Here is a 144,179-nt window from a genome sequence, read left to right as displayed (position 1 = left end):
AGCAGAAAGCTCAGTGCACTGCTACATTATAAAGGGCATTGAATCACTTCGTGATACGAGGTGACCGCAACAGATGCCATTTGTCACAAACACACGCAAACACAGGTCAAATGTACACATGCAAAAACACAGGAACATGATTATGGTTGATGTCAAATCAGGAATTGTTGTTATTGTTATTCATGCGCCAAATGTGAAAAAGAATGATCCTATTTCAGATGAAATGAAGCCAAAACAAAACAGCATCTTAAGCCATCGTTATTCATGTGACAGGACAAGGGCCCTAAGAGTTGTATATCCTGGCAATGTTCTGTTCCGGCTGTTCAGCTTCAACAGGATATTCTGTAAAGCTATCCTGTCGCAATCCCCTCGCCATGGAAATGGGATTCATATCCTCTCAAGGAATTGATTGGTAAATCGGAAAGAGAGCTCTACTCCCTATCACACCATGGCTGAGCGTGCAATTGGAGCCTTTTCCCCCAGTGTAATCCAAAATGGAAAATGCGATTATTATTCTAATTATGGAAGCTTAGCCGGGCCATTTCTCACTTCAGACTAAAGTGTCAGACGGGTTGTGCGCTAAACATGTTCTCACTCACGTCCAAAGTAATGACTTCAAAGATCAATTCGGTGTTTGCCAATGTCTATAAGTATGTTCGTATTTGTCATTTTAGTCTGCTCTATTCCTTTACTGAATTTTGACCAAGAGTGCAGTCTTTTAGTGCAATAGTTGGAGTGGCCGTAACTGCAGTGATCCGCCTAGTGACCGTGTAGTGATTCAAACCGTGGAAGTAATCACAGAGGATGCAGTAAGTGTGTGGGTGAGCGAGCATAGTTTTACGCCACACTCGGCAATATTCCATCTGTATAGCAGCGGTCTGTAAACAGTCGAGTATGGATCAGGCAATCCAGTGATCAACAGCATGAACATCGATCTACACAAATGGGTTACGATGACATGTGTCAACTAATTCAGCAAGTCGTGCCACCCGATCCCGTTAGTCACCTCTCACCACATAAAAGCATGGGTTACCGAAAACTAATTCTAACCCGTGTATTCTCGGGTAGGATTAAGTCGTAAACGCCGTGGTAGTACATACCTCTTGTGACTGTCACAGTCTTAAGTGCATTTGTCGTGAAGTGGTCAGTGCAGTGTCAACGGTCGTAGCTGTAGTTGTAATCGTAGTCGTCTAAGAAGCGGAAGTTGTAGTATTTGTCGAAGCAGTCGTGTTGTTTTCGTAGTCGGTGACGACATAGTAGTATCAGTCTTTTCATTAACGTACAAGCGTATTGGGTTGTGGCATAGGGAAGGTTAGAAGGATGGATAAAGAAGTACAATGTAAACAATAGTTCCGTAGAATACGGAACAGCAGCAGCAGTAGTAGTAGTGGTATTGGTGGTGGTGGTGGTGGTGGTAGTAGTAGTAGTAGTAGTAGTAGTAGCAGCAGCAGCAGCAGCAGCAGCAGCAGTAGTAGTAGTAGTAGTAGTAGTAGTAGTAATGGTAGTAGTAGTGGTGGTTGTTGTAGTAGTAGCAGTAGCACTAGCAGCTGCAACGGTAGTAGTAGTAGTTGTAGTGGTAGCAGTGGTAGACGTAGACGTAGACATGGAGGTAGATGTAGTAGTAGTTATTGTACACTTCAAGGTGAACTGTGAAGACAGCGACGTTGTATTCAGCATGCCAGCCACTCACACAAGCTTCAAGCCGAGCCGCTGTGTAATGTCTATATTCCCAAGGCCTGTTGAAGACAGGTAGTCAATGATTGCCATGGCAACATGCTTGTACAGAGCGTACAAACGATCTGATAACAAATTTCAATAACGTATAAGGTTTATTCATGTATGTAATAAATTCAGAATGAACTTCAGCAAATACTTCTATAATGGCCACAGTTCAAACGATGAAAGTTTCATTGCTGACGTGTAAAGGTATTTTCGAATCAATTTCAACGTTTTAATGTCCCCCGCCATGATATTGCTGGGACTATTGCTACTGCTGCTGTTCTTACTACCACCACGATGACGACGACTGCTGCTTCTGCTACTGCTGCTGCTACTGCTACTACTGCTGCTGCTGCTACTACTACTTCTACTACTACTACTACTACTACTGCTGCTGCTGCTGTTACTACTACTGCTGCTGTTGTTACTACTATTACTACTACTGCTGCTACTACTGCTGCTGCTGCTGTTACTACTACTACTACTACTACTACTACTGTTGCTGCTGTTACTACTACTGCTGCTGCTGTTACTACTACTACTACTGCTGTTACTACTACTACTACTGCTGCTACTACTACTGCTGCTCCTGCTGCTGTTTCTACTACTACTACTGCTGCTGTTACTACTACTACTGCTGCTGCTGCTGTTACTACTACTACTGCTGCTGTTACTACTACTGCTGCTGTTACTACTACTACTACTACGACGACGACGACGACGTCCGACGACGTCAACTATTACCACGACTTCTATTGAATGTGACACAAACTAACAATAATTACAAATCCAACGTTATTTACCAACGACCGATAACAACGGAGAGGCCGAATGCTCAACCATAGATAGAATCCAAACACAAATACAGTAACACGTGGCTACCCCACGACGCCCCAATTATATTGTCGCGAGTATTCGTCAAACATTCGGGTTGGGTAGGCTGTTGGTTTGGCCCGTTATCTCGTTAGGCCGTACACGCGGGTTCTATTCTCCACATGGCCACCAAGTAAACTAGTGTCCAAAAGAAACGATACCAACTTTTTTCAAATTGGTTTATACTAAGTGATTTTTTGTACAACTTGGTGCCAATCCGTATTGCATATCCCAAACAAAGCGTATTTGGCGGAATATACCGGGAACACTTTACCACTTCCGGGAAAAAAAGCATGTTCTGCACGCGCATAAAAACTGTATAAAACAGATGGGTCTACCCGTTGATATCACAGCAACAAAAGACATGCCACGTTTGACAGCCATAGAGAGAGGGAGAGAGAGCCGTTGGAATGATCCAACAAGGAGCGACACACGTCGACGTCGCCAGAATGTTGGGCTGCACACGCATCACCATCACCAGATTGACGCAGCGGCTAAGACAGACAGGTCACACGTCAGACAGACCCAGGAATGGAAGACCACGAGTAACTACACTCGATGAATATCGTTACGTCCGGGTAATTTACCTGAGGAACCGTACCGCAACAGCGACGTCCACGGCGGCTACAGCACTGGGTCACCGGATCGGTCGACAGACTGTCTACAGGAGACTACGGCAGTATGGTATCCGGCCCCGTCATCCCTACTGCGGACCGCCCCTTACGCCTCGACATCGGCACGACAGATTGATGTGGGCCAGCCGAGTCCGACGCTGGCAACGTCGTGAATGGGCACGTGTTCTATTCTCGGATGAAAGCAGATTCCTCATCTTCAGAAACGATGGACGGCAACTTGTTTACCGAAGAGTTGGTGAACGTCTGGCGCCTAACTGTGTTCATCAAGTCCGGCCGTTTGGAGGTGGAGGGTTAATGGTTTGGGGTGGCATATGTGGTGTCGTAAAGACAAGGCTTGTCGTAATTCGTGGAAATCTGAATGCGCAACGTTATCTTGATGACATCTTACGACCTGTTGTGGTGCCCTTTCTTCAGCAACAACCTCGTGTGTTCAAATGTGACTGCAATGAATTCTTTGACAGATATTGAGAAATGATTATCAAAAGAATAACACCAATCTTAACCGTGTCTATTGTTCTGTTTTCATTGTATGTCGTTACAAACAAGTGGTATCGTTTCTTTTGGACACTAGTTTATCAACGACTTCTGACAATCTGCGGGATGACACCCCACGCTCCCGGGTTTATCAAACCGTCGACACTTTGGATTACTTCAACATTAAAAAGCAAGGACCGGAAGTAACTATTGTTGTTTGAAACGGCGTTAAACTAGACTCAAATTGTAAATACGTAAAATGCCTATATCGGGCGGCTAGGTAGCCTAGTGGTTAAGGAGTTCGCCCGTCACTCAGAAGAACCGGGTTCGATTCCTCACATTTCCTTTGTTCCCCGCCGTAATATTGTTGGAATATTGCTAAAACCGGCATAAACCCTGTTACCACCCAAAATAATCACAAGAACAGACCGCTGCGACCTGATTGCCATGTTACGTTATCCTCGAAAGGTGATTATAACCGTAGATGTTGCCGCTCCGGATCCTTTGCCTACATATACCTTATGTAGCTTCTATATTGGTAAAACCGGCGTAGAAGATATTCATCTACTTATATGCTCATACATATACTGCAGGGTTGTGCCCCAGAGACATATGTTTACAAACATCTACGCAGTGACCTCGACAAAGTAATATCTAGGTCCAGCACCTTAATGTGCCAGCTTGGAAGATCAGGTTAAGTGGATATGACATTAAGGAATCAAGGTAGCTATGATTATATTAGCAAAGACTGAGATAATACAATCCAGCCCCGAGCAACCAGAACACTTCCGACCTTTCTCGTCCTGACATTGTCGTCTGCTCGTCAGGTTCCGGCAGACAGTCATAATGTGTCGACCTTTCTGTATCGTCTGCGTCGTTGCAGAAGCAGCGCAGTGCTCACCGATGATGATAAGGCGTCGCCTCACCCAATATAGAACAGCGTTTATGTGGCAGATCTCACAATATGGGCTCATTTATTGATATTCAGACTGTTGTCATATTGGTAGTCCTGTATAGAGCGTCTGTAACAAAAGTGGCAAAAGCTATTATCCATCCATATCATTAGCATTGTGTAATGAAATATAGGTTCAAATAGTCATAATAACAGCTTTTCAAAAAAATGGTGAACATATAATTCGACACTGTTGAAATTATTAGTATTGGGAATGTTTAAATTGCGCACATACTAACATAGTAAGTTCGAGGCGCTGGGTTTTCTTCCGCTCGATGACTGGCACAACAGTCTCAATCCCAAAGGGACAATAGAACTCTTGCAGCCACCAGGTGCACCGAGTTATTACTGCTTTCTAGGTACCCATTCACAGCTGGGCGGACTGGGGCACATGGTCAGAGTACTTTGTCAATGTTTACTGCACGTTGCTGTACCCAAAACTAGGTGTTTGTACCTATTCATGTAGTCACCATGTGGTCATATACCAACAGATTCGATCCGTGGATGCTTTTAAGTGAACAGGGTTGTGTACTGTACACAAACACACTCAAAGGCTAGTCAAGTATCACCGATGCGTCAAATTGGAAAATGGTCTCCACATGTCTGATGTAACACTTTCTCTTAAGGCTTTCTTATGTACGGTTTTACAACAAGACTTCCTGGCCTTTGTTCCATGCTACGCAATCCCTAAAGATGTTTACAGCTATAAGTGTGACTGATTACTTTAAACTAACTGATTGAAGGTCACATTTCAATCAGATATGTTCAGTTTAAGACCTGTTTATTATTTTACATTATTCAGTTGCACATAAATAAAAACATGGGGCCAGAACAAGAATAAAAAGAAGATGGAACCCAGAAAATTCTCTGTGTTCATTAAATAAAACCACCTTGAAGAACCGATGAGCGTTGACGCTCGGGACCTGTTTCACCTCCACGAAACTGCTATGGATTTCTTTCCAGTCACAACTAAAGGATTCTTTTACAACTGATTAATTAACACTTTCGAGGCGAGGCTATTATTGGAATCCCCGAAAATCCCCGAAAAAGGGGGTTTTCGATCAATGACTATAACAGAAAAGCAGGAGATGGGAAATTACTTTAGTTGACATGAACAGAAAAATATTGTACACTAAATAAGGAAAAACAGAAGCCTAGGTTTTAAAAGTGTTCATAAGGCGATTTTTGTAATACTTTCATCCACAGACCAAAGGTTCAAGTAATGCAATAAATATATTTCAACGAACGAAATAACCAAGAATATCGATCATTGAAGGGATGCATCTGTTTACCTTAGTTTGAATGAACATTTCATATTCAATTCAGAGATCCTGCTAGTTTGAAAAAGTGTACGCAATGACGACAATGCATGTCACAAATCTTCTTTATGGTATTTAGCATTGTGGAATACAACTCCAGTTAAAGTAGACAGATACGCCATTACAACTGCATCTATGAGAGATACCAGGGCCTCCTTTCACAAGCACTGGGGTGATCGATAGTCACTAAGTCAGCCTCAGTGATATGTTAAAAAGAGTGGAAGTGAAGCTTAACCTTAGTAAAGGTTGCTTCATGAAAGGAGTCCTTGGTACCATACTTTCAAGGTCACGTCTGCGCTACATTGCTTGCTTCTTTCTTGACCCCACAGAACAGCAGCGTCAGGTGCTGTAAGATAAATAAAGCTGATTGACGGACACACATGCTCCATTCTTGTGATTCCGCCCTTTTCAACTTGCTACATCTCCTAATGCATGTCTGTTCATGTCAACAACACGGTGGTCAACATGGGTAATTGTCTGATACGTGCGACCGACTTCGTCCTTCCCCTGCCTAGGTCTAATTACCACTGTCAAACCAGCCTCCCTATTTCCTGCCACGGGTGATGGGGCCATATTGCGAGTGTTGGCGATGACTCCAGAATCAATAGAAGCACCACTTTCTTCCCTTGTGGTTATGCAACTCCTACAGGGTACCGTGGGCGACTGTCGAGGTAGTCCGTCTGTTGTTAAGCCCTGCAACCTGTCTCACACCGACCCTTCAAGACATGGATCATTCGGTCAAGTGGCCAATCATCCTCACTTCGGATTACAGGGATATTTCTCTACAGCGTGAAGCTTAGTGCCACGCGGAAACGGATCGGTCAATGAACCACACTGTCTGATAGCAGGCAGGCTCTAAGAAGACTAGCAGCTTGGGATATCAGTTTGGGATATGATGCTGCGATTGGTATTTCCTAGCGACTGTGATGGACTGCGCGCCACTGACAATGTTACGTCAATGTCAGGACAGGGGACAAAGGATATTGAATTCACACATTTTACCTATGTGGGGATCGAACATGGACCTTTGGCGTGACGAGGAAGAGTTTAACCACTAGGTTAACCCCACCGCCACTTCCTGTGACCAGACAAAATAAGTAGACAAATTATGGCTAGCTAGCCTCAGCTAGGTTTTGCGTTCAAGCTTTGATGTTTAGGACCAACTTTGTATAACTTGTAAATTGTTATCACCCTGATCTTATGGTGATATTGTTTTACATAACGATATTCCAACATTGACAGTACCAGGCTGATTGACGTGTTAATGACACTGAGTGAGTGAGTGAGTGAGAGAGAGAGTGAGTATGGTTTTACCCTGGTTTTAGCAACATTCCACCAATATCTTGGCGGGGAACACCGGACTACGGTGGCCTTCACGTTGTACCCATGTGTGGAATCGAGCAAAGGCTTTAAACACTAGTCTATCCCTAATGAGAGAAAGCTGTCCCTAATGTGAGACTAGGCTACCCCGAATGTGAGACGAGGTTATGCCTAATGCGAGACTAGACTATCCCTAATGTGAGACTAGGTTATGCCTAATGTGAGACTAGACTATCCCTAATGTGAGACTAGGTTATGCCTAATGTGAGACTAGGCTATCCCGAATGTGAGACTAGGTTATCCCTAATGTGAGACTAGGCTATCCCGAATGTGAGACTAGGTTATGCCTAATGTGAGACTAGACTATCCATAATGTGAGACTAGGCTATCCCGAATGTGAGACTAGGTTATCCCTAATGTGAGACTAGGCTATCCCGAATGTGAGACTAGGTTATGCCTCATGCGAGACTAGGCTATCCATAATGAGAGGCACGTGTGGTATGTTCTTGGTGTATTTTGGGTAGTAGTAAAGTTTGATATCGATACGCAGCTTACTGAGTTGAGTTGCTGGATCATCATCATCATCATCATCATCATCATCGTCATCATCATCATCTTGTACCAGCAACTGGCTTGACACGCTATGCCATCTTTTGACCTGACCAAGGAGCATCGTGACATAATGTATAATTACTGTCACAAACGCAAATGAATGAAAGACGACACCTTGTATAATGAGACACCATAAACAGCACAGCTGAAATGTTTCATAGCCTCGTAGCTCAAGGGAACATGTGTTCTCAACCCTTTCTACAGTCCGTTAACCATTAGAATTAGCCATTTCATTGTTCTCGCACTCATTTTTTGAAATATAGTAGATCAGTAAATTATATAGTTATATCTAAATTGACTGCACATTTTTCAGGTTTTCAAAGAAATTATACTCTTCAAGGGAATATCAGAATGCGGAATAATCCCTACCAAAGTGTACTGAGGGACGTAATAATAGCTTTGTGGTAGGCGTAATTAAAGAGTCAAAATATATTTGAATTGCAAACATCGCTTCCTAAGATAGATATGTTTTCAAAACATAGATATCACATACTGAGGTATATGTAGCTTTCAAATATAGATATCACGTATAAATATAGATCTCACTTACAAAAGTAGATGTCGTTCACAAATATTGGTATCACTTTCAAGAATAGATATCACTATATTTAACTTCATGATGAAGCTTTAAAATACTGATATCATTTATGAACATGAACACGTTGCTTACAAAAGTAGATGTTTAAATGTAATATTGCTAACTGAGAGAGATATCACTTGGAAACAAATGTCGCATGCATCGGGATATATGACTCATAAATACCGGCATTACTTACTGAGTGAGTGAGTTAGGTTTACCCTTCTTTTAGCAGTAGTCCAGCAATATCACGGCGGGAACACCAGAAATGGGCTTCACATATTTCGTCCGTGAGGGAAATAGAACTCGGTCTTCGTCGTGGCGAGCAAACGCTTTAACCATTAGGCTAACCCACACCTCAATTACTTTTAAGGATGAAGAATACGGGTAAAAGAGTACTGCGTCATAGAAACTTCCAATTTACCAGTGGGAACAACTAGAATGTGTTTGCCTTTGGTTAACTAAGTACACCATCACATCACGGACAGTAATGGTTATTGTACGTACTGGTGCTTAGACAAGCTGTTACACTGGCGGTTCCATTGATTAATGGCCAAGTCAAAAATGGAAAAGTACATTAGCTTTATTGCATATGCGGCAGCGAAGATGACAAATTTCACTGTTAATATTGTGAATAAGAGCTGAAAGGGGGTGATATTTATCTTCTACTGTAACTTGCGGACGGACAGAAAGATTCCATACTGTAATCAGTCATTAAAAGAAAGTGTCTACATTTCTGGTGTCACTTGCAGTGCCATTGCTGGAGTATTACTAAGAGCAGTGTAAAACCTAATTCACTCACTCACCTACTCAAGAGACGTTAGACTGAATCCAGTCACTTACTCAGTGGTCAACTTGTTATTGTCACCATCTCCATACAAAAGAGACGATGTACAGAGTTTCCATAATATTTAAAACTATATGCTTCTACATTCCCATTCATACATATAGCATTTAGACTTGTAGATATATAATATATGGAGATAAACACATCATGTCTGTATGTTTGTCAGTCTGTCTGTATAACATGTACCCCTCGACTATTAATAGGCCCAGATGCAGTTCGAAAAAATGTCATTAAAGTGACCAGTGATATGGACAGGTCAGACTTAATGGTGCATGGCAGCATATGTCAGTTACGAACATCGAATTTTCATTTCAACTACTGGACTGTCTGGTCTATATTCAATTGTTTACTGACCACCACTGGAATGTCTGGTCTATATTCAATTGTTTACTGACCACCACTGGAATGTCTGGTCTATATTCAATTGTTTACTGACCACCGCCATAAAGCTGAAATACTGTTGTGCAAACAAACAAATAATCTAGTTTGGGCCTGGTAAAACAGTAGTTGAATATACAGTAGCAATGCCATTCAGGTCTGATGACAGCCACTTGACCGACTTACGACCACATATATAATCGTTTGAGTGACATCTACTCTGAGCGTTTCATAGTACACCTGCTCTGTAGAGACAGCTGGATGACTGATAGAAGACGTGTGTTACGTCGTGGCGAGTGTTAAAACTTGTTACCTGATTTAGATGATGCATCGTGATACATCATGTAAGATGATCTTAGTTGACCTCAGTTGCCCATACCCACTCGACCCGCCGTATGTTGTAATCTTATTCACATTTACCTCCTAACCACCTTACACCTTCGGTGCGTGCATATTACAAGTCAGGAGTGACTTAAGTTTACGCCGCTTTTAACAATATTCCAGCAATATCACGTCGGAAGACAGCAGAAATGGGCTTCAATAATGGTATCCACGTGGGGAATCGAACCCGGAACTTCGTTGTGACGAGAGAACGCTTTAATCACTAGGCTACAGCACCCTTACGTGAAGAAGGCACTCTACCTATGCTTGGTCACCGCTCTGGGTCAGCGTACTGTGAATGAATGAGATAACACTGTTATACCGTGATATGTGACTTGTAGTCTTGTACATTAACTGCATCATAATTTGGCACATGCAACAGCGATCATCAAAACAAGCTTCACAATCTACCACGATCCCCATAAGGCGCGAGCGTGTAAGAAAATACACTCCATAGCGTATTTCCTCTAATAAGCACCGGTCCCAATGAGCGCCAGGTCTCCAATAAGCGCCACGCCGCCATTAAGCACCTGGGGCATAACAGCTCACTAATAATTTCGGTAACTGGACCCAGTAGGTGCAAAAGTGTCTGACCTCAGCGCCGAGTCTCAAACTCGTTGAAAAAATAAGCACCAGACAAAATACTGTAGTTGAGAATTCTAGACAGCCTTAACCCGTCAGTAATACGAGCATCAACAAACACATCGATTGTAGTTGTATCCTTGACACAGATAACGAGGCATCGGTCTATCCAAGCAGTATCAAAATACACGTTTCTTTGGTAACGATAAGCCACTAGCATACGGATTCGCAATGGCGGCAGGGGAGGTGGGGTAGCCCAGTGGTTAAAGCGTTCGCTCGTCACGCTGAAGACCCGGGTTCGATTCCTTACATGAGTACAATGTACATTTCTGGTGTCCCATGCTGTGCTATTGCTGGAACGCTGTTAAAAGCGTCGTAAAACTATACTCACTCACGATCACAGTATCCTTATCACGACTGGTCTGAAAACAACTTCAAGTTACGACTGTCGTGATTCAAAAGTTCGAGTTAAACAGTCGTCTTAACCGCCGAACAGGTATAGGTAAAGGTTACAATCATTATGTATAATCTGTCAATGTCTAAATTTACAAATTTACAATTTACAAATCGTCTGCATATTTGAGTCTTTTTCACGTTGAATTTCATCCTCCATTGACTGAAAATATGACCGAAAATTAATGTGCATTGGAAATAAATTAGCAGTCCATTATGATGTAAAGAACCTTTTCGAAGCGTCATTTATAAACAGATCTTTTTTCAGTCAATCGTAATGTGATTTTAATTTTGGGGTCAGTGAGTGACACCAGAAATGGATTTGACCAGTCAAAACACACTTTAGCCAGGCTATAACCAGGTGGGAGTGTACTCTGATTACAACAGATCGATAGATCAGCATCCTCGTCTGTTTGTGCTGTCATTAAAAAAAAACTGCCATTGTTTACAGCCCCCTACAGCCATTTCCCACTCAACAGTAATAAATGTATGTACCTGAATATCAACCAACCCGTATGATAGATTAACACATATTACAACTCAGCATGTGTGTCATCATATATCTGATTACACGAACAAGGGTTTCCATCAACAGATTGTAAACAAAGTGTATACAAAAAATGTGGTAAACACGTCCGGACATGGCCGTGGTGAATGGGAGTTTATCACAACAAACAAGTAGTGCACTGCTAGACAGATCACTTGTAGCGAGCAGTGCCATTGTTATCTACGTCACATGTGTCAGTGTGTGCATCCGTGAACCAGTGGGCCCTGACCATGTATCTCTATGACCAATTCTTCTATCTATTTGTTTCAGGTTTGAGTGTGTCGCACGCACAGTCAGTTGTAGTGCCTTGACGGTTCACCTTCTTATGTAAGAGGGTGTGAGTGAGCGAGCGAGCGAGTGAGTGAGTGTGTGGATAGATGGGTTTGAAGGGGATTGATTGATTGGTTGGCTGACTGGTTGGTTGGTTAGTTGGCTGGTTGGTTGGTTGGTTGGTTGACTGACTGGTTTGTTTTTTTGTTTTTTTGTTGGTTGGTTGGTTGGTTGGCTGGTTGGTTGACTGATGAGTGAGTGAAGGGATGGGTGTGTTACTGGGTGTTTAAGTGAGTGTTTGAATAGGTGTTTCTGTGAGTGAATGAGTGAGTCAGTGAGTTCAACGGGTTAAACAGATAACGTTCTAACATGGCGCTAAACATACTAGTATATTTGGCAAACATACCAGCCGTCCATGGTGTTGACAAATATTTATATCTTTAAACATAATCACCTCCAAGGACAGATTCTACTGCACGACAAACAGACGCACACACCTCCCATGGTGCAAGCTGTTTTATTTTGTCTATGAACCGAAGGACTTCACTTACACATACACTTATACATGGATGAAATACACAATGACTGTTATTAGTGTGAACGAACCAGCTACTGTGGGTCGACGTGGGTTCAAGCAAAGTTCAGTGTCTACATGTAAGTGTTTGTGTGAAGTAATTGTCGGATGCAGGTGATATGTACGTTATTCAGACCTGTAGTTATGAACAAACATTTCATTAGCGTGTAATCTAACAACTGGTGCTAAACCAACAATCATACAATGGGTATTCCTATATTCGTTGCCTAGGTAACGGATCGATGCGTACATTTAATCACACTGTGCCGGCTAACGGTCTTGAACGTACCATGCATATGCTACCGCAATCTGAAATATCTCCAGCTACAGTTCCGTACAAGAGCTGTAACAATGGGGCAATTACTACCACGATGACATGTACTTCTAAATCTTATATAATATTAGGAAATATACTATATTCACGACTGATCAAAGCATAACTGTACTCGAAGCCAGTTACCTTATGTTCTTCAAGTGTCGTTATATTATTCCCTAAGCGGTATTCACATTTATAAATATGAAGCTCAGTCTGAACATACATTTTCTCGATGATGTATTTCAATTAGAAATAAAAGAGAAATATAATGTTACATGACTAATCGCCATATGTTTTATCGTGTCCTCTTTTACTTTCCAGTGCCACACTGTCTTGAATATCCATTGATTCAGGAATGATATTACATGACTAAGACACGATCACCCCCTTGAGTTTCCGTGTATATTACATTCCTCTGTGTTTCTGATATAGTTTTTATGCAAATGCAATGATAATAGTCTTAAAAATATATCGACTAATTTCTCAAGCAGTTCATTCTCTGGTTTGTAAAATTCAATATTCATATTTACTGTGTTAATCAGGAAATTTACATAGTGACCGAAAAATTCAGGCACTTTACAAATTTCCCGCTTTTACACACTGACTTAACTATTCGACAACATAGGCGGCAAGAATTGGCAAGCCATTCCCCCAACACGTACATAATGTTTGTGGCATGTATGTCAGAATTAAAACATTTCAAGTATTTAAGTTTTTCAAAATCAATCAGAACCCCAAGGTATGTACTGTCTTTTATACGTTAGTTGAATTAGCATGGCGTTATTGTACACGAGAAGCAGGTTCCCGATATGCCATCTATAACGGCATGACAAGGTTGTGTGACTTCAGGTTATCCGACCACTCCATACGTGTATTGTAAACAACATAGACGTATAGGACTAACATAGAAATCAGATTCAAATGTATACTATTCAAAAGAAATTAAGAAACCGTCGGCATTTACATAACCAGCAATGGCACATTAAAACATATGAAATCGTTATAAAATGTATTCTATTCCAAAGAAATTGAGACACAGCCGACATTTTTATAACCAGCAATGACATATTAAAGTGATAAGAAGAGAATCGTGTATTAGTTAACTTCTTTGGAGTTGCACTTTCGAGAGAGGAAGGAATACATATCAATTAATTCTGCATAATGTCTCTATAAAACCTGTCGTGTCAACAGTGACCCGCTCTACTGAGTGATGTCACCAATAACCAATAGTTGCTCTGATATTGGTTGGTTTGATTGGTTTAGGTTGTTGTTTAACGCAATATTCCAACGATATAGCGGCGGTCTGTAAATGACCGAGTCGTGATAAGACAATCCGGTGATAAACAGCAAAAATTCCAGATGATCTAAACAAATTACCAAGAGCAGCCACAACACTATCGATTACAGCTTGAGACATCCTGTATGTTGCTTCGAAAGATAGTTTTAAAAGGGAATTCAGTATCGACTGGGAATTGGATACGTTCATGGTTGCAGGTTCACTGGTTTCATTATCATAACCATCAATATCTAGATCGTTATCACTTTCTATATCGATGGCGTCATTCACATGTTTCTGTGTTTCCTGTGTACATGGACTCTAAAACTGCCCGACGAGTTAGTTGTATTTGCAACAGAGCACGCAACGTAGAAAAACGGGTCATGCTGATGCATACGTATGTAACGAGTTTGCACTGTAAACACTCAGAATGCAGAAGAAGTTTGAGTTTGACATTCTGAACTCTATTTGACATCTTTTTCCAAAGTTAAGAAGAAAACTTGTTACCAACAGAGCCCGTGAAGCAACATTACAGTCACGACTCATGACATGAACCTCATGAGTAATGAACATTTAGGGTAAACTGCACTTTACGGGTCCCCGGAAGTGTACGTGACAGGCATGCGCAGAAACCATTATTACATCGAAGCGAGCACTAACGCTGACGAATTTTTTTGTTTACTCGGGCGAATAACTACCGCTGTTTTATGGCCTTTTGACCTATTAAATTACCCTTGGATTATGATCGAAAATCAGCTCAAGCCCTTCATTCCTCAACATTATTTTAGGGTCAGTCTTATGTTATGGTATTGTCAATTGCAGTGTTTATTCATTTTTTAAGATCACGATATACAATTTCATAGTGCTAACCGAATGTATTATTTTTTTTAAATCTCATATTTCAACAGAATGTGGGGTTTTAGGGGGGCAGGTGCCCCCCTACATTATTTTTACACATTATTTATCATTTCTTTTCTATTCCTAACAAACAAAAAGAGGTAAGTTTATCTGATTCTAATATAAAACCGCTTCACTTACATTACAAGAACAAATCTCCGCTTGCATCAAATTCATCCGAATCCTTAACACCATTTTCTTTATTTTAAATTTCAATCATTTTAAAGTATGCATGGGTTTTAGGGGAGAAACGCTCGGCGGATAAACGTAAGAAATGTAACAAAAGGATCATCAGAACAACGTCAATATTTTTACCTCACGATGAACTCCACAAAATAACTATCATACAATCCTTTACCTGGGCAGGGACGCTTTCAACACTCTCCACGTACTCTTAATTTTATTAGTGCACGCACCATTCTCTGCATTCACAAATTCCTTACTATGAGTTACTGTCACATGCTCATATCCCATCTCATCCAAGTTGTGGCACTAATAACCCACTACCTTATTTGGAACATTCGACACGTGCGTCCACATTTGACCAATCAGAGAAGAGGAACGTCATGAGGATTTCATTTTGATTACTAACGACTGGATTGATGTTTTGGAACATTACTAGAATTCGTGTTTAAAACTCTCGTCTTTCAGACGAAGTTTGGAACAGATATCAGATCAAACCTTTCAGACGAAGTTTTAACCTAAACTTTTGCCAGTAAACACGAAAATGACCTCTAAATTCGTCTAAAATGCCTCCTAACGGAGATCAGCTCGCTCTTGCGTGCTTATCTTTTATATATGTACTGCCAGATACATTTCTACTTCCGGGTGCCTGCTGAAGGCAGGGACCGTAAACTGCAGGTGTCCCGAAATTTATGATGAAAAGACCATGATAGAAGGGGCACAAATACTACGCAAACATTCTATACAAAACAAACCTTTACGGCGGACGAACAGAACACAAAGTAGAGCGTGGCTTTGTCAGTCTAGCTAAATGCCCTAGACGGCGTTGAAATCAACCTTCAAGACTACAAGAGGAATAACGTTTTCCGAATTGACGTCAAAATGTCCGTCAGCGGGAGATGACAACTGCGCATGACTAACCGGGCAACAGAGAACACTATTTTCGGACGCCTAGTTTTCTGTATATTTCCAGATATAATAAACTACGGTTGCGAGATTGAGGATTAGCCATCTATGCGACAGCATGGTCTATGTCTGTGAGTGAAAGTGTTTTGGTAATGAACTATAGAAAATACTTTAGTAAGTGTCAAAATATCACTGACAATATCATTTTGAACAGTGGAGCCAAACAACTTTTGGTAGCGTTTGGGGAAGAGACAACTGCGCGTCCTTATCATGACGTCACTTTCATGACGTCACTTTGTTAGAACATCAGCTGTTCTAATCAGAACACACGCCGTCTCAACAGATATCAGATCAAACCTTACAGAACACATGTCGTCCTAATGTGTTGATTTTAAGAGAACATTATTTCAAATGTAAGAGAACATTATTTGTTCATATAGTCAACGTTAGAGGCTGGTTATTCTCATATTTATCCATTGTAAACCATAGCCAGACTTTACCCAGATAGTTTGAACATATTGTGGACATCCTCGTGCAAAATTAGATCTACATGTATTTTTATTCTCCTGATAAGAAAACTTTAAAGTTAGAACACAGAAATTATTATATTATAAATACTTCTCCGCTTGTATAGTGTTCAACATTAAAATATGTACTGATTAACACCAATCAGTATCAGAGTAACTATCGTGTTATTAACATATCTTGACAGGTTAATGATTATGCTAAAAGTATTTTATTCATTTAATTTAGGAAACCTGTCTCTTCTAATAACACATTGTGTCCTGAAATTAGAAGACCTACCTCACAGACTTTGAACACAGGTATTGTAAACCAGAACACGCCTGTTCTAAATATGGTCTATGAGTTCCAATTCAGAACAAACACAGACGCGTCCACTGTTCTGCTTGAACACTTGCAGTTTAGAGTGTTCCTGGTAATCGTATCGGGAACCTCTGACTGCCATCCGATGGTATTGGAGGGACGCCCTTTAGAAATACATGTATTGTACACACATTCCAATACAAATCATGGTGGGCATGGTGGGCGAGCTGGCTAAGGTGCTGGCTAAGGTGCCAGACTAGTGATCCAGTGAGATTGAGGTGTCGGGATGAAGCCCACCCGTGACCGGGTGTAAAAACCTCAGAGTCAACTTTGTGTGCAGACTCTTTCAGTGTTGTCACAACCCCTAGTGTACAGTACACAGCACTATGCACTGAAGAGAACCCACGAATCAGTTGGTACGAGGGTTGGCTGAAAAGTTCTAAGCCTCACTGTGAAAAAAAAGTTACAAAGTCCACGTTTGTAATTTATTTTTCTACATAGTCCCCTTCCAAGTTCACGCACTTTTGCCAGCGATGCTGCAAGGCCCGAATCCCGGCCAGGAAGAAATCTTCTTCAGCTACCCTAAAAAAATCAGTCACAGCGGAAATGACGTCATCATTACTTGCAAAATGGCGACCGGCGAGTTTCTTTTTCATTTTGGGGAACAGGTGGAAGTCAGAACGAGCCAAATCAGGTGAATAAGGAGGATGGTCAATGAGTTCAAAGCCACAATCGCGGATTGTTGACATGGCCACCACCGATTTGTGAACAGGCGCATTGTCTTGGTGGAAGAGGACAACTTTAGCGATCATCATCGTTTGGCTTTGATTGCTTCTCGCAACTGGTTCAGTAGATCAGCATAGTATCTGCCGTTGATAGTTTGACCTTTTTCAAGATAATCAATGAGCATATTCTGCGTATCCCTGGAATGCCAAAAGACTGATGCCATCACCTCTCCAGCTGAAGGAACAGACTTGGCTTTCTTCGGAGCTGGTGAATCAGGATGCTTCCACTGTTTTGACTGTAGTTTTGTTTCTGGTTGAAAGTGATGCATCCAGGTCTCATCCATGGTTACAAATCGTGCCACAAAATCATCGGGATCTGCTTCAAAACGGCGCAAATTGTCAAGGGACGTCTGGAACCTGACACGTTTCTGTTCTGCTGTCAAGAGCTTTGGCACCCATCTTGCAGAAACTTTTGTCATTCCTAATTCGTTAGTGATAATATGCTCAACCCTCTCATGAGAGATGCCCACTACACTAGCAATATGTCGAGTAGTCAATCGTCGATCACCCATCAACATATCGAGCACTCGCGTGATGTTTTCTGGAGTGGTTGCTGTTGAAGGCGTGGGTCACCATCAAGACTTTGTCTGTCACGCTTAAATTCTGCAGCCCACTTCTTTACTGTGGAAAATGAAGGAGCATCATCCCCTAGAGTGGAGACCATGTCAGCATGTATCTGTGTTGGGGACATCCCTTTCTTTTGCAAGTACTTGATGACTGCCCTGTATTCAGTTTTGTCCATTTCTGATGATTTCAGAGGGTAGGTTTACCAAAAGAGCTGTAGTTGAGATAAAACTATTAGTACGTCTGTAGTTCTTGTGTCTATGATTCACTAAATGATTGTCCTCAATGGTGGCAAACACCTGTCTCTACCTGGTGGGAAAAACCACTCAGGCTGAGAACTTTTCAGCCAACCCTCGTATATGACCAAATGGTGGCCATATGAACACTTGCATACACCTATTGCGGGTACAGCAACGTGCAGTAAACTTGGACAAAGTACTGTGACTATGTGTCCCAGTCCAAGCAGCTGTGAAGTGGGTACCTCGTTAGGATGAAAGAGACACAATAAACTCGGTGCGCCTAGTGGCAGCAAGAGTTGTATACTCCCCAGGGAGTTGAGATTGAAATACGATGTGCTGTTGAGATTAACATCCAGTGATCGAGGGGAAAATTCCAGCGCCTCGAGTATGCACTAGTACGTGGATATGTACGCTATATATATATATAAATCCATCGGTTGTGCCTTTAAGGTGTGACTGTATGGCCATGCAGTCATTAAGGTCGAATGTACCTGGCTACCTTTTCGAATTTGTGTGAGATTTCGGTAATGGAGATTTCGGTAATGGAGTTAAAATATATATTTGAAACAACATGTTTGTGTTGACCATGACCATGCGAGAAACAGGTGCGTGAGAACACAGCACATTGATATGACAGTTGTATGTTGACCGGACTCCTGTTTATTCCAACGTCGCAACAACACCGAGCACACAATCGTCCTAGTGACACATAAATGTGCGCCTGATAAGTATATAGATATATTTATTCTTCCTTGATTAAAAATAGATTTATTAAGGAGTGGTCCCAAGCGTAATGATCGTAACGATCAATAATATTTAATTACGGAACACACAGGAAATGCAACTAGGGCCGGGTCTCTAATAAGAGCCGGGTCTGGAAGTTCGTTGAAAAGTGAGTGGCACGTATCAGACATAGAGGGTCATGCCGAATGAGTGAGTGAGTTAAAGCAATGTTACAGCCATATAGCGTTGAGAAGACGCTGAATTATATTAAACGTCTGTCTACAGAGGGCTGTCAAATTTCATGTTCTGTGCCACAGTTAATTAAAAAAACAAAACAAATTCTATGAAAAACATCATTTTCTCAAACAGTTAAGTGGTATGAATTAAACCTGAGCTATAGATCACTACCGACAACCTTCCTGGGGGTTCAGTGGGACTTACGGTAGCTCTGATTCATACAAGATTCCAAAGAAGATTTAACTCATCCCTTTGGTCACAAGTGGTTGTATCTAATACTAACCAACATTAAAAAAACCAAACACATTTTCTGTAATCGAGAAATCAAAATACTAGTCGTTGTTATAAGCTTTCACTAAGTTAGACATACGTCCCAAATGCCCATATAGCGAGGCCTACCTATGCAACGTGTATTGTACTCCTTATGGGTGTCCGTAAGGACATGCGAAGGGTATATAACGTGCTATACACTGAGTGCTGCTTATAGGTATAGAGTGAGTAAGTAAACCATTTTGCATCGCATCGGCAAAATTACAGCGAAATAGCGATGATCTTAGCTGTAGAAAGACACGTATAGAGTGTGGGGTAACGCGTAGAGATTGAACAACCAACGCAGGACCTACCTACAGGACCGCTTACTTAACGTATTTAATGTTATACGTACGACTGGAAGAATACAGAGAGCTAGGATGTCGAGTTTCACATACATCGTTGTGGTGCACATGTGGTGTTACGTAGATGTGGTGGGTGAGTGAGTGAGTGAGCCGCCTTGAGCAATATTCCAGCAATATCATGGCAGGGAGCACCACAAATGGACTTCACACATTGTATCCATATATGGAACTGAACCTGGACCCTAGACGAGCGAACGCTATAAAAACAAGGCTACCCTACAGTCCCACGTATATATAGAAAGGCACATATAGTACCACTTAGGAACAAAAAGACCTAAATAGGAAATACTGAGTTCATTGCGATAAAAGTAACATAAACATGTAAGCGAAGTAGAGGGCTATGTGCAGGCCACAGAACGATGTGTACGGACGCAACCGCCCAGGGGACGTGGAGTGATGTGTAGTAACAGAGTAACAGAGTACGTGGAGTGATGTGTAGTAACAGAGTAACAGAGGACGTGGAGTGATGTGTAGTAACAGAGTAACAGAGTACGTGGAGTGATGTGTAGTAACAGAGTAACAGAGTACGTGGAGTGATGTGTAGTAACCGAGTAACAGAGTACGTGGAGTGATGTGTAGTAACAGAGTACGTGGACATGCAAAGGTGTTTCGTGAGAGACAGAGGGCTTACTTAAAGTGAGTGAGTGAATGATGAGTGAGTGAGTGATTATTTGTGGTGACATCGGTAATATTTCAGCCATATCGTGATGAGAATATTTTATTAGTATGATAAAGATGAATAAAAAATAATAAGGAACAGAAATCTATACTTAAAGATGGTTACACGTAATTAAATGCGAAGGCTGGTGTATATGAGCTGAAATCTTTGTCGTGTGTACATGTATTGCATTGTCAGTGGATGTAGTAAGTGAGAGTAATTGATATAACGATGTCGTACGTAACCTTGCCAGCTCTTCAATTTGGCACTCTGTTCAAACAGGATTATTTCATCAGCCCCAAAGGGTGCCGGTTTAGACAGCTTCCACTGCATTAGTATAATACAGATCAATACAATTAATAAGGAAATAAAAAAAACCCAATACACACACACTTAAAGATGGTTATACGTAATAAAATGCGAAGGAGGGTATATACACATGTACTCTGCTCACAAAAACAGAAACACTAATGTTTTTTCAGATGCATACAGTATTATATAAATCTCAATAGGTAACAATTAATTGTTCAAATTTAAGCATAAATCACTGCCACTGACAGAGGCACATATGTTACAATGGAGGTGAAGGTCACCTGTTCTCACCAACATTGCATCTTGATTGTATCTTGATTGGCCCTCTTGAGATTCCAGAACTGCCTGGCATTGTCGCCCCTGGGGACCAGTCAGAGTAGTAATTGTATTGTTGAGAAATGACGTTTTCGTGCTGCATAATGGGAAGGACGTATGGCTGAAGACGTCGTAACGTTGTTCCGTTAAACTGACGTGGAGGTTCACCTTGATACCACTGACGTCGCAGTCGACGATGCTGATGAGCCAGAGACGCCACGAACTGGTCATCTCGGGCGAATACCTGGGACGAGCGGACGGTTCATTACTGTCTCGCTGAAGTCCAAGGCAGTCCTGATGTTAGTGCAGTCGGGAAGGTGCCCTGGTGAGTCGTAAGGGGCTTACTAGTATGAACATGGATTGTGGTGCAGTTGTAACACATATTCGAATGGATCTGAGTAGATCACGCGTTGACCTTTGGGCCTGATAACGATACTTTTTTACTGGGGAACGGACAATAGCCCCTCAGGACAATAGCCCCACTTAAAACCCCACACTTTACGTATTAATGGAAAATAAGATTAAAGACAATAAATGATACCCACCATGATGGATTTTATTGCTTGAAGTTATAACGACCCTACAAATTATAGCTTATAAATGTTAATTGATATGTAATTAGCAAATGTTTTCAGAGAATAAGAAATACATATCATCAACAAGAACTTATACACGACAAGACGTAATAATTGTGGAACTAAACTTCACATTAAAAATAAATCAACAGAACTTAATGTTGTGACCTATGGCAGAAAGAAAAAATCCTCAGTAGAACGGACAGCGTTCTGTTTTTCAAAGCACAGCTTTTGAAGGCGATGTTGTATCTCTGCCAATGCTTTCGTTCTGGCCCTTAGCTGGGAGCGAACCTCCGGTATGCTGCATTAGTATCACTTCAGTCTTACTAGAACCCCCGAACAAGGGACCACACAGATGCACGGGGTTGTCTTACACGAGTTCTGAAAGAATTGTTACAAATCTCGCAGATATATTTGGTCCAATGATGCAGGAGGGAAAAGTGGCCGGATCCTTTTCATTCTCACGTGAACGCTGGATACGACCGTAGTGGGCGCTGATATATGTCCGGGGTGTTGTCCTTCTGGGGCGGTATTACTGGAAGTCATTTACTGGTAGGAAGGCAAGACCATCGATCATGTCAACAAAACGTCTGACGTCCTCTTCTTTCTTATACCTGCAGACAAGTCCAAGTTCCTTCACGTTCCTCCAGGTACTCTATGTCAAGTGATAATAGCGGCCATGGAGCTTGACTTGACCCCAAATACATACTTGACAGGATTCAGTGATGCAATTTCAGAGCCAGTCACTGCATTTGTAGGGTCGGCACTAAACCCTAACCATTCACAGGTATCTAAGATGGCTGTCAGCATGTCTTCCTACACACATTGTGACTTCCTTGACAGTATACCATAAACGCATGTTACAGATGCATCGGGCAGTATTTGAAACAAGTGAAATACAGGACTCGAGGGCCCTTAGACAGGGGTACTCAATTTAGCTTTTGTCCGGAGGGAGTTTTGGTGGAGGGGCTTTTCTGTCAAGGGGCTTGTGTCCTAAACCTATATTCCTTGGCAACACACGGAAAACACTGGTTTAGGCGGAAGCCGAGTCGTCCTATGGCGTTGAGCGTTTAGCGTTTAGCTTCTGTCACACGTGACATGTGAAAAATTCATATTTGATATTCAGTTTCCATAAATGCCAGCATATTAATTCATATCAATATACATATAATCGTCAGATATTCCCCTCACTCTATAATATATGTGTATGGTTCCGCAAGCCTGCATTGAGGTTTAAACTTGGATTGTGTCATATCAGTAGCTGTAGACGGGATCTCTGTATTCAGAGCACACATGAAACAAGACAATCCTCAACACAGCGGATTACCACAACCCTTGACCTTTGTCCATGACCCTTGAACAAACCAGGATAATCTAATGCCCACGGAACACCCTAATACACATAACAGTTTGTGTATAGCCGATTATTTGCGGTATTTGTCCGTATCTACCTTAAATGCCGAACGGACTTAACAACTTGCACATAGGTTATGGAAGGCAGCTGTTAGTGACAGCCATGACCGAGTGACATAATTAAGTACATATTGAGTGAACCGGATTGTGAAATGAAATAAATCTCTTCAAAGCAAGATTTCGTAGTATAAAATGGCTGCTTAGCTGTATTTCAAGGCAACACTCAACAATATCAAACCTTTACGACGGCGGTAAATAATGGACCAGGTATTCAGGTTATTGAACCACACCCTTCGATCTACGCACGATGATGTGTATAAACCGTATCAATGAGGCTGACAAGATGGAGATGAATCCTACCCGTATCTTCACCAACAATTCCATAAATAGATTGTTTTTCGGTACCAACACACATGCTGTCAAATAACGGGCGTAGGGATGTGATTGGGCACTAGTCAAATTCAAATTACACAAAAGGTCGTATTGTAATGTGTTAAACTATCGTATAGACAATTGAAAATGTCATGTCTGGCACTGAATTCCTGACATTGTAGCTGATGGCACATTCAGCACGGAATTAGAGTTCAGTGAAGCTGTCACAGACACATTTGTGGCAGATACATATCCCTTTCAGTGAGGGGTATTGATCCTAGACATCAGGTGACTCGGCTGAATAGATGAATGTCGACGGAACGCATTATTTGATTGTCCAAGTGCACTGTTACCCGTCTTCAGATAATCTATCGTGGCCATGTCTTGTAGAAACGTGACATATAGCCGGCCGATGGGAATGGTACTTCTGGATTTAATGGCTGTTTAAGTATAATTCTAGCTGAAAATCAAAAGCTTGCATTGACTGCAAACCAGCTAACTGCACCGCCACATGATATAAGGCACCAAACACAGTGACGTAGTGTATCTGCTACGAGGATCCACTGCATGATTCGGGGCGGAGGCTCGTCACGCCCAAGGCCTGGGTTCGACTCCGCACATGGGTACAGTGTGTGATACCCATTCCCGGTATAGCCCATATTTTTGGTTGAGTATATAGACTATGCTGGTTTAAAAGGTTTAATATACCCCAATGACGAGCTTAGGGTATACAGAACTTGAAAGGTCAAGCAAAGTCTCATCGCGCCGTAATCTGCTGCACACATTTGTGTCCTACGGCACATCAGGTTCACATAACCAGGAGGTCGAACCCCTCTCAACCTCGATTATATTTCCATGTTACACTTTCTTGCTCGATGGTTTTACCAAAGATATAAACACCATACATGTCCATAACTTCGAGAATACCTCCCCTTCACCTAACGAAGGGGAATCCAGAATAAAGCGGCATGCAACTCAACTGACTGAATCACTATTTAATTTCACATGCTACTCATTTAGTGGAATCGCTATAGGCAAGCAGTATATTCTATGTTATATAGTTCCGTGTTCCCAAAATCCAATATAAATATTTCCTGTCAACGAAAGAACAGCTGTTATGAAATGAGCTGATAATACAATGGGAGGGGCTGGTGTTGCATTGATGCACTTAATGGTGTCGCAGATTTCGTTACTATAGAAACAAATAGTTTTGTATAAACATGCACACTTTGAACGTAATACGTTAGTATTTGACTGTTGACCATGTTTTTTTCTGTTTGAAGGAATTACAAAAGTAAAACCGGTGTGCACACTTTCAATAAATTGAATACTTCTAAAAACGCAAAACAAATGTTGACTTCAATTTCTGTAACAGGTAAGCCTTTCTGTATTTCAGAATCAGTATGCTTACTCACTCTAAGAAATGTATTCAATGTTGGAATTGTGGTAATGCATGATTGGTCAAGAGTTGTTTGGATTGCAAGTGATGACGCTTAGGCGGATCCAGAGTGCGTGCGCAACTACCCCCCCCATTCCCCCTCTTTTTTCCTGAACTTTTGTTAAACAACCATTGAAACTCGGGTGAAAATGAAGTGTGCAACCCCCCTAACCCGCCTTCTCAATAGTGTGCACTCGCTTTTCTCAAAAATATCCGCCTCCGTGGCCCTTGTGATGGCCCTTGTTCATTACATACCCTTTCATCCTTGATATAGTTTTCATATAGCATGGGTATGTCTATCATTGTTATTTTTTTGTCACAGCCCCGATCCACAAAGTGTTTTAACGTTACGGCCTGTCTTAGTTCTAACGTAGGCTTACGGATGTCTAAGTTTAGTGGTTCGGGACGCATTCACTAACCCATGATGTAGTCTGAATACTGAGCGATGAGAATATAATCACCAAGCCCCATACCAATGTTATCATTAGACAGAATTAGTTGACGGTAATAGAGCATTGTGAGATATTAATCTTAGTACCAGACACGCGCTCCACCGTTCCCAGTCACGTTCACAATGAATGTTAATGTCTTGAACGTGTAGTATGTATTATTTGAACGCTCGGTGATATGTTCTACACAGACAGCTGGTATTCGGGTTCAAGGGGGGCTTTTAAACAATACATTGTTCCATTAGAAATGGCCAGCAAGCGGCTGTAGATTCAGACTATTGTGAGAAACTTTGGAACAATAGCTTGACCTCTTTTGGACGCAACGCCCAGGTAAAACAGTGCTGGGCTAAGTCAACCAGCCTGTTGACGGCGTTGTAGATTTGGGCGAATTTTATTGATTAAAGCCTAAATCCTCTCACTGTCGCCCCAGCCCCAGCCCCCCCCCCCCCCCCCCCCCCACACACACACACACACACACACTCACAGAGAGACACAGACACAGACACAGACACACACAGACACACACAGAGACACAGAGTTATCACGTCACCTAAAGAGTGGCGACAAACCCATAAAACCAAGAAATCTCTGTTACAGACAAAGTCGATTGTAGAACTGTGACTATATCATAAGCATACACTTGGTTCAGTAGTATTACAGCTGTATGATGTATAAATGGAGTCAGAACCAGACAATCCAGTGATCGTCACCATGCGATACGATGACAGAGCATCTATACAACAAATCTACCTGCCACATTGGGTTGTCTGGTCCGGGCTTGAAGGTTTACACACCAACATGGCATGAGATATTTCTGCTTCACAACGTACAAACATCTGTATGGAAACGTCGCACTCGCGATGTAAAGAACGTTTTTTCCATTACGTTTGTCTATTTTCATAATCCCAACTTCTAAAATGCCACTGAAAGAAGTCACATGACATGGCTTCGACTCTCTAAAGACCACCTTCATATGGCAGGAATACTACCATAAACAAATAATTCACGATATATTACCTCACTATTGAAGGCTTATACTTGTGGGGTAGCATAGTGGTTAAGGCGTTCGCTCGTCACGAAGAACACCAGGGATCGATACCGCACATGGGTACGATGTGTAATGCCCATTTCTAGTGTTCCCCGCCACATTGCTGGGATATTGCTCATGGCGGTCTAAAATCACACTCATTTACTTTGTCCTGTAATATGCTAGGTGGGGTTGGAATCCCGCGCCATCAGATGCCGTCCTTGTAACATGCGTAAAGTAAGTCGTGCAGGCACTGTGTCACTTTAATCTACCCCACATTTAGCTGACACGGTGTATGTTACAGCTGACCTGTACTAATGCGACCCAACACCCTGACACGCACAACATAACTCTAGACGCACATTCTAAATTTAGAACTGGAATGTGACAAAGAAGTGTGACAAGTACACACAATACAAACAGGTTCATTGCGACATTGCGAGTTTAATACCCGGTCATGAGGTACGTGTGCACATGAATGGCAACAGGAAGTGGGACAGAATGTGCTTTACTTCGCAGTGTCCGTAACTGTCAAACGTCTGACTCTACAATATCCAGTGCCTGCATTGTCCAGTGTTTAGTGCCTGTACTGTTCAGTGTTCAATGCCTGTATTGTCCAGTGTTCAATGCCTGTATTATCCAGTGTTCATTGCCTGTATTGTCCAGTGTTCGGTGTCTGCATTGATCAGTATTCATTGCCTGTATTGACCAATGCTCAGTGCCTGTACCGACATGGGTCAGTGCCTACGTTTTCGAGTATTCAGTGCCTGCGTTGTATTGTTCAGTATTCAGTGCAGGCACCGTCCGGTGTTTAGTGTTTGTATTGTTCAGTATTCAGTGCAGGCACTGGCCAGTGTTAATGCTTCTATTGTCCAGTGCCAATGCCAACGTTGTCCAGAGTCCAGCGCCTTCAGCACAATGTGTTCACAGTCAGTGTGATCATGAGTGAATGAATCCGTGCATAAAGGAAGGGTGGGGATGTGCCTGCAGGTGTGTGTGCGTGCGTGGAAGATAGAAGTGTGCTGTTTATGTTGTATGTATATCTAATGTTTTGCATTGTAATATCGCGTCTCGTAGGTCTGTGGGTCTGATGCTGTTTCATGTCTATAGTTTGATGATTTTCACACGTAAATAAAATATATTTCTTCTTCATTACTATGAAGTATTTAGTGCCTGTTCCGTTCCGAGTCTGTAATACCCAGTGTTTAGCTTAGTGGTTAAAGTATTCGTTCCTCACACCGAAGGTCCGGGTTCGATTCCCCACATAGGTGCAATTTGTGAAACACATTTCTGGTGTCCGGCATCGTGATATAACGGGAATATTGCCTTGTCATATATTTTTAGTGCGGCATTGTCATATATTTGTAGTGTTACATTGTCATATATGTGTAGTGCTACATTGGCATATATGTGGACTTGTTTGTATACGTTTTCCCTGTTCATCAAGGCATGTGCTCTAGTTTTTAACCGCATCACAAACAAAAGAACACGAGTAATAAAACTCCCCGTGTAATCAAGCTTTCATTGAAAAAGGATGAGACCAGTTCATCCATATGTTGTGCAATTAACATTGATTAAACGTTGAGCACCCACAGCGTTCCCTTGTTGTAACTATTGAGGTGAAATTAATATCGAACCATGTTCAGTATAACCAATTGCCATGACGCTTCGCGAAAATCATGTGATATATTAAAAAGAATCCAAACTCCAGAAAAGATGAATTAATCTTTGACATGTTTTTCAACGACGCAGACGACAACAGTGCACATTGAACATGTACGTGTTGGTATTTAACGACATAGATCTTCAACTCCCGCCCATCTTCTTCACGAACGTCAATAAAACTGAAAATGGAATAATGAGGTCTCATTAAGTACGAGTGCTAAATGATGGCCTATGCTATCAAGACTCAAGTTTCCCCGTTGAGATCTTTCATACCCTGCGACCGCAGGTGAAGCGAATTGCCCGACTCCATTCGTCACCGACTCGTGTTATTCTGACACTAATCGAATGTCCTCTTGGAGGTTACGGAAAGGGACGAGTGGTGACGAATGGCCCGACTGAAACACTGTGCGGATGGTCAAACGACAGAAACTGTTTACATGTTCAGCTACGTACCATTCATTTTCTAAATGGTATTATGCATTCATAGCTTACGGTCGTCGGAGCAGTGCCAATTCACACTTATCAGAGGGGTACACAAATCCGTTGTCTAGACTACTAGTTGTCCGACTTCCATTTTTGTGTAAGTCGTGGTAGCTGAGTGGGTTAGAGGGCTGACTTTGTGTCAGGTGCCTGAGGGTGTGGGTTCGAATCCTGGATGGGACATATATGTTCTATAATCTGTATTTACTCTGAAAGTGGTATCTAAAATATACCAAGTGTTACTTCGGAAATTAACCACACCTGCCAACTCTTACGCTTTTAGCTTGAGACTCACACTTTCAGTACTCCTGTCACGCTATCCCGACATGTCACCTAAAACTGGGTTCATATGAAAATAGACACACACATCCGTTACAAATCACACAAATAGGTCTGAATATAGCGTTTCTAGTGACTTTTCCGAGAACGGAATTTACAATTATACGTTTGGTTCACCTGGGCGTCAAAATCCCGTGGGAGCCCATGGGTCCAGGTATTTCTAGGTTTTTATCTCTGGGGGTTGCAATCTCTGAAATTCTGAAATGTGCTTGTTGTTGTGAATACTTTAAATAAAGCATACATCTTTGATAAATCTTTTGTGATATCTCTCTATTAGACAGTGCCTGTACATAAGATACATGTATATGCATTTATCGTCCAAAACTGTGTCCCACAAGAGATTTTGCTAGTGTGAGATCATACGGTATCTCCTAAGAGATATCGCTTTTTATTATCCGACCGGCATGTAATGCGGGGGGATATAGTCGACGCCTCGTCTGTCCGTCCGTCCGTCCGCCCCCCATCCGTCTGTCCGTCCGTAATCATTTTGTTTCCGGAGCATAACTCAGAAACCGTTCAATATTTTTAGACCAAACTTGATAGATATAGTAATCTCAGCCTATGGTTGTGCCTTTTGCTATTTACAGATTTTTGGCATTTATATTTTTTTTTGTTTTTCCATGGAACATTTTGGTGTTAGTATTATGGTGGGGTGGGCTTCGTTTCCGGAGCAGAACTCAAAAACCGTTCAATAGTTTTCTGCAAAACGTGGTAGATATATCAATCTGAACCTATACTGGTGCCTTTTTGTATTTACAGGTTTTTGTGATTTATTATTTTCTTGGTTTCCATGGAAATGTTTCATACTTTCCTCTCTTTCACTCGGGGCAAATACAAACATTTATGCACTCGTGTAGTAAACATAGTATGACACGAGCACTCTATGAAAGTAGATTTTGTACAATACCCTGACAATGCTATGACGTCATGAACCTGATGACGTCGTAATGCTGTACTGAAGTCTATGGTAGTATAGTGTTCAAAAATGTACTTTTTTCATTGAAAACTATCAGAGAGTGATACGTAGGAGATAAACATCATGTTGGAAATTGACCAACACATGATGTTTATCGACATTGTAAACAAAAAGGTAAACCAAAGGGGTTTTACTGTCTGCACTCGTTTACATCGAGTATGAGTACAGCAGTAAAGTGTCATCAGCTGGCCGTTTCAGCTGGTTCCCATGGTAGCATGTGGAGTTGCTCATTTGTGACTAAATTCTAACTTTACGTCACAATATGATTTGAATGACGTCACCACTGTTGATGACACAATAAAACAATTGTTTACGTGTAAGTACGCAGTGAATAGTCTTGCAGTTTCCGGGAATCTAATACCATTTGATCATGTTTTTCAACCAATCAGATTACAGAACACAGTGACTTTTGGTTTACAATTGTGTGTAAATGCCATGGCAGGACAATTCGTGTGTAAATGACATCCTCACAATGTTTATCATAACGCTGTTCACGTACACACTGTAGTCCAAGGCCGCTGGGCGTGCCTTGTGATCAAGTTGATGACAGCTTCATGCCTATTGGGGTGGGTATGTGGGGAGACGGCAAAAAACCGTATCAGGATAGCGTTCAGCTGAGAGTATGTCATATGCGGATTCGAAAGAAAGTGTATTTGATTAGAACCATGTTGGTTTGAATACTTTCAAAGTATATATATATATATATATATATAGAAAATATATCTACCAATATATATATATCTACCAATATATATATATATATATATATATATATATATATATATATATATATATATATATATATATATATATATATATATATATATATATATATATATATATACTTTGAAAGTATATATATATTGGTAGATATATTTTCTTCACTTCATTACCATTATTGTACTCAGGCGTATTTGGTGTGTGGTAGCCTGCGTGTCGATCTGCGAGATGTCGCCATGGGTATTATCACGGGTGGATCCACAAAATTCTGAAAGGGGGGCGTTCAGGGGACGCCGACGCAGAAAAAAATGTCTGTCCTTGAAACGTTTGTTAACGTTTACACTTCCTATCCAAATTGAAAGTTCATTATCCCCTACATTTTTTGAGGAGTATATATTAATTTCTATAGTATTTCATTATTGTATTTTGTGCATTCAGTGTAAACCAGAGCTGATCATAACCTGTCAACATCTGTAGACTCTAATATCGACTGAACCCGTAAAAATGACTACAGGGAACAGGGTGGCGAAGAAGCGTACGCTGTCATTACACTGTGATGTCCGAAGTGTTTTGTCAACATCCTGTCCAAAACCATACTGATAGAATTCCCTCATTTACGTCCTGCGAATGTCAATACAAAATGTCAAAATGTAAAGAAATATATTTCATATACCTATCGATCTTTGTCATTAATGGGCAGTTGTCATTCCTCTTACATTTCCACTATTAGTGACGAATTTTCTTTTCACATGCCTTCAAAAGAAGGAATCGCCACGAGGACACTGGTACACATGTACAGGTAGACCCAATTGCCATCTAGAGTCTCATCTATTCTCAGCAGCAATTCATTTTTTTCAAAGTTTTGCCATGTATTGTTCTGGGCAGCTATTGATATTATTCTCTATGTTTTTACCCGATTTCATAAGTACATATGCTTTTCGGGATATCCTCTTACGGTCCCACTGAACGCTGTCAGGCCGAAGTGGGTTATTTCGACATATCCCATTTGCAGCTGCGTAAATTTTCAGGATACAGAGTAACAGCCTAAGAACAGTTTTTATGTCTATTCCCGACAGTACTATAGGCTGAATAATAAACCCATTTATAACATAACATGTCTTCAAAATAATTCATCTACACATACGAGCTCACCGTATGGTACCCTGCCTCCGTCAGTCAGTCACTTGCTGGCGATCAACATTGGAAACCGTTTCATCCCGACATATGGTACAGTTAATATGCAATACACGGTTCTCAGATGAACTTGGCATACGGGCGATGAAGACCTTATCAAAGCAATAGTTTGTAATACATTATTAAAGGTCTCCTGAACATTAAGTTGGTCTGCGGGCACGTCAGTTGAGTTTTGTTGGTTCAGAGGTGTCACGTGACGATTCGGTTCAAGCGGATATTAATTTTCAACATCGTGCAGTTATGAGACCCATTTATTCAGAATCTTTCGTACTTAGTTCTCCAGACTTTGTCAGTAACTGGTGTCTGAGTGAGTGAGTGAGTACACATGGTTCCACACTCAGTAATATTCCAACTACTTGTATATGACTACAGTTAATGTCACTTAAAAGCCCATCTCAGGTGTATCCCTCCTCCGGATATTGCTGAAATATTACTGACACAGGCACAAAACGTAGAACCCGTCAATATAGTGATTGACAATATATACATTTACTGACATACCCCTAGTTGCCTGGCCACCCGATCCGTTAAAAAGCCTCTTCAGAGAAACAAAGCAGTTAGCTTTGATTTTTATGAAACAACAAACAACAGTTGTTCAAAGAAGAAAAAACAAAGTCATGTAAATGATATTTACTTTCTTCACTAGCAACACTGCCTGTACATCACAGGTAGCCAACACAGAGGACCCAACTGTACAGTCGTTCCCTGTATAACCTCAAGGTAACAATATATACACGACCAACATGTACAGTATATACAAAACAAGAACAACAGTCCAGAAAGCAATGACATTCATAAAGCTTTCCAGTTTTATATGCACAATCTACAAAAACGGCAGTTCTTAATCAAAGGTAATTACCATCCCAGCATCTGTATGGGTTGCAATAATTAATATCAACTGGTAAAAATACTCTTTAGGGACAGTTCATAATTCAGGCTAGGGGTGGGTGAGGTTTTTAGTTGATGATTGTGTGTGTGTGTGTGTGTGTGTGTGTGTGTGTGTGTGTGTGTGTGTGTGTGTGTGTGTGTGTGTGTGTGTGTGTGTGTGTTTGCGCATGCATGATGAGTGGGGGAGAAGTGTTGTCATCAATTTTTTGCATATGTTCTGGGGGTGGGGTCATTGATTTTGTACATGACAAACGGGGGGGTTGGTGTCACTTGCTTTGTACATGAATTTTAGCGGGGTTGGGGGCATTCACATTGTACATGCAATACAATAAAAATCATCATCACGCCCCCTAGCCATAAATTATGAATGGTCCTTTAATTTATTTATTTTAATAACTAACATCTTCAACTCATAGATACATTCTATTTATAAGAAGTTCAAGAACATTAGGGTTCTTTGTATTACTTTATTTTATCTGAAATAACATGACAGATTAACTGGTAAAAAGAAAGGATGGGGCGTTCACCAACTTTCTTTTGAGAGGTATACTTAGTCACGTAAATATATTTGAATTAAACAAAGACAGAAAAGGTAACTAGTATATCTATATGAACGCTATTCACCAGACAGAAAGATCATGTATGTAACACTAGCCTAAACTTAGAGTTATTGAACACGACAGACCTGTTTCAGTTTTGGAATGATAGAAATAGACACACAACTGATTCAATAAATATGATATATAATCCTACCATATGAATAGTCAATGGATGTTAATTACAAAGCAGTTTTATTGAGCAAATACATTTCTTATTGTGAAAAGGTAAACAATATTCAGGCCAAGCTCAAGTAAATATACAGTCTTCGGACAAACTCTCTTATCTAAGTTAGTTTACAGACTCCTAAATTAGCAAGAAGGAAATAAATTTAAGAAAAAAAAAGAAAAAAAAAAGAAAGAAAAAAATGAAGCATGGCCAGAAGTTTTATAAATGTGGAGTTGTGGAGTATTTCAACTTCTCCACTTCCCATTTTATTTTGTTGATTAACTGTTTGGACTGAAGCTTCATCTCACAGTCTGAGTGAATGCTTAGAGCTGTCTGTCTCTGTTTTTCAGGACAAGACACAGCAATTTGTATCCCTTATGTTTGTGTCAAGAAAGTGCTAATATCCAAAACGTTTTTGCTGGCATTTTGTCCCTCCACATTCCTGAAATTAGTTCGTCTGAAGTAAAAATCCATATGACTCATAGTACTTACTTGTACAAATATACCTTAGTTCTATACACATTATCCATGTGAAATATTATGCATTGAAATTTATGCAAATCATCCAATCTACATCACCACAATAGCTACCATCATAGCGATTTTTCACAATTTGACTTATAAGATGTTGTTTTTTTTTGTAAATCCTTTTGTACCAGGGCCAGAGTTTAATTCTAAATATCTACTGTCACTTCATTTTTTACATGATGAACCAAAATTTAAAAAAAGGGAATTATTCATGAACATCAGATACTGGAATTTCAGGCATCAGTGACTAACATGATGCCATCCTTTGTGTACACCTGGTCCATACGTTTTTTCCTCCGTGAAATGTTGTTTAATGTATTTGTCACCTACAGCCTATTTGCAGTGAAAATGTAAATCAAACAAAGTGAAAATAAGATTGCAAATCCTTACATAATTTTAACTTGCCAATTGAACATTTAAATTTCAGTTAAACTCTTATCTGAGTTCAATAAAATTCAAAAATTAAAATTATGTGGATTTGCTGTCATAATTTCACTTTATGCGACTGACTTTTTCTTTTAAAGTGAAATCTATGTAACAAAATGTAATTGTTTTATCTGTATGTGGTCATCTGTTTGTGATGACCTGGCATCATCACTGTTTCAGCAACAGTCGTAATCATGTAGTCCACAACAGTGTACAATCTACAGTTTCTTAGCAAAATCAGTGTTTTCAGCTTTTATTTCAAGACTACCTGAAAATGCAGTTGGGCCGGAAAGTCCTGCAGTGAGTGTTAAAACTGTGTAGTCATTATCCATCTAATGACTATCATCATTATTAGTCATCCAGAATGTCAATAGTGTATAGAACTAATTCCTCAACATCTGAATTTAGACCTTTTGAGACAACCCCTACTTACCTATTCATGCGACAGAAAGAAATCAATAATCTTATATACAGATGTTGAAATCAATAACACAGCATGAACACTGTAATGCATGTTCTACAGTTCAGTTGTTCAGTAAGAACATGTGGTGAATACATATATCAGACATTAACTAACCATTCCATTGTTCACATGCAATAAAGCGTTTATGGCCAAATATTTAATAGTTGGAAGCAGTTTTCTAAAAATTACTGTCCTTCACATACTCTAGGCCAAATATTTAAATGAGACGAAATCTCTCCACTTAAAAACATTTTGCTTTTAGCTTTCAATGTTTTTTTTTAAAATAATGTGCAAAGACAATAAGGAGATATGGAGGTTTTGGCATAAGTTATGATTCTTTTTACTAACACAAGCACTATAAACATATAAACACTATAAATATGATAAATAGTTTGGCAATTGGAATATTTTACGTGAAGATTTACAATTCATATCATTGGGCACTAATAATAATATAAAAATGAATCTATCAGTAATAGAATTAAAATCGTAACATTAAATTATGTAATGCCTATTAAACATTTCTAACCATTTTCAAATAAAGGAGAACAGTTAGAGAACTTAGGCTGCTTTCTTCCGAATATCTTTGATTACTAATTTTAGCACTGGCATTATGAAATCACTGATATGAGGTTGTTTATGTATTCCACATGCTATAATTGTTTTTGTACAATTGTGAGAACTACATCAACTGAGATTTTACTTTCATGCGGTTCCAGTATTTGGAGAGAACTGTTTATATCTGACAGATATAAATTATGTGCATTACTTCATTTTGTAAGCATTTTGAGGTATTTTCTCTTTCCCTTGAGCTTCTAATCACCTCTACCTCCTCCTTCCCTTACCCTCTCAAGAAATTCCATCTAGACATAAAAAAATCCACAAAACCCCTGAAAGTCAAGACATTAATTTGGTGTTGACTAAAAGGTGCTAAATCTTGCATATTACCACAGAATAAAACAGATACTTTAGATTTGCTACAGAAGCAATATCTTCCTTGTCTGTAGTTAACCTGAAAATGTAATAAAAATACAACCAGCAACCTGTATAGTTGAAAAACAGAATACAGTTAGAAATGTGATCCCTGACTATGATCTATGTGTTTCACAAGTGACACAGTTCCTTCTTTTTTTGACAGAAATGTCATGGTAATACAGTGAACATTCACCTTTATCAATCAGTCATAATTTACATGTAACCTTTAGACAATCAATCACAACAGACAAGTAACACTGTCACTCAATCATATTAGTCTTGACTCAACACTGATTTACTACAAAACAACATATCTAAACTTGAAGATATATTCTCTTTGAAAGTTACTGGAAGCACTTGCTTTAATGTAAGAAAGCTCCATTTGGGAAGAACAACCAGATTAGGCCAAGACAAAAGTGTATATCTGTTCTCTAACCATTATATGCCCCTCAAGAATGGACTGAAATAAGACAGAAGTGTTGCATTGTGGTAAACAAATCACTAATGCAAAAAATACACCTAAAAGAGCTGTTTTACCAAATGATACCAATTTTCAAAAACAGTATTGAAAAGTTCCTAGTGTGCGCTTTGCCTGAAAGATCTCATAAATCAAAAGAAATTCTAAGTCAATGTATCCTATTACTAGTAACAGATGGAGATTTTGATAACAGATCCAAATATTGACAATGGAACCAGATATCTAATAATGGTTTCAATTACTGAAAATGGTTCCAGATATCGACAAAGGATCCTGATGACAATGGGTCCTGATATGAAATGGATCCTGACTCCATGCATGCCAAGCATCTAAAGAATCCCAGCTATACTGTAAGTGTGTTAACACTATCACCATATAGAAGATGAATACAGTCATTTTTCACATTAGATCAAATCTAATAAACATTGAGCAAAATGTTTCAAGGTGGGTGGAATCTATTTCAAGACATGTCAAGGAAAATAACAAAACCGTATCCAATGTGTGTACAGTGCATGAATAAATGTAACAGAACATCTGTCCAACAGTTAGTCAATTTGACATGACAGCTAGTTTTGTCTGTTAATTTGAATGTTTTGCAGTTATGAATTGAATACAGTAAAAATAAAAAGCATGCTGACATCAAACCAAATTAACCGTTGCATAATGCAATTAAAAAAATAACAGCAATTATAACATTCCTCTCTCAGTCTTGATGAAACAAGCATGCTATGCAGCCATGTAAAACAAACAGGTTAGTAATCTTGTTTATGACATAATCTGGGTCAATGGTAAACCAGTATGTTACAACAATGGACTCACATTCATGTAATCACATATCCATTTTAAAAATGGTGGTTGAAGGTATGCATGTACACATTTATCAATGCAAACACACAGCACATAGATGTACAAAGTGAGGACTGTCACATCATAGTGAAACACTTAAACACTAGATGCAGTTACTACAATTTGAAGATATATACTTGTCTCTTGATTACCAAAACAACTGTGGGAATATATCATTGAAAGGCATTTATGCACAAGCTAAGTTCCTGGAGAATGTGTATTGTGTAGCAGGTTTGGGAGGGGGATGTTCTACCTCTACCTCACTCGGCCTATCCACTACAAGTAAGTTGGTATCAAGCCTTGTGCTGACACAGAGAATTGTCTGTAAATGGCGAGACTCATCCTTGACAACCAAGAAATTTCTGTAAATTTAGTTTCTGAAAACTGAAGTAAGAAAATGTGTTGTGTATGGCGAGACGCATCTTTCAGTAATCCAGAACTGTCTGTAAATTATGTTTCTGAAGAAAGAAAATGTGTCATGTATGCTGAACCATCCTCAACAATGCAGGGTGTATTTCTCCATTCCATCATAATAAACACCCTGGACATATTCACTAACTCACTTGTGTTGAAAGAAATTTCCACTGCTCCTGTTCCTAACTTGTCATAGAATTTATCTCACTCATAAAGGTTGATTGCTTGATCAGATTTTGCAAAACACTTCAATCAGACTACAAAAGTATTGTTGTGAACGTATTCATCACAATAAGCTATTTTAGAAATATGTTAAGAACCTAATTATAGCCTTTGACTATCATTACTCTGTCGTGGCAGAGTATGTATTGCAATATGAAAGCATCAACTTCACTTAATTGTCTTTTGGAAAATGAAGGATGGTCCAATCTATACCTGTTAAGTGAGTGAGTGAGTGAGAGAGGGGGAGAGAGAGAGAGAAAGAGAGAGAGAGAGAGAGAGGAGAGAGTGAGAGAGTGAGTTTTTTAGTAGTTTTCCTCTGGAGTAATATTCCAGCAATATCACAGTGGGGGACACCAGAAATGGGCTTCATACATTGTACACTTATGGGGAATTAAACCTGGATCTTTGGCGTGATGATCAAACGCTTTAATCACTAGGCTACCCCATCACCCCTGTACATGTTTGCTGCATAAAGTGATTGGTTGCATAAACAAGTAAACAGGCAGTGAAATATTAAAAGATCTGGTATGGTATTCTAAAATATGTTTCACAAACGTTTTCCACTGTAATTGTGCATGGCTATTTAGCAAAGTTCCACATGCTCCTAGACTAACAGAGTTTCAATGAGAATGGACATGAAAAGATATGCCTTGTAAGTTCTTAGAAATAAAGCTATAAGCACATAACAAATGAGTGGCCAATGGGAACACTATCTTTTAGTGTCTCTCTGTTGAACACAACTGTAATGGATTAAGGTAAATAGGCTATATAATATGAAATTGAAATATACACAATATGCCTATATATGTGTATATATATATATATAGAATACATTCATAAACAAGATAAAGGCTTTCAAATGGATACACATCTTTCAGGAGCTACTATTGTCTTCATGACTGACTACACAATAGCTAATGCTAAATGATGATTAGAAATATATGAATGAGAATGAATTTTATAGGGATGTTAGAACTTAGGAACAAACTGTTTCAAATTCTGCAAGGTGATGGAAGACTCATGACAAAATAATTCCTTCTGACAAAAAAACCGACACAATAAGTTCCCCTGCTACTTCACATGGTAATACATGTTGTAAATAAAGAAAACAATTATTCAGTTTTACTAATTAAATTAGCTACTGCTTCTGGAGCCCCCCAAAATTGTTTTCAGGCTAGAATTTTCATGATTATTATTGTTGTAACACCAAACTATCCTGTTTCACACACACAAAAAAACTTCATTAAACAAACGGCTACTCTTGGAGAACAAGAATTGCTTTTACTACACTTGAAAGATGTGCAACCATTTGAAAATGCCTGTGGGTGTAACAATACAGTGACCTAATTCATCAGCAGAACCACTCAGTGTAATAGACAAAATATAAAGACAGCAAGCCATTACGAAACAGGAACTTCTGCTACAAATGAATTATAACAAGTGAACTGAGAAAACCTCTAACATCCTTAGTATTACCAAGCAATTTCACACCATCTGTTATTCTATCTTTGAGAGAAATGTATTGGAAGCTTCCTTTCAATGACTGGAAGGTTTCTGTCAATGACTTTTGAGTTTTCTACTTCTTCACTGTCAACGGTTTTTCTTGAAAATGACATCCTCAAAATTTCTTGTTCATCAGGGAAGGAAGTTCCCAGTGATTTATGTTAGCTTGAATACTCTACATTTTAATGGATAGTGTTATCCAAATCTGTCTTTATTTACAAACCAAGCAGTGAGTAGATAATCTCTAGACAAGGAAATGAAATCACCGTAACCTGAAGTATCCATGAGACATGTGTGTCAATATTTCAAATGTTGCTGAAGAAAAACTACCCTTACTTTGGAAAAACTGTGTTTCAAAAGTGTTTTCTGCATCCTTAGGCATGTTAAATAATAACTTTAATTAGTTTGTGTTCCAAATTACAGATATCTCCTTTTTTCATCTTAGTAGTTGTCATGAAAACCAAAGAGAAAGTCAAGACGAAATTAGTAAATTACAGTAATATTGTATAGCTGAAGTTGATTCTGCTCTTACAGCAAAAAAGAATTTGTTTATTCCATATTGTGTCATCCTGCCATGTTGGTGCTGAAGACTTGGAAATGCTGTCTTGTCTTACCATTCTCTGACAATACATTATTTTACATCACTGCCAAGTTTGACAATAACCTTGGGACAAGATAACAACCAGCATGACCTCAGCAATGTCTGCATCCAATTCTCTGCAGATAATCTAAATCATTGCATTGCTACACCTCAGCTGAAAGTGTCTGGGCATTACGACAATGAAAAAGTGTACTAAACATGATAACATACATTCTTCCAACATAGCAACAAGGACAGTTCTGTAGTAGATATCTTACTTCTCCTGTGTTTAGTATCAGAAACCTCTGACAACTGTATCAGAGCAGGCTAGAATGTCATCCGAATACTTGTATAAAGAGGTATTAACAAAAGAGGCTGTTTGAAAAAGCTCCATGTCATCTTCACTGATAAAACAATGTGCTGTCATTATCAATATTGTACTGGACTTGAAATATGCATTATGTTTGAAAGTATGAAAAATATCCAATTCATAATCATTATCATATTGGTTCCAATACAGCAGTGTATGATATAAGCCCGTCCAATCATTTTGGGCTTGTTTCATACACTCAGTGAAGGAAAAACTGATCAATATATGATACTTTGTGTACTCCACAGTAACATGTAACATTAATAGCAAAGACACCCATATTTGAAATGAGGTCAGACACATTTTCTGTTATTAATGGCGTGAGAGATATTTTGTCTCTTAAACTAACACAAAGTATGTACCCTTTAAACTAACCTGATATGAACATATATTATTATCAGAAAATGACATGATGGTTTTTGAGACAACCCCACAAATTGACATCAAGAACATTCAATGAAATCTACATAATGGAGACTACACAAGGGACATAAGTATCATTGGAACAACACAACAATGAGGGTTTTTGAAGCTAGCAGTACATGTGAAGTTGTGAAAGCACGTGCTCACTTGAGGTAATTCTGCAATTCATTCAATCACTTGAACTAGTGAGTGCATTGCCATCCTCAAAGATATGTTTGCATCTAACCGATACCAGAGAAGATCTGACAGGTAAACAAAGAAACCTATGGTTATAGTGTACTGGTACTGAGAGTCTTTCTACAAATTCTAGATTTTTATTTGTGTTCTTAGCAGTTTGACTAAAATGCACAGTAAGTGGCTAGGACTGTACTTTATATGCATTAGCTCTTGTATCCGTGTTCATTATAAAGACAGCTTACCATGCTCAATTCTTCATGTAAAAGATAGTTACAACTGAAACCATGGTAACAGAACTGTAAAATTTATAGAAAGCAGTTCCAAAGTTCAAATGAAAATTTCGTTTATCGACATGGCAACATTCTATCCTACTTATTACAGAATAAGTAGGAATAGGGCAATTCTGTTTTGGGACTACAACCTCAGTTGGTTGTATAAATGCAAACAAATCCCTTGTTTGGGTTGAATTATCAGCTACTCATACTAATCAAAATAAATACATACAAGATAAAAGGATTCAAGAAATACCAGTATGAAGGAGAATGAAGAAAGATTTTTTTCTTATACAACAACAAGGTAGATGCTTCATGCTTTACAATCATGAGTGTCTACCGATGAGACTACATTCACAGAGGTGATGTAAGAATGATAATTGTGAATGATTCGTAAAAGTATTGTAACAGAAAAAAGGGACACCGAATCACAAATTGTTAACGTCAAGATTTAACATCAATTTCAACAACATTGCAAAAATAACAAAGAAAACGTGAAAATGTGAAGCAGACTACAGCATAGCTAGTTAATGTTGCTTGGTGTTTAGTGATGAAAGTACAGCTGAACTTGTAAAACCGTAACCAGATCCTGCTTTGGTCGTTCTACAGCGGAAAGCCTGAATGTGGCAATCTCCATGGACACCATGGTTATCTTAAAAACTGTTTATTGGCAAATGCCACACTCAGCAACTTTCCAGCTATATAATGGCAGCCTGCATGAAAACCAGTCACACCAGACAATCTAGTGATTGATATAAACATCAATCAATACAACTGGGATACGATGAATCACACCAACCATGTCCAACAGAAGCCATGACAGCTTCATGACTAAAATGGGGACATTCTGAAATATTGTTTGAATTTAATTTCAGTCCAATCATGGCTTGACAGGTGATTGCAAACACTTTAGCACATAATTCCAAAAATATGGTACAATATTTTTAAATACAATATTTGATAAAAAAAAAACGCAACATATTACACGGGGTACAACAGAAAATGGAATATTTAAGTTGATCTGAACCAAACAAGTCTTCCTTTTCATGATCTAGCATCACCACCATCAATACAATCGAGCAAAGCGAGGACCAATCAAGTTCAGGCTACAGTTCTATATGTCCTGCATGTTACCAGGTCACTGCGTTCTCCAACAACCTTGCATTGTCTTTGGCATTCTGTTTTTACATCTAGTCTGCAAATAGAGCTGGATTCCATATTCACTGCCATTTAGTGTCACCTCTTGATCACTCTCTGCTCGAAGGCTGGGTCTTTCTTTCACTGGAAGAGGCTCATCAACCCAGCTTTATACTAGTAACCTACAAATTTTCTTAAAAAATTAAAAGTCCAATAAACTGATTTTTTATGTTCACCAATATGATATAGAATCATACATGAATTCCCTGACAACTAGTCAGAATCCATTGATATCTTTACACTGACATCAATAGATGACTTTCTGTATTTCAGGAAAAGGAAAACATGTTTACTGATATTCCTCACCTTCTTCCTGAATGTTTAAAGTATTTAAAGCATTTAAGTATGTCCTTGTTTGCTGTTATTGAGTTCCTTCCTCTTCCCTTTATCATCAGGCCTGCAGTGCCTCATGACAATGTGAGCAAAGTTTCTTGACCCTTACAACAGACTCAATGAAATATCCACTTACACTGTATGGAAGTTCGTGGCACCAGTCCTTCACTGACATCACACTTTCAACATCTACCACTACTTAATCCATGCATTATGCTAATCACAAAAGGTCTTGACAGAAAGATCTTCACTGATTCCTCAATGGCTAGGTTGGAATGTGGAACACCGAATCCAACACTTATCACAGACTGGATTGCCGCATCTTGGCTACACTGATAAATCCCCTTCTGTGTCTGAGTCTTTTTGATTGACTACAGTACACGATGGTTCTACACCTGCTGCCCCGATATGATCCATTAATGAATGAAGCTCGGTACATTCGGAGTCACTGGAATGAGCACAGTCTTCACTTGGATCACAGGTGACATGACTGGAATCTATACTAGCCCTGCCAGCACCGGTGCTGGTCTCCCCTCCATGGTGGAGACAAAGGTGCTGGGGCAGGAGGAGAACCTTCACCTCGCCGTCAGCACTCTGCTCATCACCAACAGATGTCTGCTCGATGTCCTCAACAGGACCCATTGCGTTGCCACTCTCCCCATCAGGGTGAACACTGTCCTCGCTGCCGCCAACCTGCGAGAGAGTGAGAGAGTGAGTGAGTGAGTGAGTCTGGTTTAATGGTGAACAGTTTATCCATCAAACAATCATTACTCAATTACCATGGAGAAAAATCAACATTTTCTAGATAAAATGTGTATTACATCCATTCCAAGTCAGGGAATTAACATAAAGACAAGCAAAAGAAAAGTATGCAATACACTGGAAGTTGTCAAAGGTACTTACATGCATCCCATAAGCTCGGAGTATATCTAATTTACACATGGGGCAACTTCGCTGATCTAGCAACCATGGATCCACACAAGATTTATGAAATACGTGCCTAGGGAAATAAACGTGATGAAATACAGCATCAGATCATCAGGATTCAAAACAATAGAAGACACTATTCTAACAAATATTGTACATTTGCTTTAATTTGTAACCCATTGATACTGAAACTTAACATAATCCTTTTGTTTTCATTTTTCAAAAATATTTACCTTGACCTCATGAAAATGTTCACATCACCTTTGCCTTACCATGGAAGTTTTTAGATCAAACAGTAATACCCTAGCTCGAGCAGAAGCCTTAACACTAGCTATAAGTCATGATCCCATATAATGCCCCACGATCTATATCTATTTAATCATCATAATTGTAACTTGGTCCTTATGGAGTGAGTGAGTGAGTTTAGTTTTATGCTCCCTTTAGAAATATTCCTGCAGGGTTCAAAACAATGTCATACATCCTAATCCCCTTTTTCAGTGAGTAACTGAACTGTGCTCTCCTAACTTAAACAAGTAACGTCTAATTTACTTACTTGCAAGGAAGAGTCCTAATTACATCGTGTGCCTTGTATCCTTCAATGCATACAGCACACTGGTCAAAGTCAGTGCCCATTTCCTAAAGACGAGAAGGAAAAAAAATATGAGCTACATCATCCTGTCAAGCAACTAGAGCTGTGATGACATATCATAGTATCGATACATAGTACCGACTTTATCGGATGACAAACACATCGATACTTTATTTTGCATTGTGATATGTATTGCTGACCCTGAAATTGTTAATTTTCACTAGAAATTGAAGACTATTTCAAAATTTACACTGTTACTTGATATAAAAATTAGAAAATATCTAAAGATTGTATATTGTGATGTCCATCGAATCAAATCATACCGTTTCAAGATATCGCGATATGTATCGTATCATGAATTTTCTGTATCATCACAACTCTATAAGCAACTCAAAGTTATTTACAAATACTGCTTCTCCATCAAAATCATTATATTGACAACTTTCACTTGTAGTTGACATGTGAATGTCTTCCCCATGTGTTGTGTGTTGTGTTTTTCTGACACATTGTCAGGCATCTGCTTCATGAATACTTCTTAAATAAACATTCTGTTGACGGAAACATTAGCAACTGGCATCTGTGTGTCATTGTGTATATTACTCCATGTTTTTCACGCAACTGATCCTTCAAGTGCAGTCAGAACTCCATTACATTTATGTGTGTCAGCTAGCATGACCATCTCTGTATCAATGTGCACTTTCCTTTCTGTGTGCATACAACAACAGAGTTCACCCCTCTCCTGACTACTCCAAGACTTGATAGAGCTGTAAACACACATACAATTTAACATGTATCAATATTTCAGGACTTATGTACCTTATCTCCATTCTTTACAGTTTTCTGTGGAATCTTGGCAATGGCTTTCTTCGCAGCACTTGCAAGTCGCCTCTGAAATGTGTAACACAATCCTTAAAGGCACTGCAGTCAAGACATATACTAAACAGCAAAAGCAATAAGAAAAATGGTTGAGTTTTTTTTGTGGGGTTGGTCACATTTTTAAACAGAGGACAGAAACACAAAAACTTACATTTCTGAGATTTAGTTTTTTTCAAAAATTACTTTTTGTTTGCTGTTCAGTATGGTTACAAGGTAAGTTCAAGATCAGCTGATGTCAGGTAAAGTGGGCTATGCTACTGCTGCAATGTCAAGGACATGTACCTGAGGTTGGATGACAAGGTTAGTTTTGTAGTGCTGACCCAATAAGACCCCAATACACAGTAAAGCATCTATCTTACACATTGTAATTCCCGGTTTTATTCTCTACATGAAGAGCACAGGGTAACATCAAGTACCATTTGTTAATATCTTTGCTATAATGCAGCTGGTGATCGAAACACAATGTGTAAGGCTTCTTGTGACCATATGCCCACTGAGAACATGACAGCATCCCTCAAGCATCAGCCCACCAGCACAGCAATATTCACCAGCATGTGTGTGACAGATAATCAAATACAGAAATATTCCACAGATTCATAAATACATTCAGAGAGAGTGATATGTCCACAATTATTGACTGCATCATCAGTGCATGTGCAGAAATCTGTACAAATTCAGCTTCATCGGTTGATTTGTGTGTGGATGTTACCAGCTGCACCTATTACAATGAATAGTCATCCTTCAGTAAGGACAAACTGCCTTGTCCTGTCCAAGAAATGCTCCACCCGAACACGAATATCAGAAAAGGTACCTGGAATAACGACAATCTGTTTGATTGGCATTTTAGAAGTAGGTGAGTAATGTCATACTGTCATACTTAATGATGCATCATGTACATAAAAGAAGTTGTCAACCATAAAGTATCATACTTTTTTAGAATAATGAGTGAGTGAGTGAGTGAGTGAGTGAGAGTGAGTGAGAGAGTGAGTGAGTGAGTGAGTTTAGTTTTTAGGCTGCACTCAGCTGTATTAAAGCTATATGGTGGCGGTCTGTAAATAATCGAGTCTGGACCAGACAATCCAATGATCAATAGCATGAGCATCGATCTGCAGAACAGATGACATGTCATCAGCAAACCTGACCACCCGATCCTGTTTGTTGCCTCTTATGACTTGGTGAAGTCAGATATGTTAGACTTAAGCACTACCTGTGACAGTGACAACAGTAGGGTTTAATTGATTAAGACAACAAAAAATCCATTTGAGGCAAGCATGGGCTGCTTAAGACCAACTCTAACCATCCTTCAGTAAGGACAGACTGCCTTGTTCTGTCCTAGAAATGCTCCACCCGAACATGAATATCAGAAAAGAATAACGACAATCTGTTTGATAGGCATTTTAGACGTAGGAGAGTAATGTCATACTGTCATACTTAATGATGCATCATGTACATAAAAGAAGTTGTCAACCATAAAGTGTCATACTTTTTTAGAACAGTGAGTGAGTGAGTGAGTGAGTTTAGTTTTTAGGCTGCACTCAGCTATATTAAAGCTATATGGCGGCGGTCTGTAAATAATCGAGTCTGGACCATCCAGTGATCAACAGCATGAGCATCGATCTGCATAACAGATGACACATCATCTGCAAACCTGACTATCCAATCCTGTTTGTTACCTCTTACGACTTTCTTAGAGTAACAGCAAAGCATATGTCTCATAAACATAGGCAAGAAAAGCAACGATATCATTCCTTCAGACATGTTCCCTGCAAGATGTTTTAAATAGGCAGCTCCATGTAGCTCCAGAAAGAGTTACCAGTATATTCCTGAATTCCCAGCTCTAACATCTCATGTTAGATACAAATATCATATGTGTCTGCATAGTCTACTGAGGACATTATTCCTTCCTCTGTGTGGAAATGTGGATACTGGAAGCAGTTGCAATCCATACTTTCTTTAGGTAACCTGTTCTAGGGGATGATCTCAGAAACAAGAGTCATCAGAAGATGACAGATCCCCCACATATTTGAAACAACATACCATCTGAGAGTTACTTAAAGTAAAAACTTGATTCTTTTTTAGCATAAGTCCAAATCGTTTTCATGGAAACAGAAATGCCAAAAATATGTAAATAGCGAAGGGCACCATTTCAAAATCAGTTTGCTTTATCCACCAAATCAAGTAGAAACATACTGAAAGTCTTTTGAGTTATGTTCCAAAATTGAAGCTCTTCACTCACTTTTGACACTAAGCCTAAAGCATTTCAATCAACAAAAAATAAAAATGACAAAATTCTGTAAAAAGGAACAGGCACTAGGGAATCTGTTTCATATATCAACCAATTCTTGTTGAAAAATATTGAACCCTTTTTGAGTTAGGCTCTGGGAATAATATGATTACAGACAGACGGAGAGATGAGACCTTGACAATATCTCCTTCCTCCCCCACCACCCTCCAACCCCTCAGTGTAATACCAAATATACCAGTGTAACATCTAACTTCTTTGAGACGCATAGAGAAGCTGGAGTACTCAGGTTGAATATATGAATTAACAACTCCCATATTTATGATGAGGAGTGACATTTCAGTCTAGCTTTTCACATCAGTATCAAGAAAATAACATACATTCTAGTGCTGGGAGGTGTACATATAGACATGAAATGGTGCTTTTACAACTCATGTGCTTTCAGTTCTGACAGAAACTTGATTTAAACATCACATCATTTCAACCAGACTTGAAAAACATGTCAGAAGGAAACAATGAAAGTGGGTGACAGTATTTATCACAATACAATTCTCAAGATTTGTTAAGGTTATGCTTGGTCATCTTTGATGAATGGTGTGGTCCTTAGCAAAGTTTGAATAGTATAGAATGAAGATACAGTATATTGGATCATCAGATATGACTGAAAAAGTTCAAAACTTACGGCAAGTCGTTCCTTTGCATGAGCATAGCGAAACCTCTGGATATAGTAGAAAACGAGCCAAGCAAGGGAGATAATCATCAACACAATGAATGAGACTGACACAAACACAACTGACGTCTTGCTTGGATTTTTATCACTGCTTCTGTCCTTGTTTGACTTCTGACCTACGGTGATGTACATGGTCAAGTTGAAACCCTTGTCGATGAGGTCAGATATTCTTTTACCCTCTTTATGTGGAATTGAAATGGCAATGGCCCCTTCAACTGAAAAATATAAATGCACATTCAGTTATAGCAGACCTCATAAGTTCATAATGAGACAGCTTGTAATTTGGCATGGCTTGGGTTCTTAAATATATTACTACTTATTTGTCATTTATGTTTACCTCATATATGGGGTGTCCATGCTGGCTATTTTAGTAATATTTGACATATATGGGTGTTTTTGTGATCTAATGTACATGCGTATTTTTGTTGTATTTTAAGTGTTTTCAGTGATTTACCTTGAGTCCTGTCTTTCAGGGTCCATTCACTACTGATCATAACTTTCCTGGGTCCTGGACTACAAAATGGGGGTCCCAGACACATAAATGTTATCAGTTATACTATGTTATAACATTGTTGCAAACCAGTTCTGTTTTTGTACTGTGTATCATGATCACCACAGTAATTAAACTGCAAATGATATAATCTGGCTACTGATAACTTATTGTTACTTGATCAGTATATAAAACAAAATGGTTTTTGACTTTTTCTACATCCCTGTGGACGCGCTGTTTTAATTCATTGTGTCCGTAGTGAATTTTTAAGTGTATATGACACTGGAATTTGTGTCCTGTAAATCCCTGTGTTTTTAATGTTAACCATGCAAAGCAAATATTCTCTGGGATAATACAGCATTTTCTTATCTTATCAAACCACAAACCTTCTGCTGTCTAACCACTAGACCCCTGAGTTGCAGTTCAGGCATAATTAGGTTACCAAGGAGACTGCTCTTTCCAATCTAAATACAACATACTATTTTGTATGATTAATATGGGTTACAGGATTACATCATTGAAAATATCAGTGTTTCTACTCAATTATAAACCATCGGCCATTGTATTGGTCTACTGGAACTGCAACATTTCACAATAGAGACCTTTCAAAATTATGGACTGTCAAGAGTACAGTCTAAACAGTATGGCCACCTTTGCCAGTATATAAATGGCAGTTGCTGGTGAAAGGAAAGAGTGAGTGTACAACAGTATTCCAGTGTAATCACAAAAGCAGGGAACCAGAAAATAACAGCATGAACAATGATCTCAGGTCATCATGACACACTGTTGGTCAGGTCATCATGACACACTGTTGGCCAGGTCATGGCACATAGTTGGTGAGGTCAGATATGTTAGGCTTAAGCACTACCTGTGACAGTGACAACAGTAGGGCTTGATTGGAACACATACCATAAACAGAATGTGCTGTCATGTTAACTCTTGATTAAGACAACAAATAATCCTCTAGCAAACCCCATCAACAGAAAAGTGAAGTCATACAGAAGTGCCTGCAATGCAATCAATGTAATTTGACCTTAAAATATTAAATGCAATACCATATGAGTCACATATTAAACAGGGTTGGATTATGTTTATGTGAAACTACATGTGTAGTATGTGTAACTTATTTCTACTTGTGTATGCATCAAGATAATGTCATATGACTATCTTCAGGAGGGTCTACAGAGAGGGTTCCCCTGTATGCAGCCAGGTAATGTCATGTCACTTAACTCCAAGAGGGTCTACAGGAAGGGTTCATCTGTGTCATGAGTGTGCATCAAACTGAAGTCATGTGGCAGCTCTTGGGCAGCACACTAATGTCATATTGTTAATGTGTCTGCAAGGACTAGTGACTGAATTTCATTTTATACTGCACTCAACAATATTCCAGCAATGTGGCAGCGGTCTGTAAATAAGTGTGTCTGGTCCAGACAATCCAATGATCAATAGCATCAGCATCGATCAATTGGGAGTCTGACCATCCGATCATGTTAGTTGCCTCTCAGGTCAAGCAGAGCTGCCATGTGTGGGCAGAATAATATGAGTAGAATCTTATGCACTAAAAATGGCATCCATAATTTTTTCAGAATGCTCTGCTAGTTTATACTACCGCACTGCACTTTTGTCGCTTAATTTAATAAAATTACTATGCATATTGCCTCGAGTCATCCTGGCCAGCTGTAGAATGACATGAATACAGTACAGGTATATTATCTTCACAAAACTATGGGTATGTAACAAACATAATGAGTGACACATGAGAACTTTGGTTTACTGGATGCAAATGGTGTGTCATATGTATGAATTGAAATTGGATGCTCAATATGTAACAGCAGGCCCAAGGGAAGCAAAAAGGTTATCAGAACAATTAAAACCCAGTTTGATGCACAATGGCACTACTGGGCACCAAGCAGAACAGCAACAATGGAGTGAGTGAGTGAGTGAGTGAGTGAGTGAGTGAGTGAGTGAGTGAGTGAGTGAGTGAGTGAGTGAGTGAGTGAGTGAGTGAGTGAGTGAGTGAGTGAGTGAGTGAGTGAGTGAGTGAGTTTTACACAACTAATAGCAATATTCCAGCAATATCACTGCAGGGGACGCCAGAAACAGGCTTCACGCATTATACCCATGTGGGGAATCAAACCCGGGTCTGCGAGAACAGCAATCGCTTCAACCAGCAGTCTACCCCAGCACCATGCAACTGGGAGGAACCAATCACCTGGGGATGGTGTGGGTTGTCAGATATCCTTACTTCAACCTTACCTCTATTTTAACATGGTCAAATACTTCCTTTTCAGGTCTTAGAGCACAGGCCTCCATTTTCACTACCATTATAGAAATACATTCATCTTTGTAGCCAACTGGTGTTAACTGGCTGGACCCGTATTTTCTCTGCTGCAGTAATTTTCTTTTCATATCACCTGTATACTCCCGAATATAGTATAACGTATGCCAGCTGTCAGTCAAGCTCTCATTCAGTCAACAGTGTAATGCAATGCATCACCAAGTGGCATACCACACAGCATGGGCGACAAAGAGACCCCATGTATAACAAAAGCAAACAAACCTTGCACAAACCCTCACTGCTTATTAATATACTCAGTCTTCAATGATATATTCTAGGAGTCAATGACATTTCAATTCATCTTTGTTGTGCCATTACTTGACTGAAATAGGATACTGTTATTTAGTCAAAATATTATAAGGTAACAGGAAGGCTGCACATCATCCTCTTTATGTTTTTACTAATGTTGGTTACAGATTCGTTCAAACATGTGGGTGTAGGGGAGGGAGAAAGGGAGAGAAGGAAGGAGATCGAATGATAGATTGAGACAGACTGAAAGTGAGAGAGGCAGAGCAAGAGTGATTCAGTAAGAGAGTGGGAGCGTTGGACAGACTGAGAGACAGACTGAAAGTGAGAGAGGCAGAGCAAGAGTGATTCAGTAAGAGAGTGGGAGCGTTGGACAGACTGAGAGACAGACTGAAAGTGAGAGAGGCAGAGCAAGAGTGATTCAGTAAGAGAGTGGGAGCGTTGGACAGACTGAGAGACAGACTGAAAGTGAGAGAGGCAGAGCAAGAGTGATTCAGTAAGAAAGTGGGAGCGTTGGACAGACTGAGAGACAGACTGAAAGAGAGGGGGAGAGTGTGAGTGTGAGAGAGACACACAGAGAGAAAATAATGCCAAGTATACTATGTCATTACAGTCTTAGCAGGATTCCACCCACGTTAACAGTCAACCAAATTACTGTGTCTGTCCATGGTAAGCTCAATACATCAAATCCTCATGGTAACATGAAAATCTGTAAAGAGTGATGTTAGGAGCTATGCTCAACATTCACAGACCCATCTCTACATCCACTGATGTTCATTGTGTGACAAGAATTTCTGGGGTTCTATTCTTACCTGGCATCCCACTGGGCATGAAGCTAGGTGCCTAATTGAGCTGGGAATAAGCTTGAAAGTAGCAAAAATCAATTTCTATTTCATGACAACTGATTGATCACTGTCCTGTGACAAAATATCCATGGAACAGTCTTCCTTTCTAGTTAATGATTTCAATGTCGCAGTCTTCCTTTCTAGTTCATGATTTTTAATGATTTCATTCTTTCGCAACTGATGAGTTACAATGCCTGTTGGTTACACCACATGCCATGTAAAAACTCAATGCTAAATACTCAACAGCCGAGAAGATTTGCATCTAGGCGTGGATTGATCTAAGGAGCTTGCGATCATTTGAAGCAGATGCTTGTTGACATGAATACCAATCTAACCAGGTTGCACCATGATCCCATGTATTTATCAAAGTTGAATCACCCTGTCACACTACTTAATGATGCAATACCAATCTAACCAGGTTGCACCATGATCCCATGTATTTATCAAAGTTGAATCACCCTGGTCTGATGCCAATGTCACACTACTTAATGATGTATTGTTGTAAAATGTAATGGGAACATGTGTGCATGATTCTAAGTAGTATGTATGATGACATCAAGTCCAACAGAGCATAACAAATTACACAATACACAGTGATTAGCGAGCACTCAGAGGCATTGAGCATGCCAAATACTCTATTGATGGGCCAGGCCTGTACTAGACACTATGGTTGAGTGAGTGAGTGAGCTTAGTTTTACACCACACTCAGCAATATCCCAGCTACATGGTGGCCGTCTGTAAATAATCGAGTCTGGACCAGACAATCCATTGATCAACAACATGAGCATCGATCTTTGCAATCGGGAACCGATGACATGTATCGAACAAGTTATCAAGTCTGACCACCTTATCTGGTTAGTCGCCTCTTATGACAAGCAGAGTCGCTTTTTTTGGCAAGCATGGGTTGCTGAAGGCTTATTCTACCCCGGGACCTTCACGGTCACACTATGGTTGAAACGGTACACTGCGGTGTAAGTAGAGCGTACGTGCATATGTATTTATAAGTCGAATGACTGAATAATCAGTGTTCAATTTTGCAGCTCATACCAGCGTTATTTTTTAATCCAGTCAATTACAAAAACACATCATATTACACCTTGATATGTTTCTACAACAGGTCAGCTATGAATGTGCCAACTTGACCTGAAATTAGGTGTCAATTATAGAAATATGATCATTCAGCAAAGTTGTCTTCAACCAGAGTTATCTCGCGTGAGATTTGGAATGCAAGCTATTATGAACAATACGAATGATTGACCAAAGGATCACTTGCCATATGCTATCCAGTCCTTATGTGCTGTGCTAATTTATTTAATATAATTTATATAAATACAGTTTTGTTCATTTAAAACAGCAAAGACTATGGTGAAGTTTTTCCATGTTATTAAACAATGGAAGGTTAAGTTTAGCTCTTGTCAGTTTTCAGCACTATGAAAAGGAAAGGGGGATGGGGAGCTAGCCTTGTGGTTAGAGTGTTCACTCATGGTTGACATCAAAGCCAAGGGTTCAATTCCCCACATGTAATGAGACCCACTCACATTGGGTATGTGACATCTGACATTTGTGGGGGGCACAAGAATTCAACATATGACACTCCTTTGAATCCAGATTAATAAATCCAAATATTTCCAAATATTTTGCAGTTTCGGGTAATTGTTCACTGACTTTCTTTTGTTTGCTGTGTGCTGACCCAAATGTGTCAGTTTCTGCAACAGCCCAACACAGGATACTATTTGTCAGATGCAGTATTTGTGAGTTATTCATTGCAATAGAATCAAAACATTCACTGGATCATAATCATGAGCAACGATATTAAGGTGAGGATGACTGTCTCCAGTGTGGTTGTGCCAACAGTTTTCTACAATTTTAATAATAGTACACTAGCAACTTAATAACATTTGGTTTCAGTAATTTCTAGTGAGATTTTACCTCAATATACAGTCACAACAAAGGAGACTCAATCTGACGTCGTAATTAATGGGAATAATGATGCTTGAAGGATCAGCTTTTTAGGTTCCATACACGTGGAAAGTACATACAATATTAAAGTCAATTTTTTACCAAAATGTCTATTCCACAAAATCTGACATCCATTTCTACAATTAGTGTGCACATTCTCTAGTTCTCAACCCTAACATGGAACCTCATATTCCTTGAAAACCATTAGGACATTAGTTCTGAAAGTATAAACAGATCAGCTGGTATTGTTTCTCAAACAATGCTCAACTCAATAACAATAACAGTGCAGGATATGTGTGGTGTCTGCATGGCCATGTTAGGCTATGATTACACATAGCCATTTAGAAAGTGGTCAAATGCAACATACGCTAAGTAGTTATGTTTGGGATTACACTTTCTCGGTCAAGTACAAATTCCAGTGCTTTTGTAGCATTGGGTCCCATGCACTCAAACCCAAACTCAAACCCTCAATCTTAGAGTCAGGCACCTAATCGCAAGTACACAAAGTCAGCCGTCTATCCATCTCTGACACCACTAAGTGATTATTGCTGAAAGCAGCGTAAAACTGAGCGATTATTGCTGAAAGCAGTGTAAAACTAATCTCATTCACTCATCTGATAACCACAGGCAGACAAGGCACACTAATCTTCACAAGCTGATATATTCAGTCAAACATAAACTGTCAACAACATAACTCTTGAAGACTAATTCCATCTGGTACAAAAGGTAAAACTGGTGATTATGATTGGACACTTAAAAATCAGGTAAGGAAATTATAACTTCAGCAAGCTATGAATACACAATGTTATTCAGCAAAGCCGACTGGTTAACATGCATCCCTGGATTCTGAAATCAGTACACTAAATGAAATATTATCTTTCAAGATGAAATGCTGATTACAACGGCTGGTATATAAATTGTTCTGTGATAGTGTGATAATCACAGTGTATTACCTTGTTTTATTGGTAACTGACCACTAAGAGAGTGTGAATGAGTGACTATGGTTTAATGATGCTTTTAACAAAATTCCCGCAACATCATCACGATCATGGCGAGGGACACCAGAAATGGGCTTCATACATTGTACCGATGTGGGAATCGTACCTGTGTCTTCAATGTGATGACTGGATACTTTAACCATCATGCTATCACACAGTCCCTTTAGTATTACCAATGTCACATTTGCAGATATCTTATACTAGTTACAAAGACCAGTGAGAGAGAGAGAGAGAGTTTAGTTTTACGCCACACTCAGCAATATTACAGCTATATGGCGGCGGTCTGTAAACAATCGAGTCTGGACCAGACAATCCAGTGATCAACAACATGAGCATCGATCTGCACAATTGGGAACCGATGACATGTGTCAACCAAGTCAGCGAGCCTGACCACCCGATCCCGTTAGTCGCCTCTTACGACAAGCTGAGTCGCCTTTTATGGCAAGCATGGGTTGCTGAAGGCCTATTCTACCCTGGGACCTTCACGGGTACAAAGACCAGTAGCACCATGTTGTAGATAGTTTGTAGATAACATCATGGACATCAACACAGATTGTACATTTCTTATTCAAGCATATACACACCATACATCCTCCGGGTAATCTGACTGGCTCACACTTTTGTACACAAAACACTGTGACATCGTGTCAAAACTATGCATTAAAGACGTTTGAATTTCATTTTCATTATTGCACTTGTAGTTGGAGTTTTTATTATCAGCCAATCAGATTGCTGGAGGATGTAAAGCCTGACGCTGACGAGCTAGTTTTGTATGGTTCCGACACAGCAACTCAAGTCTTTGGCAATTAAAAAAATCCCAACAAATGCACCCCTACGGAAAGTATGTGTATATGCCTCCTACACAAATCGAAAGGGTTCTTATACTTGTGAGACCTATAAAATACGATATTTTGATTGTCGTGTGCATAATTGTCCGTATTTTGACCATGTCGCCGTATTTCTGTGATGCACCTTTACATGTTATATAGTACAAGTAGAGGAGCTGGACAGTACAGCAGGGCTTAGTTAATAATGGATTTTCTGACTCGCGGTGGGCGCCTGTGGATATGCTCTACCCTTCACAAGTTTAAACTCACAAGTGTTAATGTAGGCACTTAGTCAATACTTGTTCTATACTAGATGTTGTATTCCACTATTCCATACTGTTTAAAGGTACTGTTTACACATGATCTCATGTATTGTAAAAGAAATTCGTTATGTTGAAAAGACTGTTGTCAAGAGTTCAATAAATGATGAAACTCAGTGAAAATTGGCAAATTCTTAACAAATTCTACACAAAAACACATCTGTTCACATGCACGATATTTGCACTGCTTTTCAGAAATTGGGTGCATGATCCTCATGCAGTGAATCAAGGTTTGCAGTTGTTGCCCCCAAGTTAGTGCAGAAATTCATCTCCGATGTAACCATATATGTGTATATATACATAACATATAGTGAGAGCTAGTCCAATCTTTTGATGGGTTGTATACGTTATGGCAGGATTCAACTATATGATGCAGTTGAAAACCACAACTCAGTATATAGGCCATATGCTGTTTACCAAAATCAGCAACTGAGGATGCAAAAGAAACGAAAAAAGCATTATGATCGAAATCGTGACATATTTTCATGATATAAATAAAATCGTTCTAAGCAGAAAAGCTGATAGTAGTGGTTATTTCTAACTGATATATTTTATAATTACACATTGCCATTTCAAAAAGTTGTCTAATGTAACATGACATATTTGGGGCAATCCACCTTCAAGGTAGGTGGTGTAGATAAGGCAGTATGCTCTCCTATTCACAAACACATGGTATCATCTCTATGTCATACTGATTATAAACTCAAGCTCTTATATTTTCGTGTGTGGGGGTGGGGGAGAGCTGGATGGCTGGGGATGAGTCATATCGTGTGTCACCTCTTTAATCATGTTGATGCACTATTATAGTGACATGTTAATATGGATTCATGTACCATTGTCAAGCAAGACAACGGTTTGAGGATTATACCAAAACGTTGCTATAATGCTGGATACATTGTATAGTGAGTGAGTTTTGCTTTACGCCGCACTCAGCAATATTCCAGCAATATGGCGGGGGTCTGTAAATAATCGAGTCTGGACCAGACAATCCAGTGATCAACAACATGAGCATCGATCTGCGCAATTGGGAACCGATGACATGTGTCAACCAAGCATGGGTTACTGAAGGCCTATTCTACCCTGGGACCTTCACGGGTCAGATACATTGTATAAGGGGCTATGACCTGTATGGGGAACCAATAACAGGATATGTTCACCACTAAGACAAAAAACGAAGAGAGGCTAACTCATTCCCACACCCTAACCTAACCTTAACTCTGAAAGCCTAACCTGACTCTGAGTATCAAAGGAAAGGATTATTGGTAAACATGGTAAAACAGTCACAAAGTAAGGTGGCCAACACATTCTATAATTGCACCCTGTATGGTGTACCTACTTCGTAAACCATCACCTTTTAGGTTTACAAAATATGAGTGGTAGAGTAGCTCAATGGTTAAAGCATTCGCTCATCACACTGAAGGGTCATGTTTGATAACACACATGGGCATAAAGTCCATTTCTAGTGTTTCCCGCGGTGATATTACTGGAATATTGATAAAAGCGGTATGTCACAGAAATCACCCTGGGAAATGCACATTAAAACCCCAAACACATATAATATAGCCAGCAACATGGTACCTTAAGGCAAAACTGAATAAAATTTATTCAAATCCTTGTCATTTCCCAATGGGCAAATACACACAGAGTACTTTCAATCAAACATAACATACTGAAAGATGCAGGTGTTTGGAAGTTAAACATACAAATATCGGCGATGTGACAAAAAATGACATACCGGTCTGTGACCATTCAGTATGAAATAAAGAATGACTGACAAAAATGCATTACATTATGAAAAAAGACATACTTTCTAAACATGATTTTCCCTTAACGACTGAGGCTTTGTATCAATTATAGTGTTCTTTTTTGAGTAAAACTGTGTTGCTGTCATAGCTTAAGAGTTCTCGTATGTGTGTTCGACTCTCATACCGCTGTCTTATTACCATAAAGGCAATGATGCAAACACGATGGAATTTTCAAAATAAAAACAAGTGAAATTGTTGATATATAACTACTGTCACTGGATACCTACGTAAACAACGTGTGAGATATTTTCTCATTGCTGAACGTGACAGTCATATTTGAACAAAAATATTCGGTTAGGAACGTGACAGTCATATTTGTACTTCACACACTTTCCAGACTCGTACCTCGTTCTGACAAATGTATTTTCCCCATAAAACTCATGGAGTGAAAAAAGTACCCACCATTATGTTCCATGACATGCAAACTCTTCTCGTTGTCGTCATTATTGTAGACAACCACAGCTGAAGCGTTATATTTCATGGCATTGGTGATCTTTTTAGAGAACGAACACTTTCCCCGAGCAATCAGTGCGATCCATTTCACCTGAGGAATTGTCACATTGTAGTCATCACAGCCATGATTTTTGCCTGTAACTGTTTTCACACTAACGACGACACCACTCTCAGGCTCCACCTTCAACCTTGCAGACTTCACTGCGACTCCGAATCTCCCCTTGTCGCTCGTAAACGATCTAGTCTCGTTCGATGCCTTCTGTTTGTAGGTAATATTTATATATGCTTCGTAGTACGAATCCGTCGTCGTCGTTTGATAGTCTTCCGACAAAGCAGGTTTTGGTGATAGTAAAAGTACCATCATGATCATCTTGAAGATGAGATGTGTCTTTGGTAGCCATATTTGATGGCAAACGGTCGTTCCAGGAATATATTCAAAAGCAGTTCCTTTTCTTCTGCAATCACACATTGTGATGAGAAGTGGTTGTTGTTTAAAACATTGAACGACGAAGCTACTTTCTGAACCACCAACTACAAAAGTGTTCCAACTGCGAGGAATTTGTCAAAACATACGTAATATAAAGATGTGACCTCCCTCGTCCTCGCTTTGCAGTGTTTGGGTGTGACGTCATGAGATTGACATTGCTCGCCAGCGCCATCTATAAACACAGGTCACTGAGTAGGCAAATCCATGTGATGGAAACAAAGCGGATCAGCTGAAAAAAAAAACAAAACACGTTGAATGTACAGCTCTCACAGTGCTTATGTGTCAACTGGAGAAAAGACGAGAGGCCATTTTCTCATATCGCAGTACTTGAAAGAGACTACCATAGTTCACAACATTGTTACACATATTGTTATAGTCGTGGCCGGGTGATATGACATTTATAGACCATTGCGATTGTGAACAAAGTTTCAGCTGTTCATTAGCATACGATAAAGTGTCGCACGACGTGCAATAATCTATCGCTTTTACAACTATATAAATGGCTTTTAGAAAACGGTCAAATATGTAACTTCATTTAAGTGTGAGAGAGAGTTCATGATTTGTGGGTGATGGTGATTTTAGGTGGGGTTCAAACATTTTGTTCTGTCGAGATACAGGTTTTGCGCTCATGTACTGTCAGCAGTTTTTGAAAAAGATACTTCTTACGTATCAACATGTAGAAAGTGTTATCATTGTACCATGCGCTGATAGCCTGCCCCTGAGTCACATCACACCTTCTCTTTCTCAAACCTTTCTGCAATTCAAACGCTCTGAATGCAGTATGAATTTCCTAACCTTTGGGTACTGACTCTTCGAGCTCATTTGGGTGTCCTTTTCAGTTTAAACAGACCTATCTTATTTGTGTCACAATTAAATATTTAATATGAAGTTGTTTCTATCAAAGTTACATACTTTCAGTCACAGTGATGGTCAACATGTATTCCTTCCGTAATATTTGTGTACTGCAGTCTGCTGTAATTATACCCAAAGATATAATGCACTGTGTTATGCTGTCAACACAGTGACCCTTGACATAAGGCGTATTTATACGGAAGCCTATTATAGGGCCACGCTACGCTTTTACTCAGCATCTTTTATCTTGAAAATTGAGACTGATCTCACGAATGTTCAAGACTGGTCTCTGTATTTTTCCTTCGATTATCTAATACCGAGATTCTACGCTTTCTTGCACAGAAAGTATGTCAAATTTTCAAGATGGGATGCTGAAATTTCAAGACAGCAAGTTGACGTTTCAAGACAGCAAGATAAAAGATGTTGAATGATAGCATAACCTGGCCCTCATAGTCTTCCGTATATTTACAAGAAACGGGAGAAATTTGAGCAGATAATGTGCGCGACACGTCCAGCAAACTTTGTAAGTGGGTACACGAAGTTATCTCCCTTAGTAACTATCGCGAACGCGTAAAATTGACCCTCCACATGCATCTACCAGCAATGTGTTGGCTTTGTGAGGTGAGGTGACTTTTTGTGATATGAAAACATCTTTTGTATTTTAACTTGTTAAGAACAAAATGGTTTTGCTTCAAAGTTCAATCGATAATAGGTATTCAGGAGGAGTATTCATTGGCGGATCCAAGTGTGTGTGTGTGCGAGCGTGTGTGTGCGAGCGTGTGTGTGCGAGCATATGTGTGCGTGCGTGCGTGTGTGTGTGTGCGTGTGTGTGATATTATGATCGATTCCTAAGGGTATACATGTAAGATATTGGCGGATTCGGCGTAACACATACAGGAGCAACACAATTGAGTTCAAGCTGCATAAAAAATGACACGTTTCCCGGTCACAATTTTTTTCAAACGGGGGCGGTAGGAGTTTTGTTTTTAATTTTTGATAGAAAAAGGTGATGCGGGAGGAACGTTCGCATTTTTATTTTTCACTCTCAGAAATACAGCTTGGAAATGTTTAGAACGTGTTAATGCGTTGCAGATTTAGTCACACTCGTCTCTACAGACACTCAGTTTAATAGAGGACTAACGGGATGCGGCCAATTAAAAAATATTTTTTAAAAATGGTAATAACAAATTGTTACGCGCACAAATAAAAGTGACGAGAAAAGTTTCACTCTTTTAATTTGCCTAATGATTGTATTCATGTGAGTAATTGCATTTCATTTAAAACAGGGATGTGGTACAATGAGTGAAGTCCAGTTTGGCGTACACTCCATGATATCGTGCTTATTTTTTGTTTTATTCCCTTTTCTCATTTTCTCATGATGGGCAAGTGCTGGCTGGGGTATCTAGACTTAAGTCTATTTAAACTCACATCATATGTACATATGGTGTATCCACGGTGATACTTAAATAATATGTGTCTGCCTGTCTGATAATAAGATGCGCACAATGAATACGGATGATAGCATTAGTCGTTGAACAATCAGTGTCAACGGCTTAGGGCTCTCAGGATTGTGGCCTCGTTAACACTCCTATCAATGTCTGTCGGACTGATTCTAAGGGTTAGAATAGCAATGCACATAGACCATGAACCGGTAAATATCGAGGTACACATGACTATACACCCAACTCGAACAACCAAAATTATAATGCTCTCACGATGGGGTGGACGTTCATCTCGGTTCGGGTCATGTGTTGAACTATTTTATGCATATAATCACAGCAAGACAATCTTTGAATAATAAATTCTTATCGGAATTAGATTAAAGTCGGCCCACCAATGAATCATTACGTGCTGACGTGACGAATCTTTTATACTCCATGTTGCTTCGTCTGGTATACTTTAAATAAAAACTAGCAGGTGAGTTTCAACATGTAACACATGTCTGCTGTGCATGACCTGTCGATTTGTCATTTTGTTTACACTTCTGTCCATTATGGTACGACTACAAACATACCTATCTAGAAGCCAGTGATAGACGGGGATAGCCAAAGATTAACATTGTAAATACTATGTTAGGTACGTTCGTTAGTACTGATTCAGTGTCTAATTCAGCAACTTTATCCCGAAAAAGGAACAAAGTTGCCCAAATCAGGCCCAATGAGACCAATGCAGAAGACTACAATTGTATATGCCTTATTCAGTGTACGATACAGTGTTCAAGAACTATCTTAATTTTAGGATTTACATTACTCTTATAGTCTTGTCAATGGACAGTTGAGTAGCCTGCCGGAGAAAGCGTTTGTCGTTACGACAAAGACTCGGGTTCGATTCTTAACATGGATATTTTGTGTGCAGCCAGTCTAACAGGCCTGTAATGATCTTCTTGTAATTTTGCCAGAAGCAGGGTAATACAACACCCACTCACTTTCTAAACCGAGATTATAATTATCTAATTCTTCTCCATTTTCTGCACTTGTTAACCGCAAGCTAGTGTTCTATATATGTCTATGGCAAATTTGGAAACCATCCGTCCACCGAGAAGATCAACGTGAAACACATTACTTAGTGAGATACATCTAATACCCCCTTGGACTGATTATGAAATATGCACCGATAACATTATGTATTCATATAGTTTAAAAATGCAGTTTTGAATATGAGGGTACCGTTTTGAACGCGAAAATCGTTCGTGGTCAGTTATTAATCTCAGCATACAAAAGTACACTTTGCATTACTTCTGTGGCCTGACTTATGGTTCTACTTTTCTATCTAAGTAGAAAGACGTGCTTTTCTCGCGATAACGCATTTCAGCAGTTGAAACGCGAAGTACGCAATTGACAACGCACAAGTAGACAGACAGAGCATAAATATGTCACTAATGCTGGCCCGATATAATCAAGTACAGCCGTCATATGTATTATCAGAACGTGACCACACGATATGAAAGTGTTTTCAACTAGAGTTTCATGGTTTTAAGACGCTCAGCGTTCTTCACGCTCGACGAGGCTCTTTAACCTGATGTGTTATCAACATCAGTATCCGAGGAGGTCAAGTGGTGGCTGGGGTCAAACTACCGCATGTAAGAACTGATATGGAGCAGTGACTTTATGAGTAATAGGAAAAGGACGACTAATGCCTGAAGGTCAATAATCATGTTTATCGATGTAGTCCTTCAGATATATCGCGGTTGAGGAGATAAACATGCAATCGGGTTAGCAAGGATTTGATTCAGTATTAAGTTGGAAATAAACAGGCATAAATCTACTACCACTTCAGCAACCTATGCTTGTCGTAAGAGGCGACTAACAGTATCAGACAATCAGGCTTGCTGACTTGGTTGACACGTGTCATCGTGTCCCAATTGCGCAGAACGTTGCTCATGCTGTTGATCACTGGATTGTCTGGTCCAGACTCGGTTATTTACAGACCATCCCACATAGCTGGAAGACTGCCGAGTGCTGCATTTACTAAACAGCCAACCAACCAACTAACCAACCAAGGCATCAAATCGTCACCAAGAGAGCGTGGTACACATCTCTCCATCTTCGCTTAATGAGTATACCCACAGCATCATCGGTAGTGTGCTGAGATACACATCATGTAGTCACTACACAGCATCATCGGCAGTGTGCTGAGATACGCATCACGTAGTCACTACACAGCAAGATCGGCAGTGTGCTTAGATACGCATCACGTAGTCACTACACAGCATGATCGGCAGTGTGCTTAGATACGCATCACGTAGTCACTACACAGCATCATAGGCAGTGTGCTTAGATACGCATCACGTAGTCACTACACAGCATCATCGGCAGTGTGCTTAGATACGCATCACGTAGTCACTACACAGCATGATCGGCAGTGTGCTGAGATACGCATCACGTAGTCACTACACAGCATCATCGGCAGTGTGCTGAGATACGCACCATGTAGTCACTACTCAATCCTGATACACACAGTGTCGTCGGCAGTCGATATGTGGATTGTTCTGGGAACAGCATATCAAGATATATATTGTATTGAGACCAGTGTATAGATATGCGTTTATCTTGTCTCTCCGTATCACTGGGGTGCCTACGAATGGGACCGAGGTACCGGTGTCAATATGTGTATCTCATTCACGTGAACACGCAGACGACAAAATACTACGCAGTGAAGCAAGACTGGTTTTGCATGTTATGGTCTACTACACCATACTACATTTCATGTTATTCATTTAAACACTGTAAAATTGTAGCATAAATAGGGTTGTCCAACAGAGAGAAAAATGACTTGTCTTCCTATTTGCGAGGCAAGTGAGCAAATTTTGTCAGTGTACACTAAACGCCAAAAGCAACCTTGCCCTCATACCTTTATGAATTAGCGAAAAACTATCAAAGATGTGTTAGAAGGCATTAGTCTGGGAAAAAATGCTGAACACCACATCTTCATGCAAGTCACGAAAATAAAACTCTCAAATGCATTCATATACTCTCCAAGAAAAGAAAGTTGACATGCTGTCTTGGAGTTAGTTACTGAGTGCATATAACAGGCTCAAAATAACATCATTGCTCAACTACAGTAAAATCATCACTTTACAAATTTTCAAAACAGGATTATCCAGATAGAGTTTGGTAAAACCTCAGAGGGCTATCAAAGTTACTTGGTCAGAGTACCATGTGAGTATCTGTTGTCATCACCACGAACGTCTATAGCAGTTTGGCAGCGGTGACCCACATATGAAACGTGTCGAATGCTGTCTTGAGGAATGCTTTAACTATTGCTGAAGTGCTGTGTGCAGTTCTTGAGCACCTCATGCTGCGATGCCAGTCCTTGTAAACGTCCGATGGCGTTGTCTCGTTGGGCTGCTGTCAGTATTTTCATTCTCCTGTCGTCTATAATAGCTTGAAGCAATGCGTGTGGAGAACCGTTGATGTGGCTTTATCAAAATCTACACTCATAGGCTACAGCACAGGGTGATATGAAATTTCCAGATGCACGTGCATTTCATATATGATGAGTTGTACCGTTACGATTCTGTTCAGCTTTTCTTTTTGTAAACGTTTGGATTCAGGATGGAATGGATTGTGTCAAAATGTTCCTATGTCAAATTTCTTCTTTTTTGAAGAGTATAGTTAGGTGAAATGGATCTTTTTCAGAATGAAATTATCCTATTTTCGACCATGCCAAAATATACCAGTAATAACACACGCACACGCACACGCACTCGCACGCACAAACAATGGCACGCAGGTTACAGGGGTGTGTATCGCTTAGAGACAGTGTTAGGGAGACACATTCTTGTATAGACTAGGGTCTATACAGTCACCTCTATATCTTTCTATCACTGTTTCTAAGCGATACACACCCCTGTAACGCAGGTTTATCAATAGCCTGGTTTCCTTACGACTGTCAGTCACAATGGTTGTACTACTATTGATAAAACAATTACAGGAAGGTGTGTTTACTATCATGAAATTGTTACTGGGTTTCCTATCTTCAACAAGTAACATTATTTTGTAGACCAAAATTAACTGAAATTATCCTAATTAATCGTTAGCAAAACGGGCAACTGATACCTATATTAAATGTATCTGGTTTGGACTTGTTATCATAAAGGATACTTTGATAATTATATGTTAGTACCTATCCTCAAAATGGCCAAAAATGTGTAGAATAAATCTCACCCCATATTCCATTGTAAGATATTAACATTTAACAGGAAATAACACACCACGACTGACGGAAGGTAAATCGAACGAGTTCTAGTGATTTTACAAGCGCATCATGAACTTTGTGCTGGACACAACGGCAGGCTGGACATTAGAAATCAGGTATAAATGCCACCACTAGCCCCTTTCAGATAACATTCTAGAAAACGTGGTTAACACGTGATATCAGGTCGATGTAAATGATGTTGATCACTGGATTACATGTTCCAGATTATCTACAGACCACCGCCGTATAGCTAGAATATTGCTGAGTGCGGCATTAAACTAAACTCACTCACCCACTCACTCACTCATACCCCAATGTGAAATCCTTTAAGAATGCACGAGTCACTGTTCAGCTTGCCCGGGACTAACACAAGCTGGTTTCCTCTGTGTCGCAGAAAACGGTACAAGGCTTGTGTCTTTCAGAATGCATCGGCGTTGTCACAACAACGCAAGAGGAACGTTGACGATATGTCCGCCATTTCACCTGTTGTCATCCAGTCATATTTAAAATTGAAACAGTGTAACGACATGTATGAACTTGCACCTGAAAAAAATGTCTATCATATATTCTTCTTAGTGACAGTGCTAAATCCTGAAGACGAAGCTACCAATTCTCTTTATCATACATCGTCAACATGGTTTGAGTCTGAAGATGTTAAGCCCCGTGTTTAATAGCAAAACATGTAGCTGTAACACCTACCTTTCCTTTATCTTTCATTATTCACGTAGTCAGGAGACCACCGGCCTATGGCACAAACACAATGAACACCAAAAAATCAGTTCGCAGAATTTTAAAGAACGTAATTTGTGGTATCACAATAGATATACATGCATCTAGATAATATTTCTAAATGTACTTTGCTAAAATAGGTTAAGCGGGTATGAATTTATAAATATCGGCAACTCTTGATACACTTATTTCTCAAGAAATAATTTATTATAGGCTGGGCACATACAAAGACATTCGTCTTCATTCATATTCTGATTCCACATTTCCTGTGTTCCTTTTGTTAAGCCTACACACAGTCAGGTTCTTTACCAAATCATGACATGAATTGCAGAAGTCTTATTCAGAATTGTCCTTACATTTAACACATACAGATACTGTTTTTGTGGATACATTGTTAAATCGTTTTATGATGAAACATTCGCCAGAAAAAACATGTCTGCATTACAGTTTTGCATGTACATATCTTTAAGTCGTTTAAATTCAACAAGTAACAGGAACAATGAATGAGATTTTATATGCTGTTCAAACCATGTATTACCAACTGCAATTGAAAACAACTCCTATTTTATGTTTGTGACACAATTACCTTTCTCATTTCTGTCATATATATTCATCGTTTAATAACATGTTTTGGTAATGTGCTTGGAATGGAACCATGTCCAATGGTTTCACCAATATTTATTTATTTAACAATTTGATATTTGCTTTAATATTTGCTTCATTCTCCATAAACTGCGCAATTACACGCATTAAAGTTTACCCCAAGGCATTTCTTACAAGCGTTTCCATGAACATCTTTTACGGCAATGAAATCTTTGATTCCCCAGACCTTAGCGCCAAATGAAAGTTTAGGGCAGATGTTCTAGCATAAAATATCTTGGGTTGTATGATAAGTCACCAAGTGTTATACATGTATACATTTCGTAATGCCTGTTCGCTTTTGCTTTAACTAGCAATGAGGCTTGACATGGACACTGCATGCGCGGAACTAGAGGGGTGGGGGAGTGGGGTGGGGAGGTGGGATGCGCACCCCCTAAGACAGCTCCAAATGAACCTACATAGTTTGCCTCCTCTGAAAGTTTCATGAACATTGCCTACACACCAGGCCTAGCTAACATATAAAAAGTGAAATAATTAATTAAAATTATGATGAAACATATGTGGCAAAATTTCTGGTAGGGTGACGTTTCTTTTGACGTTCAGTATAGTTAAGATTTAAATGCTATTGTTTGTACCATGTTTATGCCTGACTGTTTGAAAGTCACTTGTGAATGAAAGAGCCCGGATACGTTACCTTACTGTTTGTCCCTATTGTTGTTTCTTCAGACACTTTGCCCAGGATTTGTTGGTTTAATTATTAACATGATTTGTAACTATATTCAAGGATAAGTAAAAACGGTATTTGAAGTCACTTTATTCAATTCACTGAGAAAACTAATACCAGTCCCACTGCTAACAGAACAGCGGTCATTGTGGTTGTTCGTTTATACAGCAGGTTACATTTTGAGACTGTAAACATCATATCAAATGGATTGATGTTCTAAATAGTCGGTCAATGCAAAGTTCTAATGTTACATCCAATAACGTATTTGATTTTATCGAAAACTGACGGGTTGGTTTTACATTGTTGTATGGTTGGACATATCCAAACTTGGTTAGATTACCAATGAAAGTAAGATAAATCACACTAAAAATATAGAAGAGAGTGAGAAGTTTTAGTTTGGTAGTTACTAATTCACAATGTGAAGCTTTAGTGGAGAATGATCCTGAAGTCACCTAAAATTCACATACAGGATAGAGAACAGTACGAGGACGGGGGATAATGTAGGGAAAGGGAAGAGTGTTTTGATGGGAAACACTGTGAAGAGAGTGTGGACAAGGAAGTGTGGTCACATAGGGAACAGTGCGGGGAGAGAAAAGAGTATGAGGAAAGGGGGCAATCTGAGTGCAGGGAAGGATGTTACCATCGGGAAGAGACCGGGGACACATAAGAGTATTTTCGGACAGGGAACAGTCTAAGAGCAGAGTCTCAATGCAGACAATCCACCCACTGATAACAGGTGCATGACGTGTACCAAATGGCCGCTTGAAGCAAATGCCGACAGCACGCAGTCTCTCAATTGTGACTGTTCCTGTTGTTGAGGTGACCCAACGCTACTGATGATGCCACTGAAAGCAACCGGTTCTCAGACGTTGAATACGCAGGCAGAGGCCATTTGTGGCATACACCAGTCCTTATCACCTACTCTGTCGTGAACAGTTTTATCTAATTCGGGTGCTTTCTATGTTCTGGTATTTTAAAGTTGTTTGGACAGTAGTTTTTCGACTTCTCCTTTTTATGCTTTTGGAACTGTATATAAAGGTAAACGGGTTTCAGTTTAGTCCATGTTCAAAATCATTGTCTTTTTTTGTTTTAATCTAAGCCTTGTTTCCACTGGTCTGTCTAAACTGTACACGTTTCGATCCATCTTGATGTGACAAACTGGAACAGATTATATTCATTGTTTAACTGTCTCTGTACGGCTACCTCAGGATAATTACACCCCCGTGGCACCCTCAGAGGTGTCGTTACGTCTTTTACTACCCATCTGAATAAAGCCTCACACCCGTAGTCTGTGTTTACTAATTAGTGTACCCATCACAGCCTAGTTACAATTTTATGGAGTGGTCACTCGGTCTTTCTGTTCTTGGGCTTTCGGATATGTGGAGAATTTGGTTTATACGCTCATGATAGTTGTCTTTGTCCGTCTGAACGTTCTGTCAGCATGCCCGTCGTTAGCACCCAACTGTGATATTCCAGCTGGTCTTTCGTGTTCCACTGCTAGAAGTCTTGCATTTTCCATGTATTCCGTCATAATGGTATACTTCTAACCACAACCACCCCCCACCCACCCCCCGCTTTCACATTGTTGATGCGTAACTTACAGTTGCTATTCAGTAAAATCATGATTGTCATGATGTCTCATACCCCAAACTGTAAAGGACATTTGTCTTACTTTGGAAAACGTACACAATGTTTGCAACGAAACACCTTTCAAAATACCTACTTTGTTTGTTGGGAAGTACGCCCCAAACACCACCCACCTATTGTACGTCAGTTAACTGTATCTGATGTAAACGGGCAGCGTACATCGCCCAAATCAAGCGTCTGTCCCAGCTGATTAAAATGGGTATCGGTTGGCCTGTAACATCATATCCTAACGAAATGGAAAGTTTATTGTTTGTTAAAAGTTACTACACAAGATAAACAATTGCAGCAAAATAGGATGGCCAATTCCGCACACGAAATGTTTCCAAGCTTTGGTAGTAACAGACTAATACACCAAAGAATAATCTGCTCTTGTCAAATATGGCTCCACCATTCACAGAAAATCCACACATGTCTGGAACAATTGAATATATTGGCTCTAGTCTACTGGGAAAGCCATGAAAAGTCAGTTTTGCCCTGCACGTTGTTCACTGTGTACAAGGCCACAACAAACTCACGGCCTTGAACCTCCGGGTCTTGTCGTATCGCACTCCATTGCACTTGGCTTGAATATCGAAGTGAATAGTGCCCGAATGATAACTGTAGAGGTACCCAGATACTTTCGCAACCTGTAGATGGGGGAACATCGGGTGGAAATGGAGAGGTTTGTAGTGCTGGTCGACTAGCCTTCGGAATGATGTTGAGGCCTAAACTCGTAATACAGCGTTCGTTACGAGTTTACAGCAAATGTGTGGCCAGATAATCGATGTTGGGAGTGGGCCAGAGGACTGCTTGGGAAGAGCTTAATAGTTCTCCCGTTTGAATGGCCTTCGGCCATTAATCTACTACACTTGAAAACATGGGCAACACAGTAGATGGTTCAATGTGAAGCTGACAGGTTAATATACAGGTTGAAATAATTCATATCAACGTAAAAATATAACTGATTTTCGAAATTATAACCAAAAGGCCCTGCAAAAACGTCCAAAACGTAAAAAACACTGAATATTTCCTTGAATTATTTCTCACAGCACAATTCGTTTACAATTTTATCAGAATATACCCTATAAACCCAATATAAACTTAGTGATCTCTGTTTCAGTAAAGGCTTGATGGGATTTCATGGAATCCCTGGAAACTTTAGGGAATATATGAAATCATAAAATAAAATAAAAATCACCGATTCATATATTCAATTTATATTTTGTGTTCTCTGTTTCAGTAAAGGTTCAACAGGATTTCATGAAATCCCTGGAAATTTTAGGGAATATATTAAATCCATGGGGGTCACAGTGATTTCATAAAATCTCTGACTCTTTTATGGATTACTTGTAACGTGAAATCCCTGGTTTGACATATTCGCTGAAAGATATACATTCTTACAGAAAATGTGAAATACACTGTCTTATTAATCAACAACATGTGACACACGTATATCTTGTGGTCCTTTGCAATAATGTGTTCATCTGTGTTATGTAAAACGTAACATTATGTTTACATGAATTGACATGAGGTAGGTAAGGCACACACACACACACATACACACACACACACACACACACACACACACACACACACACACACACATATATATATATATATATATATATATATATATATATACACACATGTGTGTGTGTGTGTGTCTATGTATATGTATATGTATATATTGAAAAAAATAACTTTAGGGATATATTCACGAAATGTTTCGCAATGAATTTAATACTCTTCTGTTCATTAAGTTTGACTGGTATTTAGAACTTTTAACATTTTCAACAAAACATTTGCATACGTAAAAAAAGGTAAATATGGTCTGTTTTATGTCTCCCATAAGCTTTGTTTGTAATTAAGAAATCATGTTATGTATGACTCGAATCTTCTCACTTGTACCAGTGTGTTGGGCATCCCGAAATAAATGAAGATAGTAAAGTTAAAATGTTACGGGCCCAAACATGTTATGTACAATTTTCGCTGGAATCGACCATGTTTGGAATCAATCCCACTTCATATTCCATTTAGAGATATTAACATTATACAGAAAATAACATCCTAAGTTGTGTTGACTAATACTAGATCAAGGGACTGACGGAATGTAAAGCAGACAAGTACTGGCGATTTTACATCATAAACTTTGTCCTGGATACAACAACAGAAACCAGGTACAATGTCCACTTCCTTCATCACCAGTCTCCCATTTCAGATAACTTTCTGTTCATCCCCTTCGATGTTATGTGATAAAATAGAACTAATCAGAGTGATCGAAACGCTGAGACTGTTTAAAGGAAACATTCCCGATAACTTAAATCTGTCAGGTATTATGTGATATTTATAAAGCCACAAAAATATACATTATCACCTTGACAACAGAACTGTTTTGCCTGACTTTTTGTTTTTAATTCGGAAAGGGCTATGAACGGTGATTCAAATGCACGGTCGTGTATTCTTTTACATAACGGCCGTCCAATTTTCCGCTGAGTGAGGAGGATCTTGCGGGGTTGTGTTAAGAGATTTTACATGCGCTGCCCAACAGTTTTAGGTAATGTCATTGTGGCTAGTTATGAGTTTAAACCGATCAGGTCTGACCCTAAATACTTACAACTGGTCGTGTAGCAGGACTTGGAATCATTCCACTGATGACACCCTCACCTGGTCAAGTTGCTGACGGGATTAACCCCATTCGTCTTGTGGACAAGGCGTCCGACTTCGGATCAGTAGGTCGGTGAATCGGATCCCAGCACTTGACCAGGACATTTTATGGCCGCTACAGTAATAATTACATCAGATAAAGTCATCATCGTTCTTTAAAACGGGTTAAAACAACAACACCATTTTCGAGTGTTTCAGCATTTTCATTACTTTTGGAATTAAATAGAAATTGAATTGTAATCCCTGCTTGAAGAAGTTCTGAAATATGACATGAAATCCCTCCTTTGGCTGACGGTTTACCTACGAATAACATGAGTGGGCCACAAATGTGTTCCCGTCTGTGTCCCAGAAAACAATACAAGGCGCCATAACGTTACAACTAAATATCAACGTAATGCAGAAATAGAGCTGTATCGGCTGTACTGCGTGTATGTACCGACTAAACACCTGGTGTTTGAAAGCGGATAAGCTTACAGTTGTTAAAATGCTTAAATGTTGCCTGGCGTCACAAATCAAGGTAAGATAATTGTCATTTGCATCAGTTGTCGTCCGGTGACCCAGAGCAGCAGAGGAAAAGGCCTTGTCTTTTCCAAGAAATGTACATAGTGACATAACATCATGAGTGGATCGGCTGAGATCAAGTTTTCATGAAAGTGTGCGTTTGATGATAAACGCACCAAAATTGGTCATCATATAAAAGAATATGTTTCAAATAATATCAGATATAGAGGTACCTCAGATTTTGTATCTTGTGCGCCTGCGCAGCACATAAACGTTGGAATACTATTTTCAGTGTTTCCCTTCAATCGTTAGTACTGCAATTCATTACCCACCTATAGGTTTCATAAATAGTGAGATATGCAGGTTCATGAAGAGACATGAAAGGTATGATGTTAGAAAAATACAAACGATTTTGAAACAGTGATCACTCCGTCTTTCCAAAATGGCGGCTAGCAGATTGCTTTTTGCACCATTGAAGTCTTTGAGAACATGTGTGTATGCTTTTGATTTTTCTGATTAAACTTGACTGAAACGGAACATAATAAGTGGCAAAGGAAATGCAGAACAATAAAAAAGACAAAGTCAGCACTTTCTCCTTTAAAGGGAAGACACTGTTCATGAATATGGGTACTATAAGTTATAATTATGTCAAATTTTTTTGCGTGTACACAGCAAGGTGGGAGGAGAGTATTGAAAGGTTAAAATTCTGTCCCAAAAAGGATCACCACCTTCAAATTCAATCAAAGTCAAATTTGTTGCCATGGAAACGCGAAAAATGTTTGTTCAGAATTCCAGAACTACAAAAGGCACCAGTACACCTTCTGACCTACCTATGAGCCAGGTGTGGTAAAAAAACCCATTGAACGGTTTTAAAATTCGGCTCCAGAAAAGACGAAAGGGCACGCATAGACATCCATGTTAATGCAAAACAATGTATAAAAGTTCATTAAACAATCAAAATCCATTCCTTATCTCATCACATTTTAGATTAGTTTTGGAAAATCGAGTGCTTGTGTTTCCCTCCAACAGAAAAGAGCACTTATCTCACCCCAACACGTTCCAACCAGCTCATGTGCAATGGATGAATATGACCTAGCCTGTGACTCCCCAGTCTCTCATCATGAAGGGCAAACATCAATCAGTCAACTGCATTGCAACTTGGGTTGCAGAATGGTTATCCATCAAATATCAGTAAATTAGTGCAAACATCAAGCTGCACCTTATCCTGACGCATACTAATTGCTTATCTCATCTTATTTCTAAATAGTAGTGGAAAATTAAGTGTCTGTGTTCTCCTTCAATACACAAAAACACAGTTATCCCAAAGCACTCCAAGAAATGCATCTGCAGTGGATGCACGATACCAGGCCTGTGAGACTCTTCAGTCTCTCATATTATCGTCAACAGGGTTAGACTCACATCATGAAGGGCCAGTATCAGTCAAATGCTAACTTAGTTTGCAGACGGGCTAGCCATAGTTTCCCCGTCGAAGGATCGTCCTCTTGCATTATACCACCAACTCGGGTAATTCTAAGCCATCAAGAACCAAAGCTACCTGAATGCAGGGTCTTCCGAGCTTGCTCAGCTTTCATCATCATGGAAGAACCCTTTCATCACAAAAATCATGAGGAATAGATATAGCATTCCGGTGAACAAGACGCCATTGCTCCAGTCCCAGTTCCACAGATACAGTACGCAGAAAACCTACAACCACAGCTCATATATGTGATAGTCACTTCTATCCAAAGAAACACTTATCCCTTAAAGGGACTTGATCCAGGGTTCTGCTCCCCAATTTTCTTGGCTCCCAAGACCAATTAACAGAAAAGTCCAGACTAATATGGAGAAATTCAACAATGATTACATCCTTTCTCTAGACCTAAGCCTCACCGGATGTGATAAACGATCCCAATGCATCAGTGCATCTTAGTCTCCGTTTGGTATTTATTGTCACACCCCACCATGATCTTTAATATTTGGCAATGACCTACTTGTCATCCAGCTCATGAGAGATGTCACAACAGACGTATCCAAAACAACTATATCCTTCTGACTGATATCACTTCGAGCATACAGAAATGTTGGCTGAACTCCCATCTCCATCCTAGTGGGGCTGGATACATAAAGAAAGTGACCAGTACGTTCTCTACTGCCGACTCTACACCAAGCACCAACGTCAGGAGTAGGTTTCATGTACGTGCGAATGGGTGTAACCACTCACGCACTTCCATGCACTTCCTGTATTCATAATATTGGCTCAGCAATGTTTTCAAGATGTTTAATCGGTCTTTTAAAAAATAAATCGTCTCAGTAGGGTACTGATGGCATGCCCATTGCTATAACAGTAGCCAGAAAAAGGCAAATTATCTACTGCGCATGCGCAAAGGAAATTATTTTTGAGGGCCTCCATATATATCCTAACATGTTCATTCTGTTTCAGTCCATAAATGTGCAAAGTTTCGTGAATTTGTCACTAAATGCACATTTCATTTGCTTAGCCGCTCCACTACATGGAGCGATGACAATGACAAGGCTTACGAACGATGCGACTCAAACCTTTCGACTTTTCAATTCACTCCTTTCTTGGTGAAGGTAGTTCACAGTATTCATCCAACACTCTACCAGTGACATTATAAACGACCATCACACTGTAGGTAATGACGTTATAATGAAGCGTGATGTAACCTGCTTTCGCGACGCCGATATAACTTTGCCCCTATATAACCATAGGTATACATCTCCAGTTTGTCAAACATAGTGTACTTATTCCCAAAATACAGGACGGCTTATTAATAATGATGTAACGTGTTAATAAACCGCGTTACTACCAGCCACTAGGGAGTATATATACAATGATTCTCTCTCATATGCGTGTTTGGTTTTGCTTTGTTCTCCGGACACAGAAAAAGAAACATTTGGTTCCCTTGACATTCAGAATCATTCAAGAAATCGATGTCCAATGAGTTCTCGGAGATAATAATCACCACAATCTTTCGATTTTGTTATGAATTGTGCATCCATAATCGTCCCCTGATTAGAATCTCCTTTCTGGTAACAGCGGTACAACATTAATTATTTTATAAATTATGAAATATGCCACTGTCGGATACCATTTTGAACATCGCTCCAGTCACACGCTGCAGTTAAACCACCAGAATCAATGAATAATAAATGGTCGTCTGGACGTTCTGTGAAATACATTGAAACAAGTAATCTATGACCAATAACAAAGCCCACTTTTGCATTATGAGCATTTAATCAAATGTATTGTCAAATGATGTCCCAATTAAAGTTGACAACGTTGATTTAGCTATAATGTGAATTAGGTGCAGCTCTGACTGTTGCCTGTTTACCGTGTAAAGATGGGTTAAGGGGTTTAAAGAACCGACTGAAGCTCACAAAATGCGCCATAGGGAGAGTAGTGCAGCTTTCCTAATCAATATGATACAGTAGTTAGAAATAAACTTGCTTCAAGACTATGGTGCTCATAATTCAAAAGCGTTCATTGTCATGCTGTATTTGTCTCCAGTGTCTGAAGGGAATTGATCCACAAAGCCCTCTCTGGTCGATGACTATCGCTTTCCGGTTTAGTTCTGTATAATAAAAGGTCTTATTCCTCGGACATTCGACCAAAATGTTGCTGAAGTCTGTCCTTTGTACTCCAGCTTTCATAGCCAACACAATACTAACATACAAGTCATCCATGCTCATTCTCCGGTTCGTTTCAGAAACTTTGTACATGGCAACCCAACTTTCTGGAGTTGTCAGATAGGCGAACCCTAAACAGTATGGTGGTAGAACAGAAAAGGGATACTCTGATTCGGGAGTATGCCATTTTGAGCTTTTGTTTCTAACGGGACCTTCACCTTGAACCAGTTTACATTCGATTGTGAGCCCCTGAGGTTCAGCTTTCAAAATATGGTCGATAATTCTGTACGGATTCACAAACGTGTCGTCATCCAACTTCAGAATGTATTTAGCTTTACACCTGTACTTGAACCAATGCATTGCCATAATGTGTTTCCTAACAAGATCCTCATAGGTGTCTGGGAAATTTCCTTGCACAATATCACCATACCTCTGAGATTCGTATTGTAAAGAATCCTGTGCTCGTTGCTGCTTCACTGCTGCTATCATGAACACAACAGTTATGTTTCTGTTTTTGTAAGATCCAGTGGATCCAAAGGTTTCTCGTATCAGATTCCTCTTTTGAGTATTCCCAGGAGCTGAATGAACGATAATAACCAAGAAGGTGGAACCAGATCTACATCGCTTGGAGTCAAGGGAGAACTTGTACCTGTGAAGATTGACAAAATCGTCTTTCGTTTCATTCGCCTTTAACTGAAAGAATTCCGATATAAGTGGAGTTATGTCTTTACCTCGCACAAAGGTAGGAGGGAATGATGTCGTCGTTGAGTTTGTTTTTGGTGATGTTGTTGCTGCAGTAGAGGAAGGCGTGATTGTACTCCACTTATTTAGGTGACTCTTCTTCGTAGTTCTTGGGTTTGAAGTGTCACCCTTTTCAACTCTATGTGACGAAAGTCCTCCAGACAGATGAGACACGACGTTAGCCGGACCATTGACAACTCCATTATGAACAGTGACTCTACGCAGTGTGTCTTTTTTCCTCATAGACCGATACATTAAGGCCCATGCACTGACATAAATGAACACGGATATGCACAATAACACCAGACAGATGTAGACTTGTCTCTGCCGAGATATACAAGCCATCACTGATCAGTAATGTACTCAACGGCTTGTCACAGAAACAGGGCTACTTCCGTGCAGCAGCTGTTGCCTGCCCTAGTGTCTAAGCACAACCTGGAATAAATATATAACTGTATAACACCTGTACATTGCGCATGGTTGTAATGATTTTGCATAACCAATGTTGAATATATTTATTCTCGACCAATCAGGATGGTCATGTTATGTTTATATGCAGTGGCATAATATGGATCCAAATTAGGGACGGATACAACTTATGGAGGGAGGGGAGGGGGGTATAGTAGGGTGTGCCGGATGCACAGTTCATGTTCGCTCGTCGTCACGAGAGTTTCAATGGTCGCCTAAGATACATCCACGGGAAAAGGGGAGGGGATCCCTGCACAAAACCTACCACCCCCGCCACCCCACCTCCACCCCTTTCGCAGTAAACTACTGTTCTACCAATTCCAGTCAGCCCATAGGGCACATCGCATCACCGAGTCTACCCTGGTACACATTACGCTCTGATTGCGGCCATCGATCAGTTCTAGTTGTTTCGAGTCTATTGGCGGCCCCAGACTCATCCATCGTCTTCAGAAGGGGTTTGGTCTTGAAGGCTCCAGATTGTCGTGGATGAAATTAGTTGTGATCGGACAGTCACAATCCATATGTCACAGCATGTATTATAGTGTACCATAAGGTTCAGTTCCTGGACCGGTTCTGTTTACTGTGTACACTACCGAAATAAGCCATGGGTTTGATAATAATTTTGTCGTTCATGACATGTATGCTGACCACTCTCAGATGTCAGACTGTGTCAATCTTGACGTTTGACAACCACAATCTAAATTAGAATCGGCCACCGTCTAGATCATATCCTGGATGCCAACAAACAAATTAAAGTTGAATCAAGATAGAGCGGAAGCTATACTTATTGGTACGGATGCAATGGTGAGGAAACTAGGTGTTACGCACCTAGTAGGGTTTCGGTAGAGAACCCTTGCACTCTTCTGATCTACGTCAAGAGATCAAGAGGTACCAAACCAAGTGCACCGAGAACAATGGGGAGTCTGACGACAGTGAGACGCAAGCGAGGTTCGCATGCTTATTTTACCCTGAATCTTGCCAATCGCATTGCTATCAAAAGGTACAGAAAATGCAATGATATCCATACATTCATTGGTTTTATCAAAAAGGACATGATAAGCTTTGTTGGCTGGAGTTCGTCTGAGGCTGTATATGTAAATATTCATTATAAGTTTGAAAGAGTCATTTTCCTTGACACCCCGGTTCAGGGTCGTACCATGGATGGTACCAGGATCGGCGTAGACGATAATGAAAACATGGAGTTATGCCATCATGTCATACAAGATATGCTTTTTGTGCCAACGAAGTTCATCCACTAACATGGTGTTGGACAGTCTCTGTAAATTCATTGCATAATCGACATTTCATGCAAATATTTTCTTTCAGAATCATATTTGAGCGATTGCGAGTGGGAAGTGACTGGTCCTGAGCAGCCAAAAGGAAGCCTTCGGTTTCTCACTTTTTTTACAAGCCCACTTCATCCTGGCGAAGGCGTCAGTGGAGTTGGTATTCTGTTCCACACACTGTATGTACACACTGTATGTACAGGATACACATGATGGCTTTTCAGAGAGCTTCTCCACAAATGACCGACTCTGAGCAATTGTTATTAATAATATCAACCGGTCAAGTCGTGCCTCAGCCAGGGAATTGTCAGTAAGTTACATTTAGTCACTATCGCGTTTTAGCACACGTACTTAAGTTGGTTAAGACGTTGGCAAGAGAATTATATTTTGCACGGAAAACCTTGAACTCGTATATACATACTGACAAAAGAGGATGGTGACTTTGCCCAGATGGATACTAAATGACTAATTATCGTTCATTTCCCGATTTCAGTATGTCGCATGACTACGTTGTCCTTCAAGCACAGAGTTATTGCTCTCACGTGAATCATCTTTTTTCATCTGTCGATGAACGTCAACAATACAACAATTTAAATATTGACAGACCTCAACCAGATGAACACCACGTCGGCTGTAGTCAACTGCATTGTCCCAACAGACATTATGAAGCCACCAGCTTTGATCAGCAGACCGTGCTATAAATGAAGCAACCCCTCTGCTTGCCTAGATCTATATTTTTCCAAAATGTGAATGTTAATATTACTTGGAAATTAGATATTTTTGAAGAATGCGTTTGCTGCCTCGAATGAGAGACCTGTGGTAAACCAGGAGTCTCATACTCCAAAGCTTCCATTCAAACTTTTCTGCAATGCAAAGACCAAAATGAAGCCAGTCTAGACTTCCTGTGTTTCTGAATTACCGAGATCACTGGGACTAATTCAGTAACAATGGAGTTAATTTTCTATATCAAAATGCCCTATTTACAGAGACCCATATTTCTGAATTTCTCCCACAACTGTTGTTAGATCTAATATCCAACTAGCAGGTTGTGTAGCCTTTAAATAGTGCTTGTGTGGATTTTGTTTGTTTGTTTCATGTTGCATCTGCATGGGCTGGGGCTATTCAAGATGAAATCCATCTATGCATGATAATTTCATTGTCTTCTCACAGTAACACTATGTGAACCCAGTTTTTCTGTAGCCATTTTGTTTCAGTATTGGAAACATGACCACAAAAGAAGTGTTCAAATACATACCCTTGATATCCGGAAAAATGCAAAAGTTCTTCAGTCATCAAAACGTTTGAAAATTTCATAATTTACAAGTCTTTTCTCACCTAAGGAAATATTCATTTATCGAACCCTAGAAAAGTGTGTAAAGAATCGGGAAGTGCATTACCTATTACATTCATAGGAAACCTATGCCAAAAGCAGAGTGGATGTACAATAGCTTATCATTTGAGCAGATGTGTGTTTCAGTCGTATTACAGCTGTACAATGTTGTTTGTATACACATCGGGTCTGGGCCATATAATCCAGTGATAGTCACCTTGTGATACGATGACAGAGCACGTGTGTATGAATCACTATGAAATAGTGATGATACCAGGTGTGTAAAAAGTGAACGTATTCTGCGCTACTGGCGACACCCGTCATAAACTACTTTTTCTGTCCAAGGTATTATGAAAGTTAATGGAGACACAAAATACCAGTTACCGGGTGTGGCACTAACTATGCTGTTTAGTACTAATACTTCATTTCAGCAGCACATATTTCAGATTTCTGGCGGACCAGAAATTCATCAAGGTTTGGCATTTTAAACTAAAATTAATACCTAACAGTGTGAAGGAATTTGGATCCCAATTTAGTTTTCGCATGGGACACAATTTAATTCTGGATCGTTTCTTTGATCCCAAGCACAAAATTATAGTTTTATTAATATTTACTTTCAGTCTAGAAAAGCGTGCAGATTGTTCTAATGTTTGCATTACAACACAAAGATCGGTATCATCAGCAGATTGTGCAAAGAGATATTCGATATTATGACCCGGATGTTTAAATTGTTTCTGATCATATTACCCAGAATCTCCACGCACAATATGAACAGGTATGGGGAAAGAGGGTCTCCCTGTCGACAACCCCTTTGAAATTTTGAAGAAATCAATGCCAAATCCGTTTACCAGTATGCGAGTTTCAATGGCATTAGAAAAGGTTTTAACCTAATTTCGAATAAAACTTCCGAAATTAAAGAATTCAAGTGTTCTGTCTAAAACTTTCCAGTCTACAGTATTGAGAGCCTTTCCAAAATCTGTGAGTAACAATAGTCCTTGTATCTGATACCTATCTGTATATTCTGTTAGGTCACAGGCAAGTCTTGTAATTTCACTTATATGTCTTCCTGTCTTAAATCGTTTTGATCTTCGTTTATGATGGTGGCGAGAACGTTTTCTTTATTCTTTTGAAGATTGCCAAGGAACCAATTTTCTAGAAAATGGAACGGAACGATATTGGTCTCCAGGTTTTGATATATTGTCTAGATTTATATCCTCTTGGTGTGCATGTAATCAAACCTCTTCTTACTGATACCGGTCGCATGCCTTGCCTATATGATTCATTCAAACAACTTAAAAGACATTTGCCCAAATCTACCAAAAGAATTTTATGAATTCTGCTCTGAATACATCAGATCCAGGGCATTTTTTAGTTTTAAGGGATTTAACAGATGAAAACAAAATTGTGTAAGCTCCCGTTCAAGGGTTTTTGCCATTTTGTCTGATAGTTTGGGAATGTCATAGTCATCTGAATGATTGTGCCCGTCATAAACATATGCTAAGTCTTGGTCTTGTCATTTGTTCACCTGAAGTATTTTGGAACGTACGGCGTAAGTTAAAATAGGGACTTGCATCGGAAATTGTTGTCACTCATTCATCAAATTTGGAAATTTTCTCAAAATGTCTAACCTAACATGGTTTTGAACTACTGTATGATTAAGTATTAAAGAGATATATCAGCGGGGAGTAGTTTTTTTTGGTAGGATGCCAGTACACTTTTTGATCAGTGCGTAATGTCTTTTATCATACAATGAATAGTGTTCTGGGCATGATGATGCCAACGGATATTTTCGGTATTCGTTGGGGGTCATACGAGGTTGTGACTCACGTTTCTCGCCCAACAATCCAGCCAGTGGTGACGGGTTCATGACGTACCCAATGGCCGCTGGAACCGGATGTCGACGGTACGTAGTCTCTCACTCACTCACTCATGAGTGAGTGAGTGAGTTAATATTTAACGTCACATCGGCAATATTGCAGCCATATCGTGACGAGAAATTATGATACAAATGAATTAATAGCACATACATTGTAGAACCCTGTCGACGAAGGACAGTACAACTAACTAGGATATCACAGAGTAGAATGTAAAACTAGTGAATAGACCTAAAACAATGTATCTATAGAGGACAGTACAATATAAAAATGAGCTATAGGTTGCCAAGAACTGAAGGTAGATCACCATACTAAGGACCATGGGGACTTACAGTACATTTGCTTCCTGCATGGACCCTAGTTGGATTCCCTCAGCTGTTAGCAATTTAGACAAATCTACCCATTAAGTAAAAACACACTTGTTCTGCGATTAAAAACCTGGAAAACTGAAATTTACTTCAAATGTTTTTTGACTTATGTACCTTCTCTGGAGGACAATTATTTTACGGTACTTCAACCCCCTTTGAGGGTACAGCCACTAACGATTTGAGATACTAATTTAATCGTCCAATTTTAGAATATTTATCTATTTACAGTTCAATTAAGAAATCTAATTCCTTTAAAAATGCAATAATTAAATGAGGGCTAATATTGCTAAAAAGATCCTTCATAGTTTGTGAATTAAAATACTGATCCCTTGTGATGGAATACTCAACACAGTCAAGCAAGATATGCTTGACTGTGATTCTTTCATCACAAGGGATGCAGAACGGAGGATCCTCACCTTTCAAAAGGTATTCATGAGTATATCTCGTATGGCCAATACGACATCGCCTCATAATGACCTCCTCAAATCTGGACTGACAACCCAATTTGGTATAACCAATATAAGGTTTTATTGCATGTAATTTATTTACACCCACTTGGGTGTCCCACCTCTTTTGCATCAGATCTCGGATATACGGTCTAATTGTAGCTTTATAATCAGAGTATGGGATAAGAAGTGGAGTTAGGGATTTCTTGAGTGCTGCCTTGGCAGCAAGGTCGGCCATTGTATTGCCAGAAATGCCTACATGGCTAGGTAACCAACAAAAGACGATGTCGTATTGGCCAGTAGCAAGATTATTAAATAATTCAATTATTTCTATTAAAAGTGGATGTTTACATGACAGGTTTTTAATTGCCTGGAGGCAAGAAAGAGAATCGGAATAGATAATATAATGTTTATGTCTAGGATGTCTTTCAATATATTTAAGAGCCGTTAATATAGCGTTTGCTTCTGCTGTGAAAATAGAACTATTATCCGGTAATCTGAAAGATATTGTTCTGGATCCAATGACAGTGGCATAAGCCACGGCGCCACCATCCTTGGACCCATCTGTAAATAAAGATTTGTATGTATTATAGGTACTTTTTAATTGATTATATTCTTGTTTATATTGTAATTCATTTGTTTCTGATTTTTTAAACCTCGTCAGTGTTAGGTCAATTTCGGGACTAACTGCCAAGGTGGAGACAAAAGTAGACGGGAAGGAGATATATTGGCTAGCTCAATGCCGCAAGCAGACAGAAAAGGTTTCACTCTAAGTCCAAGAGGCGGAACAAGAGAAGACTTTTCATTGTATAGATCCACATAAAGAGGATTAAAACACAGTTATCATTAGAATATAGATTTGTTATATACTGTAAGGAGAGTTTTATACGTCGTTGACTAAGAGATGGCTCATCGGCCTCGACGTAAAGACTGTCAATAAGAGAAGTTCTAAATGACCCAAGACATAGTCTTAGACCTTGATGGTGGATAGAATCAAGTATTTTGAGGTTGCTTTTACAGGCTCCACCATACACGATGGAGCCGTTATCAAGTTTCGAACGGATGAGAGATCTGTATAAATGGAGTAGGGTAGTTTGGTCTCCTCCCCACTTTGAATTGGAAACAACTTTTAACAGATCAAGTGCCTTCAGGCATTTAGTTTTAAGGGATTTAATGTGGGGTAGAAAAGTTAGATGTGAGTCGAAAATAAGACCCAAGAACTTGGCCTCCTTTCCTACTTTGATGGGGGTGCCATTTAAAAATAGTTCTGGATCTTTATGCGGTTTATACTTTCTGCAGAAATGCAAGCAATTTATTTTTGTTATAGAAAATTTAAACCCGTTTTCAAGTGACCATTTTTCAATTTTGTTGAGACAAATTTGTAATTGCCTCTCTATTGTATGCATATTTCTACCTCTACAAGAAACATTAAAATCATCCACAAATAGTGATCCATCTACTGAATCACTTAAAACCTTAGAAAGACTATTGATTTTAATACTAAATAAAGTCACAGACAAAATACTGCCTTGTGGAACACCCTGATCTTGATGAAAGTAGTCTGAGAGGGTTGATCCCACACGTACTTGAAACTGTCTGTCATTCAAAAAAATGACCTCTCAACCCAAAGAATGTAAATCTTTCAAAATACCATGCTTCCAAGTAGTATCATATGCTTTTTCAAGATCAAAAAGATTGCATGTTGTTTTTTAATGAAAGAATTTTTAACAAATGATTCCAAATGAACCAAGTGGTCAATTGTGCTTCGGTTTTTACGAAAACCACATTGTATATCAGTAATCAGATTGTTGGTTTCCAAAAACCAAACTAAGCGATTATTTACCATTCGCTCCATAGTTTTGAAACGCAGCTAGTTAAGGAAATAGGTCGGTAATTTGATGGATTTGCATGATCCCTCCCAGGCTTTGGAATAGGAACAACTGTGGCTTTTCGCCATGAAGGGGGAAAATGTTGTGTTGTCCAAATATGGTCAAAAATGCCAAGTAACGTTTCGAGACATGATTCAGGCAAGTGTTTTAAGAGCTGGTAATGGATATCATCAGGTCCTGTTGCAGTATCGTGAGCCTGTGATAGCGCAGTTTGAAGTTCATGTAATGAAAATACCTCATTATAATCTTTACCATTATCAAATTTAAAATCCATTGGTTTCTTCTCTTGGTGTGTTTGATAAGTATTGAATTTTGGATGATAGTTTGAGGAGGACGAATGTTTAGCCAAAGTTTCACCCAACTTGTTTGCAATATCAGATTTTTCAGTTAGTATGTTATTATCATTTTTGAGATGCTGATTACTACTGGATTTGGAACCCTTGCATTTAATTTTTTGGATCATATTCCATACCCTTGACATAGGAGTACGGGAATTTATTTTGGAAACGTAATTTTTCCAAGTATGACGTTTAATGTGTTTAAACGTTCGTCGAGCTTTAGCGTAACTGACTTTTACATTATTTAAGTTATGAACAGTGGGATGAAGACGAAAATATTTCTCTGCTTTCTTCCTCTTTTTCCAAGCCTGTTTGCATTCATCATTAAACCATGGTTTACGGATGTGCGGATTTACAGAGGACTTAGGAATAGTTTCATCAGCTATATGTTTCAGTTTGTCCGAGAACATTTTAATTGGATCAGGTACATCCATGAAAAGGTCTGGTTTAAGTTCCTTAAGGCAGGTACCCTGAAATAATGGCCAATTGGCCTTTGAAAAAAATCCATCTTGTTACAGGCGGATCATCGGAAGGTTTAATTGCTGTAAGTACTGTTGGAAAATGGTCACTACCACAAAGATCATTATTATGGACTGACCATTCAAACTCATTATAAACGTTTGAATCAGTGAGTGACAGGTCTAAGGAAGAATATGTTCCCGTTGCAGGATGTAAAGATATGTCAGAGCCATCATTGAATATACATGAATTATTATCAGATATAAACTCTTCAAGAACTTTCCCTTTACTGTTGGTATCAGGACTTCCCCATAATGGGTTATGACCATTGAGATCACCCATTATGATACAGGGTTTTGGTAATTGGTCATGCAAATCTTGAAGATCATTCTCATGGAGAATGGAAGAAGGGGAGATATACAAGGAACAAAGAGTAAGGGTTATATGTAAAGTAAGACGAACAGCAACAACCTGAAGATTGGTTTTAAGAGGAACAGGGCTATGAATTATACCATGTCTCACCAATATGAAAGATCCACCAGTGGCTTTGTCACCAGAGGGTGAATAAGAATGATAAGAATGGTATTTACGCAATTCGAACTTATCATTTTGTTTCAGGTACGTTTCTTGAAAACTAAATGCTGATGGTTTAAAATCCTGTGCCAGTAACTGTACTTCATTAAAATTGGTCCTAAGTCCTCTGCAATTCCATTGGATTAAGGAGTTATTGTTCATTTTATAGCAGGTGGTAGTGCTGAGGACCGACTTTTCCCCTTCCGAGGCGAACTGCTTCTATTTCGCGCACGGGGATGAGGAGAGACGTCCATGTCTTCTAAACGTTGAAACTTGTTATAGATTTGGTACAGGATCACGTGATCCCTTTCGTACTCTATCAGTTTTTTGTCTGTAATCTACTTTTTGACAAGGCTACATTAACTAAACGTCTTGCCTCATGATATGTGACATTCTTTTGGATTTTGATTTTGACAATTTCATATTCACGTTTCCAGACATGGCATGACTTTGACGAAGACATATGATCTCCAAGACAATTGACACATTTTGGAGAAGACAAACAGTCAGAACCTTCATGATCATCTTCACCACATCTATAACATGTTGCACGATTTCTACAGGATTGGGCACCGTGACCAAACTTTTGACACTTGTAACAACGAAGTGGGTTTGGAATATACTGTTCCACTTCGATGTTACAATGTCCAGCTTTTATGTACTTTGGGTGTTGGGGTTGAGAAAAAGAAATTAAGTATGTGTTGGTATTCAAAGTTTCTCCATTTTTCTTAAACGTGAATCTTTTACCATGAGTGACGCCTTGGTTTTGCAGTTCAGTAACTATTTCCTTTTCACTCATGTGGGCAAGCCAGCGGTCTCTGTCCCTCAAGATGCCTTTGCTACTGTTCAAAGACTTGTGAGGAGAAACTGAAACTTCAGTATTTGCAAGCTGTTTTGTGGCTATGAGGGTAGCTGATTGGTTTGCTGTTTTACACTCTATGAGGAGAAACCCTGATCTATATTTTTTAACAGCTTGGACATCACCAACAAGTCCATAAATTGCTTTTGATGAGGCAAACGGATTTAGTTTGAGTGGTTCACCATCAGTCGAAGACACAACCAAGAATCTACTCCATGTATCTGGATATCTGTTTGTGATATTTTCCTCATCAGAAGACAAACACTCATCTAGTGCTCGTTTATGTTTTTTGGGTTGAGCCATGGTTAATAATAGAAAATTCACCATCTCAGCTCCCCACCTTCCACCGAGTATCACATGGACAATGCTATACACCAGTGGGTCTCCGACTGGCAGCACCAAGGATACTGAAATGGTATACTCCAGCAGAAGATTAATAGAAAATTAATCGATCTACCAGATTGGCCCATGAGCCACCGTCTTCTGGGCATAAGACTCTGGGAAAAGTTAATAACATCACTTTTCAAATTTACAAATGTTACATGAGTGAAAAAGCCAAGACCAAAATTGAAACAATATATATCAAATATCAAATTTGTGCAATTACATAATCCACGCACAGGGCTTGGCATGACCAGCCGATTGGTCGAACCGGGCCGATTGGTTGAACCGGGCCTATTCGACCAGTCAGGGCCAAAGTGGTGTATTGAGCAACAGGAACACGATTACAGGCCCCTATTGTTCTGAACCACCAGGATCCACTTCTCCGCCGACACAGGGCCGCAACCCACGGCAAACGGGTTGGTGGACCAAATATCCCCCCGGGTCCACTACAGGGGTGTTGTCGAGCTCTTGGCGTTACCCAGCACCCACCACGGGTGCCTCTCACTCATGAGAGTAAGGTGACCCAACGCTCCTGCTGACGTCACTGTGAGCAGCCGGTTGCGAAGTTGAAAAATGCGCAGATGGTGGTCATTTCGCGGGGCGGTCACTCTCGGTCTTTCAGTTCTGGGGATATGAGATATCGGGAGAGTCTGGTTTACGCTGCTAATTATTCCGATGGTGGTTGTCTTTGTCCACCTGGCCACTCTGTCAATACGCATGTTTTAAGAATCCGTCTCTGACATAGTATTCTTGCCTTCCGATGTATTCCCTTTTAATAATTATCTTCTAACCACCGATGCTCTCACGCTGTTGATGCATAACGTGCAGTTGTGATTCAGTAAAATCATACTTTTCGTGGTGCCCCACACCCCAAACTTTGAAGGATATATGTATTGCTTTGACACAACACACACAATGTTTGTAACTGTGTAAATCACAAGCAAAAAACAGTAGCTACGTTGTTTGTTGGGGGGAAAAGCCTTTGTAAAGACAGTGTCAAATATGGTTTCAAATCTAAAAAGACTATTGACATTTGTTTGCTCTGTGTTTAACAGCCAGTATGTATCTGTAACACTAACATTGTCATACACTTGTCATCGTGATGGAGATCTGGTAGAATATGTACGTGATAAGACAATAAATTATGACTAATACTCCTTAATAGAAAGTAGTTACCTGTGTTAGAATTGATGTATTATTGTGTTATGAGTATTTGGACAACAACCATGCGTTCACGTTATTGGTTCACACTGAGTTATACCTAAGTAGACGACAGAAGGAACCCAAAAGGTCCAGGAAGTTCAATAATACGTCATAGCCACAGACTGTCATGACTGACATTTCCAGTGAGAGGAAAGAAAAAAGAAAACACAGAACACTTTGTTATATTCACGAGTGCATTACAAATTTAGAACATTTCCGAACTTCCTGAATCCAATGCGAATCATGATTCCTTTCTCTATATATTTTGACGTCGAGGTTTTAACATCATGAAAAAAATATACATTCGATTTGCTGACGGTAAACTCGAGGATTAGGTTTTGTTGTACATCATATTGTACCAAACCACCAGAATTATTTCATGATTAGTAGGAATGCCTGCCTTTGTATGATAAGTATGTTCCTTCAAATATGTATTTATAAAAAAATGTCGATCCCTGTGTGAACTGGATGGCGATTTACTGAGTGTAAAGAACCGAGTAAACCTCATAAAATACACCATAAGGACTCAACCAAAAAAGTTACTAGAATTTGTACTTTACTGAGAAGGTCCCAAACATGAGAAATGTTGCATTTGACCACTTTCTAAATGGCATTGTGTAATCATAGCTTTCGGCCGTGACAGCCATGCCAATTTACACTTATCAGAGGGGTATACAAAGTACGCAGTTTAGACTATCAGTTGTCCGACTTCCATTTTGCTGAGCGGGCTTGGCGGCTGACTTTGTGTGCTGTCGATTAGGTGCCTGGCTCTAAGGGTGCGGGTTCGAATCCCGGATGGGACTCAACCAAATAAACCCCCCGAAAGTAACAGAATATTTGTACTTTACTAAGAAAGGGAAATCCCAAACATGGCATATATTGCAGTACACCATAGGTTTGGTAATGAAGCTCTGTGACACAGCCTGATAATACATGTCGGAAGATACCTTGTTTTGAGATTATGCTGTCCATTAATCACCAGTGTTCATTGTCATACTGTATTTGTCTCCAGTGTTTGAAGGGAATGGATCCACAATATGCTCCCCGGTCTATGACTATAGCTTTCTGGTTTAGTTCTGTGTAATCAAATGTCTTATTCCTCAGACAGTGTACGAGAATGTTGCTGAAGTCTGTACTTTGTACTGCAGTTTTCATAGCCAACACAACACTGACATACAAGTCATCCATGCTCATTGGCCTGTTGGTTTCAGAAACTTTGTACATGGCAACCCAACTTTCTGGAGTTGTCAGATAGGCAAAGCCTATACACAATGGTGGTAGAACAGAAAAGGGATACTCGGGAGTATGCCATTTTGACCTTTTGTTTCTAATGGGACCTTCACCTTGTACCAGTTTACATTCGATTGTGAGCCCCTGAGGTTCAGCTTTCAAAATATGGTCGATAATTCTGTATGGATTCACAAACGTGTCGTCATCCAACTTCAGAATGTATTTAGCTTTACACCTGTACTTAAACCAGTGCACTGCCATAATGTGTTTCCTCACAAGATCCTCATAGGTGTCTGGGAAATTTCCTTGCACAATATCACCATACCTCTGAGATTCGTATTGTAAAGAATCCTGTGCTCGTTGCTGCTTCACTGCTGCTATCATGAACACAACAGTTATGTTTCTGTTTTTGTAAGATCCAGTGGATCCAAAGGTTTCTCGTATCAGATTCCTCTTTTGAGTATTCCCAGGAGCTGAATGAACGATAATAGCCAAACACAACAGTTATGTTTCTGTTTTTGTAAGATCCAGTGGACCCAAAGGTTTCTCGTATCAGATTCCTCTTTTGAGTATTCCCAGGAGCGGAATGAACGATAATAACCAAGAAGGTGGAACCAGATCTACATCGCTTGGAGTCAAGGGAGAACTTGTACCTGTGAAGATTGACAAAATCGTCTTTCGTTTCATTCGTCTTTAACTGAAAGAATTCCGATATAAGTGGAGTTATGTCTTTACCTCGCACAAAGGTAGGAGGGAATGATGCCGTCGTTGAGTTTGTTTTTGGTGATGTTGTTGCTGCGGTAGAGGAAGACATGATTGTACTCCACTTATTTAGGAGACTCCTCTTCGTAGTTTTTGGGTTTGAAGTGTCACCCTTTTCAACTCTATGTGACGAAAGTCCTCCAGACAGATGAGACACGACGTTAGCCGGACCATTGACAACTCCATTATGAACAGTGACTCTACGCAGTGTGTCTTTTTTCCTCATAGACCGATACATTAAGGCCCATGCACTGACATAAATTTACACGGATATGCACAATAACACCAGACAGATGTAGACTTGTCTCTGCTGAGATATACAAGCCATCACTGATCTGTACAGATCGGTTGTAACGAAAATAAGGCTACTTACGGACAGCAGCTGTTGTTTGCCCATGTTGCCCAGACTCGGCGATACACCGTAGAGAGTTCAGTTGGCCTTGGCCGCACATTACTGAGCCTCTGAATCTTTTCCCAGAAGTGTTCTATCGGGTTTAAGTCTGGAGTGAGGGCAGGCCATTGAACAGTTTGTATGCACTGTTGACGGAGAAATGTCTGTATTTGCTGTATTTGTCCTGCTGGAAGACGTGGTTTCCATGACTACCAAATGTAGCACGATGAAGGGTCTCAGCACTTGATCAATGTAGCGGGTAGATGTTACACCGTTTCCTCTACCAGGACCAATAATCTGGAACACCATAGGGCCTAGTTTGTGACTGAGAGCAATAGAATCCAGCACCCTTATGCTCGAACTTCTCCACGAGTCCAGGAGTTCCAGGACACAATCATCTGCAAAACGCTCCTCTCGTCGTGGCCACATTCTCACTCTGCTATCGGCCGTCTAGACGCAATACCGGCTTTCGTTGGAGAGGACTACAGTTCCCACTCACGGTGGCGTTAATTCCGATGAAGTGTGGCCTACCTGAGACGAGCACGACGATGCTGAACAGTGACGATCGGACTCCGGTAAAGCTTGCGACACCTGACGTTTCTCTGCCTCAAATGTCTGCGTACAGTGTCGGCGCTGATTTGTCTCTGGTGATTGCCGTAGCTGTTGCCTCAACGTAGTCACAGGTGGTCGGCCACATTTAGGACGGGTGGCTGTGCCTCCAGTGGCTTGAGATCGTTGCTGCAGGCAGTGTATTGTTCGAGCATGAACACAAAAATGACCTGCAACATGTCTTGCAGTCTAGCCAGCATTCAGACTTCCTGAAGCTCGATCTCCTTGATAATCGTGGTATGTTGATACTGTCGAACAGTTGTGAACAGTTTTATCTAATTCGGGTGCTTTCTATGTTCTGGTATTTTAAAGTTGTTTGGACAGTAGTTTTTCGACTTCTCCTTTTCATGCTTTTGGAACTGTATATAAAGGTAAAGGTGTTTCAGTTTAGTCCATGTTTAAATCATTGTCTTTTCTTTGTTTTAACCTAAGCCTTGTTCCTAAGCCACTTGGCTGTCTAAACTGTGTACGTTTCGACCCATCTTGATCTGATTAACTGGAACAGATTATATTCATTGTTTAACTGTCTCTGTACGGCTACCCCAGGATAATTACACCCCCGTGGCACCCTCAGAGGTGTTGTTACCTCTATTACTACCCATCTGAATAAAGCCTCACACCCGTAGTCTGTGTTTACTAATTAATTTCACGGGGTGGTCACTCGGTCTTTCTGTTCTTGGGCTTTCGGATATTTGGAGAATTTGGTTTATGCGCCTCATTACGCCCATGATAGTTGTCTTTGTCCGTCTGAACGTTCTGTCAGCATGCCCGTCGTCCCCAAATGTGATATTCCAGCTGGTCTTTCGTGTTCCACTGCTAGAAATCCTGCCATTTCCATGTATTCCGTTATAATGGTATACTTCTAACACACCCCCCCGCTTTCACATTGTTGATGCGTAACTTACAGTTGCTGTTCAGTAAAATCATGATTGTCACGGTGTCTCATAACCCAAACTGTAAAGGACATTTGTCTTACTTTGGTAAAACGTACACATTGTTTGCAGCGAACTACCTTTCAAAATACCTACTTTGTTTGTTGGGAAGTAAGCCCCAAACACCACCCACCTATTGTACGTCAGTTAACTGTATCTGATTAAAATGAGTATCGGTTGGCCTGAAACATCATATGCTAACGAAATGGAAAGTTTATTGTTTTTCAAAAGTTATTACACAAGATAAACAATTGCAGCAAAATAGGATGGCAAATTCCACACGAAATATGTGTCCAAGCTTTGGTAGTAATAGACTAATATACCAAAGAATAATCTGCTATTGCCAAATATGGCTCCACCATTCACAGAAAATCCACATATGTCTGGAACAATTGAATATATTGGCTCTCGTCTACTGGGAAAACCACGAAAAGTCAATTTTGCCCTGAACGCTTTTCACTGTGTACAAGGCCACAACAAACTCACGGCCTTGAACCTCCGGGTCTTGTCGTATCGCACTCCATTGCACTTCGCTTGAGTATCGAATGAATAGTGCCCGAATGGTAACTGTAGAGGTACCCTGATACTTTCGCAACCTGTAGATGGGGGAACATCGGGTGGAAATGGAGAGGTTTGTGGTGCTGGTCGACTAGCCTTCGGAATGATGTTGAGGCCTAAACTCGTAACACAGCGTTCGTTACAAGTTTACAGCAAATGTGTGGCCAGATGATCGATGTGGGGAGTGGGCCAGACGACTGCCTGGGAAGAGCTTAGTTGTTCTCCCCGTTTGAATGGCCTTCGGCCATTAATCCACTATACTTGAAAAACAGTGTTATAACATGGCCAACACAGTAGATGGTTCAATGTGAAGCTGACAGGATAATATACATTTTGAAATATGACACACGCGAAGAAGTGTCTTCCTTTGAACAACACACAGGAGACACACAGGAGACATTATTGCATTCTTGACTGATGACTGATTGCAGAATGACTGTGTGAGTCAAATACATACAAAATGACTCTTTTCCAGTGTGGATGCAAACACACACAAACGCACACACACGCACACACACACGCACTCCCCCCTAAAAACCAATCATCCATTGAAGTAACGAATAAATATTCGAAATTTCAAGTTTTTGAAGGAAACTTGAAGTAACGAGAAAATACTCGAAGTTACGAGAAAATTGTTGAAATAACGAGATAATACTCGAAGCAACGAGTAAATAATTGAAGTAACGAGAATTGTCTTTGAAAAAATATTTTATGCCACCAAAGTGGCAGCATTAGGCTTTCGTACTCATACTAGTTGCTTATCTCATCTTATTTCTAAATAGTTGTGGAAAATTAAGTGTCTGTGTTCTCCTTCAGTACACAAAAACACAGTTATCCCAAAGCATTCCAAGAAGCGCATCTGCAGCGGATGCACGATACCAGGCCTGTGAGACTTTCAGTCTCTCATATCAGCGTCAACAGGGTTAGACTCACATCATGAAGGGCCAGTATCAGTCAAATGCTAACCTGGTTTGCAGACGGGCTAACCATGGCTTCCCCATCGAAGGATCGTCCTCTTGCATTATACCACCAACTCGGGCAATTCTAAGCCATCAAGAACCAAAGCTACCTGAATGCAGGGTCTTCCGAGCTTGCTCAGCTTTCATCATCATGGAAGAACCCTTTCATCGCAAAAAATCATGAGGAATAGATATACGTCTGCACTGAAATAAATGAACACGGATATGCACAATAACACCAGACAGATGTAGACTTGTCTCTGTTGAGATATACAAGCCATCACTGATCTGTAAAGATCGGTTGTAACGAAAACAAGGCTATTTACGGACAGCAGCTGTTGTTTGCCCATGTGGCTAAACGCAACCTGGAACAAATATATGACGATTTCATACGTTCTTATTGCGCATGTTTGTAATGATTTTGCATAACCAAGACTGAGTAAATATATCCTCCACCAAACAGATATCGATAATTGTGTCTTGTGCACGCCTATTTCTGCACCGTGATTCAATGGGCTTGAAGCTAAAGAAATCTAAAGAAAATACACTGAACCGCAACCCACCCCCCCAAAAAAAACCCCAAAAAACCCCCAACCAACCAACCAAACAAACAAAGAAAAAACAAAAACAAAAAACAAACAAAAAAAACCGTCACTCTCTTTTGCAATTGGTAATGCGTTAAATTCAAACTCATGGATAATACCTGCAGGAAAGATTTAAAAGAACTGACATGTTTGAACATCAATACTTTAAGACGAATTTCAGATAATTAGAACTCAAAATGACGACAGGTGGCGCGATAGTGCGATATCAAAGTCAATAACGTATATGGCCTCCTTGAGCGTTGACAACAGCGTTGCATCGTCTGTATATGGAGTGGATGAGGCGGTTGATGACGGCCATAGCAACTTGCGCCCAGACTCGGTGATACACCGGAGAGAGTTCAGTTGGCCTTGGCCGCACATTACTGAGCCTCTGAATCTCGTCCCAATATCGGGTTTACGTCTGGACTGAGGGCAGGCCATTGAACAGTTTGTATGCACTGTTGACGGAGAAATGTCTGTATTTGCTCTGGCAGTATGGGCACGCACGTGTCCTGCTGGAAGACGTGGTTTCCATGACTACCAAATGTGGCACGATGAAGGGTCTCAGCACTTGATCAATGTAGCGGGTAGATGTTACACCGTTTCCTCTACGAGGACCAATAATCTGGAACACCATAGGGCCTAGTTTGTGACAATAGACTCCAACAGCCACATGCTCGGACGTCCCCACGAGTCCCTTTCCAGGACACAATCATCTGCAAAACGCTCCTCGCGTCGTCGCCACAATCTCACTCTGCTATCGGCCGTCTAGACGCAATACCGGCTTTCGTTGGAGAGGACTACAGTTCCCACTCACGGTGGCGTTAATTCCGATGAAGTGTGGCCTACCTGAGACGAGCACGACGATGCTGAAAAGTGACGATCGGACTCCGGTAAAGCCTGCGACACCTGACGTTTCTCTGCCTCAAACGTCTGCGTACAGTGTCGGCGCTGATTTGTCTCTGGTGATTACCAATGGTTGTCTGTACAGTTTCCGTAGCTACAGCGAACCGATTTTGCAGGAAATGACGCACAATGTTGCCTCAGCGTAGTCACAGGCGGTCGTCCACATTTAGGACGGGCGGATGTGCCTCCAGTGGCTTGGGATCGTTGCTGCAGGCAGTGTATTGTTCGAGCATGAACACAAAAATGACCTGCAACATGTCTTGCAGTCTAGCCAGCAGTCAGACTTCCTAAAGCTCGATCTCCTTGATAATCGTGGTATGTTGATACTGTCGAACAATGAATGATTGGGTGCATGTTCGGTATCTCTTATAGGGATGACACCTCGGGATGCACGTAGATTCTCATTTTCATGAAATACGAAAAAAAAAGCCCAAACCAAACCAACAAAAACCCCATGTCCCATCATTACTTAGTGACTGCGTTTTGACGACATGGGTTTTGTATCAAATACAGACTCTGAAACCAAATTTTCATGAACATTGCCTACGAACCAGGCCTAGCTACTCGTAACATATAAAAAGTGAAATAATTAATTAAAATTATGATGAAACATATGTGGCAAAATTTCTGGTAGGGTGACGTTTCTTTTGACGTTCAGTATAGTTAAGATTTAAATGCTATTGTTTGTACGATGTTTATGCCTGACTGTTTGAAAGTCACTTGTGAATGAAAGAGCCCGGATACGTTACCTTACTGTTTGTCCCCATTGTTGTTTCTTCAGACACTTTGCCCAGGATTTGTTGATTTAATTATTAACATGATTTGTAACTATATTCAAGGATAAGTAAAAACGGTATTTGAAGTCACTTTATTCAATTCACTGAGAAAACTAGAACCAGTCCCACTGCTAACAGAACAGCGGTCATTATGGTTTGTACAGCAGTTTACATTTTGAGACTGCAAACATCATATCAAATGGATTGATGTTCTAAATAGTCGGTCAATGCAAAGTTCTAATGTTACATCCAATAACGTATTTGATTTTATCGAAAACTGACGGGCTGGTTTTACATTGTTGTATGGTTGGACATATCCAAACTTGGTTAGATTACCAATGAAAGTAAGATAAATCACACTGAAAATATAGATGAGATTGAGAAGTTTTAGTTTGGTGAGTTACTAATTCAGAATGTGAAGCTTTAGTGGTGAATGATCCTGAAGTCACCTAAAATTCACATACAGGATAGAGAACAGTACGAGGACGGGGTATAATGTAGGGAAAGGGAAGAGTGTTTTGATGGGAAACACTGTGAAGAGAGTGTGGACAAGGAAGTGTGGTAGCATAGGGAACAGTGTGGGGAGAGAAAAGAGTATGAGGAAAGGGGGCAATCTGAGTGCAGGGAAGGATGTTACCATCGGGAAGAGACCGGGAACACATAAGAGTATTTTCGGACAGGGAACAGTCTAAGAGCAGAGTCTCAATGCAGACAATCCACCCACTGATAACAGGTGCATGACGTGTACCAAATGGCCACTTGAAGCAAATGCCGACAGCACGCAGTCTCTCAATTGTGACTGTTCCTGTTGTTGAGGTGACCCAACGCTACTGATGATGCCACTGAAAGCAACCGGTTCTCAGACGTTGAATACGCAGGCAGAGGCCATTTGTGGCATACACCAGTCCTTATCACCTACTTTGTTGTGAACAGTTTTATCTAATTCGGGTGCTTTCTATGTTCTGGTATTTTAAAGTTGTTTGGACAGTAGTTTTTCGACTTCTCCTTTTTGTGCTTTTGGAACTGTATATAAAGGTAAAGGGGTTTCAGTTTAGTCCATGTTCAAAATCATTGTCTTTTTTTTTGTTTTAATCTAAGCCTTGTTTCCACTTGTCTGTCTAAACTGTGCACGTTTCGATCCATCTTGAAGTGACAAACTGGAACAGATTATATTCATTGTTTAACTGTCTCTGTACGGCTACCTCAGGATAATTACACCCCCGTGGCACCCTCAGAGGTGTCGTTACGTCTTTTACTACCCATCTGAATAAAGCCTCACACCCGTAGTCTGTGTTTACTAATTAGTGTACCCATCACAGCCTAGTTACAATTTTACGGGGTGGTCACTCGGTCTTTCTGTTCTTGGGCTTTCGGATATGTGGAGAATTTGGTTTATACGCTCATGATAGTTGTCTTTGTCCGTCTGCCAGCATGCCCGTCTTTAGCACCCAACTGTGATATTCCAGCTGGTCTTTCGTGTTCCACTGCTAGAAATCTTGCAATTTCCATGTATTCCGCTATAATGGTATACTTCTAACAACCACAAAATCACATTGTTGATGCGTAACTTACAGTTGCTATTCAGTAAAATCATGATTGTCATGATGTCTCATACCCCAAACTGTAAAGGACATTTGTCTTACTTTGGAAAACGTACACAATGTTTGCAACGAAACACCTTTCAAAATACCTAGTTTGTTTGTTGGGAAGTAAGCCCCAAACACCACCCACCTATTGTACGTCAGTTAACTGTAACTGATGTAAACGGGCAGCGTACATCGCCCAAATCAAGCGTCTGTCCCAGCTGATTAAAATGGGTATCGGTTGGCCTGTAACATCATATCCTAACGAAATGGAAAGTTTATTGTTTGTTAAAAGTTACTACACAAGATAAACAATTGCAGCAAAATAGGATGGAAAATTCCGCACACGAAATGTTTCCAAGCTTTGGTAGTAATAGACTAATATACCAAAGAATAATCTGCTATTGCCAAATATGGCTCCACCATTCACAGAAAATCCACATATGTCTGGAACAATTGAATATATTGGCTCTCATCTACTGGGAAAGCCATGAAAAGTCAGTTTTGCCCTGCACGTTGTTCACTGTGTACAAGGCCACAACAAACTCACGGCCTTTGGCACCGGGTCTTGTCGTATCGCACTCCATTGCACTTGACTTGAATATCGAAGTGAATAGTGCCCGAATGGTAACTGTAGAGGTACCCAGATACTTTCGCAACCTGTAGATGGGGAACATCGGGTGGAAATGGAGAGGTTTGTAGTGCTGGTCGACTAGCCTTCGGAATGATGTTGAGGCCTAAACTCGTAATACAGCGTTCGTTACAAGTTTACAGCAAATATGAATGGCCATTCAAACGGGAGAACTATTAAGCTCTTCCCAAGCAGTCCTCTGGCCCACTCCCAACATCGATCATCTGGCCACACATTTGCTGTAAACTTGTAACGAACGCTGTATTACGAGTTTAGGCCTCAACATCATTCCGAAGGCTAGTCGACCAGCACTACAAACCTCTCCATTTCCACCCGATGTTCCCCATCTACAGGTTGCGAAAGTATCTGGGTACCTCTACAGTTACCATTCGGGCACTATTCACTTCGATATTCAAGTCAAGTGCAATGGAGTGCGATACGACAAGACCCGGTGCCAAAGGCCGTGAGTTTGTTGTGGCCTTGTACACAGTGAACAACGTGCAGGGCAAAACTGACTTTTCATGGCTTTCCCAGTAGATGAGAGCCAATATATTCAATTGTTCCAGACATATGTGGATTTTCTGTGAATGGTGGAGCCATATTTGGCAATAGCAGATTATTCTTTGGTATATTAGTCTATTACTACCAAAGCTTGGAAACATTTCGTGTGCGGAATTTTCCATCCTATTTTGCTGCAATTGTTTATCTTGTGTAGTAACTTTTAACAAACAATAAACTTTCCATTTCGTTAGGATATGATGTTACAGATGAATGGCCATTCAAACGGGAGAACTATTAAGCTCTTCCCAAGCAGTCCTCTGGCCCACTCCCAACATCGATCATCTGGCCACACATTTGCTGTAAACTTGTAACGAACGCTGTATTACGAGTTTAGGCCTCAACATCATTCCGAAGGCTAGTCGACCAGCACTACAAACCTCTCCATTTCCACCCGATGTTCCCCATCTACAGGTTGCGAAAGTATCTGGGTACCTCTACAGTTACCATTCGGGCACTATTCACTTCGATATTCAAGTCAAGTGCAATGGAGTGCGATACGACAAGACCCGGTGCCAAAGGCCGTGAGTTTGTTGTGGCCTTGTACACAGTGAACAACGTGCAGGGCAAAACTGACTTTTCATGGCTTTCCCAGTAGATGAGAGCCAATATATTCAATTGTTCCAGACATATGTGGATTTTCTGTGAATGGTGGAGCCATATTTGGCAATAGCAGATTATTCTTTGGTATATTAGTCTATTACTACCAAAGCTTGGAAACATTTCGTGTGCGGAATTTTCCATCCTATTTTGCTGCAATTGTTTATCTTGTGTAGTAACTTTTAACAAACAATAAACTTTCCATTTCGTTAGGATATGATGTTACAGATGATCGATGTTGGGAGTGGGCCAGAGGACTGCTTGGGAAGAGCTTAATAGTTCTCCCGTTTGAATGGCCTTCGGCCATTAATCTACTACACTTGAAAACATGGGCAACACAGTAGATGGTTCAATGTGAAGCTGACAGGTTAATATACAGGTTGAAATAATTCATATTAACGTAAAAATATAACTGATTTTCGAAATTATAACCAAAAGGCCCTGCAAACGTAAAAAACACTGAATGTTTCCTTGAATTATTTCTCACAGCACAATTCGTTTACAATTTTATCAGAATATACCCTATAAACCCAATATAAACTTAGTGATCTCTGTTTCAGTAAAGGCTTGATGGGATTTCATGGAATCCCTGGAAAGTTTAGGGAATATATGAAATCATAAAATAAAATATAAATCACCGATTCATATATTCAATTTATATTTTGTGTTCTCTGTTTCAGTAAAGGTTCAACAGGATTTCATGAAATCCCTGGAAATTTTAGGGAATACATTAAATCCATGGGGGTCACAGTGATTTCATAAAATCTCTGACTCTTTTATGGATTACGTGTAACGTGAAATCCCTGTTTTGACATATTCGCTGTAACATACATTCTTACAGAAAATGTGAAATACACTGTCTTATTAATCAACAACATGTGACACAGGTATATCTTGTGGTCCTTTGCAATAATGTGTTCATCTGTGTTATGTAAAACGTAACATTATGTTTACATGAACTGACATGAGGTAGGTAAGGCACACACACACACATACATACACACACACACACACACACACACACACACACATATATATATATACATATATATATACACATATGTGTGTGTGTGTGTGTGTGTCTATGTATATGTATATGTATATATTGAAAAAAAATAACTTTAGGGATATATTCACGAAATGTTTCACAATGAATTTAATACTCTTCTGTTCATTAAGTTTGACTGGTATTTAGAACTTTTAACATTTTCAACAAGACATTTGAATACGTAAAAAAAGGTAAATATTGTCTGTTTTATGTCTCCCATAAGCAATGTTATGTGATAAAATACAACTAATCAGAGTGATCGAAACGCTGAGACTGTTTAACGGAAACATTCCCGATAACTTAAATCTGTCAGGTATTATGTGATATTTATAAAGCCACAAAAATATACATTATCACCTTGACAACAGAACTGTTTTGCCTGACTTTTTGTTTTTAATTCGGAAAGGGCTATGAACGGTGATTCAAATGCACGGTTGTGTATTTTTTTACATAACGGCCGTCCAATTTTCCGCTGAGTGAGGAGGATCTTGCGGGGTTGTGTTAAGAGATTTTACATGCGCTGCATAACAGTTTTAGGTAATGTCATTGTGACTAGTTATGAGTTTAAACCGATCAGGTCTGACCCTAAATACTGACAACTGGTCGTGTAGCAGGACTTGGAATCATTCCACTGATGACACCCTCACCTGGTCAAGTTGCTGACGGGATTAACCCCATTCGTCTTGTGGACAAGGCGTCCGACTTCGGATAAGTAGGTCGGTGAATCGGATCCCAGCACTTGACCAGGACATTTTATGGCCGCTACAGTAATAATTACATCAGATAAAGTCATCATCGTTCTTTAAAACGGGTTAAAACAACAACACCATTTTCGAGTGTTTCAGCATTTTCATTACTTTTGGAATTAAACAGAAACTGAATTGTAATCCCTGCTTGAAGAAGTTCTGAAATATGACATGAAATCCCTCCTTTGGCTGACGGTTTACCTACGATTAACATGAGTGGGCCACAAATGTGTTCCCGTCTGTGTCCCAGAAAACAATACAAGGCGCCATAACGTTAAAACTAAATATCAACGTAATGCAGAAATAGAGCTGTATCGACTGTACTGCGTGTATGTACCGACTAAACACCTGGTGTTTGAAAGCGGATAAGCTTACAGTTGTTAAAATGCTTAAATGTTGCCTGGCGTCACAAATCAAGGTAAGATAATTGTCATTTGCATCAGTTGTCGTCCGGTGACCCAGAGCAGCAGAGGAAAAGGCCTTGTCTTTTCCAAGAAATGTACATACTAACATAACATCATGAGTGGATCGGCTGAGATCAAGTTTTCATGAAAGTGTGCGTTTGATTATAAACGCACCAAAGCTGGTCATCATATAAAAGAACATGTTTCAAATAATATCAGATATAGAGGCACCTCAGATTTTGTATCTTGTGCGCCTGCGCAGCACATAAACGTTGGAATACTATTTTCAGTGTTTCCCTTCAATCGTTAGTACTGCCATTCTTTACCCACCTATAGGTTTCATAAATAGTGAGATATGCAGGTTCATGAAGAGACATGATAGGTATGATGTTAGAATAATACAAACGATTTTGAAACAGTGATCACTCCGTCTTTCCAAAATGTCGGCTAGCAGATTGCTTTCTGCACCATTGAAGTCTTTGACAAAAATGTGTGTATGCTTTTGATTTTTCTGATTAAACTTGACTGAACATAATAAGTGGCAAAGGAAATACAGAACAATAAAAAAGACAAAGTCAGCCCTTTCTCCTTCAAAGGGAAAACACCGTTCATGAATATGGGTACTATAAGTTATAATTATGTCAAATATTTTTGCGTGTACACAGCAAAGTGGGCGGAGAGTATTGAAAGGTTAAAATTCTGCCCCAAAAAGGATCACCACCTTCAAATTCAATCAAAGTCAAATTTGTTGCCATGGAAACGCGAAAAATGTTTGTTCAGAATTCCAGAACTACAAAAGGCACCAGTACACCACCTGACCTAAAAGGCGAAAGGGCACGCATGGAGAACCATGTTAATGCAAAACAATGTATAAAAGTTCATTAAAAAATCAAAATCCATTCCTTATCTCATCACATTTTAGATTAGTTGTGGAAAATCGAGGGCTTGTGTTTCCCTCCAACAGAAAAAAGCACTTATCTCACCCCAACACGTTCCAACCTGCGCATGTGCAATGGATGAATATGACCAAGCCTGTGACTCTCCAGTCTCTCATCATGAAGGGCAAACATCAATCAGTCAACTGCATTGCAACTTGGGTTGCAGAATGGTTATCCACGAAATATCAGTAAATTAGTGCAAACATGCAAACTGCACCTTATCCTGACTCATACTAATTGCTTATCTCATCTTATTTCTAAACAGTAGTGGAAAATCAAGTGTCTGTGTTCTCCTTCAATACACAAAAACACAGTTATCCCAAAGAACTCCAAGAAGCGCATCTGCAGTGGATGCACGATACCAGGCCTGTGAGACTCTTCAGTCTCTCATATTAGCGTCAACAGGGTTAGACTCACATCATGAAGGGCCAGTATCAGTCAACTGCTAACTTGGTTTGCAGACGGGCTAGCCATAGCTTCCCCATCGAAGGATCGTCCTCTTGCATTATACCACCAACTCGGGCAATTCTAAGTCATCAAGAACCAAAGCTACCTGAATGCAGGGTCTTCCGAGCTTGCTCAGCTTTCATCATCATGGAAGAACCCTTTCATCACAAAAGTCATGAGGAATAGATATAGCATTCCGGTGAACAAGACGCCATTGCTCCAGTCCCAGTTCCACAGATACAGTACGCAGAAAACCTACAACCACAGCTCATATATGCGATAGTCACTTCTACCCAAAGAAACACTTATCCCTTAAAGGGACTTGATCCAGGGTTCTGCTCCCCAATTTTCTTGGCTCCCAAGACCAATTAACAAAATGACTAATATGGAGAAATTCAACAATGATTACATCCTTTCTCTAGACCTCAGCCTCACCGGATGTGATAAACGATCCCAATGCATCAGTGCATCTTAGTCTCCGTTTGGTATTTATTGTCACATCCCACCATGATCTTTAATACTTGGCAATGATCTACTAGTCATCCAGCTCATGAGAGATGTCACAACAGACGTATCCAAAACAACTATATCCTTCTGACTGATATCACTTCGAGCATACAGAAATGTTGGCTGAACTCCCATCTCCATCCTAGTGGGGCTGGATACAGAAAGAAAGTGACCAATAGGTTCTCTATTGCAGACTCTACACCAAGCACCAACATCATGTCAGGAGAAGGCACCATGTGCGTGCGAATGGGTGTAACCACTCATGCACTTCCATGCACTTCCAGTATTCATAAAATTGGCTCAGTTATGTTTTCAAGATGTTTAATCGGTCTTTTAAAAAAATCGTCTCAGTAGGGTACTGATGGCATGCCCATTGCTATAACAGTAGCCAGAAAAAGGCAAATTATCATTTATCTACTGCGCATGCGCAAAGGAAATTATTTTTGAGGGCCTCCATATATATCCGAACATGTTCATTATGTTTCAGTCCATAAATGTGCAAAGTTTCGTGCATTTGTCACTAAATGCACATTACATTTGCTTAGCCGCTCCACTACATGGAGCGATGGCAATGACAAGGCTTACGAACGATGCGACAGAAACCTTTCTACTTTTCGATTCACTCCTTTCTTGGTGGAGGTAGTTCACAGTATTCATCCAACACTCTACCAGTGACATTATAAACGACCATCACACTGTAGTTAATGACATTATAATGGAGCGTGATGTAACCCGCTTTCGCGACGCCGATATAACTTTGCCCCTATATAACCATCGGTTACGTCCCCAGTTTGTCAAACATAGTGTAGTTATTAAATACAGGACGCCTTATCATTAATGATGTAACGTGTTAATAAACCGCGTTCCTACCAGCCACTAGGGAGAATATATACAATGATTCTCTCTCATATGTGTGTTTGGTTTCACTTTGTTCTCGCACAGAAAGAAACATTTGGTTCCCTTGACATTCAGAATCATTTATGAAATCGATGTCCAATGAGTTCTCGGAGATAATATTCACCACAATCTTTCGTTTTTGTTATGAATTGTGCATCCATAATCGCCTTCTGATTAGAATCTCCTTTCTGGTACAACATTAATTATTTTATAAATTATGAAATATGCCACTGTCGGATACCATTTTGAACATCGCTCCAGTCACACGCTGCAGTTAAACCACCGGAATCAATGAATAATAAATGGTCATCTGGACGCTCTGTGAAATACATTGAAACAAGTAATCTATGACCAATAACAAAGCTCACTTTTGCATTATGAGCATTTAATCAAATGTATTGTCAAATGATGTCCAAATTAAAGTTGACAACGTTGATTTAGCTATAATGTGAATTAGGTGCAGCTCTGACTGTTGCCTGTTTACCGTGTAAAGATGGGTTAAGGGGTGTAAAGAACCGACTGAAGCTCATAACATGCGCCATAGGGAGAGTAGTGCAGCTTTCCTAATCAATATGATACAGTAGTTAGAAATAAACTTGCTTCAAGACTGGTTCTCATAATTCAAAAGCGTTCATTGTCATGCTGTATTTGTCTCCAGTGTCTGAAGGGAATTGATCCACAATGCCCTCTCTGGTCGATGACTATCGCTTTCCGGTTTAGTTCTGTATAATAAAAGGTCTTATTCCTCGGACATTCGACCAAAATGTTGCTGAAGTCTGTCCTTTGTACTCCAGCTTTCATAGCCAACACAATACTAACATACAAGTCCTCCATGTTCATTCTCCGGTTCGTTTCAGAAACTTTGTACATGGCAGCCCAACTTTCTGGAGTTGTCAGATAGGCGAACCCTAAACAGTATGGTGGTAGAACAGAGAAGGGATACTCCGATTCTGTAGTGTGCCATTTTGACTTTTTATCTCTTTGAGGTCGCTGATGTGGTGACACTTTGCATTCCATAGTTAGGCCTTGGGGTCTAGTTTTCAGAATATGGTCGATAATTCTGTATGGATTCACAAACGTGTCGTCATCCAACTTTAGAATGTATTTAGCTTTACACCTGTACTTGAACCAATGCATTGCCATAATGTGTTTCCTCACAAGATCCTCATAGGTGTCTGGGAAATTTCCTTGCACAATATCACCATACCTCTGAGATTCGTATTGTAAAACAGTCTGTGTTTGTTGCTGCTTCACTGCTGCTATCATGAACACCACAGTTATGTTTCTGTTTTTGTAAGATCCAGTGGATCCAAAGGTTTTTCGTATCAGATTCCTCTTTTGAGTATTCCCAGGAGCTGAATGAACGATAATAACCAAGAAGGTGGAACCAGATCTACATCGCTTGGAGTCAAGGGAGAACTTGTACCTGTGAAGATTGACAAAATCGTCTTTCGTCTCATTAGTCTTTAACTGAAAGAATTCCGATATAAGTGGAGTTATGTCTTTACCTCGCACAAAGGTAGGTGGGAATGATGCCGTCGTTGAGTTTGTTTTTTGTGATGTTGTTGCTGCAATAGAGGAAGACATGATTGTACTCCATTTATTTAGGAGACTCCCCTTCGTAGTTCTTGGGTTTGAAGTGTCACCCGTTTCAACTCTATGAGACACAACGTTCGCTGGACCATTGACAGTGACTCTACGCAGTGTGTCTTTTTTCCTCACAGACCGATACATTAAGGCCCATGCACTGACATAAATGAAAACGGATATGCACAGTAACACCAGACGGATGTATAATTGTCTCTGCCGAGATATACAAGCCATCACTGATCAGTAATGTACTCAACGGCTTGTCACAGAAACAGGGCTACTTCCGGACAGCAGCTGTTGCCTGCCCTAGTGTTTAAGCACAACCTGGAATAAATATATAACGGTATAACACCTCGTTGTAATGATTTTGCATAACCAATGTTGAGTAAATTTGTTCTCGACCAATCAGGATGGTTATGTTATGTTTATATGCAGTGGTATAATATGGATCCAAATTAGGGACGGATACAGCTTATGGAGGGGGTGTATAGTAGGGTGTGCCGGATGCACATTTCATGTTCGCTCGTTGTCACGAGAGTTTCAATGGTCGCCAAAGTGTTGGACAGTCTCTGTAAATTCATTGCATAATCGACATTTCATGCAAATATCTTCTTTCAGAATCACATTTGAGCGATTGCGAGTGGGAAGTGACTGTCCTGAGCAACTAAAAGGAAGCCTTCGGTTTCTCACATTTTTTTACAAGCCCACTTCATCCAGGCGAAGGTGTCAGTGGAGTTGGTATTCTGTTCCACACACTGTATGTACACACGATGCAATGACTTTTCAGAAAGCGTCTCCACAAATGACCGACTCTGAGCAATAATAATATCAACCGGTCAAGTCGTGCCTCAGCCAGGGAATTGTCAGTAAGTTTCATTTAGTCACTATCGCTTTTTAGCACACGTACTTAAGTTGGTAAAGACGTTGGCAAGAGACTTATATTTTGCACGGAAAAACTAGAACTCGTATATACATACTGACAATAGAGGATGGTGACTTCACTTCACCCAGATGGATACTAAATGACCAATTATCGTTCATTTCCCGATTTCAGTATGTCGCATGACTACGTTGTTCTTCAAGCAGAAAGTTATTGTAATTATGCTCTCGCGTGAATCATCTTTTTTCATCAGCCGATGAACGTCAACAATACAACAATTTAAATATTGACAGACCTCAACCAGATGAACACCACGTCGGCTGTAGCCAACTGCATTGTCCCAACAGACATTATGAAGCCACCAGCTTTGATCAGCAGACCGTGCTATAAATGAAGCAACCCCTCTGCTTGCCTAGATCTATATTTTTTCCAAAATGTGAATGTTAATATTACTTGGAAATTAGATAGTTTTGAAGAATGCGTTTACTGCCTCGAATGAGAGACCTGTGATAAACCAGGAGTCTCATACTCCAAAGCTTCCATCCAAACTTTTCTGCAATGCCAAGTCCAAAATGAAGCCAGTTTAAACTTCCTGTGTTTCTGAATTACCGAGATCACTGGGACTAATTCAGTAACAATGGAGTTAATTTTCTATATGAAAATGCCCTATTTACAGAGACCCATATTTCTGAATTTCTCCCACAACTGTTGTTAGATCTACTATTCAACTAGCAGGTTGTGTAGCCTTTAAATAGTACTTGTTTGGATTTTGTTTGTTTCATGTTGCATCTGCATGGGCTGGGGCTATTCAAGATGAAATCCATCTATGCATGATAATTTCATTGTCTTCTCACAGTAACACTATGTGAACCCAGTTTTTCTGTAGCCATTTTGTTTCAGTATTGGAAACATGACCACAAAAGAAGTGTTCAAATACATACCCTTGATATCTGGAAAAATACGAAAGTTCTTCAGTCATCAAAACGTTTGAAAATTTCATAATTTACAAGTCTCTTCTCGCGTAAGGAAATATTCATTTATCGAACCCTAGAAAATTGTGTAAAGAATCGGGAAGTGCATTACCTATTACATTCATTGGAAACCTCTGCCAAAAGCAGAGTGGATGTACAATTGCTTATCATTTGAGCAGATGTGTGTTTCAGTCGTATTACAGCTGTACAATGTCGTTTGTATACACATCGGGTCTAGGCCATATAATCCACTGATAGTCACCTTGTGATACGATGACAGAGCTCGTGTGTATGAATCACTATGTAATAGTGATGATACCAGGTGTGTAAAAGGTGAACGTATTCTGTCCCACTGGTGACACCCGCCATAAACTACTTTTTCTGTCCAAGATATTATTAAAGTTAATGGAGACACAAAATACCGGTTACCGGGTGTGGCACTAACTATGCTGTTTAGTACTAATACTTCATTTCAGCAGCACATATTTCAGATTTCTGGCGGACCAGAAATTCATCAAGGTTTGGCATTTTAAAGTAAAACTAATACCTAACAGTGTGAAGGAATTTGGATCCCAATTTAGTTTTCACATGGGACACAATTTAATTCTGGATCGTTTTTTTTATTTGAGCACAAAATTATAGTTTTATCAATATTTACTTTCAGTCTAGGAAATCGTGCAGATTGTCCTAATGTTTGCATTACAACACAATGCGCTCAGTGCCATTAGACTTACACTTGGTATCATCAGCAGATTGTGCAAAGAGATATTCGATATTGTGACCCGGATGTTTGAATTGCTTCTGATAACATTACCCAGAATCTCCACACACAATATGAACAGGTATGGGGAAAGAAGGTCTCCCTGTCGACAACCCCTTTGAAATTTTGAAGAAATCAATGCCAGATCCGTTTACCAGTATGCCAGTTTCAACGGCATTATGAAAGGTTTTAACTCAATTTCGAATATAATTTCCCAAATTAAAGAATTGAAGTGTTCTGTCTAAAACTTTCCACTCTACAGTATCGAGAGCCTTTCCAAAATCTGTGAGTAACAATAGTCCTTGTATCTGATACCTATCTGTATATTCTGTTAGGTCACAGGCAAGTCTTGTAATTTCACTTATATGTCTTCCTGTATTAAAGAGATATATCAGCGGTGTGTAGTGTTTTTAGTTGGATGCCAGTTCACTTTTTTTGATCAGTGTGTAATGTCTTTTATCATACAATGAATAGTGTTCTGGGCACGATGATGCCAGTGGATATTTTTGGTATTCGTTGGAGGGTCATACGAGGGTATGACTCACGTTTCTCGCCCAACAATCCAGCCAATGGTGACGGGTTCATGACGTACCCAATTGACTGTGATTCTTTTATCACAAGGGATGCAGAACGGAGGATCCTCACCTTTCAAAAGGTATTCATGAGTATATCTCGTATGGCCAATACGACATCGCCTCATAATGACCTCCTCAAATCTGGACTGACAACCCAAGTGGGTATAACCAATATAAGGTTTTATTGCATGTAATTTATTTACACCCACTTGGTTGTCCCACCTCTTTTGCATCAGATCTCGGATATACGATCTAATTGTAGCTTTATAATCAGAGTATGGGATAAGAAGTGGAGTTAGGGATTTCTTGAGTGCTGCCTTGGCAGCAAAATCGGCCATTGTATTGCCAGAAATGCCTACATGGCTAGGTAATCAACAAAAGACGATGTCGTATTGGCCAGTAGCAAGATTGTTAAATAATTCAATTATTTCTATTCTATGTGGATGTTTACGTGACAGGTTTTTAATTGTCTGGAGGCAAGAAAGAGAATCGGAATAGATAATATACTGATTATATCTAGGATGTCTTTCAATATATTTAAGAGCCGTTAATATAGCGTTTGCTTCTGCTGTGAAAATAGAACTATTATCCGGTAATCTGAAAGATGTTGTTCTGGATCCAATGAGAGTGGCACAAGCCGCAGCGCCACCATCCTTGGACCCATCTGTAAATAAAGATTTGTATGTATTATAGGTATTTTTTAATTGATTATATTCTTGTATATATTGTAATTCATTTGTTTCTGATTTTGTAAACTTCGTCTGTGTTAGGTCAACTTCGGGTCTAACTCACTGCCAAGGTGGAGACGAACGTAGACGGGAAGGAGATATATTGGCTAGCTCAATGCCGCAAGCAGACAGAAAAGGTTTCACTCTATGTCCAAGAGGCGGAACAAGAGAAGACTTTTTATTGTATAGATCCACATAAAGAGGATTAAAAACACAGATAAATACAGGGTTGGCCTCATTAGGATATAGTTTTGTTATATACTGTAAGGAGAGTTTTGTACGTCGTTGAGTAAGAGATGGCTCATCGGCCTCGACGTAAAGACTGTCAATAGGAGAAGTTCTAAATGACATAGTCTTAGACCTTGATGGTGGATAGAATCAAGTATTTTGAGGTTGCTTTTACAGGCTCCACCATACACGATGGAGCCGTAATCAAGTTTCGAACGGATGAGACATTTGTATAAATGGAGTAGGGTAGTTTGGTCTCCTCCCCACTTTGAATTGGAAACAACTTTTAACAGATCAAGTGCCTTCAGGCATTTAGTTTTAAGGGATTTAATGTGGGATAGAAAAGTTAGATGTGAGTCGAAAATAAGACCCAAGAACTTGGCCTCCTTTACTACTTTGATAAGGGTGCCATAGTTCTGGATCTTTATGCGGTTTATACTTTCTGCAGAAATGCAAGCAATTTATTTCTGTTATAGAAAACTTAAACCCGTTTTCAAGAGACCATTTTTCAATTTTGTTGAGGCAAATTTGTAATTGCCTCTCTATTGTATGCATATTTCTACCTCTACAAGAAACATTAAAATCATCCACAAATAGTGATCCATCTACTGAATCACTTAAAACCTTAGAAAGACTATTGAGTTTAATACTAAATAAAGTCACAGACAAAACACTGCCTTGTGGAAAACCCTGATCTTGATGAAAGTAGTCTGAGAGGGTTGATCCCACACGTACTTGAAACTGTCTGTCATTTAAAAAATGACCTCCCAAAAGAATGTAAATCTGTGAAAATACCATGCTTCCAAGTAGTATCATATGCTTTTTCAAGATAAAAAAAGATGGATACTGCATGTTATTTTTTAATGAAAGAATTTTTAACAAATGATTCCAAACGAACCATGTGGTCAATTGTGCTTCGGTTTTAACGAAAACCACATTGTACATCAGTAATCAGATTGCTGGTTTCCAAAAACCAAACTAAGCGATTATTTACCATTTGCAAACGAATAGGAACAACTGTGAAGGGGGAAAATGTTGTGTTGTCCAAATATGGTCAACAATGGCAAGTAACGTTTCGAGACATGATTCAGGCAAGTGTTTTAAGAGCTGGTAATGGATATCATCAGGTCCTGTTGCAATATCGTGAGCATGTGATAGCGTAGTATGACGTTCATGTAATGAAAATACCTCATTATAATCTTCACCATTATCAGATTTAAAATTCACTGGTTTCTTCTCTTGGTATGTTTAATAAGTCTGGAATTTTGGATGATAATTTGAGGAGGACGAATGTGTAGCCAAAGTTTCACCCAACCTGTTTGCAATATCAGATTTTTCAGTTAGTATGTTACTATCATTTTTGTGATGCTGAATGCTACTGGATTTGGAACCCTTGCATTTAATTTTTTGGATCATATTCCATACCCTTGACATAAGAGTACGGGAATTTATTTTGGAAACGTAATTTTTCCAAGTATGACGTTTGATGTGTTTAAACGTTCGTCGAGCTTTAGCGTAACTGATTTTTACATTATTTAAGTTATGAACAGTGGGATGAAGACGAAAATATTTCTCTGCTTTCTTCCTCTTTTTCCTAGCCTGTTTGCATTCATCATTAAACCATGGTTTACGGATGTCTGGATTTACAGAGGACTTAGTTTCATCAGCTATTTGTTTCAGTTTGTCCTTGAACATTTTAATTGGATCAGGTACACCCAGGTCTGGTTTAAGTTCCTTAAGGCAGGTGGCCTGAAATAATGGCCAATTGGTCTTTGAAAAATTCCATCTTGTTACAGGCGGATCATCGGAGGGGTTAATTGCTGTAAGTACTGTTGGAAAATGGTCACTACCACAAACATCATTATGGACTGACCATTCAAACTCATTATAAACGTTTGAATCAGTGAGTGACAGGTCTAAGGAAGAATATGTTCCCGTTGCAGGATGTAAATATGTGTCAGAGCCATCATTGAGTATACATAAATTATTATCAGATATAAACTCTTCAAGAACTTTCCCTTTACTGTTGGTATCAGGACTTCCCCATAATGGGTTATGACCATTGAGATCACCCATTATGATACAGGGTTTTGGTAATTGGTCATACAAATCTTGAAGATCATTCTCATGGAGAATGGAAGAAGGGGAGATATACAAGGAACAAAGAGTAAGGGTTATATGTAAAGTAAGACGAACAGCAACAGCCTGAAGATTGGTTTTAAGAGGAACAGGGCTATGAATTATACCATGTCTCACCAATATGGAAGATCCACCAGTGGCTTTGTCACCAGGGGGTGAAAAAGAATGATAAGAATGGTATTTACGCAATTCGAACTTATCATTTTGTTTCAGGTACGTTTCTTGAAAACTAAATGCTGATGGTTTAAAATCCTGTGCTAGTAACTGTACTTCATTAAATTGGTCCTAAGTCCCCTCCAATTCCATTGGATTAAGGAGTTATTGTTCATTTTATAGCAGGTGGTAGTACTGGGAACCGACTTTTCCCCTTCCGAGGCGAACTGCTTCTATTTCGCGCACGGGGATGAGGAGAGACGTCCATGTCTTCTAAAAGTTGAAACTTGTTATAGATTTGTACAGGATCACGTGGTCCCTTTTGTACTCGATCAGTTTTTTGTCTGCAATCTAATTTTTGACAAGGATTTTTCACAACAGGAGATATTGTTTGTGATTCAGTCTGGCAAGCTGATGTTGCATGGTGTTTATCAACAGTAGAATCTGATGCAATTAAAGTGTGTTTGTCAGCTTCAACCCAGGTGATATCTGTCTGACATGCAACTGACAGAACAGACTTAGTATTGGGGCGAGCAACAACTGTAGGCTGAGGCTACATTAACTAAACGTTTTGCCTCATGATATGTGACATTCTTTTGGATTTTGATTTTGACAATTTCATTTTCACGTTTCCAGACATGGCATGACTTTGACGAAGACATATGGCACATTTTGGAGAAGACAAACAGTCAGAACCTTCATGATCATCTTTACCACATCTATAGCATGTTGCACGATTTCTGCAGGATTGGGCACCGTGACCAAACTTTTGAAACTTGTAACAACGAAGTGGGTTTGGAATATATTGTTCCACTTCGATGTTACAATATCCAGCTTTTATGTACTTTGGGTGTTGGGGTTGAGAAAAAGAAATTAAGTATGTGTTGCCCCTATTGCTCTGAACCACCAGGATCCACTCCTCCGCCGACACAGGGCCGCAACCCACGGCAAACGGGTTGGGGGACCAAATATCCCCCCGGGTCCACTACGGGGGTGTTGGCGAGCTCCTGGCGTTACCCAGCACCCACCACGAGGAGGTGGCTCGCCACGGGTGCCTCTCACTCATGAGAGTAAGGTGACCCAACGATCCTGCTGACGTCACTGTGAGCAGCCGGTTGCGAAGTTGAAAAATGCGCAGATGGTGGTCATTTCGGGGGGCGGTCACTCTCGGTCTTTCAGTTCTGGGGCTATGAGATATCGGAAGAGTCTGGTTTACGCTGCTAATTATTCCGATGGTGGTTGTCTTTGTCCACCTGGCCACTCTGTCAATACGCCTGTTTTAAGAATCCGTCTCTGACATAGTATTCTTGCCTTTCGATGTATTCCCTTTTAATAATTATCTTCTAACCACCGATGCTCTCACGCTGTTGATGCATAACGTGCAGATGTGATTCAGTAAAATCATGCTTTTCGTGGTGCCCCACACCCCAAACTTTGAAGGATATATGTATCGCTTTGACACAACACACACAATGTTTGTAACTGTGTAAATCACAAGCAAAAAACAGTAGCTACGTTGTTTGTTGGGGGGAAAAGCCTTTGTAAAGACAGTGTCAAAAATGGTTTCAAATCTAAAACGACTTTTGACATTTGTTTGCTCTGTGTTTAACAGCCAATATGTATCTGTAACACTAACATTGTCATAAATTTGTCATCGTGATAGAGATCTGATAGAATATGTACGTGATAAATATTCGTGACGTGACAATAAATTATGACTAATACTCCTTAATAGAAAGTAGTTATCTGTGTTAGAACTGATGAATTATTGTGTTATGAGTATTTGGACAACGACAATGCGTTCACCTTATTGGTTCTCAATGAGTCATACCTAAGTAGACGACAGAAGGAACCCAAAGGGTCCAATAAGTTCAATAGTACGTCATAGCCACAGACTGTCATGACTAACATTTCCAGTGAGAGGAAAGGAAAATGAAAACACAGAAGACTTTGTTATATGCACGAGTGCATTACAAATTAAGAGCGTTTCCGAACTTCCTGAATCCAATGCGAATCATGATTCCTTTCTCTATATATTTTGACTTCGAGGTTTTAACATCATGAAAAAAATATACATTGGATTTGCTGACGGTAAACTCGAGGATACGGTTTGGTTGTACATCATATTGTACCTAAACCACCAGAATTATTTCATGATTAGTAGGAATGCCTGCCTTTGTACGATAAATATATTCCTTGAAATATATATTTATAAAAAAATGTCGATCCCTGTGTGAACTGGATGGCGATTTACTGAGTGTAAAGAACCGACTAAACCTCCTAAAATACACCATAAGGACTCAACCAAAAAAAGTTACTAGAATTTGTACTTTACTAAGAAGGTCCTAAACATGAGAAATGTTGCATTTGACCACTTTCTAAATGGCACTATGTAATCATAGCTTTCGGCCGTGACAGCCATGCCAATTTACACTTATCAGAGGGGTATTCAAAGTACGCAGTTTAGACTACCAGTTGTGCGACTTCCATTTTGGAGGAAGTCGCGGTGGCTGAGCGGGCTTGGCGGCTGACTTTACGTGCTGGCGATTAGGTGCCTGACTCTAAGGGTGCGGGTTCGAATCCCGGATGGGACCCAACCAAATAAACCCCCGGAAGTACTAGAATTTGTACTTTACTTTTCCCAAACATGACATATATTGCAGTCACCATAGGTTTAGTAATGAAACTCTGTGAAACAGCCTGATACACATGTCGGAAGATACCTTGTTTTGAGATTATGCTGTCCATTAATCACCAGTGTTCATTGTCATACTGTATTTGTCTCCAGTGTTTGAAGGGAATGGATCCACAATATGCTTCCCGGTCTATGACTATAGCTTTCTTGTTTAGTTCTGTGTAATCAAGTGTCTTATTCCTCGGACAGTGTACGAGAATGTTGCTGAGGTCTGTCCTTTGTACTCCAGCTTTCATTGCCATCACAACAATGACATACAAGTCATCCATGAACATTGGCTTGTTGATTTCAGAAACTTTGTACATGGCAGCCCAACTTTCTGCAGTTGTCAGATAGGCAAAGCCTATACAAAATGGTGGTAGAACAGCAAAGGGATACTCTGATTCGGGAGTATGCCATTTTGACCTTTGGCCCCTGAGGTTCAGCTTTCAGAATATAATCGATAATTCTGTATGGATTCACAAATGTGTCGTCGTTCAACTTCAGAATGTATTTAGCTTTACACCTGAACCTGAACCAGTGCATTGCCATAATGTGTTTCCTCACAAGATCTTCATAGGGGTCTGGGAAATTTCCTTGCACAATATCACCATACCTCTGAGACTCGTATTGTAAAGAATCCTGTGCTCGTTGCTGCTTCACTGCTGCTACCATGAACACAACAGTTATTTTTCTGTTTTTGTAAGATCCAGTGGATCCAAAGGTTTCTCGTATCAGATTCCTCTTTTGAGTATTCCCAGGAGCTGAATGAACGATAACAACCAAGAAGGTGGAACCAGATCTGCACTGCTTGGAGTCGATGGAGAACTTGTACCTGTGAAGATTGACAAAATCGTCTTTCGTCTCATTAGCCTTTAACTGAAAGAATTCCGATATAAGTGGAGTTATGTCTTTACCTCGCACAAAGGTAGGTGGGAATGATGCCGTCGTTGAGTTTCCTTTGGTGATGATGTTGTTGCAATAGAGGAAGACATGATTGTACTCCATTTATTTAGGAGACTCCTCTTCGTAGTTCTTGGGTTTGAAGTGTCACCCTTTTCAACTCTATGTGACGAAAGTCCTCCAGAGAGATGAGACACGACGTTCGCTGGATCATTGACAACTCCATTGTGAACAGTGACTCTACGCAGTGTGTCTTTTGTCCTCATAGACCGATACGTTAAGGCCCATGCATTGACATAAATGAAAACGGATATGCACAATAACACAAGTCAGATGTAGACTTGTCTCTGCTGAGATATACAAGCCATCACTGATCTGTAAAGATCGGTTGTAACGAAAACAAGACTATTTACGGACAGCAGCTGTTGTTTGCCCATGTGGCTATACGTAACCTGGAACAAATATATGACGATTTCATACGTTCTTATTGCGCATGTTTGTAATGATTTTGCATAACCAAGACTGAGAAAATATATCCTCCACCAAACAGATATCGATAATTGTGTCTTGTGCACTCCTATTTCTGCACCGTGATTCAATGGGCTTGAAGCTAAAGAAATCTAAAGAAAATACACTGAACCGCAAAAAAAACCCCCAAACGCCACTCTCTTTTTGCAATTGGTAATGCGTTAAATTCAAACTCATGGATAATACCTGCAGGAAAGATTTAAAAGAACTGACATGTTTGAACATCAATACTTTAAGACGAAGTTCAGATAATTAGAACTCAAAATGACGACAGGTGGCGCGATAGTGCGATATCAAAGTCAATAACGTATATGGCCTCCTTGAGCGTTGACAACAGCGTTGCATCGTCTGTATATGGAGTGGATGAGGCGGTTGATGACGGCCATAGCAACCTGCGCCCAGACTCGGTGATACACCGGAGAGAGTTCAGTTGGCCTTGGCCGCACATTACTGAGCCTCTGAATCTCGTCCCAATATCGGGTTTACGTCTGGACTGAGGGCAGGCCATTGAACAGTTTGTATGCACTGTTGACAGAGAAATGTCTGTATTTGCTCTGGCAGTATGGGCACGCACGTGTCCTGCTGGAAGACGTGGTTTCCATGACTACCAAATGTAGCACGATGAAGGGTCTCAGCACTTGATCAATGTAGCGGGTAGATGTTACACCGTTTCCTCTACCAGGACCAATAATCTGGAACACCATAGGGCCTAGTTTGTGACTGAGGGCAATAGACTCCAACAGCCATATGCTCGGACTTCCCCACGAGTCCCTTTCCAGGACACAATCATCTGCAAAACGCTCCTTGCGTCGTCGCCACATTCTCACTCTGCTATCGGCCGTCTAGACGCAATAGACGTCGGAGAGCACTACAGTTCCCACTCACGGTGGCTTTAATTCCGATGAAGTGTGGCCCACCTGAGACGAGCACGACGATGCTGAAAAGTGACGATCGGACTCCGGTAAAGCCTGCGACACCTGACGTTTCTCTGCCTCAAACGTCTGCGTACAGTGTCGGCGCTGATTTGTCTCTGGTGATTGCCAAAGGTTGTCTCTACAGTTTCCGTAGCTTTAGCGAAGCGATTTTGCAGGAAATGACGCACAATGTTGCCTCAGCGTAGTCACAGGCGGTCGTCCACATTTAGGACGGGCGGATGTGCCTCCAGTGGCTTGGGATCGTTGCTGCAGGCAGTGTATTGTTCGAGCATGAACACAAAAATGACAGCCAACATTCAGACTTCCTAAAGCTCGATCTCCTTGATAATCATGGTATGTTGATACTGTCGAACAATGAATGATTGGGTGCATGTTCGGTATCTCTTATAGGGATGACACCTCGGGATGCACGTAGATTCTCATTTTCATGAAATACGAAAAAAAGACCCAAACCAAACCAACAAAAAAAAACCATGTCCCATCATTACTTAGCGACTGCGTTTTGACGACATGGTTTTTGTATCAAATACAGACTCTGAAACCAAATTTTCATGAACATTGCCTACGAACCAGGCCTAGCTAACATATAAAAAGTGAAATAATTAATTAAAGTTATGATGAAACATATGTGGCAAAATTTCTGGTAGGGTGACGTTTCTTTTGCGGTTCAGTATAGTATAGTTAAATGCTATTGTTTGTACCATATTTATCCCTGACTGTTTGAAAGTCACTTGTGAATGAATGATACGTTACCTTAATGTTTGTCCCTATTGTTGTTTCTTCAGACACTTTGCCCAGGATTTGTTGGTTTAATTATTAACATGATTTGTAACTATATTCAAGGATAAGTAAAAAAGGTATTTGAAGTCACTTTATTCAATTCACTGAGAAAACTAGAACCAGTCACACCACTGCTAACAGAACAGCGGTCATTGTGGTTGTTCGTTTGTACAGCAGTTTACATTTTGAGACTGCAAACATCATATCAAATGGATTGATGTTCTAACTAGTCGGTCAATGCAAAGTTCTAATGTTACATCCAATAACGTATTTGATTTTATCGAAAACTGACGGGTTGGTTTTACATTGTTGTATGGTTGGACATATCCAAACTTGGTTAGATTACCAATGAAAGTAAGATAAATCACACTAAAAATATAGAAGAGATTGAGAAGTTTTAGTTTGGTGAGTTACTAATTCACAATGTGAAGCTTTAGTGGAGAATGATCCTGAAGTCACCTAAAATTCACATACAGGATAGAGAACAGTACGAGGACGGGGGATAATGTAGGGAAAGGGAAGAGTGTTTTGATGGGAAACAGTGTGAAGAGAGTGTGGACAAGGAAGTGTGGTAGCATAGGGAACAGTGCGGGGAGAGAAAAGAGTATGAGGAAAGGAAGCAATCTGAGTGCAGGGAAGGATGTTACCATCGGGAAGAGACCGGGGACACATAAGAGTATTTTCGGACAGGGAACAGTCTAAGAGCAGGTAAGGGTACGTATTGCGACAGGGAACAGACAGGAAGAACGTTAGGCTAGGGAACAGTGTTAAGGCAGGGAACAGTCTGATGGCAGCAATGTTACGACAGGGTCAGTAAAGGGAAGGTGTCGGAATACGAAACCCCTTGGGACAAGGCAGGGTGTTAGGTCAGGACAGGGTACTGAGATAGGGACAGCAGCGAGGAATATAAAGATAGGGAGCAGTGTTGGGAAAGGGAAGAGTGCACCTAGTTTTGATGTTGCCAGAGTCTCAATGCAGACAATCCACCCACTGATGACAGGTGCATGATATGCACCAAATTGCCACTTGAAGCAAATGCCGACAGCACGCAGTCTCTCAATTGTGACTGTTCCTGTTGTTGAGGTGACCCAACGCTACTGATGATGCCACTGAAAGCAACCGGTTCTCAGATGTTGAATGCGCAGGCAGAGGCCATTTGTGGCAGTCCTTATCACCTACTTTGTTGTGAACAGTTTTATTTACTGGTAAACACATATAAGATGATCCACGACCTGACAAATGACCCCAATTTGCATACTTGGGAACGCCCCAAAGAACGATCCACTTGAAACAAGAGGGAGACAGGTTGTCTGATAAATATCGAGAAGTTCATTTTCACCGTGTGTTTCACGCATGAATTGTTATAGCACACTTGATTTGGGAACAGGTACAATCCCAACGAATTGAATCAACACAATATACTGAGCAAATATGTTTAGGACCACCGATCCATTTCACGAAGCAAATGACATTTTCCTGGGATTTTTTAAACAAAATTGTTGAATATCTAAACTGCTTGTCAATGCCCCAATAATCTATTTGTCTTCGTCTTAAGTAATGGCTAGCATGGAATATCAGTATCTTATGCCTGAAATTGCAGTTTTATCATTCGAAGGAATCTGTGAATCGGTGTTGTTTTAATGGGTAAAGTTGACTTTTGGTCTGCTAAATATTAAATAGATAATAACTACATGAAGTTAATTGTGTTTCATTTAACTTTTTAATATGTTAAAAGTTATCTGTTACTGAATGGTGGTGGCTAAATCAGAGTAGCAAGGGGGAAATATTTTTATCCCATAATTTTATTCCTATTTCTCTGTACGGGCTGATTTTCGTCCATAATTCCGCTGGTGATCGACCGGGAATACATGTCTTGGAAATTTATATAACCGGTTCCAGAGAAATGGTTAGTATTCAAACAATATTTCCAAATTTCTGTCATAATTTTATTATGGTCACCAAAATTGTGTACAGAAAACTGAAAATACCTTTTGACATTAATAAGTCAGTGAGAAATATCTTTGTACACAAATTTGTCGGTTTGGGGATTACTCAGTACCAGACTGAGTAGATTTATTAGTGACTAAAAAATATAAAATACAGACAACTCACCAAAGATTACTCTTTTTTATGACAAAGTATGGGAACAGTAAAAACCTGATATAGTATGTGTCAATTATTATACAAGACACAACAATGCTGGACAATTAGGCGGAATTACTGATTTATGCTTTAATTATCACTCTCTGAATCAGTCTCGGTGTCTGAATCACTCGCAAGTCCTAAGTCAATCACTAGTCTGTCAATTTCCCTTGCTACTGCGATTTCGCGTTGCCAGTAACCATCTTCAATTGTTTTAACATGTTTACAACATTCCGACCATTCTTTTGCACCGACTGCAGACATCCTTTCATTTATGGCAACTCTTAAGGAACTTTTTGTGAACTGCAAGTTTTGTGAAGCGACATAATTTGTCACATTTGCCCAAATTAACTCAATCGGGTTTAGTTCTGCTGGTATGGAGGGAGACGTAGTACATCATGACCATGTTGCTTCAACTCTGTAGACAGGGCCCGATTTGTTGGATTTTGCAAGAAACAATAGTTCGGCTTTAAGCATTTTCTCATCAAATGAGATATGGTGCCTTTGTAGCCACGTTTTTATGTCATCTTTTCTGTTGGCGGTTGTCGGACATTTGTTCACTTGCTTGCTATGATATGGTGCATTAACCATAACGATGACAGAGTGCAGTGGAAGGTTTGGGATCAACTTTTCCTGGAGCCATTCGGAAAAATTATTAAAGTTCATCTCGTCATGATAGTATGCTCATTTGAGTCTGGAATCAAAAACAAGCAAAGCATTTGGAACAAAACCGTTTTCACCCCCTGCATGAGCCACAATAAGCCGAGATCCGGTGCCAGGCGGAGATTGAACCCCATTTATTACGACTTCACCCTCAAGTTGCCAACACTTTGGGACAATGTGGTGTACATGCAACCATGTTTCATCGATAAAGATGAGTGTTCGATTTTCTTCTCTGTATTTCTATATTGCACGTAAGTATTGCAAACGCTTGGAAACAATGTCTTTACGTTCCATTAAAAGTTTCCGGTTTGACTGCGTTTTTCGCCACCTAAACCCCATGTCTTTGAGATTTTTTCGAAACCTTTCCTTAGAACCCTTGTAGTTCAACTGGCACTTTGCCATATCATACATCGTATCCAGAGTGGGTAGTTGTCTTTTTACTCCATATAAACTTTGTACAAATTGACGGACTGCACACCGGTCGAAATCATCAAGTTTGTAACTGCAAGTTTTGGGTTTGCGCAACTTGGTGGGACTGATAAATGTAGGTCCACTCGCACTCCTACCACCTTCTGCCTTAATGCGCTTTAAAGTTGACGTTGAAAGTCCAGTAGCAAGGCTACTTTGTAAAAGAGAATCTGCTTTGGTTGCACAATTTTTGTCCATATACATGATAACATTGTATGCTATCTCCCTTGCCTGAGAATGAACTATTTGCCCATGTTTTCCTAACTTGGACATTTTTTACTACAAGTGCAATCTGTGTAACAGTATTGAGACAGGTGTAAAACACTACCGAGACAGGTGTTACACAGTAGCGAGACAGGTTTTAATCAGTAGCGGTGTTGATTTCATGTCACGGTTAGCATGTATTGCACGTGCATAATCGTCAAGCTACCTGTATCAGCCAAGTGTACTCGCCCAATTCGTTGTACCGCCTCTCTTGTCAGAAATGCGTTTAGTGAGCAGGATCATCTAATATGTGACTAGCAGTTATTCGGGTGCTTTTTATGTTCTGGTATTTTAAAGTTGTTTGGACAGTAGTTTTTCGACTTCTCCATTTTATGCTTTTGGAACTGTATAGAAAGGTAAAGGGGTTTCAGTTTAGTCCATGTTTAAATCATTGTCTTTTCTTTTGTTTTAACGCAAGCCTTGTTTCCACTTGTCTGTCTAAACTGTGCACGTTTCGATCCATCTTGATCTGACAAACTGGAACAGATTATATTCATTGTTTAACTGTCTCTGTACGGCTACCTTAGGATAATTACACCCCCGTGGCACCCTCAGAGGTGTCGTTACGTCTCTTACTACCCATCTGAATAAAGCCTCACACCCGTAGTCTGTGTATACTAATTAGTGTACCCATCACAGCCCAGTTACAATTTCACGGGGTGGTCACTCGGTCTTTCTGTTCTTGGGCTTTCGGATATGTGGAGAATTTGGTTTATACGCTCATGATAGTTGTCTTTGTCCGTCTGAACGTTCTGTCAGCATGCCTGTCGTTAGCACCCAACTGTGATATTCCAGCTGGTCTTTCGTGTTCCACTGCTAGAAATCTTGCAATTTCCATGTATTCCGTTATAATGGTATACTTCTAAACAACCCCACCCCCCACCCCCACACACCCCCGCTTTCACATTGTTGATGCGTAACCTACAGTTGCTATTCAGTAAAATCATGATTGTCATGATGTCTCATACCCCAAACTGTAAAGGACATTTGTCTTACTTTGGAAAACGTACACAATGTTTGCAACGAAACACCTTTCAAAATACCTACTTTGTTTGTTGGGAAGTACGCCCCAAACACCACCCACCTATTGTACGTATACGTCAGTTAACTGTATCTGATGTAAATGGGCACCGTTCATCGCCCAAATCAAGCGTCTGTCCCAGCTGATTAAAATTGGTATCGGTTGGCCTGTAACATCATATCCTAACGAAATGGAAAGTTTAAATTATTTATTGTTTGTTAAAAGTTACTACACAAAATAAACAATTGCAGCAAAATAGGATGGCAAATTCCGCACACGAAATGTTTCCAAACTTTGGTAGTAACAAACTAATACACCAAAGAATAATCTGCTCGTGCCAAATATGGCTCCACCATTCACAGAAAATCCACACATGTCTGGAACAATTGAATATATTGGCCCTAGTCTACTGGGAAAGTCATGAAAAGTCAATTTTGCCCTGAACGTTGTTCACTGTGTACAAGGCCACAACAAACTCAAGGCCTTTGGCACCGGGTCTTGTCGTATCGCACTCCATTGCACTTGGCTTGAGTATCGAATGAATAGTGCCCGAATGGTAACTGTAGAGGTACCCTGATACTTTCGCAACCTGTAGATGGGGAACATCGGGTGGAAATGGAGAGGTTTGTAGTGCTGGTCGACTAGCCTTCGGAATGATGTTCAGGCCTAAACTCGTAACACAGCGTTCGTTACAAGTTAACAGCAAATGTGTGGCCAGATGATCGGTGTGGAGAGTGGGCCAGACGACTGCCTTGGAAGAACTTAATTGTTCTCCCCGTTTGAATGGCCTTCGGTCATTAATCTACTACACTTGAAAAACAACGTTATAACATGGCCAACACAGTAGATGGTTCAATGTGAAGCTGACAGGATAATATACATTTTGAAATATGACACACGCGAAGAAGTGTCTTCCTTTGAACAACACACAGGAGACACACAGGAGACATTATTGCATTCTTGACTGATGACTGATTGCAGAATGACTGTGTGAGTCAAATACATACAAAATGACTCTTTTCCAGTGTGGATGCAAACACACACAAACGCACACACACGCACACACACACGCACTCCCCCCTAAAAACCAATCATCCATTGAAGTAACGAATAAATATTCGAAATTTCAAGTTTTTGAAGGAAACTTGAAGTAACGAGAAAATACTCGAAGTTACGAGAAAATTGTTGAAATAACGAGATAATACTCGAAGCAACGAGTAAATAATCGAAGTAACGAGAATTGTCTTTGAAAAAAATATTTTATGCTACCAAAGTGGCAGCATTAGGCTTTCGTACTCATACTAATTGCTTATCTCATTTTATTTCTAAATAGTAGTGGAAAATTAAGTGTCTGCGTTCTCCTTCAGTACACAAAACACAGTTACCCCAAAGAACTCCAAGAAGCGCATCTGCAGCGGATGCACGATACCAGGCCTGTGAGACTCTTCAGTCTCTCATATTAGCGTCAACAGGGTTAGACTCACATCATGAAGGGCCAGTATCAGTTAACTGCTAACTTGGTTTACAGACGGGCTAGCCATAGCTTCCCCATCGAAGGATCGTCCTCTTGCATTATACCACCAACTCGGGCAATTCTAAGTCATCAAGAACCAAAGCTACCTGAATGCAGGGTCTTCCGAGCTTGCTCAGCTTTCATCATCATGGAAGAACCCTTTCATCACAAAAGTCATGAGGAATAGATATAGCATTCCGGTAAACAAGACGCCATTGCTCCAGTCCCAGTTCCACAGATACAGTACGCAGAAAACCTACAACCACAGCTCATATATGCGATAGTCACTTCTACCCAAAGAAACACTTATCCCTTAAAGGGACTTGATCCAGGGTTCTGCTCCCCAATTTTCTTGGCTCCCAAGACCAATTAACAGAAAAGTCCAGACTAATATGGAGAAATTCAACAATGATTACATCCTTTCTATAGACCCAAGTCTCACCGGATGTGATAAACGATCCCAATGCATCAGTGCATCTTAGCCTCCCTTTTGCATTTATTGTAAAAAATCAGCCAGACCTGTTTCACATCCCACCATGATCTTTACTACTTGGCAATGACCTACTAGTCATCCAGCTCATGAGAGATATCACAGCAGACGTATCCAAAACAACTATATCCTTCTAACTGATATCACTTCGAGCATACAGAAATGTTGGCTTAGAAGGCTTAGAATCTCCCTTAGCTTCCAACCCACATGAATTACGAGCGCTATATGGCATTTGCTCCTTCACTAAAATCATGGAAGGATGCCTTAGGAATATTTCCAGTCATTTGATATTATTTGCGATGACAAACTCAATTCATGCAATCCCATCAACACATGCAGCTGTTGTACATCATTGTCGAAAGTGCAGTTTACATGCAGGCGGGCCATATATATGGGGTCTGTCATTCTTCCACAGCCTGAACTCTCCATCCTAGTGGGGCTGGATACAGAAAGAAAGTGACCAGTACGTTCTCTACTGCCGACTCTACACCAGGAGTACGTCAGGAGTAGGTTTCATGTGCTTACGAATGGGTGTAACCACTCATGCACTTCAATGCACTTCCAGTATTCATAAAATTGGCTCAGCTATGTTTTCAAGATGTTTAATCGGTCTTTTAAAAAATAAATCGCCTCAGTGGGGTACTGATGGCATGCCCATAGCTACAAAAGTAGCCAGAAAAAGGCAAATTATCATTTATCTACTGCGCATGCGCAAAGGAAATTATTTTTGAGTGCCTCCATATCCTAACATGTTCATTATGTTTCAGTCCATAAATGTGCAAAGTTTCGTGAATTTGTCACTAAATGCACAGTACATTTGCTTAGCCGCTCCACTACATGGAGTGATGACAATGACAAGGCTTACGAACAATGCGACAGAAACCTTTCGACTTTTCATTTCATTCCTTTCTTGGTGGAGGTAGTTCACAGTATTCATCCAACACTCCACCAGTGACATTATAAACGACCATCACACTGTAGTCAATGACGTTATAATGGAGCGTGATGTAACCCGCTTTCGCGACGCCGATATTACATTGCCCCTATATAACCACCGGTATACGTCCCCAGTTTGTCAAACATAGTGTAGTTATTCCCAAAATACAGGACGGCTTATCATTAATGATGTAATGTGTTAATAAACCACGTTCCTACCAGCCACTAGGGAGAATATATACAATGATTCTCTCTCATATGTGTGTTTGTTTTTACTTTGTTCTACGCACACAGAAAGAAACATTTGGTTGAACTGTTCCCTTGACATTCAGAATCATTTATGAAATCGATGTCCAATGAGTTCTCGGAGATAATATTCACCACAATCTTTCGTTTTTATTATGAATTGTGCATCCATAATCGCCTTCTGATTAGAATCTCCTTACTGGTAACAACATTAATTATTATATGAATTATGAAATATGCCACTGTCGGATACCATTTTGAACATCGCTCCAGTCACACGCTGCAGTTAAAGCACCAGAATCAATGAATAATAAATGGTCATCTGGACGTTCTGTGAAATACATTGAAACAAGTAATTTATGACCAATAACAAGGCCCACTTTTGCATTATGAGCATTTAATCAAATGTATTGTCAAATGATGTCCACATAAAAGGTGTCATCGTTGATTTAGCTATAATGTGAATTAAGTGCAGCTCTGACTGTTGCCTGTTTATCGTGTAAAGATGGGTTAAGGGGTGAAAGAACCGACTGAAGCTCATAGCATGCGCCATAGGGAGAGTAGTGCAGTTTTCCTAATCATTATGATACAGTAGTTAGAAAAGAACTTGCTTCAAGACTATGGTGCTCATAACTCAAAAGCGTTCATTGTCATGCTGTATTTGTCTCCAGTGTCTGAAGGGAATGGATCCACAATGTCCTCTCCGGTCGATGACTATCGCTTTCCGGTTTAGTTCGATATAATGAAAGGTCTTATTCCTCGGACATTCGACCAAAATGTTGCTGAAGTCTGTCCTTTGTACTCCAGCTTTCATAGCCAACACAATACTAACATACAAGTCATCCATGTTCATTCTCCGGTTCGTTTCAGAAACTTTGTACATGGCAGCCCAACTTTCTGGAGTTGTCAGATAGGCGAACCCTAAACAGTATGGTGGTAGAACAGAGAAGGGATACTCCGATTCTGTAGTGTGCCATTTTGACTTTTTATCTCTTTGAGGACTCTGATGTGGTGACACTTTGCATTCCATAGTTAGGCCTTGGGGTCTAGTTTTCAGAATATGGTCGATAATTCTGTATGGATTCACAAACGTGTCGTCATCCAACTTTAGAATGTATTTAGCTTTGCACCTGTACTTGAACCAATGCATTGCCATAATGTGTTTCCTCACAAGATCCTCATAGGTGTCTGGGAAATTTCCTTGCACAATATCTCCATACCTCTGAGACTCGTATTGTAAAGAATCCTGTGCTCGTTGCTGCTTCACTGCTGCTAACATGAACACAACAGTTGTGTTTCTGTTTTTGTAAGATCCAGTGGATCCAAAGGTTTCTCGTATCAGATTCCTCTTTTGAGTATTCCCAGGAGCTGAATGAACGATAACAACCAAGAAGGTGGAACCAGATCTGCACTGCTTGGAGTCGATGGAGAACTTGTACCTGTGAAGATTGACAAAATCGTCTTTCGTCTCATTAGCCTTTAACTGAAAGAATTCCGATATAAGTGGAGTTATGTCTTTACCTCGCACAAAGGTAGGAGGGAATGATGCCGTCGTTGAGTTTGTTTTTGGTGATGATGCTGTTGCAATAGAGGAAGACATGATTGTACTCCATTTATATAGGAGACTCTTCTCCGTAGTTCTTGGGTTTGAAGTGTCACCCTTTTCAACTCTATGTGACGAAAGTCCTCCAGAGAGATGAGACACGACGTTCGCTGGATCATTGACAACTCCATTATGAACAGTGACTCTACGCAGTGTGTCTTTTTTCCTCATAGACCGATACATTAAGGCCCATGCACTGACATAAATGAAAACGGATATGCACAGTAACACCAGACAGATGTAGACTTGTCTCTGCCGAGATATACAAGCCATCACTGATCAGTAATGTACTCAACGGCTTGTCACAGAAACAGGGCTACTTCCGGACAGCAGCTGTTGCCTGCCCTAGTGTTTAAACAAATATATAACGGTATAACACGTGTACTTTGCGCATGGTTGTAATGATTCTGCATAACAAATGTTGAATAAATTTGTTCTCGACCAATCAGGATGGTCATGTTATGTTTATATGCAGTGCCATAATATGGATCCAAATTAGGGATGGATACAGCTTATGGAGGTGGGGATAGTAGGGTGTGCCGGGTGCACAGTTCATGTTCGCTCGTTGTCACGAGAGTTTCAATGGTCGCCTAAGATACATCCACGGCAAAAGGGGAGGGGATCACTGCACAAAATCTACCACCCCCGCCACCCCACCTCCACCCCACTCCCCCTCTGGCTCCGCCTATGTAATCGTTATTTCAGGAAACACAATGCAAAAAGGAACATCTTGATCGCAGTGAACTACTGTTCTAACAATTCCAGTCAGCCCATAGGGCACATCACATGACCTAGTCTGGTACACAGTGCGCTCTGATTGCGGCCATCGATCAGTTCTAGTTCTTTCGAGTCTACTGGCGGCCTTTGACGTGAATCACCCCAGACTCATCCATCGTCTTCAGAAGGGGTTTGGTCTTGAAGGCTCCAGATTGTCGTGGATGAAATCATATTTATCGGACAGGTTGCAGTTAGTTGTGATCGGACAGTCACAATCCATATGTCACAGCATGTATTATAGTGTACCATAAGGTTCAGTTCCTGGTCCGGTTCTGTTTACTGTGTACACTACCGAAATAGGCCATGGGATTGATAATAATTTTGTCGTTCATGACATGTATGCTGACCACTCTCAGATGTCAGACAGTGTCGAGCTTGATGTTCGACAACCACTATCTAAATTAGAATCGGCCACCGTCCAGATCACATCCTGGATGCCAACAAACAAATTAAGGTTGAATCAGGATAGATCGGAAGCTATACTTATTGGTACGGATGCAATGGTGAGGAAACTAGGTTTTACACACCTAGTAGGGTTCCGGTAGAGAACCCTTGCACTCTTCTGATCTACGTCAAGAGATCAAGGGGTACCAAACAAAGTGCACCGAGAACAATGGGGAGTCTGACGACAGTGAGACGCAAGCGAGGTTCGCATGCTTATTTCCCCCTGAATCTTGCCAATCACACTGCTATCAAAATGGACAGAAAATGCAATGATACCCATGCATTCATTGGCTTTATCAAAAAGGACATGATAAGCTTTGTTGGCTAGAATTCGTCTGAGGCTGTATATGTAAATATTCATTATAAGTTTGAAAAAGTCATTTTCCATGACACCCCGGTTCAGGGTCGTACCAAGGATGGTACCAGGCTCGGTGTAGACGATAATAGAAACATTGAGATATGCCATCATGTCATACAAGATATGCTTTTTGTGCTAACGAAGTTCATCCACTATCATGGTGTTGGACAGTCTCTGTAAATTCATTGCATAATCGACATTTCATGCAAATATTTTCTTTCAGAATCACATTTGAGCGATGGCGAGGGGGAAGTGACTGGTCCTGAGCAGCTAGAAGGAAACCTTTGGTTTCACAATTTTGAGCAGCTTCATCCAGGCGAAGGCGTCAGTGGAGTTGGTATTCTGTTCCACACACTGTATGTACACACTGTATGTACACGATACACATGATGGCTTTTCAGAGAGCTTCTCCACAAATGACCGACTCTGAGCAATTGTTATTAATAACATCAACCGGTCAAGTCGTGCCTGAGCCAGGAAATTGTCAGTAAGTTACATTTATCGCTTTCACTATCGCTTTTTAGCACACGTACTTAAGGTGGTAAAGACGTTGGCAAGAGAATTATATTTTGCACGGAAAACCTTGAACTCGTATATACATACTGACAACAGAGGATGGTGACTTTGCCCAGATGGATACTAAATGACCAATTATCGTTCATTTCCCGATTTCAGTATGTCGCATGACTACGTTGTCCTTCAAGCAGAAAGTTATTGTAATTATTCTCTCACGTGAATCATCTTTTTCATCAGCCGATGAACGTCAACAATACAACAATTTAAATATTGACAGACCTCAACCAGATGAACACCAAGTCGGTTGTAGCCAACTGCATTGTCCCAACAGACATTATGAAGCCACCAGCTTTGATCAGCAGACCGTGCTATAAATGAAGCAACCCCTCTGCTTGCCTAGATCTATATTTTTTCCAAAATGTGAATGTTAATATTACTTGGAAATTAGATATTTTTGAAGAATGCGTTTACTGCCTCGAAAGAGAGACCTGTGGTAAACCTGGAGTCTCATACTCCAAAGCTTCCATCCAAACTTTTCTGCAATGCCAAGTCCAAAATGAAGCCAGTCTAGACTTCCTGTGTTTCTGAATTACCGAGATCACTGGGGCTAATTCAGTAACAATGGAGTTAATTTTCTATATCAAAATGCCCTATTTACAGAGACCCATATTTCTGAATTTCTCCCACACCTGTTGTTAGATCTACTATTCAACTAGCAGGTTGTGTAGCCTTTAAATAGTACTTGTTTGGATTTTGTTTGTTTGTTTGTTTGTTTGTTCCTTGTTGCATCTGCATGGGCTGACACTATCTATGCAGGATAATTTCATTGTCTTCTCACAGTAACACGATGTGAACCCTGATTTTCTGTAACCATTTTGTTTCAGTACTGGAAACATGACCACAAAAGAAGTGTTCAAATACATACCCTTGATATCCGGAAAAAATGCAAACGTTTTTCAGTCATCAAAACGTTTGAAAATTTCATAATTTACAAGTCTTTTCTCACCTTAGGAAATATTCATTTATCGAACCCTAGAAAATTGTGTAAAGAAGTTCATTACCTATTACATTCATAGGAAACCTGTGACAAAAGCAGAGTGGATGTACAATTGCTTATCATGAGCAGATGTGTTTTTCAGTCGTATTACAGCTGCACATTGTTGTTTGTATACACATCGGGTCCGGGCCATATAATCCAGTGATACTCACCTTGTGATACGATGACAGAGCACGTGTGTATGAATCACTATGTAATAGTGATGATACCAGGTGTGTAAAAGGTGAACGTATTCTGTCCCACTGGCGACACCCGTCATAAACTACTTTTTCTGTCCAAGTTATTTATTAAAGTTAAAGGAGACACACAATACCGGTTACCGGATGTGGCACTAACTGTGCTGTTTAGTACTAATACTTCATTTCAGCAGCACATATTTCAGATTTCTGGTGGACCATAAATTCATCAAGGTTTGGCATTTTAAACTAAAATTAATACCTAACAGTGTGAAGGAATCTTGATCCCAATTTAGTTTTCACTTGGGACACAATTTAATTCTGGATCGTTTCTTTGATCCCAAGCACAAAATTATAGTTTTATCAATATTTACTTTCAGTCTAGATTGTTCTAATGTTTGCATTACAACACAAAGACAGCGCTCAGTGCCATTAAACTTACACTTGGTATCATCAGCAAATTGTGCAAAGATATATTCGATATTACGACCCGGATGTTTGAATTGTTTCTGATAATATTACCCAGAATCTCCACACACAACATGAACAGGTATGGGGAAAGAGCGTCTCCCTGTCGACAACCCCTTTGAAATTTTGAAGAAATCAATGCCAGATCCGTTTACCAGTATGCGAGTTTCAATGGCATTATAAAAGGTTTTAACCTAATTGTCGAATAAAGTGTTCTGTCTAAAACTTTCCAGTCTACAGTATCGAGAGCCTTTCCAAAATCTGTAAGTAATAATAGTCCTTGTATCTGATAACTATCTGTATATTCTGTTAGGTCACAGGCAAGTCTTGTAATTTCACTTATATGTCTTCCTGTCTTAAATCCGTTTTGATCTTCGTTTATGATGGTGGCGAGAACGTTTTTTTGTTATTTTGAAGATTGCCAAGGAACCAATTTTCTAGAAAATTGGAGGCATCGATATTGGTCACCATATTCTGATATATATATTTTTAGATTTATATCCTTTTGGTGTACATGTGAGTGAGAGAGTTAATGTTTAACGTCACATCGGCAATAGTGCAGCCATATCGTGACAAGAACGATTAATTCGTGTTCATGTAACCAAACCTCTTCTTAGTGATACCGGTCGCATGTCTTGCCTATATGATTCATTCAAACAACTTTAAAGATATTTGCCCAAATCTACCAAAAGAATTTTATGAATTCTGCTGTGAATACATCAGATCCAGGGCATTTTTCAGTTTTAAGGGATTTAACAGATGAAAAAACTTCATTTTGTGTAAGCTCCATTACAAGGGGTTTTGCCATTTTTTCTGATAGTTTGGGAATGCCATAGTCATCTGAAAGATTGTGCCATAAACATATGCTATGTCTTGTCATTTGTTCACCAGATATATTTTGGAACGTACGCCGTAAGTTAAAATAGGGACTTGCATTGGACATTTTTGTCACTCATGCATCAAATTTGGAAATTTCCCCAACATGTCTAACCTAACATGTTTGGCAACTCCTGTTTGATTAAGCATTAAAAAGATATGTCAGCGGTGTGTAGGTTTTTTTTTTGTTTTTTTGTAGGATGCCAATACACATTTTTGATCAGTGCGTAATGTCTTTTATCATACAATGAATAGTGTTCTGGGTATGATGAAGCCAACGGATATTTTCGGTATTCGTTGGGGGTCATACGAGGTTGTGACTCACGTTTCTCGCCCAAGAATCCAGCCAGTGGTGACGGGTTCATGACGTACCCAATGGCCGCTGGAACCGGATGTCGACAGTACGCAGTCTCTCACTCATGACTGTGTTCCTGCCGGTGAGGTGACCAAACGATGCTGTTGACGTCACTGTGAGCAGCCGGTTGCGAAGTTGAAAAATGCGCAGATGGTGGTCATTTCGCGGGACGGTCATACTCGGTCTTTCAGTTCTGTGGCTATGAGATATCGGGAGAGTCTGGTTTACGCGGCTAATTATTCTGAGAGTGGTTGTCTTTGTCCACCTGACCGTTCTGTCAATACGCCTGTTTTGAAAATCCATCTCTGACATTCTAATAGCTCTTTCTCGTTCAGCTGCTAGTATTCTTGCCTTTCGCTGAATTTCCTTTTAATGATATTCTTCTAACTACCCATGCTCTCACACTGTTGATGCGTAATGTGCAGTTGTGATTTTGTTAAATCATGCTTTTCGTGGTGCCCCATACCCCAAACTTGAAGGATATATGTATTGCTGTGGCACAACACACACAATGTTTGTAACTTGTAACTCACAAACAAAATACGTTTCAAAGAAAACACAGAACACTTTGTTTGTTGGGGAAAAAGCCCCGCGAACCAGGTGTGTACTTTCTTTTGTACTTCAGTTTAGTTAACTGTGTGTGATATGTAAGACACCACCATATATCGTAACTGATACTGTTTGAATGAGTACGGCGTTACACATCTTTCAGCAACAGTTCTAATATCATTGCTGGTGACAGCAGAACTGGGTTCTACTTCATCTAACGATCTACCGTTTGGATCAGATCGTCAAAACCCTATCAGTGGACGGAGCTGGAGAAGCTCAGTCGTTAGCCTGTGCGCTATGAATGAACATATTCGTAACTCAAATTATACACTGTTTGTTAACAAGTGCCACTCTAGGTATCCACGTGTTGGGAGTGTAGTAGTATAGTATGATAAGTATGGACTTGTTATTTCAGCAAACTGAAAACCAAACTTTCGGAAGAATATGTATGCGTGTTGTTTAACGTCGCACTCTAAGTCCCAATTGTTTGATGGCGGCATGCAGACAATCAAGTTGGTATACGATCTCATACATAAACAGGATCCCATCAATCGCCTCTTACGACAAGCACCACCCAAACCAAGGATCTTCGCGGGTGGTAGTTTGTGTCCATAGGTACATGTAGTTGATGTGCACGTGTTGAAGACTTCGGAGTATGCTTGATCATCACCACAAATTCATTCCTTCATCAGCTGCGAGTATATAGAACATCAATAACACATCTACTGATGTGACGAGTTAGACAATTTCAGAACCAATACTTCAGCTTCAAACAGTAAGGATATGTGAAAGAGCGCACCTGAAATATCATCACAGACTGCAATGACCTCCATATCAACCTTTCTATCAACGTGAAATCTCCCAACGGTGCATTCTTTGTAAAGACAGTGTCAAATATGGTTTCAAATCTAAAAAGACTTTTGACATTTGTTTGCTCTGTGTTTAACAACCAGTATGTATCTGTAACACTAACATTGTCATAAACTTGTCATTGTGATAGAGATCTGGTAGAATATGTACGTGATAAGACAATACATTATGACTAATACTCCTTAATAGAAAGTAGTTGTCTGTGTTAGAACTGAGGAATTATTGTGTTATGAGTATTTGGACAACGACAATGCGTTCATCTTATTGGTTCACACTGAGGTATACCTAAGTAGACGACAGAAGGAACCCAAAGGGTCCAATAAGTTCAATAGTACGTCATAGCCACAGACTGTCATGACTGACATTTCCAGTGAGAGGAAAGGAAAACGAAAACACAGAACACTTTGTTATATGCACGAGTGCATTACAAATTTAGAGCATTTCCGAAAGTGAAATCCCAAACATGACATATGTTGCGGTACATTATAGGTTTGGTAATGAAGCTCTTTGAAACAGCCTCATACACTTGTAGGAAGATACCTTGTTTTGAGATTATGCTGTCCATTAATCACCAGTGTTCATTGTCATACTGTATTTGTCTCCAGTGTTTGAAGGGAATGGATCCACAGTATGCTCCCCGGTCTATGACTATAGCTTTCTTGTTTAGTTCCGTGTAATCAAGTGTCTTATTCCTCGGACAGTGTACGAGAATGTTGCTGAAGTCTCTTCTTTGTACTCCAGCTTTCATTGCCAACACAACACTGACATACAAGTCATCCATGCTCATTGGCCTGTTGGTTTCAGAAACTTTGTACATGGCAGCCCAACTTTCTGGAGTTGTCAGATAGGCAAAGCCTATACAAAATGGTGGCAGAACGGAAAAGGGATACTCTGATTCGGGAGTATGCCATTTTGACCTTTTGTTTCTAATGGGACCTTCACCTTGTACCAATTTACATTCTATTGTGAGCCCCTGAGGTTCAGCTTTCAAAATATGGTCGATAATTCTGTATGGATTCACAAATGTGTCGTCATCCAACTTCAGAATGTATTTAGCTTTGCACCTGTACTTGAACCAGTGCATTGCCATAATGTGTTTCCTCACAAGATTCTTGTAGGAATCCGGGAAATTTCCTTGCACAACATCACCATACCTCTGAGACTCGTATTGTAAAGAATCCTGTGCTCGTTGCTGCTTCACTGCTGCTACCATGAACACAACAGTTGTGTTTCTGTTTTTGTAAGATCCAGTGGATCCAAAGGTTTCTCGTATCAGATTCCTCTTTTGAGTATTCCCAGGAGCTGAATGAACGATAATAGCCAAGAAAGTGGAACCAGATCTACATCGCTTTGAGTCGATGGAGAACCTATACTTGTGAAGATTGACAAAATCGTCTTTCGTTTCATTCGTCTTTAACTGAAAGAATTCCGATATAAGTGGAGTTATGTCTTTACCTCGTACTAGGGTAGGAGGGAATGATGTCATTCTTGTTTTTGTTTTTGGTGATGTTGTTGCTCCTGTAGAGGATGTTATGATGGTACTCCACTTGTCCTTCAATTTTTTCCCTGCGGTTCTAGTGTTTAAAATGTCATCTTTCTCAACTCCACGAGACGAAATATCTCCAGACGGATGAACGGCGTTTCCTCCATCATTGACCACCCCATGATTAACGGTGACTCTACACACTGTGTCTCGTTTCCAGGTAGACGGATACTTGATGGCCCATGCACTGATATAGATGTACAGGCATACGCATAACAACAATGCAATAGTGAAGACGTGTCTCTGCTGACTTGTACAAGTCATCACTGTTCTGTAAAGTAGTCAACGGGTTGTCAGGAAAATTAGACCGCAGGTGTCGTGTGCTCTCTTCTGAAGACGTAGCCAGGCTGGAACAAATATACGATGTTTTCATATGCTAAGTTCGTGCATTCTGCAATGGCATTACATAAGCAAGACAAGTAAACTTGTACCCGACCAGATCAACTGATCCTTTCGTGACTTAGAATTAGAATTCAAAGGGGTTTATGCCTATTCCAACCAAAAGACACAGTCATGTTGGATAAGCGAATGAACAGGGACAACTGTTTGGACAAGGAAGAGTGTTGTGACAATGAAGCGTGTTGGGACAGAGTGGGGACAGGAAACAAACTGGGAACAAGGTACAGCCCAGGGAAAAATCTGGGAACAGGGAAGAGTATTGGGACAATGAAGAGTGCCGAAACAGGGAACATTCTGGGGGACAATGGAAGAGCAGTGGGACAATAAAGAGTGCAGGGACAATGAATATTTTGGTGACGGAGCTGGGACAGGGATCATTCTGGAAACAGGGAAAAATATAGGAACAGGGAAGAGTTTTGGAACAATGAAGAGAGTTAGGAGAAATTGGGAACAGGAAACAATCTGAGAAACAGGGAACACTCTGGGGAAAGGGAAGGATTTGGGGCTATGAAGAATGTTGGAGTGGGGACGGAAAAATCTGGGAACAGGGAACAGTCTGGGTCTTTCACCCTGATCTATGCAGTGATGAGGACACTATTTTCTTGATGTCTGCTGCAATTCTGATTAACAAAATCTGAAAAGCAATACAAATTTGATATACTTGAATAAGTCACCATAGAGCGTGGTTGATCCAAACTGATATCAAATCAGACATATATGGTTTGTCTTGCTGGCGAGATTTTGGAGATAGAGTATGCCCTGTTAAAACCATCGACTAATTGAACATTACTGCCGGAATCGATACTTACATGCATTATTACAATGAACAGGTTATCAGGCGACCAGTATTTTTTGGCCAGGGACTGGATTTAATTTTACGCCACTTTACCAATATTGTCCTAGCAAGACCACGGCGGGGGAACACCATCAGGTGTGAAACATCAGGGAAATCGACTCCCGGTTCTCGGCGTGACGATGTGCAAACGCTTAACCACTATGCTACCCTACTGTCACTAAACGGATAGTAGGTTAACCCAGCGTTAAAGCTTCTGGACAAACAATTACTGATCTTTTTCAAAACTGGCAAATTAAGGACCAGGAAATGCTGCTTTGGCATTGACCCCATTTACGACTCCAAAAAATTTGAAGAATATATCGTGCGTTCGAGACAACACAACAGGAAAATGTTTTAAAATTATTCGTGACATGTATCAAAATAACAAATCTTGTGTAATGGAGAGAAGTTGTGTTTTCCCATGTACGTCTGGCGTTTGACAAGATGAAAATGTATCACTGATACCGATAACGTTTCTGAATGATCATGAAAATAATCTGCATAATGACATCTGTAAAGGAGTTTTACAGAGAGACCAGAGAAGCACTGTTCATTTAACTATTCAAATGAATGTACAAACATAGTTTACTTTTGCATCCAGGTATGTGTATACATTATCATGTTGTGTAAGACATGTATGTGATATATGTATATGTAAGCTGCACATAATGATGTAAACATGTCCCTCTAATGCTGCAGAATACAGCGGCTATAAAGTAAATCAAGTTAGGTTACCATCCCTGGATAGATGCTCACTAAATTATATCGCCCATTATTGAACAGATATTATTATATCATTTACATCTGCAAATGCCACTTCGTTAAGAATACGTGTCTCGAGACATTGTTGATGTCTAGATAGTATAGACAGACTAGCTATTATTCCACCTTTCCCTTTAAACTTACTCAGAGGGTTATATATACCGTGATTCCATACTGCTTTGAATAAAACCTGACACAATAAGACTCAGAGTCCCAGAGTTAAGTGTACTAGGAAACCAAATGATATTACCTTACCATTATCACATCTTCATTGTTGGAAGCTAATTGTTGAAGAAAAATCCGGAAAGCAATACAGATGGGTTGAAAACTGTATCAAACTGTATCAAATTTCCGTGGATTTTGCGCAGCTGGTGAGACGAACCAAAATCACGGTGCGAATGATAGGACCCACGGAAGGCTACATCAGCTTTGCCCCGTTTTAGGATAGTCAAAAGGGGTTGTTGATAAGAGAGTTAATTGTGTATTACACTGCAGTTACCGATATTGATCATATAATTGACAGTGTTGTTAGGGCGATAAACCAATCTGCCGGTTTCACTACCCAATAAATATGGAAATGAGACATCGGAAACTACACTTCCTGGGACGAGAAGGAACGTAAGTATAAGGAGACAAGGAGGAGAAAGAGGGTGATGGGAAAAGCAAGGTGGGTATAAAGAGGAACGTGAGGACCACATGAAGTAGAGAGCGGAGAAGAAGGTGCGTGCGGAGGATAAAGGCGGGGACAACGAGAAGTAGAGTGTGAGTATAAGGAGGAACGTCGGGACAACCTCTGGGTTGGGGAGAGTGGTGGGGATAGGAGAAACATAAGGACAGGGAGATCTGTGGGGATAGGGGGAAAACCCAGTAAAGAAATGGGAGTGGGGACATGAAGCAGTGTTTGGATAGCGTGGGACGTTGGAACAGGAAGAACTTTGGGTAAGGAAGAAGTGTTGGGATACTGAAAATGGGTACAATTTTTTTATCAGAATAGAATGTATGGGGAAGAGTAGAAACAGGGAGTACTGTTGCCAAGGAAGAAGTGTGCGGATACTGAAAGAGGGTAGGTACAATGATCAAAGTAGAGATTTTGGAAAATGTTGATATAGGGAAAACCGTGGCCATGGAAGAAGTGTGGGATTACTGAAAGATGGTAGGTACAATGATCAAAGGAGAGATTTGGGGAAATGTTGATAAAGGGATAACCGTGGCCATGGAAGAAGCGTGGGGATAATGGAAGAGGGTACAGTGATCAAAGCAGAGATGTCTGAAAGTGTAGATAAAGGGAGTACCGTGGCCATGGAAGAACCCGAATACTATTATTTTGGCGCGATTAAACAGACAAACGGTTCATTTAATTATACAAGCATAAAACATAGCCGATTTATTGACTGATGCACGGTGAGCATTTTCAGATATGGAGGCGCTCAACCATATTTCATTTTGCTCGTTCACAGAAGGTTTGTATGTTGTTAAGTTAACAAACAGCAATATTCCTTTTCCCTCCTGTTACATGGGTTTTTTTTTATAATTAATCTTCTCTGTACAGACGATCAAGTGATCGACAGGATGAGCATGGATCTACGCAGTTGGTATACAGTGTCATATGTCAGTCAAGTCAGCGAACCTGACCACTCGATCCTTGTGTCTAACACGAATCGTCATGGATAGAAACATTTGGCATCTGCCTCCCACACACAGACGACCCTTCACACAAATGCCCATGGCAAGCCCACAGTAGAATGGCACACGCAACATGCGGAAATATGCTTATTCGCTGTAAGAGGAAGTGCTTGAAGAATGTCAGCGAAAATGCCCGAGCCCATTAGTGGCATGATCAAACGTGGATTCTAGAAGACCAGTGTAAACAGGGTATTTTTGTTCCGATTCGGGATTCAAGTCCTGAATTTGAATTTCTGTTCACATTCCGGATTTTCATACATGCATGCATACATACATACATACATACATACATACATACATACATACATACATACATACATACATACATACATACATACATACATACATACATACATACATACAGCAATGCTGAAAAATCCAGAATGCGAACAGAAATTCAAATTCAAGATTTGAATCCCGAATCTGAAAAATATATTCAGATTCGGAATTCAAATCTCCAGTGCGGAATCTTGAACCCGTTTTTAACTTCATGTTGCTTTCCTTCTTTCAGTGTTCACGTTAACGCAGAAAAATGCATTTTCACGCAAATGCACAAACACGAAAACAAAATACTTTGCATACGTGTTTTGGAGGCATAGATTCTGATGTACCTAATTTAAAAAAGTACATTAAAACAGCAATGTATATAAAAAAAACTCTGAAAAGAGATTTTGAAATGATTCCTGATTGTAATGAAAGTTTAACGTGCAAAAGATTAGAACTACATATTTATAATTTCTGCACGCACTCTTACAAAACCTACCATGAACACTGCTCCTGTATCCTGAGTTTATAATCCACATATATATCGTGTCTGTATAACAGCTGCATGCGTTGATGGAATGACATTTTAAACGTTATTGTGAGGACTACAACATCTGCAGCTACTGTACGTAACGTAATCTTTTCATTATGACTTTTTGTAGCATGATCTACATGAAGTATGACGTGAATATTGGTTTCTTGATTTCTGCAAAGGACAAATGAAGTCATTTTGAAACAAGAGTCATCAGAAGATGACATATCCCCCACATATTTGAAAGGATAAATCATCTGACAGTTACTTAATGTCTTTTTAGAAACGAAGCCCATCCGTCCATTTTGAGACTAAGTCCGAATTGTTTCCACGGAAACCAGGAAAAATAAAAAATGCTAAAACTTTATAAATAGCAAACGGAATGACTTTGTAGTCTGCCTCAAATATCTGCCAAGTTTTGCAGAAAAATATTGAACAGTTTTTTGAGTTCTGCTCCGGAAACGAAGCTCATCCCTCCATTTTGAGACTAAGTCCGAGACGTTTCCATGGAACCCAAGAAAATAATAAATCACAAAAACCTGTAAATAGCAAAAGGCACCACTTCAGGATCTGATTGATATATCTACCAAGTTTTGCAGAATCATATTGAACAGTTTTTTGAGTTCTGCTCCAGAAACGAAGCCCATCCTAGGCCTCCATTTTGTGACGAAGTCCAAAATGTTTCCAAGGAAACCGAGAAAACAATAAATCACAAAAACCTGTAAATACCAAAAAGGCACCACTTTAGTGTGTGCCAAACATATCTACCAAGTTTTACTGACAGATATTAAGGAGTTTCTGAGTTCTGCTCCGGAAACGAAACACACCTCTCACTGTTGAGACCAAGTCCGAAACGTTTCCATGGAAACCCGGAAAATTATAAATAAAAAAAATCTGTAAATAGCAAAAGGCACCATGTTGGGGTCTCCCACATATATCTACCAAGTTTTGCTGACAGATATTGGGAACTTTTTGAGTTCTGCTCCTGAAACGAAACACACCTTTCACAACCCGAATCATTTCCATGGAAACCGAGAAAATAATATATCACAAAAACCTGAAAATAGCAAAAGGCACCACTTTCGGGTCTGACACACTGATCTACCAAGTTTTGCAGAAAAATATTGAACGTTTTTTGAGTTCTGCTCCGGAAACAAGGGCCATCCCTCCATTTTTGAGACAAAACAGAGAAAATAATAAATCACAAAAACCTGTAAAGAGCAAAAGGCACCACTTTTTGGATCTGCCACATATATCTAACAACTTTTGCTGACAGATATTACAAAGTTTTTTAGATGTGCTCCGGAAACGATAGACACCTCTTACTTTTGAGACTATGTCAGAAACCTTTCCATGGAAACCAAGAAAATGATAAATAAAAAAAACCCTGTAAATAGTGAAAGGCACCACTTCAGGTTCTGATTGATTTATCTACCAAGTTTTACAGAAAAATATTGAACGGTTCTATTGAGTTCTGCTCCGGAAACGGAGCCCACCCCACCATTAGACTATTTCCGAGTTATGCTCCAGAAACAAAATGATTAAGGACGGACGGACGAAGCTTCGACTATATCATGCCGGGCGGGGGGGGGGGGGGGGGGGAGGGAGGGGAATAAAAATATTTTGACAGTACCAGATTTCAACTCTTCGACAGTTAGCTTATGCTGTAACATATACTTCTATATCTGACAGCATGATGTGTTTCATACCAGGTCGAAAGCTTCCATTTTTGTCTAACAGAAATGGTAGCTGCTTTCTACGAAAGCCTTATGCTGCCACTTTTGTAGCATAAACTATTATTTTCAAAGACAATTCTCGTTACTTCGATTATTTACTCGTTGCTTCGAGTATTTTCTCGTTATTTCAATAATGTTCTCGTAACTTCGAGTATTTTCTCGTCATTTCAAATATTTTTTCGATGCTTCGATTAATTTCTCGTTAATTCGAGAATTTTCTCGTTACTTCAAGTTTCTTTCAAAACCTTGAAATTTCGAGTATTTACTCGTTGCTTCAATTTTTTTCTTAATTTCTAGATGTGATGAAGCTAGCATGTATATTTTAGGAGATCTGCTCCGAGCAAGATGATATCCTCATAGTCACACACCCGGGCCCTCTACTCCTTACACCACCCGAGTTTCAGTGGTCATAAAACAAACTTTCAGTTCAATAGGGAGGATGCGCACCCTTGCAATCACGTTATCTTCCCATGAGGCTGACCTCACAAAAGACAAATCGCTTAAAACAACACATTTTATGGTTGTTTGCGTAAGGCTTTATTAAGCTAATAATGGCATGTGTCCAGATATGTAATGTATAAACAAAACTTTTTTTAATTCATGTGATGAATTATGATTTTTATATTAAGATCTATTACATCAAAGATACAATATAAAGAGCTTGAGAACATTCTCAACTTCGCAAACAACTCAGTTCTCTACTTCGTTTCACTCTAAATACTACTAAACTAAGAGAGATGGGAATGTGTTGTTACTGTACCCTGCAGTGACTGGTAGCAGAACAGAACAGAATTTTTATTCTTTTCTCAGAAACACAAAAGGTGAACACATAAGTATATATAAATATAACCAAAATATTTACGTGATATCATTTGAAAAGGCACAGTTTCATATATTTGGATAATTTCAGAGTGAGTGGTTGATAAATCACATTTCATGAGAAAAATAGATAGAGGGATTCACACAGAAATATTTTGTTAAAAATGTCATTCGTTGTTCGACAAGTGGTAGGCATATTAGTAAAACATGGAATCCGTTACATGTGGCTTGACTACAAACATTACAAAGTCGGCTTTCTTTCAAACCATACAGACAGCGTCCTTGGTAACTTATGGTTTGTTAAATTTTGTGAGTGAAATTCTATGTTGAAAGGTTGATTTAAGATGAGGTTCTGGAATAAGAGCATTTTCATACATTGTGTAATAAAATTCTTTTGATGATTGAGTATTGCTTGAATGCCAGGATTGCACAAACTGGTCTAACTCAGTGTACTCACTATACTCTGTATTGATCCTCTGTGAGCTCATAACTGAATAGGGGTGGAGAACATGGCTGAGCTAATTAATGTACTCACTGAGTCTGTTGACAGGAGGTCTGTCGTTTGGGAGTGACCCGCAACTAAGAGATAATTATGAAATGATACCACATATTAGATAACTTTGAGGATTTGACTGAAGTCATTTTGGTCAAAATGTATACCATTTTGGCATGAATATCATTACGAATTGGTTTCCTTCCAGTCTCCGCTTAAAACATGTAGCGAAGCAGATTTCTTGAAAATATTATATGAACATTTTAATAACACTTAAAGTTGACCATTTCTAAACTTAATATTGTCTTTTTTATCGGGGCACATAACACAGTTTTCAAGGGTACAGCTTAATTAAGCCTTATGTAAACAATCATAAAATGTGTTGTTTCAAGCGTCGTTTGGAAGGTCTGTCTTAAGGGAATATTTCCTACACTATTCATGATAACTTCTTCAGATTTGGTACACATATCAAGCACGATAGATAGGTTTGCCACTTGTGGTTTAAACCCAGATATGAATCTTTTGCGGTTTCCACCCCAATGTGACTTTGGCTGTGGGTATGGGGAAATTAAGAAAAAAAAAGTAACGAGAAAATATTGGAAATTTCAAATTTTGGACAGAAACATGAGGCGACGAGAAAATACTCGAAGCAACGAGAAATTAAGCAAAGGAACGAAAAATAATTGAAAAAACGAGAAAGTACTCGAAATTTCAAGGCTTTGACGGAAACTTGAAGTAACGAGAAATTAATCGAAGCAACGACTGTCGTTATAATGAGCACTGGTAGGAGTTCTCCGTCATTCTTCATTGTTTCCAGCTCTGCTTTATGTCCTTTACGACATGCTGTTCCTCGGCTTTGTTCTGTCCACAAAATTTCTCTTGTAAAAGTGAAAAAACTGCTCTTTTCTATGGGTTCCACTTTCCCATGATGCGAAGGGGCTTCAACAAACTGGCGTATTCATTTCAAATTATGTCCGCTACACTTTTCTCAAATGATTTAAAAGCACTGTTGAAATGGCACAGGGTTCATAGGTCTCATGGACGTCGATTTCTTCTACACGTTGCCCACGGTCGTTGTCACTATATAGA

At 39.9% G+C, this 144,179-nt stretch overlaps 5 protein-coding genes and 2 pseudogenes across 5 annotated transcripts; all 7 read right to left on the bottom strand.

Annotated features, from left to right (window-relative positions):
* Positions 1-41,682: 41,682 nt before the first annotated feature.
* LOC137274554 (RING finger protein 150-like) lies at positions 41,683-59,200 on the bottom strand. Its single transcript, XM_067807808.1, has 6 exons — positions 58,526-59,200; positions 48,248-48,510; positions 45,264-45,335; positions 44,412-44,494; positions 43,835-43,931; positions 41,683-43,624 (listed from the first exon to the last, which is right to left on the bottom strand). Exons 1-6 carry the CDS (start codon positions 59,043-59,045, stop codon positions 43,259-43,261), a joined length of 1,401 nt encoding a protein of 466 aa, XP_067663909.1. The 5' UTR covers positions 59,046-59,200; the 3' UTR covers positions 41,683-43,258.
* Positions 59,201-75,948: 16,748 nt separating this feature from the next.
* LOC137272095 (beta-1,3-galactosyltransferase 1-like) lies at positions 75,949-77,190 on the bottom strand. Its single transcript, XM_067804456.1, has one exon. The coding sequence runs from the start codon at positions 77,188-77,190 to the stop codon at positions 75,949-75,951; it is 1,242 nt and encodes a 413-aa protein (XP_067660557.1).
* Positions 77,191-89,297: 12,107 nt separating this feature from the next.
* Positions 89,298-90,642, bottom strand: LOC137272094 (beta-1,3-galactosyltransferase 1-like; annotated as a pseudogene).
* Positions 90,643-104,896: 14,254 nt separating this feature from the next.
* On the bottom strand, positions 104,897-105,975 carry LOC137272092 (beta-1,3-galactosyltransferase 5-like). The gene has a single exon (XM_067804455.1). The coding sequence runs from the start codon at positions 105,973-105,975 to the stop codon at positions 105,010-105,012; it is 966 nt and encodes a 321-aa protein (XP_067660556.1). The 3' UTR covers positions 104,897-105,009.
* A 9,188-nt stretch (positions 105,976-115,163) lies between these two features.
* On the bottom strand, positions 115,164-116,357 carry LOC137272091 (beta-1,3-galactosyltransferase 5-like; annotated as a pseudogene).
* Positions 116,358-126,609: 10,252 nt separating this feature from the next.
* On the bottom strand, positions 126,610-127,851 carry LOC137272090 (beta-1,3-galactosyltransferase 5-like). The gene has a single exon (XM_067804454.1). The coding sequence runs from the start codon at positions 127,849-127,851 to the stop codon at positions 126,610-126,612; it is 1,242 nt and encodes a 413-aa protein (XP_067660555.1).
* A 6,741-nt stretch (positions 127,852-134,592) lies between these two features.
* Positions 134,593-135,831, bottom strand: LOC137272089 (beta-1,3-galactosyltransferase 1-like). Its single transcript, XM_067804453.1, has one exon. The coding sequence runs from the start codon at positions 135,829-135,831 to the stop codon at positions 134,593-134,595; it is 1,239 nt and encodes a 412-aa protein (XP_067660554.1).
* Between the last annotated feature and the right edge of the window lie 8,348 nt (positions 135,832-144,179).

This window comes from Haliotis asinina, chromosome 2 (genome assembly GCF_037392515.1).
Source record: "Haliotis asinina isolate JCU_RB_2024 chromosome 2, JCU_Hal_asi_v2, whole genome shotgun sequence".
Taxonomy (NCBI): Eukaryota; Metazoa; Mollusca; class Gastropoda; order Lepetellida; family Haliotidae; genus Haliotis; species Haliotis asinina.
This window is presented reverse-complemented; position numbering and strand designations above follow the sequence as displayed.

Coding starts and splice junctions, on each gene's coding strand:
- LOC137272095 (XM_067804456.1), bottom strand. CDS start 77,190: ATGGCTTGTATATCTCGGCAGAGACAAGTCTACATCTGTCTGGTGTTA.
- LOC137272092 (XM_067804455.1), bottom strand. CDS start 105,975: ATGTCTTCCTCTATTGCAGCAACAACATCACAAAAAACAAACTCAACG.
- LOC137274554 (XM_067807808.1), bottom strand. CDS start 59,045: ATGTGTGATTGCAGAAGAAAAGGAACTGCTTTTGAATATATTCCTGGA. Junction 48,511..58,525: donor GCATGTCATGGAACATAATG/GTGGGTACTTTT, acceptor TATATTTTTCAG/TTGAAGGGGCCATTGCCATT. Junction 43,932..44,411: donor ATTAGGACTCTTCCTTGCAA/GTAAGTAAATTA, acceptor TTATTTCCCTAG/GCACGTATTTCATAAATCTT.
- LOC137272089 (XM_067804453.1), bottom strand. CDS start 135,831: ATGACTTGTACAAGTCAGCAGAGACACGTCTTCACTATTGCATTGTTG.
- LOC137272090 (XM_067804454.1), bottom strand. CDS start 127,851: ATGGCTTGTATATCTCGGCAGAGACAAGTCTACATCTGTCTGGTGTTA.